Source organism: Populus nigra, chromosome 1 (genome assembly GCF_951802175.1).
Source record: "Populus nigra chromosome 1, ddPopNigr1.1, whole genome shotgun sequence".
Lineage (NCBI taxonomy): Eukaryota > Viridiplantae > Streptophyta > Magnoliopsida > Malpighiales > Salicaceae > Populus > Populus nigra.
This window is the reverse complement of record NC_084852.1, coordinates 21782604-21894021: the sequence shown is the minus strand read 5'-3', so window position 1 is coordinate 21894021 and position 111418 is coordinate 21782604. Positions and strand designations below refer to the sequence as shown.

General features: G+C 34.4%; 10 protein-coding genes, 1 long non-coding RNA gene and 1 pseudogene across 22 annotated transcripts; 8 read left to right on the top strand and 4 right to left on the bottom strand.

Annotated features, from left to right (window-relative positions):
- Window positions 1-344: 344 nt before the first annotated feature.
- LOC133691950 (uncharacterized) lies at window positions 345-3354 on the top strand. Its single transcript, XM_062112581.1, has 3 exons — window positions 345-1317; window positions 1880-2043; window positions 2124-3354. Exons 1-3 carry the CDS (start codon window positions 699-701, stop codon window positions 3195-3197), a joined length of 1857 nt encoding a protein of 618 aa, XP_061968565.1. The 5' UTR covers window positions 345-698; the 3' UTR covers window positions 3198-3354.
- Window positions 3355-17842: 14488 nt separating this feature from the next.
- LOC133703327 (tubulin beta-4 chain-like) lies at window positions 17843-20822 on the top strand. The gene is made up of 4 exons (XM_062127798.1): window positions 17843-17997; window positions 18452-18861; window positions 18958-19227; window positions 19924-20822. The coding sequence occupies exons 2-4, from the start codon at window positions 18468-18470 to the stop codon at window positions 20601-20603; spliced, it is 1344 nt and encodes a 447-aa protein (XP_061983782.1). The 5' UTR covers window positions 17843-17997; window positions 18452-18467; the 3' UTR covers window positions 20604-20822.
- Window positions 20823-25694: 4872 nt separating this feature from the next.
- Window positions 25695-28851, top strand: LOC133703287 (tubulin beta-4 chain-like). Its single transcript, XM_062127752.1, has 4 exons — window positions 25695-25841; window positions 26254-26656; window positions 26753-27022; window positions 27930-28851. Exons 2-4 carry the CDS (start codon window positions 26263-26265, stop codon window positions 28601-28603), a joined length of 1338 nt encoding a protein of 445 aa, XP_061983736.1. The 5' UTR covers window positions 25695-25841; window positions 26254-26262; the 3' UTR covers window positions 28604-28851.
- An 883-nt stretch (window positions 28852-29734) lies between these two features.
- On the top strand, window positions 29735-32181 carry LOC133703276 (protein NRT1/ PTR FAMILY 4.4-like). Its single transcript, XM_062127741.1, has 5 exons — window positions 29735-30045; window positions 30144-30364; window positions 30463-30882; window positions 30976-31100; window positions 31185-32181. The coding sequence occupies exons 2-5, from the start codon at window positions 30185-30187 to the stop codon at window positions 32044-32046; spliced, it is 1587 nt and encodes a 528-aa protein (XP_061983725.1). The 5' UTR covers window positions 29735-30045; window positions 30144-30184; the 3' UTR covers window positions 32047-32181.
- Window positions 32182-35663: 3482 nt separating this feature from the next.
- LOC133677365 (early nodulin-like protein 18) lies at window positions 35664-38569 on the top strand. The gene is made up of 2 exons (XM_062099382.1): window positions 35664-36039; window positions 37949-38569. The coding sequence occupies exons 1-2, from the start codon at window positions 35829-35831 to the stop codon at window positions 38428-38430; spliced, it is 693 nt and encodes a 230-aa protein (XP_061955366.1). The 5' UTR covers window positions 35664-35828; the 3' UTR covers window positions 38431-38569.
- Window positions 36541-43248, bottom strand: LOC133677332 (pentatricopeptide repeat-containing protein At1g11900-like). 8 transcript variants are annotated; one of them, XM_062099309.1, is made up of 6 exons: window positions 42579-43248; window positions 41954-42467; window positions 40416-41581; window positions 39504-39571; window positions 39306-39381; window positions 36541-36796 (listed from the first exon to the last, which is right to left on the bottom strand). In XM_062099309.1, exons 2-3 carry the CDS (start codon window positions 42044-42046, stop codon window positions 40529-40531), a joined length of 1146 nt encoding a protein of 381 aa, XP_061955293.1. In that variant the 5' UTR covers window positions 42047-42467; window positions 42579-43248; the 3' UTR covers window positions 36541-36796; window positions 39306-39381; window positions 39504-39571; window positions 40416-40528. The 8 variants fall into 8 exon arrangements, with proteins under 8 accessions (XP_061955293.1, XP_061955351.1, XP_061955308.1 ...); XM_062099367.1 differs by having other exon boundaries at window positions 39306-39571; window positions 40416-41230; window positions 41342-41581; XM_062099324.1 differs by having other exon boundaries at window positions 39306-39571; window positions 42579-42664; window positions 42980-43248.
- Window positions 43249-47761: 4513 nt separating this feature from the next.
- LOC133692545 (splicing factor 3B subunit 6-like protein) lies at window positions 47762-48422 on the bottom strand. Its single transcript, XM_062113586.1, has one exon. The coding sequence runs from the start codon at window positions 48312-48314 to the stop codon at window positions 47937-47939; it is 378 nt and encodes a 125-aa protein (XP_061969570.1). The 5' UTR covers window positions 48315-48422; the 3' UTR covers window positions 47762-47936.
- An 8854-nt stretch (window positions 48423-57276) lies between these two features.
- Window positions 57277-65220, bottom strand: LOC133703229 (dihydropyrimidinase-like). Its single transcript, XM_062127690.1, has 13 exons — window positions 65060-65220; window positions 64721-64885; window positions 63559-63610; window positions 62656-62925; window positions 62306-62517; window positions 61571-61691; window positions 60462-60549; window positions 60264-60342; window positions 59886-59973; window positions 59732-59772; window positions 59605-59657; window positions 59315-59471; window positions 57277-57638 (listed from the first exon to the last, which is right to left on the bottom strand). The coding sequence occupies exons 1-13, from the start codon at window positions 65138-65140 to the stop codon at window positions 57447-57449; spliced, it is 1599 nt and encodes a 532-aa protein (XP_061983674.1). The 5' UTR covers window positions 65141-65220; the 3' UTR covers window positions 57277-57446.
- A 355-nt stretch (window positions 65221-65575) lies between these two features.
- Window positions 65576-77345, top strand: LOC133703238 (uncharacterized; annotated as a pseudogene).
- LOC133703246 (uncharacterized) lies at window positions 76061-78240 on the bottom strand. 5 transcript variants are annotated; one of them, XR_009843858.1, is made up of 3 exons: window positions 78005-78240; window positions 77771-77911; window positions 76061-77646 (listed from the first exon to the last, which is right to left on the bottom strand). It is a non-coding gene; the product is annotated as an uncharacterized LOC133703246 (long non-coding RNA). The 5 variants fall into 5 exon arrangements; XR_009843857.1 differs by having other exon boundaries at window positions 76061-77641; window positions 77771-77905; window positions 78005-78238; XR_009843855.1 differs by having other exon boundaries at window positions 76061-77641; window positions 78020-78238.
- A 6810-nt stretch (window positions 78241-85050) lies between these two features.
- Window positions 85051-86907, top strand: LOC133702571 (heat stress transcription factor B-4b-like). Its single transcript, XM_062126882.1, has 2 exons — window positions 85051-85620; window positions 86120-86907. Exons 1-2 carry the CDS (start codon window positions 85372-85374, stop codon window positions 86681-86683), a joined length of 813 nt encoding a protein of 270 aa, XP_061982866.1. The 5' UTR covers window positions 85051-85371; the 3' UTR covers window positions 86684-86907.
- A 13097-nt stretch (window positions 86908-100004) lies between these two features.
- On the top strand, window positions 100005-104177 carry LOC133672946 (F-box protein At2g32560-like). The gene is made up of 5 exons (XM_062093521.1): window positions 100005-101441; window positions 101642-101721; window positions 101909-102087; window positions 102497-102571; window positions 103679-104177. Exons 1-5 carry the CDS (start codon window positions 100746-100748, stop codon window positions 103864-103866), a joined length of 1218 nt encoding a protein of 405 aa, XP_061949505.1. The 5' UTR covers window positions 100005-100745; the 3' UTR covers window positions 103867-104177.
- The last annotated feature ends 7241 nt before the right edge of the window (window positions 104178-111418 follow it).

The following is a 111418-nucleotide window of genomic DNA, read 5'->3' as shown; positions in this document are numbered from 1 at the left end:
CATATTTCGGCTGTATCCTCTTTGGCGGTTCTAACAAGTACATAGTGAATAACAAGGTATGAATGCGAGGTCAATGAATAAATTTAAGAGAGACAAAATCAATTATAATCTGGCCCTGAGAATACTGGATCCCAGATTATTTTCGAATATGTTGTGGTCAAAAGCAATGAAGAAAATCAAGAGAGATAAAATTAGAAGAGTAGGATCTATGCTTGTTCGAAAAAATCCAATGTAGAAAACAGCTAGGCCCCTCAGGATGGTGGTAAAAATACCTCAGAAGATGGCATCCAAAGTCCAAAGATTCCTTTGAATCTTCATATTTACTTTCACAGAATTCAATTGGGCATTACATGACGTGCAGCACAATGAATCTTATCTCCATCTGGGCCAATTCGTTCTTGCCAAAATCTCAAAACCCAGATCAAGAACAGTCTAGTTCTGCACTTATTTGGACTCCTACATCCAAATATATTCGCATTGGGCTTCACAATCGTCCCCCAGTCCATCTTAGCACCACCCCCTCCCCTTCCTGGCTCCCAGTCCAAAGAACCATCAACTGCAAGGTCTGCAAACTTGAGATCTCTGTCTCCCTCACTTCTTCACGTCTGAACATCTCAAACACGGAAACTGAAAAACCCTCAGTAAACCCCTACAATGCCCCTTCCTTCCCTCAATCTCAAATCTTAAAAGCATAGCAAATGGTAGGCCCACCAAGACACTTACTTCTTCCCATCATTCTCACCTCCATTGGTGCCGTCATCCTGTTCTCCCTCCACCAATCCACTCACCCCATCCCTAACCCTGATTTCATCCCAATCAACACCTTAATCAAGACCCCAAATCCCCAATTCACTCCTCAAGATTTCACGTTCCTAATCAAAGTTCTTGCCTTTAACCGCCTAGACTCGCTCTCCAGGTGCCTTAACTCCCTCTCCGCCGCCAACTACGGCGGAGACACTGTCCATCTCCACATCCACGTCGACCACTTTGCTCTCACCAATGAATCCCTCAACGTTATAGATAAAAAGCTTGAGGAATCGCGAAAAGTGTTGAACTTTATTGATGGGTTTGATTGGAAATTTGGAAACAAAGTGGTGCATTATAGGACTAATAATGTTGGGTTGCAAGCTCAATGGCTAGAAGCTTGGTGGCCAAGTTCAGATCATGAATTTGCGTTTATTGTGGAGGATGATTTGGAAGTTTCACCGCTGTTTTATAAATTTGTGAGGGGTTTGATTGATAATTACTATTACAATGCGTCGAATTTTAGTCCTTCTGTTTATGGCGCTTCACTTCAGCGTCCAAGGTTTGTCCCAGGTACTATTTTCTTCTGTTTCATGTCTTTTTTGATTTGTTAGACTGGAAGTTTTAATGTTTAATGTTGGGGCTTATAGTTTTTTTGTTTGTTTTATCGGATTTTATGGTGATGTAGTGATGCTCGTTGCTTTAGAACTAGTGTGCAAGGCCTTGCATTATGTTAAAAATGAACTTTGGGGGATAGTGAGTTAATTGCTAGGCTGAAATCTTTTCAATATTTTGCTTATGGCTGAAATTTATGTTGATCGAATGCGAGCTTTAAAAAAATTAAATTTGTATCTGCAATTGCATAAGCATATGTGAAGCAAGCTGATCCATACATTTCCAAGCTAAGTTTTTTCGCTGATTCCAGTATGATGTCTATGAATTACAATGACATCTAAACCAAGACGCATTTGTTTTGTTGTTGGTAGAATGTGCAATATGCAATTTTCTTCTTCTCTTAGTTGAGCATTCTTATAAAAATCGTGTTGATTCTATAACCCTATTGCTTACCCTTGGCCAGATTTTTCTTTTTTATCCTTTGGAGAGTGGTTTTGATCGATCTGGTTGCTGGTTACAGGTAAACATGGAAACAAAATACATTTGGATAGTGAAACACGTCTTTTCTTGTACCAATTGGTTGGTACTTGGGGTCAGATTCTCTTTCCGAAACCTTGGAAAGAGTTTAGGTTGTGGTATGATCTGCACAAGTCCAAGGGCATCAAGCCATTTCTTGATGGAATGGTAATCTTATGAACACCCCCCCCCCCCCTCACGTTTGCTGGTTGATTTTTTTTTCTCTGTCTAAATCTGATATCATGCAGGTGACTAATGGGTGGTACAAAAGGATGGGAGAAAGAATCTGGACTCCTTGGTTCATTAAATTCATCTACTCTAGAGGTTATTTTAATATCTACACAAATTTTCAGCATGAGAGAGCACTCAGTGTCTCTCACAGGGATGCTGGTGTTAACTATGGAAAAACTGCTGGGCCTGACTCCCAATTATTGGACGGAAGTTCTCTTGACTTCAACTTACTGGAAATGCAACCACTGAGTAATCTGAAATGGTATGATTACTGCTTTAGAGAAGTTCTTTCTGGAAGGATTGGAAGGACCTTGGATGAAGTTGGGTCTATTCTTCGGACTGTGCAGAAAGATCGGAGTGTTCTGCTTGTGACTATATTTGGGGAATCAGGCACAATCACGAGGAACATGCTTTGCCACTTGGAGAGGCTAAATATAAGGAACTATGTATTGATAGGCCCTGGGTCTGACTTTCTATTTGATCTTGCTAGAAGAGGGCATCCTGTGATTGATGCTGACCAGTTTTTCAATTATCTTAGAGCACAGAGAGTAATGGGATTTCAACACTCCAGTGCAGAGCTGATGAAGAACGTTTTAGTGAATGCTTATGTAATCAAGAAGTGTTTAGAAGATGGGTATGATTCTTTGACAGTGGATGCAAACGTGCTTTTCCTCAGTAAAGTTCAAGAGTTCATTAATCCTTCCAGTGACCTATGTGCTGGGAAGAGCTTGGGATTTTTCTTTGTTAGGAGCTCTTCTTCTGCTCAAGAAATTTGGGCTGATCTCCTGAAGAAGGTAGCTGCCACAATAGGTAAGGGTTCGTTACAGGGAGAGAGCGCAAATTTTGTATACTTTGTGGTGAAATTCTTGGAACAGAATGGTGCAGGAATTCTCAGGGTTGATGAGGCAAGCATTGGCATCCAGATTCATGCCAATGCTTTTAACCAATCATCTTTGGAGGCTGGGAAGAAAATGGTTTATTGGTCTACAGACACAAGTTTGGATTTGATTCAAAGGCGGCTTCAAGAATTGAGTTTGTGGGTTGTAGATGGTGACTCTTCTTGCACTGCTGTTGTTTGTCATGAGTCATAGCATTTAGTGCTGGACAGATTTTGTTTAACCGATTTTCTTTGCACAATACGTTGAAATATTACTGATATTCTTTTGCACGCATTTCATACCAAATGTAACCTATATTGTATTGTAAATTTTTGGAACAATTATAAGAAAGTAATTGGCCTTGGTGAAACATCGTAGCTCCAAACTATCTGCACTGGAATAATGCAAGTTTATTGATGTTTTCTTCCTCAATCCAAAAATACTTAACATTTGTTACAAGAATATTCAATTTTTTTCACATGGTCTCCTAGTTTTTATAGAAGGTAATTTGATATTTGACATGATAAACAATTGAAAAACATGGTGAAATAAGAAAAATTCTTTTAAAATAAAAAATAAAAAATTAGAGTTATGAGAGTTTTTTTATAATATATATATATATATATATATATATATATAAAGGTACTTGTACAACACTGTAAGGAGCTTGTGCAACATCAAGAGGGGCTTGGAAAGCATCCATGCACTTTGAACAACGAGTGCGAGGCTTTTCAGCATCCAAAAATACATTTATATCATGTTATTGTGTCTTTTTATATGTGAAGAGGCATGTGTCGGTGTTGGTGGTTCAGTATGTTATTAGAAACCTTTTTTTTTTTCATTTTTTTTCTTCCTATGAAAATTTCAGCTTGACCCTCTTTGTTATTGGTATTTCATGTTAATCCACTCACAGTTCTTGAATCAAGTGAATCAAGATTTGTATTACACTCCTCTGCCTTTATTTGTTATCAACATATGGCTTATATAGCCATTTACAGAAGTTTTACGCTGTGCATGCATTATGCATGTTGACAGCCAGGGAATAACCGAATTGCAACAGAAATAACTACCATCCGTAATAATAGGATATGGTAACAGAATTACTAGAAAACAGAAAAATGAGCGGGAAAGTAAGCAATGAAAGAAATAAACAAACTACACTGTTAATTCCTTTAACAGTCCATCATTCCCTCCCTTAAACTGTATTCAGTTTATGCTTGAAATTTCACACAATCCCAGCAATCTTTGAAGCTTTAAGAACACCTCTAACCCGAGAGGTTTTGTCATAATGTCGGCTATCTAATCTTGAGTTTTACAGTAACTCAAGTTAACCACATTCTCTTTCACCATTTCACGAAGGAAATGAAACCTGATATCAATATGCTTGCTTCTGCCGTGGAGAACAAGATTCTTGGAAAGTTTTATGCTGGAATTGTTATCGCACAAGATTGTAGTGCATTCCTTCTGTTCACAACCAAGCTGCTCCAAGACTCTTCTTAGCCAAACACATTGACAGGCACATGAGGCAGCAGCAATGTACTCAGCTTCGGTTGTTGATAAACTAACAACAGGCTATTTCTTAGAAGACCATGATACTGCTCTAGAGCTGATTATAAACACACATCCTATAGTACTCTTGCGATCATCTATATCTCCAGCAAAGTCACTATCTGAGTAAGCTATGAGCTGCTTGCAACCTCCTTTCTTGTAGAAGATGCCCAGGTTCATTGTTCCCATCAGGTATCGGAGTAGCCTTTTTGTTGCTAACCAGTGTTGCTCTGTTGGGTATGACATGAACCTGCTAATAAGACTTACACCATACATTAAATCAGGTCTCGTTGTAGTTAAGTACATGAGGCTACCAACCACCTGTTTGAACATACTTGCATCAACCTTGGTTCCCTCTTCATCCTTTGACAGTTTGCAGCCTGGAGCTATAGGATTTTTCACTAGGTTGCATCTATCCATGCCAAATCGTTTTAAGATTTCTTGAGCATACCTCCTTTGACATATATAAATCCCTTCAGGATTTTACAGCACCTCAATTCCCAAAAAGTACTTCATTTTTCCCAAGTCTGACATGTCAAATTCTAGCATCATGAGCTTTTTAAACTCTTCACACATGTTTTTGTCATTCCCAGTGAAGATCAAATCGTCAACATACAGACTGACAATTAATAGCTTTCCTCCTTCTTTTAGTTTAGTGAACAAGGTGTGCTCACAGTAACACTTTTTGAAGCCTTCATGGATGAAGTAGGCCTCAATTTTGCTATACCAAGCTCGTGGAGCTTGTTTGAGGCCATACAGTGCCTTGTTTAGTTTGTAAACCTTGTGCTCCTCACCCTTTTTCTCATATCCTTGGGGCTGTTAGACAAAGACTTCCTCACTGAGTTCACCATGCAGAAATGCGCTTTTCACATCCAGTTGAAAGATACTCCATCCTTCTTGAGCTGCTAGAGCAATTATCAAACGTATGGTATCTAATCTTGCAACGGGAGCATATACCTCTGTGTAGTCAATCCCATACTGTTGTGCATATCCCTCTGCCACAAGTCTAGCCTTGCATTTGTCTATCTCACCACTTTCATTGAGTTTTGTTTTAAATATCCATTTAACTCCAATGCTGTTTACTCCTTCGGGTAGGGTGGTCAGAACCCATGTTTCATTTTGTTCAATAGCCTCAATCTCTTTGTTCATGACATCTCTCCATTTCTTGCTCTTCACAGCTTCCTCAAATATGGATGGATCATCTTCTGTAAGAATAATCATAGCATTTAAGTCCTCTTCTTCAGACAGATTCTCTCATGTTTCGTAGTCTTGCATCTAGAGTGGAATTCGTCTTACCCTCCCTGAAACTGAAGGATTCACTTCATGTGTCACACTAAAATGTGCATAAGTGCTACTTGGACCTGCCTCATTCATGCCCTTAAAGAAGGCCTCTTCATTCTCGTTGGCATCTGTTCCAAGTTCCCCAGTTGAACTTGCTTCTTCATTCTCATTATCCTCTGTTCCCAGCTTTTGTGCATTCTGAGCTCTATCAGTTTCTTCTTTAGGATCACCCCATTCTAGTACATCTGAGATTATTTCTTCCCTGCCCATGTCCCAATTCCAGCCTTTAGTTTCTTCAAAAACAACATCCCTGCTAACAATTATTTTCTTAGAAACTAGATCAAATAGTCTGTAAGCTTTTGATTCATCACTCACTCCCAACAAAACACACAATATGCTTTTATCATCCAACTTAATTCTTCTTTGGTCTGGTACATGTACATGGGCCAAGCACCCAAAGACCCTGAAATATTCTACAGTAGGCTTCATACCACTCCATGCTTCCTCTGGAGTTGAGTGTTGGACGATTAGATTAGGACTCCTGTTGAGCACATGCACACACCACCTTACAGCTTCTGGCCAGAAAACCTTTAGAACCTGTTTATCTGTAAGAATACATCGCACTAAATTCATCACAGTCCTATTCTTTCTCTTAGCGACTCCATTCTGCTGAGGAGTATAGGTTGTGGTTACTTGTCTAGTTATGCCATTTTCTTTTCAAAATTCCTCAAACTTATTTGAGTTAAACTCGCCACCTCTATCAGTCCTTAAACATTTGAGGTAGGCTCTTGTTTCCTTTTCAACACATGTCTTGTATCTTTTAAACATGGTAAAGGCTTCTGATTTTTCATGCAAGAAGTAGATCTACGTCTTTCGACTAAAATCATCAATAAAGCTCAAAAAATACCTCTTGTTGCTTTTTGATGCCAGATTTATGGGGCCACATATATCTGCATGCACCAATTCCAGCTTCTGTGATGCCCTTCATAGGCTCCTTTTGGGAATAGATTCCCTGTGCTGTTTGCCAATTAGACATGTTGTGCAAACTTGTGCACATGCTGCTGGTGAAGGCAAACCAGAAGGCAAACCGTTAACCATCCTTTTAGATTGAAGGGTTCTCAATCCTTTAAAGCTCATATGGCCGAATCTGCAATGCCATAGGTAACTTTCATCCTCTATCACAGCTTGAAGACAAGTAGTAGTTTTAGGTATCATTGTTGCGAGCACAACAAACATCCTGTTTGTACTCATTTCAGATTGAATGATTAAGCCCTTAGTAGGATGGAAAACTTTACACTTCCCATGTTGAATCAGAATTGATACTCTTTTGTCTTGAAGTTTCCCCATGTTTAACAGGTTATTTTTCAGCTCAGAAATGTAATAGACTTCTGAAATTACTTGAGTAATTCCATTTACTTTCATTCGTGTGTTTCCCTTCCCCATAACTGCCATCTTTGAGTTATTGCCTAGCTTTACTGTGTGTCTGAATTGATCATCCAGTTCTGAGAACCATTCTTTATTCTCACTCATGTGGTTGCTGCATCCTGAATCAAGAAACCAGATCTCTTTTCTTTCCTCATGGTTAAGCTCTTCATAAGCCATTAATAGTAATTCTTCTCCTTCATTTGTTTCTGTATAATTAACTCCTTTCTCCCAAGCAGGACACTCATATTGAAAGTGTCCTAATCTGTGACACTTGAAGCATTCTATAGTGGCCTTGTTAAATTGTAGTCTGTCACTACCTCTTCCTTTTCCTCTTCCTCTAAACACTCATCGACCTCTTCCTCTACCAATGTTTTCTTCGTAAGTAATCTTGAGAGCCTGCTCTTCTCCTTGATGACCATTCATTCTTTGTTCATGGACCAGTAGACTGCTCTGCAGCTCATCAATGGTCAATGTATTTAAATCATTTAACTCTTCGATGGAACAAACCACATAATCAAATTTTACAGTCATGGACCTCAAAACTTTTTCGTTGATTATGGTTTGGCTCATCGAATCACCATGACTCTTCATTTTATTGGCTATAGTAAGAGTACGACCAAAGTAATTGTTAACTGTTTCTCCCTCCTTCATGTGCAGAGTCTCAAAATCCCTCCTAAGTGCTTGTAGTTGTGCCCTTTTCACCTTAGTAGAGCCTTGGTATTTCTGTTTCATGGAGTCCCAAATTCCTTTTGAAGTGTCTCTATTGAGTATGGTCTCCATGACATTTCGATCTATGGCTTGAAAAAGGTAATTCTTCACCTTCAGGTCCTTCAGCTTCTGCCCCTCAATCAGTTTGCATTGTTCTTCTGTTGCTCCTGCCATAGAAACAGATCATGGCTCAGTCCTCTGTGTCACCTCCATTGACATCCCATTCTCTATAAGATCCTAATATTTTTTGGAATGGAGAAAGTTCTCCATCAACATCGCCCAATGATCATAATATCCATCAAATTTAGGAATGACCGCCTGCACAAAGCTGCTATTGTTGCTTTCCATAATTCTGTTGATTCTCTTGAGAGAAAGAAGAGAAGTTGAATTTTTTTTTGTTCCTCGCACACACTCACCCTCAGGTCTCCTATGATACAGCTCTGATACCAATTATTAATCCACTCACAGTTCTTGAATCAAGAGAATCAAGATTTGTATTACACTCCTCTGCCTTTATTTGTTATCAACATATAACTTATACAGCCATTTACAGAAGTTTTACGATGTGCATGCATTATGCATGTTGACAGCCAGGGAATAACCGAATTGCAACAGAAATAACTATCATCCGTAATAATAGGATATGGTAACAGAATTACCAGAAAACAGAAAAATGAGCGGGAAAGTAAGCAATGAAAGAAACAAACAAACTACACTGTTAATTCCTTTAACAGTCCATCATTTCAACTACAGTCTTTATTTTTTAAATTTCTTATTTTTGTTATTGACTTTTTTGTAGAAGTATCGTTTGTTTTTAATTTCATCATTCAATCTCAATTTATCAAATATTATATTTTTCAAATTGGTCCTTGTTCATTTGATTTCTATTTTTTCTTCTTGACCCTTTTGTAAAAATTTTATTGATTTTTAATTTCATCATTTAATTTAAATTGATGGTATTATATTTTTCAATGTGACCCTCATGTAATTTTTTTTTTTAATTTCATTCTTCAATCAAATATAAAATTTATTTTATATTTCAATTTTGATCTTCATTATTTCAATTGCTATTTTTTTTAATTTTTTTGTATAATTAAAATTATTTTTTCAAGGTCATCCTTTAATATTTAATTGATTAAGAATTGAACTTCATGGTTTTTTTTTTTCCAGATAAGATGCTTCAAGCCTAATGACCTGGATCACATGTATAAAAAATTAACACGGGTTTTTTTTTAAAAAAAAATTTATAATTTTTTTTATTTTTTTATCAGGTTATTCTAATCTCATGATTTAAGCCGCATGTTTAATGAAATGTCTCATATTGATTTGGTTCTAATTAGTGATTACCAGGATTACAAACTTGTCATTCTGCTATAAGCATGTTTTTCATTTATATAAACATATTGCATATAAAAATTTATTCCATAATAATTTTAGCTAAATATATTTTTTAAAAAAAACTACAATTAAAATTATTTTTTTAAACTATGACCACAAAAATTAACAAAGTATCATCACACATTACATCCAAAACCGAAAGGGAGCTACAATGCTTTTAAGGGTTGTGCTTGTGCACATTCGATTTGCAAACATTGGATAATAAATTAAGAAATCTGCAAATCGAAGACCTGAATCAGCACCCACCATTCTCTCTCCAGATACGAAAGCATGAGCCTCGTCATCAATCTGAACCCAGCTGCAACCGGTTTTCTTTGCACCCCTTGATTCCATCAGCTCCCTTGCCTGGTTTGCCTCGTCACATTTTTCAGCTTCTGCCTCCATGTTTGAAAGAATGCTTGGGTTTCAACTGAAATAAATGCTCAGCCGCCCGACGAGCCAATTCAATTTTCCCACGTATTCAGCATGCCCCAAGCAAAGCGCCGGCAGCCGGTTCAATGGGTAAGCTTTCAATGAGTTTTACTGCTTCCTCCATGAATCCAGCCCGGCCGCGGAGATCGGCCATACAAGCATAATGCATCTGCGTTGGCTTATTATTTTGGGCCTGCATATGCTCAAAATATTTCTCCCCCTCTTCAACTAGCGCACCATGACTACAAGTTGACAGGACCGCAGTTCTTGAGACTGGATCATATTCCACTTGCTTCAAAGAGATTGATAGCAACAGCCGATTCAGCCAGCATTCCATAACCTGAAATCATAGAATTCCAAGAGGCCGCATCCTTGCTTGGAATTCGATTAAAGACCTTAGCAGCAGCAAGATCAATTCGTCCAAATTTTATACATGCTTGTAGACTTCTGAAAAAGGTGGTTCCGGCTTCTGAAAAACCAGCAATGGTTGTACCATATAAATGATTTGAGTCGAATGATTCTCAAGACTCAAAGCATTCGGCTAAAGAAATATGCATTGATGATCTAAAATAATGGTGCGATTCAACTTCAACTACCTTGACCACGCAGACGTTTCAACAACCATTTTTTTCTTAATCGATCATTCAATTTCATGAACATTCTGGCTCTCTTATATATCATCAAAAGAAGGATATTCAAAAGCCCCAATAATGAGATCATCGTCAAAGCCTGGTTTTCTCTTCACCATCTCAAACACTTCATCCAAACACACATTATTCATTTCTGTACAATGCGGATGCATCATAACATCATCTCTATCATAACATCATCGTCACGTCTTCTCTTGGAAGGCTGCTCGGAATGTGATGATGATGAAGGCCTGGCCCTTGTTTGCTGGGATGACTCTTGATCATCATCACCAACATCATGTTTCGTATATATCTTCATAGACCAGCACATGCGATGGGATCCCCATGAGGTCTTCGTTGCTCTGTATAGGATCCGCCACAACTTTAGAACCAGTTTCAGCCCCATTTCCATTTGGCTGCTCATGGCCAATTATAATATGCAACTCATTGAAGTTTTCAATAATTTTTCCCCGCAAATGCTTCGCATCAGGATTTCTCTGAAATGAAACATTCACGCAGAAATAAAAAATGAATCATGAATACATGTAGAGCAAAATCACGAGTAAAATAGAAATAGTTAGCTCCACTATAACTATCTGCAATGATGTTCCCTCCAAATGTCTCTATGATGCATGTATACTATTTGAGTGATTTTAACAGTCGGAAAGAAAACCAAAAAGGGAGAAGGCAAGATACAATCAAAATCACATTTGTAACTCATTCAAAATCATTTTACCTGTGGCGTGAAAGAAATTGGTTTCTGATTCACTATGTCAAATACTCCGTTGATGACACATTGTCATATCATCAAATCCCCTGATACAAATGCATTCAAGTACAGAGGATGAAATGTACCTTAATGTACTCTTTTCATTTGGAGTCACTAGCCATAACCATCTTTTGTCCCCCATCCCTCTCAAATCCTCCATGAGCAAGCCCGAACACTGTGGCGTGCTCCCAATGTTTGGGCTTGGATGTCAAGCCCGAGCTCATGGAGCACCACAACCATGCGTGCTTACAAAGGTGTTAGGCGAGGTCCCAACACTTAGGCTCGAGGGTGTTGCTCAAGCCCACAGGAACACTTGGCATGCACTCAAAGACTGGGCTAGGGGGCTACATCGAATCCTATGGGTGTTGGTATGTGCCTGAGCCCATAACCACTGTTCGGGTTTAAAGTATGTTTTCAACGTCTCTTCAAGATTGACTATTATTAAAACATGCTTGAGCTAATTAAAAAAAAATTATAAATTTTATTCCATTATAAACAAAACAATAATCTATAACATACAAGTTATAAATCTAACAAATAGCACGAAATAGAGGTTTACTTTTTGGCATAACTCTTGAACAAACCATAGAAATGATACTTGCCAAGATGTCCTAAGAGCATGGCATTTATTATATGACAGATCACGGTCCAATTTTTTAAATTCCAAAGTGCATTTACTTTTTTTATTGACATTACCACAATCACATGAAATAATATAGTGGAATATGAGACAAATGGTGGCTTCCTATATTTGGTTTCTAGTCACTTGGATCTGCATAGTAACACCGTCTCCACTGTACGCACAAGAAAAAAGATAGGCACGTGCTTAGATCTGGAAACATAGTATGCGAGGTGATGGGCAGTGAGTCATGGCATGTGACGAGACATGTGAGATGCCTTTCTTATGACAGAAAAAGAAGGGGATCCAATTAGCCTTCTGATGAAAAAGATCGGACCATGGCTCCTCCTATGCTCTCCGTCAGGTGGTGTTTACAGGCTGGAAAAAATGGACGGCATGATAGCTCTAATGTCTGCTGCAGATGGTAAACTGCAATATGCCCTCTTGCTTTTTTTATTTAGATGCGTGGATTAATTTGTTCCTTGCAAGATCGGAAGAAACGGGAAAAGAAGAAAAAATAATGTTCAGGACAGCAAGACCTGGCAATGAATCTTGTAAGACAGATAAACTCCATGTGAAATAACGTGCTACCTGCTGAATTGTCAGCAATTTATGTAGCTATGGACATTATCACTTGGGATGAAGAAGGAACAAGGATTGTACCCGTACAACTTGCTTTGAAAAGCTTAAGCTCCACCTGATTTTGATCCTCGTGCTTCGGATGTTCAAAAAATGGCAGTGCATTCCAAAAGCCAAACGTGCATCTCCATTTGCTTTTTGGCTGCTTTCTTAATTATCCTATCTGCTATTTTCAGACCAAAATATGACAGTGACACCGCTCTCCGAATTTCTGTTCTTGGGCTGAATTCTTGTATTTAATTAATCTCGTTTTATAATATTGATCTTGATTCCTAGAATAAACAAAAGATACGTGTATGTTATTGCCATGCTGGAATATGACAATGGACTTTGGATTTATGGCCCAACCGAAGCAAATCTAAGAACGAACAACGTGTTAAGACGGCCATGAGCATGTATGGTGGGCTTAAAAGACATCATGGGCTGAGTGGTCGTGCAGAAACACACCGACAGCTTTTTCTATTTAAGTAAAACCCGTGTTTATAAAAAATTAAATTTTTTTTTTTAAATTTAATATAATTTGTACGCTTTGGATCATTTTGATATGCTGATGTCAAAAATAATTTTTAAAAAATAAAAAAAAAATCATTGGCATGTATTTTGGCACAAAAAATTATTTGAAAAGCACCTGCAATCGTACTGTTAATCAAGCTCTTAATCTTGGTGGGGGAATTATAGTGTTTTACTCCTCCCTTACCCGTTCTATGTCATGGGCTGAAAAAAAAATCTTAATATTAAAAAAATCAAGGGACAACAGATATTTTTAAAAAAGCAAAAAAAAATCAGGATTTTGGTCATAGACCTGGGTGGGTTAAATAAGATTATTTTATTCCACAACATTAGATGCATCGTGCAAAGAAACAAAAATGAGTGATAATAGTAAAAAAAATATAATTAAAAATAAAATGATGATGAAAATACATTTCAATTTAACTAAGGGCAACACAAAGAAAATAAAAAATAAAAGGGGAAGAAATGACCCAAGCAAATCCAAGTACACTTGTCGTTATGTAACCCATGCATGAGGCCTTGATAATTTTTAAAGAAATTAAAAAAAAAGGATGGGATGCAAAGTGTCGAAAGATAAAAAAAAACTAATATCATCTAAGTCAACCTTTCAAACTCATTACCTCGATCACGAGCTCGGTGTGACTATACTGACGATAACCATTAATCTTAATTTGCAACAAACTTGATATCAAATGATGAAATTAAAATTTATTTTAACAAAAATCCTCAATAAAAATTAGTAATATAAAAGAACAAAAACTAAATGTTCAACAAGAAAATAAAGGTGAAAAGGACATTGATTCATTTAATGGTGAAATTAAAGAAAAAAACATTTTACAAAAGAAATCATATCAAGGATTTAAAATTAAAATAATATGGATCAAATTTGAAATCAAAACAAAAATAGAGGAAAAATAATATCTCAAAGTTAGAGAATGAAAATGAAGAAAAAATCAATTTGATAAAAAACCCTAAAAAAAATAGTAATATAAAAAAAATGAGAGCTAAATGCAAAATAAAAAACCACATGGGTAAATAACATTAATTGATTCAAGAGAGAAATTAAAAGAAAAAAACCAACATTTCACAAAAAAATTCAAAACAAAAACTCAAAAACAAAAGAAAATGAATCAAATAGAAAATAGAAAAAAACAAGAAAAATAGCATTTCAATATTCAATGATGAAATTGAAAATAAAGGTCCCAAAACAAAAAAAATAGTAATATTAAAGAATGAGGACCAAACATTGAACAAAAAAAATAGGGGTGGGGGGGGGGGGGATATTCATTAATTCAAGGGTAAAATTAAAAAGAAAATCAAACATTTCTAAAAAAAATCAAAAGAAAAACATGAAGTCAAAAGAATGAGGATCAAACTTGAAACTAAAAAAAAAAGGATAAATAATATTTTAATAAAGGATGAAATTAAAAAAAATAAAAATTTATAAAATAAATTAAGATAAAAATCATACAATCAAAAATAAAATAAAAAACTGAATCAAATATTAAGATAAAATAAGAGGACAATATGGATTTTCTAATGGATATTTTTCAGGGAAAAGAGGAAGAAAAAGTGAAGAAAGAAAGAAAAAATAGTAACATAAAATATTGTATTTTAACCCGAAATAAGAAATTTAAGTCACGCATAAACTACATCTCTTGCCATCTAATGTCCCGACAAAAGAAATATTACCAGCCTGGAAATGAAGGGCATAAACATACACGGATCATTGACCATGAGCCATAAATCATTGACCATGGGCTATGGGTGTTTTCCGACTAAATTAATTGATAATATAGTAATAATTGTTTTTAAAAGTGTTTTTTATTTAAATTAAAAATAATATATTTTTTATTTTTAAAATTTATTTTTATCAATAACATATTTAAACAATATAAAAACACCAAAATAAAATTTTGAAGCAAATAAAAATATAAAAAAATAAATGTTTTTTTTTTTTGTGAAACACAAAAGGCAAGAAAGTTCTAATTCACGTGCAGTTTATATTCTGAATGCATAGATTAACGGAGGACAAGAAGCTGCTACCCCTTCTGTTGTCGGTGCTGTAAGAACTCAAGAGTCTCTTTTGGATAAATATTCACTATCATAATATTAGGTCCAGACGAGCAACTTGGAGGAATGCTTAGCTGGAAATCTAAGCAAGAACGGGGCCGTATCATGTGATATTAGTGAGCTAGGCAAGTGAGAGTTGTTGGCATGTCACATGGCCACATCGCTATCTCACGTGGCACCTTCCAGCAAAGCTCCTTCCCGCCATTTTTGTCTGGGTTGTCCCTTTCTGCTAATTCAAGGTTGATTCATCAGCAAGCATCCGATCTCTGCTTTAATATCTTATTTGAGTCAGCGACAACTTTTAATCAGAGAGTTTAACCGATAATCACTATGCTTAATTAATAAATGCTGTTGGCAATTATCCTTTCCTCTGTGAACAGACAAAAAGATCCCACAGAAATGAACAAACCCTGCTAATCAACAGCGGATCATTTGCAGGTAAAATGACCATCGTGCACCCAGTCCCATAGGATGGGAAAGGAGTTATGGGTATTTTTGCTTTGTGTGAGGTGTGAGTGGAACTGTATTTTATTCTATATACGGTTTTAAGAATATTCAGTTAATTAATACTGATTAAAGTTATTTATAATATTTTTTTGTCATTTTTTTTATTCTCAATTCAATTATTTCATATTAAATTAACTTGAGATTAGATTTATTTTTTTTTACACTATACAAGGCCCTAGCGGTGTTAATAATAGATTTCAATGTTGAGTTAATGTTTAATTTGATAAAATAAAATTTAATTTTATTAATTCAAATCAATTACAATTTTAGTAACCTAATTTAAAACTGAAACAAATATTTCAAATTTTTTTTTTTAGTTTCTTTGGCTATAATTAAAAAAATTATCATAATTTATTAACATATATAACTCTTAATTTATTTTATTATAAATTCTTTAGTTTGTAGTTAAAAAAAATTTAAATATCATAAAAAAAACATTAACAGCACTCATGTTTTTTTTACGCCGAGAAAAAAAAAACTCTATCATGTGGTGTAACACGTGGAATCAGACTAATTTAAATAATGAGGAGTGAAAGAAAATAATTGTCAATGAAGTTAAAAATCACATTTATAAATGATAAAATTGTTATTTTGTTAGGTGTTACTTCCACGTTACCTACGAAATTGGAGAGAAAGGTTTACGTGGGCCATTGCAGAGTTTTTTTTCCCTTCATTTTCTTTCCCCACACTCTCTTTTATATTCCCCAACAACAGAAAATATCTTGAAAATTGCATTTCCCCCCTCATCATTTTCTTGCCCTCCACTTTCCATCCTTTCCAGACACTCTTGACTGTTGATTCGTTGAGAGGGGGAAACAGCACGTGATCAAATAATAGGGATGGCAACGGTTATAGATTAGATTCTTTATATGTATACATTTTCTATTATTTATAACATAAAAAACTTAGATATTTATATAACACTCGTTGAGTTTCTTGCATCAGCATGGAAATCCATTGCAGCAGTACTGTGTGTGTGTGTATATATATATGAGTTGTGTATAAAATGTAAAAGGTTGCCTTTTAAAAACACACCATAAATACAATACCTTTAAAAAAAATGATTAAACTTGTATCCAATGGTTTTTTTATCTTTTCAATTTGTTTTTTTTATTGATAAATAAGCTCATAGAGATTATTTGGTCTTTTGCTTAAAATGAATCTTATAAAAACAAATAAAATTTGTTATTGTGTATAATATACAGTTAGCGAGTGGGTAGTGATCATTCACTTTCAATTGTTGTTTTTCATTATGATGTTGAAAATGCCTTGCCATCTTTTTCACATTGGTGCCAGGCATGTATATGACGGTGTGGTGATAAGCTCCAATGAACTTTTTTTTCTCTTGTCATTGCTAAAATATAAAGATGTTGTTTAATTTGTTTTAAATTTGATCATTTTTTTATTAATATTTGTTTTATTTTGTTTTTTTATTGACTGTTTTATTCAATTTTACTCCTCATCATTTAGTTTCATTTAATTTTTATATAAGATTTGATTTCCATTCTTTTTATTACTATTTTTTTATATTTTTCTAATTGATTTTTTTCAATCTCGTCCCGCAACATTTGATTTTAAATTATTTGTATATAGAATCTAACCCTTATTTTTTTAATTGTTATTTAGTTTTTTTTTCATCATTTTTTATTGTGTTTTTTTTCAATTTCATCCTTTAACATTTTGATAATTTAAATTTTTTATTTTGTTATTTTTTAAGGTTTGCTTTTTATGAGGTTAGTCTCAGGCTCAAGATCCAAGTCATGAGTTTTAAAGATTAACATATGTTGACTTTTTTTTGTTCTTTTTTAAAATTGAATTTTTTAAAATTTTATTTTTCAAGATTTAACATACAGGGAACTAGTCTTCGTGTTTTTTTAGGTCATTTTCATGAAGTTATCCTAATCATGTGATCATTATCATAATATTAGCAAGTTAACTTAGATTTTTTTTGTTACTTTTTTTAACTGTTTACTTCTCAATCTTGCATTTTAACATTGAATTGTTTAGTAATTAAATTTCATAATTTTTTTAGTATGTTTTTAATAAGACAACCTTGATATTATAACCAAAACATAGATTCATGCTAACCTGAATGTGCTGAAGTTATATTTTTCTATTATTTTTTACATAGATAATTTTCTTATAAATTTTCTTATTATCATTATATTTTTTTTATTTATATTATTTAGATTGATAAAATTCATTAAACATAAGTGAATAACTCAAGTCTTACTCGCAGCTTAGCACGGACCGTATCCAGTCACTATCAAACGGCATCTAACGGGCCAAAAGAAAAAGAGAGGGAAACAATCATAGCCGTCAGATCACACAGCCTGGCCCCGACCTTCTTCTTATATACGCACGGATTTTACCATCTCTGCACTCCACTCTTCACCCGCTCCCTCTCACTTGCTAGATCGAGGCTAACTCTCACTCGATCGCCGGAATCCTCGCCGGAAACGCCTCCCTGTTACACTGGTTTCCGATTTCTCAACGGTGAGTGTTCATTTCCAGATCTGATTCCTCTCTCATTTCAAGTCCGTCTGGATACCGAGAAAGAACATAGAGAAACCGCAAAAAGCTGAATTCATTCTGTTTTATCTTTCCGATTTGAACTTGTGGATTTAATGCTTTGTTTTCTTAGTTGTCGCGGCTTTCATTTGCTTGCATTTTCTCATAAACCAAACAGGCTGGATCGGTGACAACACACTGTTTTAAGCTACTAGTGTGTTTATCTACGCTATTTTTAGTAATTTAATTGTTCTTTGCCAACAGTATCTTCTCCTTCGAGGATGTGAAATTTGTTTCGAATTTCGCCTGCTGTTTTTTTTTTTAACTCAAAATCGTACTTTTAAATAGAGTCTCGGATCTGATGTCTCTGTGCAAAATTATTATTTTTTTCGAGAGTGCTTATTATTTTTTATCCGGCTTGCCTTTTTTATTTCTGCAGAAATATAACATAAAAAATGAGAGAAATCCTTCACGTTCAAGGAGGACAGTGCGGCAACCAAATCGGTTCCAAGTTCTGGGAGGTTGTTTGCGCTGAGCATGGAATTGATCCTACTGGAAAATACACTGGATCCTCTGACCTTCAATTGGAGCGTGTCAATGTGTATTACAATGAGGCCTCGTGCGGGCGATTTGTCCCTCGCGCTGTGCTTATGGATCTTGAGCCTGGTACTATGGACAGTGTGAGGACCGGTCCCTATGGCCAGATCTTTAGGCCTGATAACTTTGTGTTTGGACAGTCGGGCGCTGGAAATAACTGGGCCAAGGGTCATTACACGGAGGGTGCGGAGTTGATTGATTCGGTTCTTGATGTTGTGAGGAAGGAAGCAGAGAATTGTGATTGTCTTCAAGGTATAATTCATGTCTTGCACTATTTTTTTATTCATTTTTGATTTGATTTTTAAAATTTTCGAGTAGTTATTAATGAATTTTCTTTATTACGTGTAGGATTTCAAGTTTGCCACTCACTCGGTGGAGGAACTGGTTCTGGGATGGGGACTCTTTTGATTTCTAAGATCAGAGAGGAATACCCTGATAGAATGATGCTCACTTTCTCTGTGTTCCCATCACCCAAGGTTTCTGATACTGTTGTGGAGCCATATAATGCCACCCTTTCTGTTCATCAGTTGGTTGAGAACGCTGATGAGTGTATGGTGCTTGACAATGAGGCCTTGTATGATATCTGCTTCAGGACTCTCAAGTTGACTACTCCTAGCTGTAAGTGCATTTTGGTCTTAAAACTAGCTTTACGTGTTTGTTACACAAATTTAGTAGCATGCTTGTTTTGGTGCCTAACACATTCGGATTTTGGTGATCCAATTCTGATTAAGCCATAATTTGTTTTCATAAACTTGCATTAGGCTGGGTTGGTGGGTTCGGGTTTTGTTATCTGATTGTCTGAAATATATATCTTTATCAAGGCTTGAAATCAAGACTGAGATGGATGTGCATGGTTTAATTATGAGTCCCTGTTCCTTTCTGCTGAACACCTGGTCTACACTGCTTGGTCATGTATAATAGCATTTATGTATTAGCTTGTACACTTCCTCACTTCCCTTGTCGTTTGTTTATATTCTCCACTTGCTTACAAGGCGGCCTAGTTTAGTTGCTTTGATGTTCTGAAGTGTTGATTTCTTCTGCAGTTTTCCTCTTGCTTTGACAGTTTCTTAATTACGAATTTTGGCTTTTTGCAAGCTGTATCTTACTCTCTCTATCTGCTTGTTGTAATGTACCTTAAATATGAATTTAGTAGGAGATATGTGATGGCATGGGATAAAATGTGGTCGTGCCCCTTATTTTGGTTGGAAGTGTGGTAGATGTTGCTTTTTAAGTTGCTTTTCAAAATGATTTTTGCTTTAGATGAGATTTAAAAAAAATGCTTGAATAACTTTGGGTTGTTGACAATTGTTGCAGTTGGTGACCTCAATCATCTGATTTCTGCAACAATGAGTGGTGTCACCTGCTGCCTCAGGTTTCCTGGGCAGCTTAACTCTGATCTTAGGAAGCTTGCAGTGAACCTCATCCCCTTCCCCCGTTTGCACTTCTTCATGGTTGGATTTGCTCCTCTGACTTCACGTGGTTCTCAGCAGTACCGGGCACTAACTGTCCCAGAACTCACCCAGCAGATGTGGGATTCCAAGAACATGATGTGCGCCGCAGACCCACGCCACGGTCGCTATCTGACTGCCTCTGCCATGTTCAGGGGTAAGATGAGCACTAAAGAAGTTGATGAACAGATGATCAATGTCCAGAACAAGAATTCCTCCTACTTTGTGGAGTGGATTCCAAACAATGTCAAGTCCAGTGTGTGTGATATTCCTCCAATAGGGCTTGCAATGGCATCCACCTTCATCGGAAACTCAACCTCCATCCAGGAGATGTTCAGGCGTGTGAGCGAGCAATTCACAGCTATGTTCAGGAGGAAGGCTTTCTTGCACTGGTACACCGGGGAAGGCATGGATGAAATGGAGTTCACCGAGGCTGAAAGCAACATGAATGACCTCGTGTCTGAATATCAGCAATACCAGGATGCAACTGCTGAGGATGATATTGACTACGAGGATGAGGAGGAAGAAGAGGCTGCTGAGATGTAAAGAAGTGTGAACGGTCCGGCTACCGATTTTGCAGTCTTGCTGCATGAATGTGTGTACTCTTTTAATTGGTCATGGGTGAATTTCCGGTTTCCAACGGAGAGTAGAGTACGGATTGCAGAGTTGGAAAAGTGCTTGCTTTTCCTTCTAGTTGTAATAGTTGTTAAATATAACGTGGTTGATATGGGTTGTGCTGTGTTACTATTCATATTTGTTTCTGAATTCTCGCGTTACTCTTGCTTCTAGTTCTAGCAGTCGTCGAAAATACAACCACGAATGCTAGAGGACGCAGGACAGGTAAGATGACACTGTTACAGCCAAGAAAGCAATTCAGGCTAGTATTTTGAAAAAAACTGTTGTAATGTGAAAATAAATCCTCATCAAAATTCAAATTAGTCCGAAACAATTAAGAAGCTGACGAAACCAGCGGTTAATTAATTAGCGTAGCACGTATTTCATGGTCTAATAAAAAAAGAAGAAGATGGAAGACATCTACCGCTGCTAGAATGCCGATGCAAATTCTTCAGTTGAAAATTGGAGAAGGAAAAGACACGAAGGGAGTGCAAAGGAAACGGAATAAATCCAAGGCAAATGTTTCTGGACAAAATATCGTGCACGAAAATAAAATGGTCAACGCAGCACAGCAGGATCCTGTTGGAGAGACTGCATGTGAATCAACGTGTTTCCTTGGCAGTAGTTCTTTAGCCTTTTATCAGCTATATAATAGCCTGGATGAACAAGAGAGAATAATACCCTCACAGCTAGCATCAGACCATTCAAGCTACACCAGATTTCGGTCCTTTTATCAGACCATTCAAGCTACACCAGATTTCGGTCCTTTTGGCTTGACATGTGAGTCTGCAACACTATATATATTCAAAGGGACCTGTCAAATGTCCCCACTAGACTCTATTTTCTTCTCGTCTGTTTCCTCAATTATTAAGCATTACTCTACTATAAAAGCGTTAGTTGTTCAGTGTGCAGGGCTCCAATGTTTATCTTTTTACATATTATTATAGATGCGTAATAGAAGGGTAATGTAAAATTTTATATATTTTTTAATATTTTTTATTTTTTTTAATGATTTAGTTATAATTAAAAACGAATTGATTTTGATTTCTTATAAGAAAAGAAAAAAAGAAATTGAAAGAAAAAAAATCAAAATAAAAAAGACACCAAATATGGATGACATGCTATAAGTTTAATAAAAAATACACTTTGATCCTTAAACTTTAAAAATCATGCAAATTATATAATTTTAGTACTTTAATATATTTTCAATTCAATTTTGATATAAAAGTTTATTTTTGTTTTTTTAGTATAGTTTTTAAACTCGACCCAGTATAATGATCGGGTCACGGGTGGTTAACCCGGATCAATAATAAATAAAAAAGAATTTCAATGGAACGCTTTACCAGCAGCTTCAAGCATTCCCAGTCTTAGTGTTTAGTCATTTTACTCTTTCATCAATATGTACATGTTGAACAATAACAAATTATTAAACTAGATCTATATATTCTGTATAATACAGGCTTTTATTGTTGAAGACGGAAATATAAATTAAAATAAGTTTCAAATCCCCTTGTTTCGTGTTTGGATTGTTCTATTGAAGAGGACTTGCGTTACTTCTTTCATACCTCTGTGCAACATAAACAAAAACCATCAATTGAAGTGAGCAATTTTGATGGCTTCTTGAAACAGGTATAGTAGATAAAAAAAATGTTCTGAGACTAGTTTGTAAAAAATCAAGGAGATGTAGATAGAGAACTAATTCAGGAAACATGAATTACTCAAATAATTAAATGACAAAAGCTAGAAACCATAAAAGCCAGAAAGCCACAACGGAGATCCATTGGTGATTTAATAACCATCATACTGTTTTACTTGGAAGAATCAATCAATGAAGAACAGAAAACTGAAGATAAATATGTAACAACAAATGGTTTTGTGTATTACCCAAAATCTAGGATCTGTCGGCTTTGCACCCTTTAACTCTGGCAGCATCTTATTAGCATCTCTCTTCCTATTGCACGTAGAACAGATTTTAAGATTTGAGGAGGAAGTAAAGATAAATAGGCAGGCTTTGAAGATTGAAGAGATTATGTTTTCAGTGATTCTATTTTTATGCTGCAAATGGTTTGATAAATTGACATTAAAAAGCTAAAATGGTGACCTTTTATATATATATATATAGCCGAGTCTCGTTTGGGTTTACCTGGTTAATCAGGTCCCGGGTCGACCGGGTGTGGCTGGGCCAAATCCCTGAATGGTTTTTTCTTAAACCTGATTTGGTTCAAGCTCCCGGTCAGCCACGTCCTAGGTCGACCTGCAAGGCCGAGTTTTAAAACTATGTTTTTTAGTCCTTGATTGATAGAAGAGAGAGAGAGAGCTCGCCAGATTCCGGCGGTAAAGAGAGAAAAATATTATTGACACTGATTTAGGCCACTAAAACGGATTATATTTGTGTCAAATAGTTCCATTTGATGAGAGGAGTTTATATTCGGTGCTTTTTTACCTTTAAAGTTTGTGAAAAAATATATTCCAGCTCTGGTTGATTTTTAGATTATTGTTGATTTCAGTTCTTGGAGTGGTTTTTTGAGGTCACAGATAGATTTATCATAATTTCTATGGTGCTTTATATGTGTTTTGGCTAAAAAACGAGTTGGAAAACGGGTTTTTGGATAAAAAAGCTTATACCCTGATTTTTCAGCTACCATAGTAAATGAAATTTAGACAAATTAGATGATGTGCTGTCTGAATTTTTTTCAGAAAAATTTGGTGCAAACGACATCTTGTTCATCCCAGTTGCAAACATAAAAAATTAAGGGTCCATTTACGCGGGCCTTGGCAAAAAGGTTATAGAATTGGCCTAGTTTGTTCTATTTTTTTAATTTATATTTAAATTAATACCCTTATCTCTTTTATTTTATTTGGAGACTTTGGTTTAAACCACAATTATTTTTCTAGTTATACATTTAATTTCAAGGAGTTTTTGTGTTTCATTTATAATTTTTTTTTTATCTTTTGTATAGATGAAATTTATTTTTAGAAATAAAAAATTATTTTCAGATACTGTTTTTAACATGTGCAGCCTTGCATAGTATTTTTTTTCTCATTTTATTTTATTTGATCAATTTAATTGAGTCTTTATTTTTATTGTTGTTTGCTTAAATAAAAAAATTTAGCAAACACAATCGATTAAATATTCTGTCTTTTTAGATTAAATATCTTGATTTATACTTGTTTCTTGATTTTTCAAGTTTTATTTTTAGGTTTCGTTAATGATTTTTTATTTATTTATTCACATAAATAATTCTTAATTCATGTAATTACATGTATACATAAAATTCTTGATTTGAGCTTAGATTTTTAAAATTAGAGAAAAATATTGAAAAAACCTATATTTACAATCTCTTTGTAGAAAATAAAAATATCTCACCCGTTACAGATCGCGGTTACCTAACATAACTATAACTATACGTATCCTAAATCCTGCCTAATTTTTTGAAATCCAGATGGAGGATGATGCCAATTACTGATTCCCTTTCAACAAGGCGCTGATTTAAGATTTGAATTCTTTAAAATTAGTCAAAGAAAGAACACAAACACACCCTCCCCCCCTAATTGCACAGTCCATACTCCATCTTTTAAGACTAATTCATTCTTACAATGTAGGGAAGGATGCCGGCAAAAAAGTGCATAAACCCAGGTGGCTATGCAATTTCAAGTTTAATCTATACATTATCCCCCCCCCCCTCATCTCGGTGTTTAATTCGTGCCGACGCTCTTGGCTGAAATCGTCGTCTAAAATCAAGGAAGCGAGAAAACAATCTCGGAACCAAACAGTGTCATTTCCCCATCGGACCGCCCTGTAGAGGGTCCGCTTTTGGATAAAAAATCACTCTCGCATTCAGAGACCTAAGCGATGGCAGCATGCTTGGCTCTAAATCTAAGCAAGGAATCAGTTTTCATTAACGGCGAGGATTAGTGGAGGAGGGAGGGTGTGTTAATTAAGCTGCTTTAGGTACAGAGTCTGGATCCCGTGATTATGACGTTGAATCCATAGGATATAAGGAGGAGAGTAGCTGACAGTTCACATGGGACATCCTCGCCTCATGTGGCCCTTCTAGCAAAGCTCTTTCCCACCTTTTTTTTTTTATTTGTCCTTTTTTGCCATTTGAAGAAAGATGCTTCTCTCCTCTAATCCCGTTCCGTTACTTAAACTTAACAGTGATTCTTAATCAATGCAATTGGCAACAGTACCTTCTTCTGATAATAAAATACGTGGAAGGCCCATCGCGCTCCCAAGAGCTCATCATTCAACCTTTTACCCTGTTGATATCTTCGTATCAAAATTATTAAAAACAAAAAATAATAATTTTAGATAAAAAATTATTTTTTTTTCAAAAAAACTATTGATAACCCACTTTTCTATTCCCCATTTGTAAATGTGATTCCATTTGAGTCCCCAAAAGTTAAAAATTAAGCAATGTTGTCCTCGAATTTGTGTCCTCTATTTGCTTTCATTCTACCTTATTTCTTGCCTTCTCGTATCTTGTTCCCTGATAATATAGTTTTAAAACCCAGCCCAACTTGATAAGTCAATCTAGGATCCAGCCGATCCAGAGCTGGAATCGGATGTGACCCGACAAGATCTAGTAAAAAACTCGGTTGCAACATGTTGATTTTTTTTACTAAAACGATTTTATTTTGATTTTTTAAAAAAAATAAATTGACCCGGACAACTCGGTGACTCAGTTAAAACCCAGAACCCGGATCTTGAACAGGCCAGGTTTAAAAACTATGCTAGATAGAGCGGCTTAGGCACCTAATTGCAATCATCTGCACGTTGGGACACCAGTTCGTAATTTTCCCAAGAATAAAATAAGCACAAGATCTGTCGTTTCAACAGGTCATTATGAGTCCATAAAACCCATTTTTCAAATATCAAATATCATTGCCCTGTCAATTCAAAACCAACATCTACACCGTTGAACATTACGATCCAACGGCATCCAACGGACTAAAACAAAAGGAGAGGGAAACCACGACAGCCGTCCGATCCACACACCTCCACCCCTATTTTCCTCCTTTATATAACTACTCATTCACTCCATTTTCAAACCAAATTATTACTTCCCTCCTCCCTCACTCCCTTTGATCGAGCCTCTCTCACGCTCGATCTCTGAAAACCTCACCGGAGACACCGCGTATTTAAATCCGGTCACCGATTTCGTAACGGTGAGTTTTCGATTTCTAGATCTGATCTCTTCTTCCGTTATCGAACCTGTCTTGATGCCGAGAAAACATAAGAAAACAAGTTAATATCTATTTTGTTGATGAATAATTAGTGAATCTTATTTTTCTGAGTGAATTACTTTGTTTATGCAGTCTCATTGCACTTTCTGTTTTTTTGCATTTTATCTGCAGCCAAACAGGCTGGATCTGTAATTAATCTGTTTAGACTTTTTGTTAATCTTCGATCAAAAGCTTTATTTAGTCACTTAATTAATTATTTTTTAAGATATAATTGTCTAGTGAAATTTACTTACGTTTTAGATCTGTTCTCCATGTTTTAAATTATAATTTCTCTTATGCTTTACCTAGTTTTTCTTTTACCATTAATTTAATCATATTTTTTCTCAACTTGCAGAGATAAAAAATGAGAGAAATCCTTCACATTCAAGGAGGACAGTGCGGTAACCAAATCGGCTCCAAGTTCTGGGAGGTTGTTTGCGCTGAGCATGGAATTGATCCCACTGGAAAATACACTGGATCCTCTGACCTTCAATTGGAGCGCGTCAATGTTTATTACAATGAGGCCTCGTGCGGGCGATTTGTCCCTCGCGCTGTGCTTATGGATCTTGAGCCTGGTACTATGGACAGTGTGAGGACTGGTCCCTATGGCCAGATCTTTAGGCCTGATAACTTTGTGTTTGGACAGTCTGGCGCTGGAAATAACTGGGCCAAGGGTCATTATACCGAGGGTGCGGAGTTGATTGATTCGGTTCTTGATGTTGTGAGGAAGGAAGCAGAGAATTGTGATTGTCTTCAAGGTATAATTCATGTCTTGCACTATTTTTTTATTCATTTTTTATTTGATTTTTAAAATTTTCGAGTAGTTATTAATGAATTTTCTTTATTACGTGTAGGATTTCAAGTTTGCCACTCACTCGGTGGAGGAACTGGTTCTGGGATGGGGACTCTTTTGATTTCTAAGATCAGAGAGGAATACCCTGATAGAATGATGCTCACTTTCTCTGTGTTCCCATCACCTAAGGTTTCTGATACTGTTGTTGAGCCATACAACGCCACTCTCTCAGTTCATCAGTTGGTTGAGAATGCTGACGAGTGTATGGTGCTGGATAATGAGGCCTTGTATGATATCTGCTTCAGGACTCTCAAGTTGACTACTCCTAGCTGTAAGTGCATCTTTGGCGTTTATCTAAAGATATTATTTATACTCTTTTTTCTGTGAAAAAGGTTGTTATTGGATTTTCTGAAAACTTTTGCACAAATTTAGTAATATGCTTGTTGAGGAAACATGCACGTTTAGGTTATTGTCAAGTAACTCGTAATGGAAGTTTGGATTCTATGTCAATATGCTCTCCTGGGCAAGGGTTTGGGGGTGGGGTTTTGTTATCTGATTATGTGAAATGTGTATGTTATTGAAGCAATGAAAATAAGAAAGTGGATTAAAGTTCCGGTATGATCATTTATTGTCTGATTTTCTTTGCTCTCAAGCCCTTGGTGCAATATCTTGGGCAACGGGCACTTTCTCATTTTCTTTGGTGCTCGGCATTATTTTTCACTTTTTGTCCGTGCCTTTGTCAGGTCTCTGTTGTATTTATGTTTTGTAGCGGTTCACTGCTTCCCCCATTTATGTTAGTTGCTTACTTTATATCTTTCGGCTGGGAAGCTTTATCTTACAATTCATGTCTTCTTGAATGAGGGGATGGAGGCTCATGTTGCTGGATCTCACTTGAATCTTCTCAGATGTTATTCTCTAGGAGCTAAGCATTTGCTTGGTTGATAAGTGGAAGCACCAAATGTTAGGTGGCAGCTTTTTATGACATCACCGAGTCTGAGATAATTTGATTAAGACATTGTGACACTGATGTAACCTTGAAAAGAGAAGTTTTAGGGTTTTTTTGCATGGGAATTTGTTTGTTCACCACTAGCTCTGTTTTTTTTTTCCCTGTGGAGTTGATGTGGTCTTTTGACATGAGGATTGTTTGTGTTTTTCAACTGCTTGTCTTTGTATCCTTTCTGCATCACAACAATGATTTAAATGCTGGATTGACATTGAATTATTGATTTTTGTGACAGTTGGTGACCTGAACCATCTGATCTCTGCAACAATGAGTGGGGTTACCTGCTGCCTCAGGTTCCCTGGCCAGCTCAATTCTGATCTTAGGAAGCTTGCTGTGAACCTTATCCCCTTCCCCCGCCTGCACTTCTTTATGGTTGGATTTGCTCCTCTGACCTCTCGTGGCTCTCAGCAGTACAGGTCACTAACTGTCCCAGAACTCACCCAGCAGATGTGGGATTCCAAGAACATGATGTGTGCTGCAGACCCACGCCATGGTCGCTATCTGACTGCCTCTGCCATGTTCAGGGGTAAGATGAGCACTAAAGAAGTTGATGAACAAATGATGAATGTCCAGAACAAGAATTCCTCCTACTTTGTTGAGTGGATTCCAAACAATGTCAAGTCCAGTGTGTGTGATATTCCTCCAATAGGGCTTGCAATGGCATCCACCTTCATTGGAAACTCGACCTCCATCCAGGAGATGTTCAGGCGTGTGAGTGAGCAGTTCACAGCTATGTTCAGGAGGAAGGCTTTCTTGCACTGGTACACCGGGGAAGGCATGGATGAGATGGAGTTCACCGAGGCTGAAAGCAACATGAATGATCTCGTGTCTGAATATCAACAATACCAGGATGCAACCGTTGATGAAGAACTTGAGTACGAGGATGAGGAGGAGGAAGAGGCTGCCTAGATGTAATGAGTTGTGCAAGGTCTATCTTCTGCTGCTGCTATTTTTCATACATTTTTACCGCTTTAAGTTCCGCGTGGTGATTTTCACTGTCTGAGCAGTTTGAGTAGTAAATAGGGTTGGAAAATTGCCTATATTCTTACTTTCCCAGTTCTACAAGTTAAATATTAAGCCATGTGGCTGGTGTGAAAAGTTTTGTATTGTTCATGTTTCAATTCTTGCTTTAAATGCTATTTCTTCGATTCCTATAATCAATCTTTAAAAAATAAAAAACTATCCATCCACAAAAGTAACGGAATGATTATCACCCAAAAGACCACAGAGATCTTATCCTTTTTACTTTTACTTTTGTTTCTCTCTCTCTCTCTCTCTCTCTCTCTCTCTCGGTTATGCATAGCTGTAAACTAGGGGTTGCTATCAAATGTTTCTACAGCAGAGTTCAGATCCCGAACCAAGTGCCGATCCACGGGAGACTGACAAACTTTGCGGGACCGTTATGGCAGAACTCGGAAAATTGAAAAACAGAAGTGCTGTCACGAATCTTATCGCCGAAGGTTTTCTTAATGCGTACCTACCGACCACCTGGAAAAACAGCTTGAGTTTTATATTTTGGACAAATAGCGTTTCCTTGCTGCTAATGAGATACGGGAGAACTTCAATTGTATATTAAAAAATCTCGTGAATTTCCTAAACAAAAAATGCCTGCCCAAAAAGCAGCAGAATCACTACCTAAACAATAAAAAAAGAAAGATGGAAATTCCTTGAAACCTGTATATGATCTGCTCTTATCATAATAATTGGTTAAGCTAACTTAATCTAAGTAAAACAGACAGCCCTCCTCTTCGTCTTCATCGCATCTTCTCAATTGGAAGGTCTTCGCGTGTGGATCATACCTTTATCCGATACTTGTTTTTTTGTTCTTGTTCCTGCTCCTAGGCGAAGGCAGTGCAGGCCCCGTATGCTGACAGAGAAAAGAAGAGGGGAGGCAGACATAATACTTCTCTCTATATGCTTACAAATACAAGAATTGAAGTTGAGTAGTGCGGACAAATTGGCATCATGTAGGGGGTTAGAAAGCAAAATCTAAAACCAAGATTAAAAGTTGCACATATAGCAGTCAGTGGGAGACAGAGTGGGGCAGGTTCAAAAAAGGGAATCAAACCATTTTTAAGGTCTTTTCGAAGACCGACTGTGGAGGAGGAGGGTTCTAGACTTCAGCAGTATAAATAGCAGTCCCTTCATCCTTCAAACCTTCAAAAAGTAAAATACACTTGCATGTAACTTTGCAATGGTAATTGACACTGAGCTATTCTAAATTAAACTCGTCTTTTTAGGTCTATCTCTCTCGGTCACTACTGAGTTTTGCTTGGTTTTCTACATCCAGGATGGCCTCAATACATCTAGCAGACGAAAAGGCGGCTTCCGAGCTTGCACTGTTATCTTCAGTGAGGATGCTACAAGAGCTTAGAAATTAAGTTTCGGCATATAAAATAACATGAGCAATGGACTAATTTGTGTCTTTTTCTGTTTTTATTTTTTCCAGTTTTGGGAGCCCAGGAGAAGATGGGATGATTCATAGCTAACATGGCAAGCTTGGTTCTATATTTTTATTATATCATGCATTTCGACATAGCCACTTCAGCAAATACGCTCACCAACTTCATGGGTTCGGTTTTCATGCTCTCTCTTGTTGGAGCCTTCATTGCCGATAATTTCTTGAACCGATTCTATACTTGCCTCTTGTTTGGAATAATGGAAGTCATGGTACGTGATTCATACATATCAAAAACCTTCTTGAATCCAGATAACCTGATCTTTTAATCTGTTTGATTTTCTTTAATCGTCCACGTCTTAATCGGCAGGGTCTTGCATTGCTTACAACTCAAGCTTATTTCAAGGATTTGCAGCCTGAATTTTGTCTCAGGTCAACTTGTGTCAAAGGTGGCCAAGCAGTTATGTTATATGGATCTCTTTGTCTGTATGCACTAGGTTCAGGTGGGGTTAAGGGGGCTATTCCTGCACTAGGTGGAGACCAGTTTGATCATCATCAACAGAAGAAAGGGGCGCTTGCTCGTTATTATAACTGGAAACTTCTAATTTCAACCACTGGATCAATAGTTGGAGTCACAGCTGTTGTGTGGATTAGCATGAACAAGGGGTGGTACAAAGGTTTTTTCGTTTCGACTGTGGCTACCTTGATTGGATTCACTGTTCTTGCCCTTGGGAAGCCTTTCTACCGCATCCAGCCGCCTGGAAATAGTACTTTCGTTAGGATAGCACAGGTTTCTCTCTTCTCTAGTCGCGTGCACAGACAATGTGATTATTTCCTTGCAATTATGATTTCTTACACGGTTTGATTTTTGTAAATGACTCAGGTCATAGCGGTCACGTTCCGGAATAGGGACTTGTCTCTGCCAAAAAATCCTGATAAACTCTTCGAGATCCATGATGCGTCAAGAGATCCATCTGAAGAGAGACTTTCACATTCCAATCAATTCAGGTAAACCATTGGAAACATCCTCTATGGTCCAGCATCTTAATTTGATGGGATTAGTATGGCTGTTAATTGTTTTCTTCGAAACAGATTGCTAGACAAAGCTGCTATTCTTAGAGAAGGAACGGAGCCACAGCCCTGGAAAGTTTGCACAGTGACCCAAGTTGAAGAAGTGAAGATTTTAATAAGGATGATCCCCATCATAGCCAGTACAATTTTAATGAACACAAGTATGGCACAGCTACAAACATTCTCAGTACAACAAGGGGTCACCATGGATGCACATCTTGGCACCAAAACAATCCCAACCCCATCTATTCCGGTGATTCCTCTGGTTTTCATGTCTGTCCTTATTCCCATTTATGAATTTGTTGCAGTCCCGTTTGCTCGAAAGATAACCGGCCATCCATCCGGTATAACGCAGCTTCAACGTGTCGGAGTTGGTCTTGTTCTGTCCATTCTGTCAATGGCCGTGGCAGGTTTTATTGAACTGTATAGAAAACACGAGGTCCACAAGAATCCACCAAACAAAATCAGTGTTTTTTGGCTTTCCTTCCAATATGGCATTTTTGGGATTGCAGACATGTTCACAGTTGTTGGATTGTTGGAGTTTTTCTACAAGGAAGCTCCATCAGGAATGAGATCTGGATCTACTTCTTTCACATGGTTAACATTGGCTCTGGGATACTTCACCAGCACTGTCTTTGTTGATATCATAAACTCTGTCACCAAGAGAATCACTCCAAGCAAACAAGGATGGTTACATGGGAACGACCTCAACTCCAATAATCTGAACCTCTTCTACTGGTTTTTGGCTATCCTTAACGTCATCAATTTTGTCTTCTATCTCTTCTCTGCTTCCTGGTACAAGTACAAGAGTGATGACCGAGAATCAGAGACCATAGCAAAGGCAGAGAAAGGACCGAATGGTGAGATCACTCTGGTTAAGTAGAGAACAACATTCAGTTCCTAAGGAATTGATAATTAGGTTACAATTATTCATCAAAAATGATTGTCATTATTATTTTTCTGGACAGAATGTAAAGTATAAATTTACGTTGTTGGTAACTAATTGTTTTTTAAAATATTTTTTTTATAAATATATTAAAATAATTTTTTATATTTGTATATCAAAATAATCTAAAAATATCAAAAAAATATTAATTTAAAATAAAACAAAAAATATTTAAATCATCTCATTTTAATTTTTGACTAGAGGTTCTTAATATGTTTGATCCATTAAATTTCTAATATGCTAGTCCAAAATATAAATAATAATTATAATTAAATAAAATAAATAATTTAATTTATTATCAATTTAATAATTAATTAATTTATATTTAAAGATCAAATACATCATTTAACAATATATCATAATCCTCAAATATTAGAAAAATTATTAGTGGTTTGACTAGACCTTCCAGTGACTGGTTTCTTAATGTAATTAATATCATTTCATCAATGATATTTTATTTTACATTAAAACATGAAGTATATTTATCATGTTAAATCATATTTGTTCTCTACATAATAACATTAATAGTTCAAAATCGATTTAAAACTTTTTTCAAATTTTATTCCACCTTGGTCAAAAATTTCCCAGTCAGTACTATTTGAGTACTTTCATATAGTTAATGATATAACTAATATTTGCCCATTTGTTACCTCGATTAATATAACATGTAACAGAATCAAAGCATAACATTCTTTATATTAGATAACTTAGTGATCTCAAGTTCAAGGTTCACTTACACAACCATCACATGAACATTTCCATATACATATATGATCTCTCCATATATAATTCTCATACGGGTCAGTTCAGTGTATATTTTTTATGACAAGCACCTTTAATTATGTATTTCTTATACCTTAGCTTATTAGAATAATTGCTTACTTTCACAAAAGAAAGAATATAATATGTATTAATCTCTACGGCTTTAATAAATACTTGGTATTTAAAAGAGCATCAATGACGAACATTTTAAGAACAATGCTTTGATGCAATGAGAATCTCATAGTTATAACAACTTTATAATTTTCCTTGCAAAGTATTTTTGTCCCATATACTTTATCTTCACTCTAGATTCAAAAAATCAACATTAAGTTTATTAATCTAATATTATATGAATATCAAAGATAAATCAAGTTTTTATTAATAATAAATATGTATTTATATGAATATAATAATACCATATGTAATCAACCGATTGACTATAATACATATTAAACTAACACTCCATCAAATAGAACTCATCGATACCAAGATCGACTCTTTTGTGGTCAGAACCATGTAAACTGAGATGTTGTTTCACTTCAATTGAAATTTGATGATTCTCTCTTTTCTCTCAAATCAGGGAATAAGAAACAAAGAAAATGAAGTTTTGGAGCAAAATTGATTTTTTCAAAACTAAAAGGGCCATGATTTTAGATATTAGAAAGTACAAGGACCAAACTCAACTTTGCGTGCAAAATTTGAAATTGCCACCTAATTTCTATGTCTTTTTCACTTTGACCCTCTATCTTTTAATCTTTCCCTTTCTTGACAAATCAATAGATATTGATCATCTATTTGTCCACTAAATGATCCAATTGAAGGAAAAAAAAAAGATGATAAAAAAAAATTAATGTAGCATCAGCAATCCACTGTAAATTGTAAATTGTGAGAGAGGTTAAAGTAACATGGTGATGTATAGTGTGGTGTATAGTAAAAAGAACAAACAACCCCCAATCACAACAAAAAATTCACTTTTCAAACTTTGAGAAGTGTAGCTCAACTGGTCAGGCCTTGAGTTTGCTCTATAGAGAATACCAGTTTGAGTGCAACAAATCTCAGGGCTAATGAAAGTTTCTCTTAACGTTAACTTAAGAACCTCATAGGAAGAGAAAAGGAATACCACTTCTCAACCTTCCAACCTATAGTTACAAGTTACAACCATAGTTATTAAACCCGGCCCGGGGATTGACCCGGCCAAGAGGCCGGGTTTCGGGTTTTATGGGTCAACTGGGGTCAACCCGGAAAAATTAAAAAAATTAAAACTTTAATATTTCATATGAAAAAATTAAAAAAAAATCCAAATAAAAATAGGCTATACATATTGTAAATAATGAAGTTTAAAAGAATATTGTAAAAAGTTTTTTATCCCACATTAAAAAGATACTATGTTAAGCTTTTAAGTTGAAGTATTTAAACCAAAAAAGTTTTTTTTTATCCCACATTGAAAAAATAACTTTTTTCATGGGAACATAGAGTATATGTACTAATGGGTTCCAAATCCTATATTGAAAAAACAAAACTTTTTTCTTGGGAGCATAGAGTATATATACAAAAGGGCTTCAATTCCCACATTGAAAAGATACTATATTATTTTTTTAAGTTGAAGTATTTGAACCAAATAGATTTTTATCCCATATTGAAAAAATATAATTTTTTTTGGGAACATAAAGTATATATATTAATGAATTTCAAATCTCACATTTGAAAAAAAAACCGAGTCTCGTCCGGATTTGTCCGGGTCCAGGGTTCATTCGCCGGGTCGACCGGGTTTTGCCAAATTATTGTCCTTACTGGTTTTTTATTAAAGCTAGACCAGTCCAACCACCGCATGGAGTAGTTGAGCCAGGCTAGGTTTAATAACCAGGGTTACAACCGGCCACCAACACAACACTAAAACCCAGCACCAAGCTTAAGCATAGTAGAGTGAAGATTATAAATTATGAAGCTCTATTAAATATTTAAATAATCTCAAATTAAACAAACTAACCCCCAATGACAGCTTAATGATTGATTAGCACAACCTCCACGCAAGGGAACGCACCAATGAGAATGGATTGGGTGTCTTCATGCCATCCACCTTATAATAACTATTACTACTCTGGCGCAGAAGCAAACACCCATCCAGCTGTTGCCCACCATTTCTTGTGCTCCTGAACCTCACTCCACGGGGCCTGTTTAGCACCGACCTTATTACTAATTATATTTAAAATGAAAATATATTAAAATAATTGTTTTTTTAAATTATTTTTAATACCATCAAATTAAAAACATTAATTTAAAATAAAAAAATCATGTTTTTTGAAAACCGTATTTTCAACGCAGTAACAAACATTTACTGTATCATATCCCACCGACGGTCCAACACTACCTTCCACATCACTCTTCTACCAACATCGATAAAGGCGAAAAGAAATCATATGGTGTACGTACGTATGTTCACGGCTCATAAAAAGAAATTATTTCGGTTTACACAAACAAAATTAAAATAATAAAAAAATATTTTTTAAAATATTGTTATTTTTTAATAATTTAATTTTTAAAAATATATCAATATAATGTCATTTTTTGTACTTCAACATATTAAAACAATTAAAAACACTAAAAAACATTAATTTAAATCTTTTTTTAAAAAAATAAAAAATTCTCACAGGTGGATAGAAAACAGTGCCGTAGTAAATAGCTTCTGAAAAGATAACATAGTTAGCTATAGCTTTGATCAACCCTTCCCTACAAAACAAGGCAGAAAACAGGACCCAAAAACAAAAACAAAAATAAAAGAAGGAATCTAAATAATATAAGGGAGGCGATAACGATATTAGTAATCCGAAGGAAAGGAAGGGATGGAACTGTATAAAGGCTTGGAACATAACAGCTCCCATTCCCTTCCTTTATTCCTCAGAAGGGGTTGAAGCCACACAGTAATCCACAACCACCAAGTGCTACAGAACCCAGGAACAATGCAACAGAGAAGGTACAGCAGACTATGCCTTCTTTCCCTCTCATTCTCTTGTCTTCTTCTTCTTCTTCCATCTTTCTTAGGACCTGTCGATGCTTACAAGAACTACACGGTGGGTGACTCCTTGGGTTGGTACGACGCCACTGTCAAGTCTAATGTCAATTACCAAAAATGGGCTGATGGCAAGAACTTCAGCTTGGGAGATTTCCTCAGTAAGTCCTTAATTAATTAACATGTTTTGGAACTTGAACTTCCCGAAAATTGCATTTTTCTGCTTATAGTTCGTCTCGTCCTGCTTTCTTCTTATGGTTTGTGGTTACTCCTCGCGTCTTACTCGTTGTTTTATTTTTAGTTTCTTCTTTAAGTGATGCCCCAATTCAGCGAGCTCTGAGTAAATTTACATCAAAAGAGGGAATTTGTCCCGAGTCTCAACCATTATAAAGAAATCTTAATAAATCTCAATGTATCTCCTTTTGGATCTGCAATTATTATTTCTTTTTTGCGTAAATACATATCTGTTTCAATAACTGAATCCACAGTGAAAGTTAGGAGATCACATTGGATTGGATTAAATTCTTTGTGCTAAACTTGACAACATCGAACTCTTCCATATATTCCTGATCCTGTGTTACCTTGTCTGAGTCTTAATTTTCTTTTTGAAGTCGTACTTTAATAAAGTTATGATGAACCCATGATTTAGGTGGCGCCATAGGTTAGGAAAAACATTAAAATATGCTACATCTCCCTTAGTTTACTTTCTTGATCCAAGACAGTTAGTTGAATTCACATGGGATAGATACATCATTTAGCATGTTCTATCCACCTTGCTTATACTTCGCCGTTTTGTTTTCTTGAAATCATGAGGGAGTGAAAATGTAGCCAAGATTTCCAGCCTAAGCCCATGTCTTGAGGTGAATAGAATTGCGTGCATGATCATAAGATGATGCTTTGCCAAGATAAGCATAGATCCTGCATAGATGTGAGTGGAAAAGCTAGGGTTTTAAAAAGAATATAAGATGCATTTAACAGCTGGATTTAGGAAGTTTAAAAGTACATGGTTATGAGATGATGCTTTACCAAGATGAGCATAGATCGTGCATAGACGTGACGGGGAAAAGCTAGGGTTAAAAAAAGAAGCATCGACAGAAGTATTCTGATAAGGTTGTCGTTTGGTACATGGGTTTTCCATGATCCCAAGCCTTCTCTCTCACATGTCGCCAAAAGAACCGCCGACTAATACTCTTATCACAATTAACCCTTTATTCTTTGAGTCAAGCATGAAGCAATGCCTTCTAATTAGCGATTATCGAGAGAGAGAGAGAGAGAGAGAGAGAGAGACGGAGATGGAGCCTGGAGGTACGGTCTTCACATGGGAACGATGGTCTAGTTGGATTTGGTAATCAGAAGAGAATGGTGAGCAAAAGGGCGTCCCATGTGCACAGGTTGTGGTAAGGATATCGCTGACTGTGACATGCTTATCAGTTCCTTTAAGACAACAACCGACACTTTCTTTCTACCTGGCCAGATATGATTGGGTTTCTCGTAAAAAATATCAGGACGAGAAACTATCTGCGAGGTTTTCTTGAAATTCCCACCATTAGGATATTCTCCACCTGCCATGCCTGAATTCTCAGTAATGAACAGGTAACATCCATCCTGTCTTCTTTTGAAATATAAATCCGAAAACAACAAACATCCCTGTACTAGTATTTAGTTTTGTTAGGATAGAAATGGATTAAAATGATTTTTTTTAATTTTTAAAAATTTATTTTTAATATCAAAATATTAAAAAAACTTATAAATACCCACGAAATTAATTAAAAAATAAGAAAAATAATAATTAAAAAAAACATGATTGAACTACCATGCTAAATAAGATCATATATATAGTATCTTTGATATAGACTAAACAAGAATCTATTGATGTTAGCGTTTTGCCCCTGCCAACACTCCAAACTACTCAATGTTGATCTGAGATTTTCTCGTATATTCTGGATATGATCATTATCGAATGGAATTATTTTCTTTTTTACAATATTAATTAATTTCCTTAGATGGCCACATTATAAGATATTGGTGTTAATCGTGTTGTGTACATGGGTGCTGTTTATGCTGATGCAGTTTTCAACACGGATACCAATCATTCAGTGGTTCAAACATACAATTTCACCACATTCAAGTCGTGCGATTATGACAATTCTGTAGGAAATGAGACTATGGAATGGTCGTCCACCAATCCATCCAACACTCTCACACAGGCAGTCACAGTGGCAGTTCCTCTACTCAAGGAAGGGCTGACATTTTTCTTCTCTGGGGATTACGATGGGGAGCAATGTCAGAATGGCCAGCATTTCAAAATAACCGTGTCTCATGGAAAAGGGCTACCGGATAGCCTGAAAGATCCGTCCGATCAGGCCCCGGCTCCAAATGCTGCCGATTATGGCTCGACACCGGATACAGTTGTGCCCTTTGACTTCAATAACCCTCACGATCAAGACACTGATGTTAAGAAGGATTCTGGATCTATTTCGTTGCATGTGAAGATTCTAGACATGAAACTGAATGGGATTTTGCTTTCGTTAGGGATTCTCTACATGTTTTGATGAGTTGCTTTTGTTTTTTTCTTCCCAAGATCTCTTAATTCATAGATGTAACGGGTTTGTATCTATAGAAAGAAGCTCTTGATTTCTTGTAAAATAGAGTATTCATATGGTATGAAGTGATGCTTTATGTGTTCATAAACGGTTGTTCTAGACAGACAGACCGTGTAGACGATCATTATCAGTAAATATTACTGATAAAGCAATAGACACCATAACGTTATGGTTTCTGGGAAAAAAAAGCAATAAATTATTATTTATTCTTTTCTTCTGTAGGAACTCGAAACCTCCAAGTTCCCTAGTTTTGTAGCCTCGGATACGCAATCAAGAATAGTGAATAAATAATCTTCTTGCCGGTACCATAGCTTAGGCACCATAACGTTAAAAATGATACAGAAATCATCTGACTAAGATCACCACCGTAAAGAACTGTATAACATTGAAGAACATGTTATTGATTGCCGAACACTTCCCATGAATCATGATACGTACAAGAGGCCTCTGACTCAGAATTGGAACTCGAGGAAGGTGAACGGTCCACGTGCATGTTAGAGCAAGACAAAAGGTTTTTTTTCTTAACAAAAAAGAACCTTTTTTAGGCGATGTAGTTGACTAACACAACTAGTTAGAAAAGTGATGGAAAACTAAAGAGTAACTTAAATAATAAAGATAGAAAAAGTTATTAGCAGTTTGCATATAAAAGAAACAAATATTTTAAACTAAAACCGCATATAAAATTATTAACAGTTTTAATTAAATATGTATTTTTCAAAACTTATTTTAAAAAAAATGCAACTAAAAGTCTTTTTTAAACTTATTTTTTTAAAAATTACAACAACAAAAGCGACATAAGTAGATTGTGTTGTTGGATTTCTTACCTTGATATTGTGAAATTGGTTTAACGTCCAAGCCTCCACTGTTCCATTTGCAGCACTTGGTTACAGAGGAATGAGACTGAAACATTTACAAGGTGGGATCAGTGCAAATCTCTTGTGAAAGAATTTCTAAGATTTCTAATAGAATTGGTGCCAGGCTGCCACCAAAACCAATTGGAGTAAACATCTTCTTGCCTTCACCTTGAGATGAGTAGGCAATTATTCACTAGAAAGCACTGGCATCAGAAAAAGCCAGCAAGCCTCTACCACTGCAATGGTCGGCAGATGACAAATCAGCGCAGTAGGGATAAATAATAGCAAGTCTAACGCACGGTATAATAATGTTATGTACAGAAAAGGCAAATGATATTGAAAAACAGTACTAATTAAACAGCATGATTAGTCAATTTACTGAAGTTTCTCGTGGACTGAAGATGAAAAAGAAATACAGAGACAAGGATCATTTGGAAAATCATTCGATGATAGAAGCTTAGGTGCATTGTCACAACTGGTCTATGGAACTTCACATAAGTACTATTTGATGAATTGACGACTTCCAGCTTTTTGCAGAACAGTTTGTCTTCAGCAAGTCATGTGGATTCAGATGACAACACAGTCATACTAAGCCAGCAACCCCAGCTCAAAACATTTACAAGGTTTCGAACAAAGGAAAAGGGAAAAGGGAAAGACCAGAGGCATTGAAATGTGTACAGCATAAATGGTATACAAGGAACCATATGTTAACTGTACTAGGAACAGAAACCATCCACATGACACTTTGCTCCAACTCTTGAATATACCTTAGTATCATATCAACTCATATACCATAAACTTAAGATTTATAGATGAAAGTTCCAGTCGCTGCTGGGAATAACAAATTGTTAATAAATTAGTAATTACTGTATCCTTTCAATTTGAATATCGATATAGTTAAAGGTGCAAGCTCTAAACACTGTGGCTTTAAGACCAGTCACCAATTCAATGATTATTATGACACTAACAGGTACTACTTTGTAGCACAGAAACATATGACTGCCTAGGTATTGGGTTCTAGGACCAATTAAAAATCGTCAAGAAAGGTACATCAGAAAGAGAGTAGCACTAAAAGCATACCGTTATCAACTTAAAGACAGGTAGAGGACCTCCACCGCATATCCCAGCTTGAGCTAACTTCTGAACTCAGTACTCTCCGTCACAATGCAAAACCCTGGCTTCTCTATGCACAACTACTTGCGTGTTCGTTTGAAATCCTTATGACTGGCTAGGTTTGACATTGATGCATTCATCTCTTCCAAAAGGGTCATTGCCAATTCCACCTTACCCATCTTCTTCAAACTGGCAATTAACGATCGATATATATAAATAGATGGGCGGATCTGCTTTGTCTTCATCTCATTGAAGAGTCTCAATGATTCCTCAATGTTTCCAGATTGGCCAAAACTCCCAATCAATGCAGTATATGTAAGCAAATCTGGTTCAATTCCACTCTCAACCATGTCCCGGGAATACACCGAACACAAATCCAATCTTCCTACCTTCCTTAAATGATTTAGCAAAGTATTGTAAGAAATAAAATCTGGGAGAATTCCCGCTTCCTTCATGGAGGCAAACTCACAGAGCATTTCATCAATCCGACCTGCATGGCCTAGAAGATCCAAAACAGTATTATACGTGACCAAATCCGGCTTACATTTCAGATCCTCCATCTGCTTAAATATCAGAAGGGCTTTGTCAAACTGCCCACATTCAGCAAAGGCAAAGATAATTCTATTTACAACCATCATGCTACTCGGGAATGTCATTTCAGAAACTTCTTTGACAAGTCTCAGTAGCTGGACATCATCATTTTTCTTCACAAAACCCCTGGCAAGTTTCAGATACGAAGTCGAAGGCAAAGACTGACAAGACACAATCAAATCCTTAAAAACCTGGGACAAAATCGCAATATCATTTTTTTCACTAGCTGCCACCAAAATGATATTATAAGCACTAGGGCCAAGGAAAATGTTTTTATCACATAATGATTGCAGCAGTCTAACCGCAGTGAAAAGGTTTCCAGCTTTACACAAGTTATGGACATAAGCAGTTCCGATTTTTCTGGTGGCAGATTCTGGGGCATTTTCAACAGCAATAAGCATTTGATTCAAGTTATCATCTTTGACCTCCCCTTCATCAAAAGACACCCGTGTTGTGAGTTGTTTGCAATGATCAATGACTTCAGTTATAGTAGCTAAGTGGGGTGAAATCTGAGAACCAACAAGGATGGAGATGATACGATTCTGCATTAGAGATAAATCAATACCAACCACATTTTTTACTAAAAAAACTAAAACAAAAATATAAAAAGAAAGAAGAAAAAGAAACCCTCTAAAATCTAATTTGCAAACTACAAGCATTTAAACCATGTCAGAAATGCAAAGTTTTAACTACAAAACCAATTTCATGTTATTTCAGCTTTATCTTGAAAAAGAAAAGAGAAAAGAGAAAACTCATTTAGAGTGGAGGTGACTCGGTCACCATTGACCTCACATGACTAAAAAATCCCACTTTTCTCAGGTGCCAAACACCAGAAAAAGAAAATTATTAAAAAAAAAGAAAGAGAACCCACCAACAAGAATAATAACGGTAATGAAATGGGAAGTCAAAGTTACCTTTCGAGGAGAGAACTGAACTTTATGAAGATGTGAAAGGAGGCTGCTTGATAGAGAGAAGGATCTCGCTACCACATTTACAAAATTTCTCATTGCAATCTGTTTGAAATCGGGCTTCTTAGTGCCGCCGGGATTGAATGCGATTACTTCTAAGCTTTTTTGCAGCGATTGAATTAACTGTGGATCGTCTTGGGCAGGTCGGGTTTGGTGACTGAGAGAGGGTATAGCATATAGTGAGCTGGGGAGGGTTTAAGTAATTTATTCCTCTCTTTCTCTGAGTTTTTTTTTTTTTTTGAAAATTACCAACCCTTCCAAGTTTCAAAAATTACACTTTACGTGTTTATAATGCTTATAACACTTTATATGCTTGAGCGCGCGAAAAATTAGTCAACAAAGAGTTAAAAAAAATTATAATTGAGCCCTCTCCTCTACTTTCTCCTTTGTAGTAAACAGAATGCTACCAAGAGCTCAACGTCCTTAGAGGATCTTCATCATTGAAGGCCTGAGCACTAACCTATAAAATTAAACGGATCATGTAACGACCAACTTCTATAAGAACATATGAAGAAAGCCTTGTAAAGTAAGAAAATCATGTTTACAAATGACAAGCTGATATTTCAAGTACCTTCCAGAGAGAACCAGCATAAAAGAATTATGGAGAGTGCTTGACTTGGCCATCACTGAGCCTGTGCACATCCTTAAATTCAACCCCTTGTTAATTCAGCAGAAGATATGTAAGAAGTTGTTCCACAAAGCAGTCATCACAAATTAAATGAAAAGGCCAAGGGAGAAAATGAGAGTCAAATCAGAGGTGGGATTGTAGCACAAATATCAACCCAAACGGCGTTGGGTTCTGATTGGCAGCTGGTAAAAATATCAAACATGTTCTGTGCAAAAACGCAAAACACTCATAAAGGGCTAAGAACAAGCGACAGAAATTAAAAGGATAGCTAAGAACAAAGATAAATGGACAGAAAAGGATAGATATTGTTAAGAAACCCGTCGATTGAGAAGAGCAGAGCGAACCTAAATTTTTTCCATTGGGTTTCTATTCGAATTCAAATATAAGATGAAGGGCTTGCATGGCTGGCGCTGGTGGTCTAGTGCTTGTGCTGGATATGCAGCGAAGAAGACAGCAGTGCAAACAGGTTTTCAGCGGAGGAGGAGCTGATGAAGGCTGGGCTTACACCGAGCCACTCATCAACTTCAACTACAGCGATGTCGTATAGAAATATTATGAATTCAAATGAATAAGGTATTTTCTTTTTCTATAATTGAACATATAATTTTTCTGTGAGTTCATAAATTAAAGAACTGGAGATTGAGATAAATTTGGTTATTTAATTTAATTCATATAATAATATTTGGTTATATATTTATATTCCTTGATCATTGTCAATCCATTGCACAGCAATCCAGAATAGAATGAATAGATAATTTTTTTAATTTTTTTTCAAAATTAAATTTCAGAAATAAAAAAGAAATGAAATTAATTTGATAATATATTTCAAAATTAATGTAGTTATTATTATTACTAATATCATTTCATTTCATATGAATTCAATCATAAAATATCGTTTATATGTTTTTCATTTAAAAGTTTCAATGTATATCGGGCTTATTTTTTTTATTTCGTTTTAAATTTAATAAAATAAAATATCAATAATAAATATTTGACAATTAATATTTTTTTAAAAATAGTATGAGTAAATAAGTTTGTGAAAATATATCATGACTTCAAAAATATTTTGTAATTTGTCAAAAAACAATTCTGGATGTAAAACCTTTTATAATTTATGGTTTAATATGTAATGATTTATTCGATTTAAGCCTATTAATGTATTTCTATAACATAATTTGGATTTAAAAAAAATATTTATATTTAATAAATTTTTTTTGGTGAATAGACCATAACAACACTCAGATCTTATTGCTAACTGATAAATCAAGATTTTATCAATATATCTTTATTAATAATATTAAATAAAAAAATACAAACAGTATACCAAGTCTAACCACGATTGCCCTTGATAGCGTGCCAAGCTGAGCCTTAGGTGAACTTAAATATATCATGACTCGTCATTTTTTTATTTTTTAGCGGAATAAAATGAGTGAAATACAATTCATAACGTAACTCAAGATATCATAATGATAAAGTTATTTTTCTCCATAAAATGACAGAACTCATGTGTTATAAATGCACCATGAGACATTTAAAACAAAAGTTTACAATTTTTATTATTTATTATATATATATATATATATATATATATATATATATATATATTTTCAAAGCATCTCTTTTTAGAATATTATTAATTTTTTTTTTCTAAAAACATATTTATTTAAGTATTAGAGAGTCCTTACTGCCACCAAAGAAAATCTTTTATAGGTATTAGCTACAAGCTATCTTGACCTACCAAGTACAAGATACAAACTATCAACTATCTTGACTATAAAAAATAGTTGAAATTGCTATAACCAATTAATTAACCAACTATACATTAAGTTTAATATTTGTTTGGTAAAAAGTACTTTTTATTTGAAAAGTTAATTTTAAAAAATAAATTATTTTTGATATTTGATAGTTTTATGAAAAATAAATAGGAAAATACATTCTAGTTTTTAGTTACATCATGAAAAATAACTTATTAATGCTTTAAAATTTTTTCAAGTTTAGTAAAAAAATAAGGAACAAATTTTACAGATAAAAAAATTAAATAATGATGAAATTAAAAAAATAATCTAATTTCTTAAATTATTTAAAATAAAATAAATAACAATCAAAATGGTGGAGACTAGATTTGACAAATAAAAAAGTTGAAAGATGATGAAATTAAAAAAATATAATTTTATAAATTATTTCAAATAAAATAAATAGCAATAAAAAGAATAATGACCAAATATGATAGATAAATAATTTTAGTTAAAAAAAGAATAAGAAAAAAAATAACAATAAAAAAATAAGGATAAAAATTAATATAAAAATCAAATAAAATTAAATTTTAAGGGATGGGATTAAAAAAAAAATTAAAATAAAATATATAGCAATCAAAATATCGAGAATCAAATTTGATACAGTAAAAAATTAACAAGATATTTCTGATTTTTTCATAATTTTTAAAAAGATTTTCCATTTAAAATAAAAGAAAAATAATTTACTAGAAATTAAGTCAATTTTTTTAATTAAAAATTATTTATCATTGATTAATTTTTCTAATAATAAATAAATACAATAAAATTTTAAATTTTTTTTTAAAATTAATTTTTTTGAAACAAAGACTCGGTATGGAGTTTACTATAAAAAGTTTAGAGTTTCAAAATGCTAAAAAAGAATAGATGAAACACGAAGTTTAAAACTAAGTTTTGAAGTTTGATTTGATTTTTAACATCTTAAAAATAGATAGAAATACATTTTTGGGTTGTGAATGAGCTTTCTATGGTCCTTAGCAAAACGTGATGGAAAAAAATGATAGTTGATACTAGAAGGTGATCACTTTCCCCTGCAACTTTTAGTATATTTTCAAGTAAAAGATGGTGGTTTGTCTCGAAAGACGCACGTGGACAACAGTTTGTCTCGAAAGATGGTGGTTTGCTTTTCTCCTTCTACGTTTTTTTTTTCTTTAGAAAAACCCCCTTGTTCCTTTATTTTTTTTAAAATAATTATTAAAGATTTATTTTTAACTTTGTATTTTAATAAGATTTCGACATGATCATTTATTTTTTGTCTAGAGAAAATATCCACGAGGGTTCTCTTTTGATTTAAAAAATGAATGCCAGTTACAAATTGGTAATTTGATGGTGGAGAGCGGCACCCTTACCAGTGATATTAATCTATACTCGAGCCTGTTATCGTATATATGCTTTTAAAACAATGTCTAAGTTAATGTTCTATAATAATAATAATAATAATAATAATAATAATAATAATAAAATATACACGCTACAAAAATGCGTTTGGTTTTGTCCAAGTTTTTTTTTTTCAAAAAAATTCTTTTAAATGTTTATAATTTCAACCTCTACCATAGATTTGGATCAGATTTAGATAATTGATTTTAATTAACTTAATTTTCATCATTAAATATGAAAATTACTAAATATAAAAGCAAAACTTGTAAGAACAATATGAGAAATATAAACAAGAGAGAGAAAAAACGAGTAAATTATTCTTTTAAATGTTTTACAATCCAACCGTGTTTCTAAAAAAAACTAATTTTTTTTTTAGTTTTAAATTAATTTTTTCAATAAATTTTGAATTTTAATATGCTAATATCAAAATTAAATTTTAAAAAATATTATTTTAATAGATTTCCTAATAAAATATACTTTAAAAAACATAATCCAATAATATCTATAAGTATCTCTGCCAGCTTCTTCTTGTATACACATTCGCACAAGTAAAATTTGGAAGCCAGGAAGAGCCTTCCAGTTTTCGCCGTCCTCCCTTTTCTTGTTCTCTTTACCACTTCTAGTAAAATGCTCCTTCTACCCTATGCCGTTTTATTTATTGTTAGCTAAGGTAGAAAGCAGATTATTTACACACAAAAGGATGAAATCACTACAAACTGATCGACATTCACACATCTAAGTACTTGGATATAAACGTGGAAGTGCGTGTCTCATAGAGAACCTGCACACCCATATTTTAAAACTTGGTCATTTTCCAGGAAATGCTTGAAAAATTCTAAATTTATAAACACAGTCTGTTACCTAACATGAAAGCAATGGACTTAAATACATGAAGGTCATGTAAAGATTCTTTCACTGACTTGATTCTTTCTTACTGAGTGCAGGTAGCGAAAAGATGCTGGCAAATGCTGTGAAAAAGATGAATGCAATAACAGATGCGTGGCCAAGTATGGCGCTGGCTCTTATGGATATATATTGCTTCTTTTTAGAAAAGCCAGATGACACTTGTGTCTGCCATTACCCTTGCTAATTCCTACTACTAGTTGCAACACAAGTTTCAGTGTATTTCACTATCCATGTCAAATGGGATGACTAAAGGTAAAAATAAGTTAGGGGAGAAACAAGTAAATCATTACTAATTGTTTTCTGTCATTGCGGTGGGCGCTCAGTCTGAATTTTGACACTATTTGAATCCATATTCCAAATGAAAATAGATCCAAGCATGCTCAACTATCTATCATAGTGAAAGCTGCCTAATGAAATTTACTTGCATCCGAATCCAATCTAAGCAGGGCAGTCATCCCTTTCTTTGAATGTAAGGGATTGGATACAATTAGCTAAAGATAAACCATATCAACAGTTACACGGTGAGTCCCTGCTGATTCAGGTTTACAGTCCCCTTTTTCCTTAATTGACCCAGTTAAAATCCCATCACACAATATCGAATAATGTAATCAAGAGAACCTCCCCCCTTCTCTCAATCTTCATCTAAACATGTTAGTTGCAGTTGATATAACGTATAACTCAAATATTAGAGCTTCATGGAAAGAAATTTGATTCTTCATTTGTCACACAACCTCTGTCTTATCAAGAATGGTATATTTGAGAAATGCACAACAGTTAGCCTGATCAACCAACTGTTCAGCCTGATCAATAAATTGAACATGCATCCTTCCCCGTGCAAAAATCGCAAACTTCAACTAATTACTAACCTACTGTAGCCCTAATTATTCACAAACAAAAGGTGAAGCTAAAACAAGTCCATTTCAACTTCCATACCGCACAAACAAAATCACAGAAAATTAAAATCTGGTAATTATTTATTTATCCAGTCATAATTACCAAAAACACACTTGCAATCCTAAAAATCAATAAGCAAAGATCACCAACTCCACGAAATTATGCAACACAACAGTCAATTAAACACGGAAACGATACATGAGCACATGCATGGATATATCGATTGCATAAATAAAGCAGTGTAATAATTCAATAGCATCGATAACAAACCCTAGCAATTCCAAAACAACAAAAAGAGTTTCCATTTTCTTATACTAATCTAATTAACAAGAGTCTACTTATCTTTAGTAGAAACACCATATTTCTCCTGCATCTTAGCAATCTCTTCTTCTTTCTTCTTCTGATCAAACTTCTTATTCATCTTCGCTGGCTGATAATACAGCACAATCAAATACCGATTCGCCACATTGAACCCTGACAAGTGATCCACTGCCGTTTTGGCATCATATATATCTTCATAAACCACAAAAGCAGTGCCTCTAGTGTCCTTGTTGGTTCCAATCCGGATTTGACGAATCGCTCCGTATTTGCCAAATATATCGTACATCTCTTCGCTGGATATGTTGAATGGAAGATTACGGACGTAGAGGACGCGGTTCACCTCAGGTGGAAGACGGGTGTTGCCTTTGCGGAGGCTGATTGTTTGCGCCATTAGTGTGGTATTGTTTGGGTGCTGAGAAAGCGAGGCAAGGTTTTCGGGGTTTTCTTTCTAATCTGTGTGTGAGAGGGGTACTTCTAAAGGAAGAGGGGGAAATCACCTTCCATATATTGAGGGGCGGTGTCGGCGTGGTGTCGGCTTTACAACGGGTGTTATGAAGCCACGAACGAATTGTCGTTCGGTATCCAAGAATGTCGAAAAAAATCCGTGTTTTTTTTCCCATAATAATTTAATTATGATTCGTTTTCTTATAGTGAATTTTTAATTTCTTATAGAAAAATAATTCATAATTCGTTAAAAAAAAAAGGTTACATCGAGGAATTTTTCGAAACAACATTCGAAATAATGCCACGACGACTAGTCATGTTTTCTTCCCTCTTTTAATATATATATCCCTTTTAATCAAACTCTAAAACAGTTTAGTTGTCATATTTAGAAGTGTAATAATAATAATTTTTTAAAATATTAAAAAAATATTTTTTTAAATTTATTTTTGATATCGATATATTAAAATAATCTAAAAATATTAAATAATTAATTTAAAACAAAAATAATTTAAATTTTAATTAAAAAATAAATTAAAACACATTTCCAAATACAATAACAAAAGGTTAAGATGTGAAATTAAATAATTGCAAAAGGATAGGATGACTTGAGAGATGGAATTCTTTTTTCTTTTCTTTTTTCTTTTTCAAATCTCCATTTATGTTGCAGTACAGATGGCTGGAATTCTGTCATCATCTTGTGTTTTTTTATTGGTTTGGAAACCAAAATTGACAAGAGAGGAACAAGACATGCACACGTCTTTTTTTTTTTAATGTATATATATTTTAAAAATAAATCCGAAATGATGGCATTGATAGAATATCCCCTGCCAAGTTAAATTTTGAATTTGAATAAAATAATGAAAGAATTCATTCATTACAAATCTAATGATTTAATCAACATTAACATTATACAGGAAAATTTTATAGTGTATATAAAGTAATTAGAATCATTTTATTAATTAATTTATAGAGTCATTTTGAAAAAAATAAAATAAACAATTCATGATACATGAGCCTATGAAATTATTAATAAAATATTATTAATTACTTAGAGCTGGTTTGACAATGTGGTTGCGGGTACTTTTTAAATAATTTTTCGTGCCAAAATACATGTCAATGATGTTTTTTTATTTTTTAAAAATTATTTTTGACATCAGCACATCAAAACGATCCAAATCGTACAAACCATATTACATTTTAGCAAAAAAAAAAATTTAAATTTTTTGAAAACGCAGGTTGAACCGCGTTCCTAAACATTACCTTAGTGTGTTTGAAAGTGTTGTTGCGATTGCTTTTTATTGTGTTTTTCATTCGGAAATATATTAAAATAATTTTTTTAAAAAAAATTATTTTTGATATTAGCGCATTAAAATAATTTAAAAACATAAAAAAATATTAATTTAAAATAAAAAAATAATTTTTTTAATTTTTTTAAAAATACTTTTAAAACACAAAAATATACCCCTTTTATCTTCTAATATTATCAGACCTGCCAGTGCCAGCTAGCCAAACTACACTAGTCAACTATTGTGATTGTAATTTTAATCGAATCAAAACTTTCCAAAATAAAAACATAACCTCAGTAAACGAATGATTTGTCATTCCAGCTAAAATAACGGCTTGTCTCTCATTAATCGTACTTGTCAAGTGAATGCATGGCAGGAATTGAATTTGGAGGTTCATCCCCACATCCAGTTCTTTTTTTTCTTTTCTTTTGTAGTTGGCCGCTGGTCAAGGATAACCATTCACTAAAAAGTAAAGGCTGTATTTGTATTCATCATCACTGATGATTCTTCAGTAATAAAGCCGCATTCTAAATTTGGCACTTGTTTCTTCTACTCTCGAGTTTTCAACAGCCATTGTCTAATTTAATCTGTGTTATGCTACTTGAAAAGAAGAAGATGCCATTCTTGTGGCAGGAAACAGGTTGGCACCATCATTGATTCTTTCCATCCAGCAGTAAAATAGGGCATCAACCCTAAATTTCACTTAAAAATAGATTTGTACTATATACATACAGATAGCCTCATTCACAATATTACTCCCACCCCCATCATGGAAAGGAGGAGGGTAAGTTCACGGCTTCAAGAGTTCAAGGAGACAATCTGGTTTCGAATTTCCTTTGTGTTTTGATTTTGATGTTGGTATTTTCCAACAAGAATTCTCGTAAACTATCAGGAGTGTTGTTATCAGCGTTAGAGATAGATAGATGGGAACTGGAGAAAAGCTTTTCTTGTTTTTGATATCCAAGATCAAAAGAGCATGCATGCATTTATACTAGCTATTATCCCCGGCTTTTATTTTTGTAAACGGGGATCCTTGATCTTGTTTTGATTAATATGCGTTAATGACCCTGGGGGTATTAACCAAAACAAGATCAGAACGGAAGCTGAATGCCTCCTCAAATTTACTTAACATTAACAACGATTAATTACAAGTATATCTAGTTAAATTATGTTTAAATCTCATGCAAACTGTGCAAGCTTCTGCGGCAAGATATTGATGGCTACGACTTCATTTTGTTACAGAAAAATGGAGGGCTCTCTGTTCCTCAATTTGGAGGGTGGAACTCCAAGAACCCAGTTCCTACAGACTATTCCATGGTGTTCACACAAGCTCGTGCTAACAGGAGGCAACATAAGTCTGATGTCAGGCACGCCAGCCTTGGAAATGAAAGGGAATTGCTTGCTGCTGCCAACCAACAAGAAGACTCTGTCATGGTGAGTCTACAGTTTACTCTTTATCTTATTTATACAGTCTGGTTTAACAGAGGGATTATTTTGCCTGCTTGATAATTCCTGCACTTCCCCATTTGTTGCCATGCTCACCTTGTAATGGCCCATATCCCCTGGTCATTGGTAAACGCATATGGATCTTTGCATGGCAGAGTATGACCTAACATGGGAAGGCTATATACGTCACTTGTGGAGAAAAAAGAATGAGGGTAACAGTAGGAGGGAGGAGAAGTACAAAAATAAAAAATAAAAAATAAAAAATATCATATCATACTGCTACAGTCTGCTTTCTAATTCTTCTCCATATGTATTGCCGTGCAGAAGCGAAAGAAGTTCTTGACCTACATTAATTGCTGTATTAGGCCTTGATTTCCTAAGAACCCACGGTTCATCAACTCTCCTGTAATTTTCAAGTATTTAAATATTAATTTATAGTTTGTAAATCTATAGCACATTCATATATTCAAAAAGAAACATGATATGAATGATACTTGGATTACAATACTTTCAATTCATGTATTTTTACTAGTGTAGGGATAATTTTAGAGACTCAAAAGATAAATATATAATGAAAAAATTATACATACACTTGAGATAATTAAATGAACACATTAAATTTAGATTTGAATATTAATTCCAACACACCCCCTCTCAATTTTGAAAAATTTGCATTTCTTGAAATTTAAAAATATTTTAAAAAATCATTTTGTTATAGCCAATCCTCCTTTCTCATCTCTTGTTTTTATTTTTTTATTTTTGAATAGTCACATTGCTACCATAATTTTTTGAATCTTCCATCTTCACCTTGAAAAGATTTTTATTGTATTTTTATCTTAACCACTCTTGGTTAGCTAATAGCATCTTATTGCTATCTTTTCATCATGCTTTTCTTCATTAGCTATCACCACATTTCTCTAGCTGCTAGCTTTTCTTTGAAAAATCTCTTTTTCAAGATTTAGCTCTTCAAGCGACTTTTGTGTATTTGGCCAACTCTTTATTAGGCTACTAGCTGCTTCTTCACCATGGCTCATTTGCTATTTTCCTCTTTCTTAGGAAGTTTTTTTTTTAGAAAGTTCTATCCCTTCTCTTTTTCATGTGTGATTTCTTTTATGCCACATATTCTCTTATACAAGGACTTGTCAACTTGTACTAACCCTCTTTCTTAAACTTTTTTTATATTTTTTGATGGACTTTATAGTTTGGAACTCTCTCTTTCTCTCTCTCTGTCTGTCTCTCTCTCTCTCTCTTTTGTCACTTTTTCATTTACTCACTCTTGTTCCATTGCTTATTTGCTTTCATGATTTTTTCTTTCTTTGACATATATGCTCTATCAAATCTCTTAAACACTCCTTACTAGATTGAACTAACTTTGATACCTTCTTATTGGAAATAATTAAAGAGAAAGAGTAGGTAGGAAGGGAAGTATGGTGGGAGACTATTTCGTATCGTATCATATCATATTATTCTTTTAAGAGAGGAAGTCCCTTTGGACTTGGACTTAGATTACTATAACTCTTTCAATACATGATTTTATACTAGTCTAAGGATAATTTTAGATACTTAATAAGATAACCACACCATTAATACCTATACATGCACCTAGAAGAATTAAAGGAAACTTTGAATTTAGACTTAAAAATTAATTGTAACACTCCCTTTTAATTTTTAAAATCTCACATCTCATGAATTTGAAAATATGTTGGGAAAGCTTGCAAATTGTAAATTAGTTCTTCTTCTTAGTATAACCATTTCCCATGGCTTTCATCTTGTGAATTTCTTGGATATTTGTTTTAATCATTTTCTATCATCATGGATAATGACATCTCATTGTCATCTTTTCAATCTTCTTTTCATTATTAATTATCTTTGCTAGAATATGGCTCTTTTAAGCTATATATTGTTGCTGCCAATTTTTTTATCATGACTCTTTGCTCATATTTTTTTTTATTAAAAAAAAAACTCTCTTCCTTTCTCTATGTGTGATTCTTATTATACCATCTCATCTTTTATGCAAGGACTTGTCAACTTACACTTAGCTTATCTTGGCTTTCTATACTGTTAAGCTTTCCCATCTTGCATTTCTAATTTTTTTTTCTTATTTGAATGTTAGTTGTTTATTAATTCACTCTTGGGATTTTTCCTTTACTTCTACACATATGCTCCAATTCTCTTAAACGCTCTATAATATCATTTTGTTGGGAAAAAAATGGTGTATGAAGGGAAATATGATGAAACATATCTCATTCATTTGATATAACTCTCACTTTTTGTTGTATACCTTTGTTATTATATAAGACTTTCTGGCTTGTATATGTTTTTTATATAAAAAAAACAATAGAATATCAAGAGTTTACAACTACATTAAAAGTAGTGATATGACATATATTGATAGACAAGGTTGTTAAAAATATTTGTCCGACACGACATGAAAATGCAATATAAACTCGGATTATAATAAGTAATTTTTTTTAACTAATTATATGGATAATTTCAACAAAGTAGTAAATAACAATATAATACAATTAAGAAAAAAGTAAAATAAATAATATAAAAATTCAAGCACCTTAAAATACATAGTTCATATAAAAATTCATAAATGATTTAATGTAAAATTCCTTTACAATACAATTATGCTCATAGAATTCCATTAACTAACAATTAACAAGCCTAAAACATGTAAACTAAAACCAACATTATTGCCTTCATCTTCATTGTTATTTATAAGACATTCATCAAGATTATTATCATCTAGATGATTATTAATATTATTATTAGTTTCAATACCAATATTCTGAACATTAGTGCTATTATTAGTACCAACATCAATATTGTTAATAATATTTAACCCAAAACTCCTTGAATTCTCTTATTAAGTTCAATTTGAATATCTAAATCATCTAAGTACCATGACTTTTCATTTCAATGTCATTAAAATTTTTTTCTTCATCACTAGTGATGAATCAGTCACGCAACCCAGGATTAAAACTCTAAAATCTAATCCTCCAAACACTAATGTCATCAAACCATTTGCTGCAATTGCGATGAACAATTTTGATGGATATGATCTTTTTGGTGCATTCTTTTCTAGTTCTAATTCAGCTTTTTCAGAACCAACTTAAAGTCCTATTAATGATGGCAGTCTTAACAAATTGAATGAGAAGTCTTTGGCAAGCTCTAATCCTCCACAAAAGGAGGGTTTCCAGGGGAAGTCTGGAACATGGGCAGGTTCACTTAATCATGGACTGATTGATCTTAATACATCTCACTATTTTGAATTTTGAACTATTTATAGTAGTACTCATTCTTTATAATGCATATAAAGACATAAGAAATAAAAAAAGGAGGAAAAATATATGTGGAAATAAAGAATCGAAGAGAGTCTATAAAACTTTTATTATAACAAAAGATAAATGGTGTGGGGGGAATTATTGTAGATCAAGAGATATTTTATTGTGGATTGTAATAGCAGTTTCACTTTTAATTTCTCATCTTTTCGCGAGCAGATAAACATTTCCTTAGTTTTCTTCCACAAGGATATTCAGGTTTTTCAATTTCAGAGTACAAGCAAATAATGATTTTAGCATCAGAAAAGACAAAAAAAAAACTTTGCTTTTGGGGGTATTTTGGTATTTTTACATTAGTATTTTGAGTAATTAAGATGACCATGAGAGACGTCTTAGTATTTTCATGTTGCATTTTGTATTTTTAAATTAAAAAGTTATTGATGCGTGTTCCACACACTTAAACAAGTGGGCAATGTCTGTGTCGTTAAAGAGGCGCGTGAGCCACTTCTTGGTGGCTAAATCTGGCCATCCATCTTATCACTAGATGTGTAGCCATACCCTCTTGCACATGGAGCGATGCATGTAGACATGTCATAGTTGGATTGCAGCCAAGTGCCTTGGATATGGCAACTATGTGTGATGCCAAACCTAGGCGCGCAAGTCTGGTATGGCTGCCAGACACAAGGCGTGTGGGTCTATCATCATATATATATATATATATATATATATATATATATATATATATATATATAAAAGTAAATTCAACTCATCATTTGATTAATAAAAAGACCAATATTAGTAAAAATTTTGAAAAGAAAATTCTTAATTCATAAAAATGAACTATTTCATATAATGCAACATAAAATATAGGTTACTCTTATTTTTAATTTATGCACTGGCCATCCATCTTATCACTAGATATGTAGCCATACCCTCTTGCACATGGAGCGATGCATGTAGACATGTCACAGTTGGATTGCCACCAAGCGTCTTAGATATGGCTACCATGTGTGATGCCAAACCTAGGTACGCAAGGTCTGGTATGGCTGCCAGACACAAGGCGTGTGGGTCTATCATCATATATATATATATATATAAAAGTAAATTCAACTCATCATCTGATTAATAAAAAGACCAATATTAGTAAAAATTTTGAAAAGAAAATACTTAATTCATAAAAATGGACTATTTCATATAATGCAGCATAAAATATAGGTTACTCTTATTTTTAATTTATGCACCATGTAAAACTCTAAATAATATAAATAAGCTAATTGATAACTAAACTATATAATACTATCGTTATACTTTTATTTCGATTATCAAAACTCTATAAAGCTTTAAAAAAATCAACAAAAAATATAAACATTAAAATTTTAAAATAATTATTATACTTTAAAACTCATCAGAATAAATTGAACTCTTTATTAATTTTCTTATAGGTTATTTTTTACTACTGTCTTATGTTATTTTTATTATTTTAAATAAAAATTGATAGTATCAAAGTCTTTCTTGGTTGTTGTTTAGAGCATGATAATAGTACCTGCTTCAATTCTTTTCATAAATCAGAAACTAATTTATTTATTCATATATTTATTATTAATTTATAATCACGTGGCATATAATTCAATTATGTCCCTAATTTTTAATTAAAAGAAATTATAAATTATATTATGTGTTTCAAAAATTAAATAAATCAATTATTATTTGATAAAACAAAGGTTGATAAATATTCAAATTTATTTATTTATAAATAATTTTGTTGTTGGTTAGGTCTAACCTGACCATCAGACCCAAGATCCTTGAGCGGCCATGCCGGACCCAATAGACTTGAGTCTGACGGCAATGACAAATCCAAGAGTCTTGAATCTGACGATCATCAATGACCCGAAGCTTTTGGGCTAAGTCACTTGGGTCTGACATGATCGTAAAATCCATACTCTTGGATGCATGGTTAACAAATTCAAGTCGCGTGAATGAAGTATGGTCTCTAGATTTAAGGGATTTAAAATGTTATTTATATTCTTAATATTTTTTATTTCTTTTTAAATAATATTAACCCACCGTAAATTACGAATCAATATAATAGTCTATACTAGTTGAAGTAATTCATATTGTCTCTCTAATTTTTTTTTTTAGTATTTGCCCATTCAATTTGTACGGGAGGGTATCTATTTTGCAGCAAAGAGTAGTGAAATGCGTGCAGAGGCAATAATTGAGGAGTGACGACAAAAATTTTAGGGCGGCTAAAATTGGAATTGGAATCGGAAGAAATTTTTCATATCTTCAAAATTTATGGGTAATTTGACGAGTCCTCCTTCCCCGGTTTCCCGAAGAAGAAAGCTACCATCACGGGGGAAGAAGACTACATGATGAGAATAATTCAATCAGGGCTGTGAATTTTTATGATTTGAAACTAGAAGTTTTATGGCTCGATCTGGGCTGATTTGGTGGCGAGTGAGGCTGGGGAGTTGCTGTTTTTATTCAGGCCTGTTCATCGAAGGAGACTGTCACGATGGCTTTGAGTGGCTAAGAGTGTGGTTGTTTGATGAAGGAGATGGCATGCTGTCGTGATGGCATCACTGGTGGAATTACAGAGAGGGTTGTTGTTATGTGCTAGGGTTAGTACAGGAGAAATGTGAGTTAATTAGAAGAGCATTTATAATTCCATTAAACTTGTATAATCGATCGATAATAAAATCACGATTTTGCATAAGTTTAACCAAATTTATTAATTTTACATGAATTAAGTTTAATTTTATTAATTCTTGAGTTTTTAATTTGATTTTATACATTATAATTTTAATAATCATGCCGATAGATATCCATGAACATTTAAGATGGAACAATCCAATTTATTTATTAAAGAAATGTAAAAGAAAGAAAGAAAGAAAGAAAGAAATGTTACCATTATTTTGGAGAACATAACACAAGTTTATTGGAAATTCAAGCTTAGTGGAGCTGGGTTAAGTTTTGTACAAATTTTGGTATTGTGTACAGGTCCCCCATATGCATCATGTAACAGAGAGGAAGAATCCTAGTAGTAGTACCTGCCACCTTTTAAGTTGTGGATTTAAAACGCTTCACTGGAGCATTCAGGGAAGATAGGTACGAAGCATCGGCCCTGTCAATTCCGCTGAAAAGATAGCTGAAAGGGGCCATTTCTATGTACTTGCCAGAGCCAGGAACAACCTTCAGTTCATTATTTTCCCAAACAACTCGTCCTCCAGCAATTGTCACCTCAACCTTGCCCTGATGAAAAAATTGTATAAACTTTCAAAACCCAACATGGAGTGACAAGGTTTAGGTTAAAACAAGAATATGAATATGAATATACACAAACGCGATGATGGTGAGTGAGAAAGCGCACTGCTGTACACACACTATGAAAGAAGGGTGACATATAAGAGAAAAATGAAATAGTTGCAGGATCCACACTTGACACAACTGAACATGAAATGATTCTTAATGGTTCTTCAAATCTCACAATTCATGTTTTGGATCTTATTATCTGGACTTGATTCACATGCAATTCAGTCACGATTCAATTTGATTTAGTACTATTCACCTCAAATAGCAAAATAGGCAAAAAGAAAACGCATAATTTTGAAGAGATGGCAAGAGCAAGAAAGCAACAAGTCCAGAGATCATAAATGACAGCAGCATATAAACCCTTTTGTTTGGTACAACTTTCGATTTGAAGCCAATTATAAATTAAATTTACACAAAGGAAGAGAGGGGGTGAAAGAGGAGTGAGAAACAAAGACACGAAAATGACAAAGGTGAAAACAATATATTGTGGAGGCTCACTACTTTTTATCGAGTCTTGACAGGTTAGGAAATGCCATTAGATAGATTATTAATTATTAATCCATTAGGATGATCGAGTACCGATGAACAATGTCTTGAACTTCTTAAAACTACTAAATTTCTATGAATTGATGTTCATTTTGTTCCATCAATTATATGCATTCTTTACTTTAGAAACATGAAGCACGTTATTATCTTTCGTCATGTATTTTCCATTTTGTTATAAATCTTACTTTTCATGACTTGATATGATTCATAATCTCAAATGGGCTTTCTGATTCATGAGTCCAATCTTTCTTTGACAACAATTTTACAAACCAAAGAAAAGCCAATTACCACAATGCTTGTGAAAGATTACAGAAATGCAACACACAAGTACACCCATACAAGGAAAACTTAAGACTTCAATGCAGCGAACTAGCAGATGCATGATCACTTTGTACCACAGGCAATTATCAGATGCATACTCACTTTGTGTGACAAGCAATGCATGGATACTTTTGTGCCGGCATATTTCTCTCATTTCCAATCTCGTTTTCTCAGCCCATATAGAGACAAGATTTTTACTGGCAATTATTTAACAAAAAAATGTATTATATCATAATTAACATACTACCCGACAAGTGTGAGCATAGCCTTTAGGCATGAATGAATCCTGGTGATGATAAATCAGGTGATCCCGGGTCACAACTCAACGGTTGCAGCATGGATCTATTTCTCCTAAAATGCTTAATAAGTAGGGTATTCTAGTGACTCCAGGCTCTAAAATGACAGCATAACCTGTTGTAATGAATCTGAACCCAAGCAGCAATTATTTTATCTTTAAGTGTGTTCTTATTCTGGACACCAAAGTTTTGATGAACTCGAAAAGCCATATATATCGAATAGAACAAATATACTTGCAAAGACGCTGAAAATACAATAAATACAGGACACCAATCACTTGGATTGGAGGCATCGAGTGATGATAGACATCAGCTAAGGACATAGCTGATGCCATTGCTTTAGTCACAGTCTAACCGGTGTGAGACCCTTCTTATGCAAGAACTGCTAAGAGGTATTTTGAATCCCACTTGTTAACGAAACAAAACAGCACTAAATTATAGTGAAAAAGTTACCTTCCCTCTTCTTCCTTCATAAACATTTGTATCTGTTCTAGAGTGGTGAGACCTTGCATTAATCTCGAAGGTTGAGTTTGGGTTGAGTATAATTATATCAGCATCAGATCCAGCAATAATTGCCCCTTTTCTTGGGTATATGTTGAAGATCCTGGCACTGGATGAAGCTAAATAGTGTGATTCATCAAATTGAACATTTGGCCTATACTTTATCTTTCTTATTCCTGAAACTGAATAACAAGATTCACAGATAGATACTAAACAAACAGAGAATTACAGTCAAAACATACCATTCAGTGCTTGTGACCCGTACATAATCAGTGACAGAAATTTGGCCAGATTCCTGAAAGAAGCCCAGCATTTAGTTGACAATCACGAGGACAGAAATTTATTAAGCAAAGAGTCACAAAAGCTTACCACCATCAGATCCCAAACCAAATGCATCCTCTCCTCAATACCTACATTTCCATTTGCCATATGTAGCACGAAGAAAAATGGCTTCAATTGAGTCAATGGAATAAGAAGAGGCATATAATTGACTTCAGAAATAACAATGATCAATTTTTATTACCATTGACACCATTAGGAATTTTACGGAAATCATCAATCCCAAAGGCTTTTTGTGTGGAATTAAATACACAATGATCAGTTCCTACCAGCTGCAAATTGTAAAGAGTAACATGAGAAACAGATTATGAGATTGTTCTTAAATGAGCAAATAGATTGATATGTCTTGCGCGATTCAAAATATCTATGAATCTGGATCAATTTATTGTTTCTGAAGCTTATAATCACCATTCCAGATTTTAAGAGACCTCATGTCCTGCTTTTACAGAAGACAAAATTAATTTGTCACCGAAGTTAACTTTATCGAAACTAGATGATCTGCAGTATCTTTAACGTATCAACAGTTACTCCAGCAACATCCTTATAATGACAAGAGAGAAACCTGCAGAACTCCATTTGAAAGGGCATCTTGCAGGGCTTTACCATGCCCAGATGCTCTTATAGGGGGGCTCATGACATACCTGAAACATGAGAATATATTAATGCTTGGCAATATATATGGCAAATTGACCAAATATGTGCACCTCCCTCTCCTCCTTTCAATAAAAATAATAATGATGAACAGAGTGTTGGCTCTTACTTTGATGCAGTGGTGAAGTCAGAATCCCAAAGTCCTGAATCATCAAGGGCCAATCCAGAAACCACTGGCTCACCAACAACTCTCTGCCCTGCAATTCAAAGAAAGTGATCAGGCTTTCATGTGTTGAAAAGAAAAGAAAAGAAAACAATATAGCATCAGGAAGTCATAAACGAATAAGCTAAGATACCTATATGTATTAAATAGAATCTGGTGGTAGAAGTACATTTTACAACCCTGTTTAGAGTTCCAAAGGAAAGGTTTTGAGGTGCCTTTATAAAAGCGAGAGATGGCAACAGGGATGAAAATAAAGCAACGCACTTTGGAAAATAAGCCGGTGCAAGTTAGGCATGAAATCATGCAGAAATCCAGGACACATATAAGTAGAGGTTACTAGGATTTTGATTATAGGTGGGAGAGAAAGTGGCTGATTATGGTAGGAAATCAATTGCATGTGGGAACAAGCAGCCATCACAGTTACTCACAATAGAGTCTGGCACAACTGAGAGAAGCACACAGAGGAGTCTGGTGATAACTATAAATGCTTTAAATGGGACATCATCCTTGTTCCCATATTCATATATGGTACCACTTAACCAATAATCTTGGAAAGATTTGCCATCACTGCAGTTTTTGGAGATCACAAGGTAAAAGTAAAAAATTAGAGTGATCAAAATGGACTCTTTCATCTTTTGTATTACAACGTCCTTAATACCCAGCTTGTATTCCAAAAGTATCACTATCTATTCTTTATAGTCTGCTACTCTTTCCAGCCAAATTTTCAATGAACTTGTTTCAGAGAAGATCTATTTTTTTACATAGATGTTAGCATGTTACTGAATCTTCTATCTAAATAACATTAATTTAAGAGAAAAAGTATAAGAAAATATACAAATATATATGGGATGATGCCATCGAATTTAACTGTTTCTATCTGTTACAGACTGTGTTCATTCTCTTACGAACTCATGGCTATGCATTCTCCTGTAAGCAACACTTTCTTTTACATGTTTGTCATATTCCGTTGGCAATAGTATTAATTGTTATTAGCTACTGCAGTAATGTAAAACTTCCTCAACAAACAAGAAAATAAAATATTAAAAAATTTAAACCTGATTTGCGAGCTTTGGCTATTTCTTCCATGGCATCAATGCTCATAACATGAACTACATAGAGTGGCGTGTTCACAAAACCAGCTAAACGAATTGCTCGAGCAGTTGCCTCTCCTTCCAGCTGCATGAGAATCAAACTAACTGCTAAATTATAAAAGGAAGGTGTATATACTTCAATATCTTTAAGGAAACAGAAAACCACAGAATAGAAAAACATATCTACTTATCAGTAAGGGTATAAATTAGAGATCAGCAGAAAAGAAAGTAAATTTCTGAACTAAGCAAATCTCCTTAGCTTAAGAATTCATTTGGGCCATTTATGAAGCTGAAACATGTTTGTACGATTCTGTGATAATAAAATTAATGACATCATAAAGCACAGTAGATAACTCTAACTATATAATATCAACTAAACACGGTAATGAAAAAAAGAAGGGTAAAAGCCATCTGCCACATTCTGTCACACATGGGTCATCGGCTGAGCACTAAATCCTCCCAGGAAAAAAACAACACATCATAGAGGAACAAGAAAAGAAAATGACTAAAAAACATTGGAACAACTAATTCAACCAAAGATAAGAACAGTAGATTTGGTCTACATGCTACTAGAGAATTACTTGTATGATAAATCAGTGTGTACAAACTCTAGAGTGAAGCACATAGATCATCGCTCAACTACAGAATTTTTTGTTGGCTTGCACACATTACAGGTGGACAATATATTTGAAGGAATACCAGTGGGGGCCTCGAAAGAGCATGTCCCTCTGGACCAGTAATACCAAGCTGTATCATTCTTTTCTGTCCTTCGAATACAGCATCTCCATTTTCTGCATGGACCATGGCTAATGCACCAAGAGACTTGCACCTCTTCAATCCTTCTAATAAAAGCTCATCATTGACCATAAGCACCCCCTTGTATGCTAGAAAAAACTTAAAAGAGTTGATACCTGCAAGTTTTAGATGAGCACAGATTCTAAATAAAACAATAAATAGCCAGAAGTTGTTGTTTACTAGGTTCACCGATATAAATTGAAAAAAAAAAAAAAAAACTTGAATCCATATATGACCTTGAACAAGATACTAACCTTTTTCTTTCACCATAATTTCCATATCCCTTGAAACAATGTCATCAAATTTAGTGATTACCATATGAAAACCATAATCCATGCATGATTTCTTTGCCTTTTTCTCATATGCTTCTAAACCTGCTATTAAACTGCCATTTACTGGTATAACAAAGTCAATATGCATTGTGGTTCCACCTGCTAAAGCTGCTGCCTGACCACTGAAAAAGTCATCAACAGATTCAGTGTTCAAGGCCTCCATAGCAAGATGCGTGTGAGGATCAATTCCACCTGTTGATGTTACAAGGAGAAGAAGCAGCCATAAAATGGAATGATTTGCATTAAGTGTTTAAACCCTGTATTGGAATTAACAGCAAACCAGATTGTCATTATCCACTCAAATTACTTCTAGCATAGAGAAAAGAATTCACAATAAGTGATCATAACAAGCATGCATATCATGGAAATGGTTGGACTAAACGCTAGACTCTCTACATCATATTCCATAACAATAAAAAAAATTTTCAAATTGCAAGGCAGAAAACATTGATAGAAAGCATCTAAGATCCTCTGTATTATAGCAATTCCTGCATTTTACAGATGTAACGGGTTTATTATAGGATGCAATAGAGAGTGATTAGCGTGTCTGAATCGTTAAAATTCCAAAACCCTGTTTCAACTGCAACAATGAATGCATGAAAGAGAGGTAGACAAGTAAATGTATCTCTGAAGCTATCATAGTTTTTATGATAAGATTAGCCTAGGAAAGGAAAGAGTTACAAGGAAATCCTAGCGTCTGGGATCCAGGAAGAATACAAAAGAAGCCCCCCCCCCCCCCAAAAAAAAAAAAAAAAAAAAAACCGCAGTTGAAAAGGTTAAAACACCAACATCGATCTATCATGAAGGAATAATACCACAACTAACCTGGCATGACAAACTTTCCTGTAGCATCAATTACTTTGACATCGTCACCAACCTGCCAATAGCAACCAAACAATTGAAAACTAAGTATGAAACACACCATAAAGTAAAGTGCAGGCATTAACAGCCAAAACAAAGCGTTAAAGAAACCAGATAACCTAGCACCACAAGAGGGTAACGGGTGCATATCACATTCTGAATAAAGTAGATTTAAAATGAAGACAGTTATCAGGAAGGCATAAGCAGCTATGAATCTTGAGCTGCTAGAAGTGAATATCATGATATCCTAGAAATCTGCACTTTATGTACTTATTTAGAAAGTTTGGTTGGCTCACATTGTATTAGCAACAAAAATGTCCTACCGAGCCTGAAAGATTTGGAGAAAATATGTCCAGCTTGTCTAACTGATAGGTTTCCTTGGATTTCTCATGCAAAAATCTGTCAAATTCTGTATCTACATATAGCGAATCCAAAATTTCTAATGCTAGATTTCAAGTATCATTATTATGTGATCACGAGAAATTTAAAAGCCCTGATGAACAAACTTTATCACCATATGAACTTCCAGTCAGATGCGCTGAAATCCATTTAAAACGTGGCATTAAAATACTCTGTTCCACTTTGCATCTACAAAAGGTCATTTACCAATTCCCTTGTGATGATGTTATCTGATACTAAAACAGTCCTCAGTCCATTTTTTCTGTTCATTAAAACACAGAAGTTCTGCCTGCTTGATTCAATTAAGGATAGCAAATCAAAATCATACTTTCCTCTCCTTTCTATGGTCTTAGCTAGTAAACCATCAAGTTCGAGATTGTTGTTATATATAACGTCATAACTGTATGAAATTCATACAATCTGAGAAAGCATCTCCTACCATTTCAAAGGCACTTCATCATAGAATTTGAAACAGATCTTTATAAGAAATCATTTTGAGAACTTCTACTGAGAGTATTTTCTTTCTTTCTTAATCAATCAAATTATAATAAAGTATCATACTTGATTCAGCTAGCTTAACAAACAAACGAACAAAATACAACTCTTGCAAGCAGTTCAAGAAGATCATTTAAAAAAAAATAAAAAATTCTGCGAACTATTTCCCAGACAACTTCGGCTCAAAAAGATTGAAACTAAACAAATATTATTATTATTATTGTTATTATACCTTAAGATTAGGCTTGACAGCAACAATAATCCCATCCTTTACGTAAACATCAGCAATCTCCTGATGGTGCGCATTCACAACAGTTCCTCCCTTGATCAACAGCTTTGTTGATGATGATGAAATTCCACATCCAACCTCATCATATCCAATACCAGCCTCACAGAACTGAAAAGAAAAAAACCAAAATTTTCAAATTATTTATTGATTGATGAGCCAATATGATTAGGAAAAAAAAATAAAAGAAGTTTGATTGCGCTCTTCAGACTTAAGTCAACTCAAGTTGACTAGATTTACTTAGATATTAACCAAAAGTGAAGGAATTAGGAGTAGATTAATTACCTGCTTGGATTGTGAATTTGAAGGAAAATAAGTAAAGAGAAGAAGAGAGAGTAATAAGGAGAGAGAGAGATGATAAGCCATTGACTGAGTCTGAACAGACTAAGCTCTGTCTTACTCGCGCTGTAAGACTTCATGGTAGCTAACTCGTTACGGACACACAACACTGCCTGACTCTGCCTATTATTTTAGTATTTTTGGTAAATATACTGCGCATCTTCACCACCACGGGCAAATTTACAAAGTTCACAGTTTAAAAAATCTGCGGGCCTAACTGGTAAATTTTGAATGCTTGAAGGGTGTTTTTTAAAATATTTTTATTTTAAAAATAAATTAAAATAATATTTTTTTATTTTTAAATTTTGTTAGTATATTAAAATAATTTTAAAAAATATTATTTTTAATAACACTACTAGAAAATGCAATTTCAAACGGCACGTGTCGCTTAACAGGCCATTTTAATAACAAAAAATCCGTCCGTGACAGCTAAGAAAATCCGTCTCACATCCCAACCCATCCTCCTTAAAAAAATACAATAAATAATAATTAAGAAAATCAAACCCATATGGAATCGGATCCGACTCGCCCCAGCATCTCCAGGGTTTTAGAATTTGAAAACTATCTCTGAGACCAAAGAAACGCACAAACCCTTCCCTCCCGAGCCCCTGTCAGTGACAAAGCCACCAAAATATCTTCCTCAAAACAATTCAAGTATTATTACATTCGGACCGAAACAATAAATAAATTAGGGTTTCTGTTTTGGCACTTATAGTTCCCTCTCCCTGCTTGAAGAAGCTAGAGCTTTAATCGTATTAATTAGCGTTTAATCAATGGAGTCATTGCTAGGATTCCAAGACGAAACGGTAGCCGTTGTTGATGATGACGAAGAGAAATCAACATCGTCATCTTTGGTGCCGTGGTTAAACTGGAACGAGTGGGAATGTGTTAGAGATTCTCTCTTCTCTGAATCTCCAGAAAATGTTCTTTCTGCTATTAATAGAGTAAGACGCAACTCTATTTCTTTCTCTAAATTGATTTCTGTTTGTTGCCCGAGTAACTGAGGGAAACGGTATGTTATTCGGCTTTTAATTTGCTTCCTCTCAGTCTTTTTTCCCCCAACTGTCACGTATTATTTTTAACTGCTTCAGTTCAGCTGTTAAAACTTGAAATTTTATTTTTAATAATTCCGTGGTTTTTATTATTGTTAAATTAGTGACTCAGCTGCCAATAGAATGTTTCTACCTTTTGTTTCTAGTTTTAATTGAGTTTATGTATTTGTGATTTTGATATCTACATGGCGAAGCAGAGGGTGTTTACCTGTTGTGATTGATGTCACAGCTTCGATCATTGAAGTTCAACAGAAGGATCCTTTGTATAGGTAACTCATTGTTTCGAGTCTAGATGAGCTGATGCCCAAGGTCCTGTTTTAAACGTTTTGCTTGGTTCTCGGCCTGTGCAAGTTGCTGAAATTACAATGGCAATGCTAGTTCTTCTGCTTCTGCGAGACTGTGATGCTATGAATGTTATAATTGTGTGTTTTTGGAATAAATTTCCATTTTTTTCATATTCTGAAAATGTTCGTTTTCGTAATTGTAGAAGGGACTTACCTGACGATGCTATACATTCAGAGCAAATGCTGGCAATGCTATATGGTATGGCTATCTTGAGGTGAACTCCTCCTCCTTCTCTTTTGCTATATTGTATGGCGTTCTTGACTTGAGGTAAAAACCTGGAAGGCTGGGTAAGGAAAAGCTCCTTATCTATGTACTGATGATAGATCATGAAATCATGCCTCGGTGATAGTTACATATATGCTCGAGCAATCAGCTCTGGAAAATCTAGATTAGAAATTTAAAGCATCTTGGAAACGAGTTTTACTAATACATTAGTAATTAAGTAACCCTATATTCATAGAGAATAATTTGTTAGCATTTTGATATATGTACATTAATTGCATATCCTCGAATTTGGAAAATATCTGTTCGTTTTAAGATATGCTGAAATATTTTGATATGAAAACACTCATCCTTTATCAAGTCAAAGTAAGAACATCTCCATGGGAAGATGCTATTTTGAAGAGCCAAATTGATAAAATGGAATTTTGAATAGTATAAATGTGGCTACTTTTACTATGTATACTCCAATGGAAAAAAGCATTTGAAAAGCCAATTGTATTGGAGTGGGAGAAATAAGTGCTTTCATTTTTCTTCAAGGAGTTTGTTGTCATTTTTTTCCACATGGCTGCATTTAATTGGTTTATTTTTTTGTTGGCTCTGCTTTGTTGGTTTTGGCTTTTTTGAGAGAGATGTAGGAATAGCATTTTTGGGAGAGAAGGCATTTTGGCATTTTGTTTAGACTTTTCTGGGAGCATGTAAAACAAGCATTGAGGAGCCAAAATAATATTTTTATTTTTATTTTTATTTTTATTTTTATTTTTGGATTTCTGTTTAGCACACCCCTTGGAGTTGCTCTAACAACATATAATTTGTGGATTTATATATCTAATCCTGGTTTGTGTGTAACTTCCAAAGAGATTTTTGGAGGCCTTACTCTTAAAGATTGTGTTTGGTTATGTTGCCTTGTTTGTATATGCATGCAAACATAAAATTGCAATAAGGAAAAATAGTAGGCTCACGTTGCCGAGTGTTGTTTCTGAAGGCTTGTAAACTGTGTTGTTGAGAAGACACGGAAGAAAACAGAGGTTTCAATTGCTGAGGCAGCTGGTGCAATTGGTATTCCACGCATGCTGATCGACATTCGTCATGGTAAGTGTTTTCTTTGCATAAGCTAGTTGCTCAATATAATTTAGTTTGATAAGCAAAGGAAGAGTCTTAACTTTGGTTGGCCATCCATGCATATTTTTTTCATATCTACATACTTACTGTCAAGTTAGGAGCCATTCAGAAGTCCAAACTGTTTTAGCATTATTTTGTTTGGATTCAAGTTCTTTGGTTCATGAACCTTAAACATAAACCTCATCTGTATACCCTGACCCCTAAACTCCACACTTTAACCAAGCTAACTCACTGCAAATACACAAGTTCTTGTTAGTCCAAATTTATCCCATATCAACAGCCAGTTATCCTTCTCCCTGATCCACATATGAGGATCTAACTTGAATTTCTTGAATATTTGTTTACATGCTAGCAGAGCTTTTGGAATTTGGTGGCAGGTCATTAATATTAATTTGAAATGTGAAATGTTCTTGTTTTTTTTTTTTTGGACTAAATGGAGAATCATTTTTCCTTTTCTTAATCTTGCTATGATTGTGGAGGGTTCTCACCGTGATCTTCCTGCTCTTGCACTTGTTCAGGATTCAGCTGTTAAGGTGTGCTATCTTTGCGAGTTTCTGTTATTTGTAGAGTAATTTTCCCTCTGATTTTCTTCTAACAGCTAGCATTTTAAGCCAAAACTCCTGTTTCAATGTTTCATGATTTCTTTTTGGGAAACTGTTGGACCAAGCTTCACCAGAATTGCTTAACAAACAAACCATGTTTGTTTTTTAGTTCTGGAAAAGTTAAGTTATAACATGTGCTGCTGATAATTTCAGGCAATTGATTGGTTGAAATCTTATTATTGGGAACCTCAGACAAAGCAGATTCCATTCCAAAGTGATGGAACTGCTAGCATCACAAAAGAAATTGAATCTAAACTCCTTGAGTTGGCTTCCTGCTTGAAAGTTAAGAAGAGTCCTGAACCTGGTTCTTCAGCAATAAAAGAAAAACGAACTTATGCACTTTTAGTTTTTTTATTTTTCTCTTTTTTGATGCAAAGGCCTATGCAATTTTATTTTCTCCTTTTTTATGTGGCAAAGCCTTAAAATAATGTTCTTGTCTTGTCTAAGTAATGTGATTCAAAAGAAGACCTTATTACAGGATTTTCATCCAGACTTAAAAAGTATATTTTTTTCATATTTGTGACTGTTATTCATGAAGAAATTATTAGTAAAAAAGCCTTTCTTTACTTGAGTGGTGCACTTCTTTCTCCATTTTCCTCCACAAACTATCATCTATTCTTTTTTTCTTCTGTAATAAAAATTTTTTAAGTAATAGTTCTTTGTTCTTTGGTTGTTTTGGCAGATTGTTAACTTTTGTGCACCTTTTTTGTTCTTGTTCTTATTTGATTGACTATATTTGATCTACCAGTATGCAACTGCATTTTCTTTCCATAGAAAGCAAGAAATTCTCTATTCTAAGAATGAAACATAGAGAAGGGCAAATCCTTCTTAACAACATGAGGATAGCTAGAACAGGTAAATCATAGTGAGTGAATGAGGGGTCCTGTCAAATTAGAATTAGGACAAATGCTGGTATTAGCTTTCATCTTAATCCTCTTTGGGAATCTTTCATCTATGTAACATGTTTGATTTTCATGCTGACCAGAACAGTGATCTGTATTTTTTCCACATAATCCAGAACATGTTAATTTTCCTTGTCTTGGAAAGGTTAATTCTTGAAACAGTAAGATGCAATTGTCATGAACAGCTTTGTGGCTGTAATAAGTTTTTCTCTCATGCCCAGCTAGCTCTATTCATCCAAATCTGGGGGTGAGATAATATGCTCCAATTATTTTTTAAGAACTAATAAAGGCAAAGTTCAAATTTATGGTTCTTTCATTCTTGGTATTGTTTTTGTTGGGATATAACTTTTTATAAATACTTAGTGCTAAAATTTTGAGAATAGTTTTAATGTTTTAGGAATTCTTACTGAAATGCTTTGAAATTTGGGGTCATGGCTAATGCATGGAAAATGACCCAAATATCTGCATGCACTAGTTATATGTATTTGCTGATGTACTTCTTTCTACAGGTTCTAAGAAAAATATTACCAAGACTTCGAAAAATCTTGTACGTCTATATTCTTCCTTCTTCTCAGAAGTACTATCAGTGTTGTTTGAATTCTTGCTCCAGGCTTTAGATTCCTCAAATCTGGTGGAGCTTACAAAAGGTTGCCTAGTTGGTGAAGACATGAGCTCTTTCTTGGATGATTGGAAGCTTGTAATAACAGAATTCTCAAAGAAGGAACCAGAATTACTCCTTATGCTTCTTAAGGCAGTTCTAAATATGATTGACGCCCAAGAAGCCATGAAATATGAAATGGGTAACCACAAACTTATCCTTCTGTTCCACTGACATGCATGTGGTTTATAATTTTGTGTTGGTTCACAAGATGTACAGAAATAGCTCTACTTATATATTGGTTTATTAGCTAGAATTTTCAACTGAAATTGGTTTACTAACAAAAATTTTCTTTCCAAACCTAACCAAATTCCATCTGCCGCTGCTTTCAGCAAGCAATAATTTGGTGGTCAACTTTCAATATGTGTTTTGTGTAACAGTCCCGACAGCACCTAAGGGAGCAAGATCAAGTTGAGGTCGGGGGAAGAAATGAAGGAGGCGTATGGGAGAAGACTTACCTGCAGCAAAGAAATAAAGTGAGCAAGTGTAGGGTCAAGATGAGACAAGAAACACTTACGTGGATGGCTGAGATGATGAACTCCTGCAGCTGACAGCTGGCAAGGGAGTAAATTCAAAGGCAAAAACGGCACAATTTGAGAGAAGAGAAGGAGTCCAAATACGGCACAGTTTGAGAGAAGGAAAAAGAGTCCAAATACAATACTGATAAATAAAACAGCTGTCAATTCTATCTATTATCTTGTTATTTCAATTAACCGAAGAGTCACAATAAAAGGGAGAGGGAGAAGCAGCAGAGAGGCAGGAAATTGCTTTGAAGCAAATCTCATTCACCCAGGAGGCTCGGGCTACCTCGAAGCTGCCCAGAAATCTAGATTAGGGTTTATCAAAATTGCATTGTTCTTTCAATTCACGTTCCTTAAGATATTTCGTTTCAGTTGCTATTTCAATTTCCTCAATTTCCTCTTTATTAAACCTGTAAGGCTCAGGTCCAAGAAAAGCTATAATAAGAGTAAAAGAAAAATTCCAGACATTCCCCCTTACTTACCAAGTTCATTACAAGTGGTATCAGAGCCACGATTCTCGGATGGCTGAAGGAACAAGAGTTTCGCAATTGATAGAAACAGTATCAGGAATGAAACAACAACAGGAGGCGCAACAACAAAACCAGCAGAATCAGCAGCAAATATTGGAAGACATAGTCCAGCAATTAAGAAACATGTCTACCAGGATGGATCAGATGGCTAAGGCCCAAGGGAAAAGGCCCATGGGCTCCCCTCCTAATTCTCCCACCAGGACAGACAATGGATTTACCAGGCACGAAGTAGTACCACAGGAAGGATTTCAGCAGGTTCAGCTCAAGTCAATCAGACTGGAGTTCCCCCGGTTCAATGGAGATGATCCTATTGGTTGGGTGTACAAGGCCAATCAATTCTTTAACTTTCACAATACTCCAGCCCAACACAGATTGTTTATAGCCAGCTTTCACATGGAAGGAAAGGCCATAACATGGTATCAGGAACTAGAAGAAACTGGAATTCTCACCAGTTGGGAGGCCTTCATTAAAGCCCTCCAAATTCGTTTTGGAACCTCATCTTACGATGACCCCATGGAGGCCCTCATAAGTATCAAACAGACCTCAACATTAGAGCTCTACAAAACCCAATTCGAGATGCTTTCGAACCGGGTTAGGGGACTGTCTGACTCTCACAGGCTCAGCTGCTTCCTAGGTGGATTAAAGGAGGAGATAAGAATGGGAGTACGAATGCTAAACCCTCAGAATCTAGTGGCTGCCTATGGACTAGCAAGAATGCAGGAGGAAAATCTGACCATCATGAGGAAATCATGGAGACCTAGTGCCATGGGGTTTCAAGGCCGAAACTCAACACCAACTCAGCCCAGGGCTGAAAACAAACCAATTCCGGTACAAAGACTCACCCCTGCACAGATGAAGGAAAAAAAAGACAAAGGGCTTTGCTTTAAATGTGACAGTAAGTGGGGACCTGGCCATAAGTGTGGAGGACCCAAGATATTCTTAATAGAGGAATTAGAGGAGGAGATGGAGGAAAAAGATTTTGTTCCTGAAGACCTGATTGATCTAAGAGACTCTCAGGAAGAAGGCAGGGAGGGAATCGGCATATCCCTTCATGCCATCATCGGAAATCCCAATCCTAAAACTATGAGGGTGTTAGTTAAGCTAAGTGGCCATAATTTCGTGGCCTTAATTGACACGGGAAGTACTCATAATTTCATACATCCCAGGGTAGCAAGGAGAGTAGGGATGAAAGTGTTAAAACACAAGCCTATTGGGGTGAACATTGCAGATGGATCCAAGCTGTGGAGTGAGGGAAGCTGCTCAGATCTCAAACTGGTGATTCAAGGAAATCATTTTGTCACTCGGGCTTATGTCATACAGCTGGGAGGATGCGATATGGTGTTAGGAATCCATTGGCTCAAAAGTTTAGGACCCATTCTTTGGGACTTTTCAGCCTTAAAAATGGAATTCCAAAAGGAGGGGAAGAAGGTCTCGATTTGTGGAATGGGAGTGGAGAGATCAGAAGTAGACTGCAGCCCAACCTTTTTACAAGAACTGAGAAGAGTCGAAGAAGGATTGATTCTGCAAATTTGGGAGCTGGGAGCAGTCCAGAATAAAATTCCAGAACAGATTGAGAATCTGTTGCTAGAATTCATGGAAGTCTTTCAAGAGCCGAAAGGAATCCCACCTAGCAGATCACATGATCACTCTATAGTATTGAAGGAAGGTACCTCCCCAATAAGTGTACGTCCTTACAGATACCCTTACTACCAAAAATCTGAGATAGAAAAACTCATTAAGGAGTTGTTGGTAATGGGTACCATAAGACCCAGCCAAAGCCCTTTTTCATCGCCAGTCCTACTAGTTAGGAAGGCTGATGGGTCATGGAGAATGTGTGTGGACTATCGTGCCCTCAACAAGGAAACCGTGAAAGACAAGTTTCCCATACCAGTTGTGGAAGAACTATTAGACGAACTACATGGTTCTCAAGTTTTTTCCAAGCTAGACCTCCGATCAGGCTTCCACCAGATCAGAATGAAGGAAGAAGATGTCCCTAAAACAGCCTTTAGGACTCATGAAGGGCACTATGAATTTCTGGTGATGCCTTTCGGCCTCACAAATGCCCCTTCCACTTTTCAAGGTTTGATGAATGATATTTTTCGACCCTATCTCAGAAAATTCGTGCTGGTTTTCTTCGACGACATCCTAGTCTACAGCCATAATGTTGAAGAGCATGAGAGACACCTAAGGATGGTATTTGAGACTCTAGTCCGACATAAGCTATTTGCCAAACACTCCAAATGTAAATTTGCAAGCAGTGAAGTTGAGTATTTGGGGCATATCGTATCAGGCCAGGGGGTGCATGCTGATCCCAGCAAGGTAGAGTCAATGATCAAGTGGCTGAAACCAAACACACTCAAATCACTAAGGGGTTTTTTAGGGTTAACAGGCTACTACCGCAGATTCATCAAAGGTTATGGGGAGATTGCAGGTCCATTGACTAGACTGATAAAAAAGGGGGCTTTTAAATGGGATTCAGAGGCAGACCAAGCCTTTGAGCAATTAAAAAAGGCTGTATCAACCCCCCCGTCCTAGCACTACCAGATTTCAACCAAAGTTTTGTAATAGAATGCGATGCCTCAGGTATAGGACTCGGAGCTGTGCTAATGCAAGAGGGCCGACCCATCTCCTATTTCAGCAAGAGTCTAAAGGGGAGGGAATTATCATTATCCACTTATGAGAAGGAATTCTTGGCACTAGTTACTGCTGTTCAGAAGTGGAGGCCTTACTTATTGGGACAAGCCTTTAAAGTTAAGACAGACCAACAGAGCCTCAAGTATTTATTGGAGCAGCGGGTTGGGACACCCACACAGCAGAAATGGTTGTCCAAATTAATTGGATATGACTTTGTGGTCGAATTTCGAGCAGGAAGGGAAAACCTAGTAGCTGATGCACTCTCTAGACAGGAGGATACTACAGAAAAAGGTACACTATGGGTTATCTCTACCCCAATTGTTAACTGGGCTGACCGATTGAAGGATAGTTATAAAACTGATCCAGAAATTCAAAATATCATGCAACAACTAGACCAAGAGACTATAGGTTCCTTGAAATATCATCTTAGGGGAGGGATACTATACTACAAACACAGAGTCTACATAAGCCAATCCAGCCCTATAAAAAATGATATATTGAATTATATTCATGACAGTCCAACCTCAGGGCACACAGGGTTTGAGAGAACACAAAAAAGGGCAAGGAGAGATTTCTTTTGGGTAGGGATGAAATCAGACATACAAAATTATATAAAACACTGTGAAGTCTGTCAGAGAGCAAAAGGAGAAAACACAAAACCCTCCGGGCTCCTACAGCCCTTGCCTATACCCACCAGACCATGGTCATCCATATCTATGGATTTTATAGAAGGGCTCCCTAAATCTAATCAATACTCAGTAATTATGGTAGTGGTGGATAGGCTTACCAAATATGCCCATTTTATTCCTGTATCCCACCCCTACAGCGCGACAAAAATCGCCAACCTGTTTTCACAAAATGTGGTGAAACTGCATGGGCTCCCAAACAACATAGTATCCGATCGGGATCCTACCTTCACTAGCAAGTTTTGGGGGGAATTATTCCAAATTCAAGGGGTCAAGCTACTGATGTCCACGGCCTACCACCCCCAAACCGACGGGCAGACCGAGGCCACCAACAAAACATTGGAAGGGTATTTGAGATGCTATGTAGGTGATAACCCGAAAGGTTGGTCCAATTGGCTAACCATGGCTGAGTACTGTTACAATACCAGCTACCACTCATCCCTCAAATCTACCCCGTTTGAAGCGACCTATGGCTACCCTCCCCCAAGTCTCACAGATTACATCCCCGGTTCAACCAAAAATCAAGCAGCAGAAGAACATTTACGACACAGAACAGAGCAGATTGCAGAAATCAAACATAACTTATCTCAAGCTCGGGAGAGACAAAAGAAACAAGCAGATAAAGGCAGAAAAGAAATCCAGTTCACAGAAGGGGAATGGGTTTACCTCCGGCTCCAGCCATACCGACAGTCCAGCATGCCAAGAAATAAAAACGTGAAGTTAGCTTATAAATATTTCGGGCCGTTCCAAATCTTAAAAAAAGTGGGAGAAGTGGCTTACCAGCTAGATCTTCCCAAGGAGACCCGAATCCATAGCACCTTCCACGTCTCACTGTTGAAGAAATGGGTTGGAAAGGGAATCGTTCCTGAACCGAAGCTACCCAGCCTCGAAACCAAGCTGAAATCTCAGCCAGAACCAGCAGAGATAATCGACCGAAGGAGCCAAGTCTCAAGAGGGAAGAAGAAGGAAGAGGTGCTGTTAAGATGGGAAGGACAGCCCAAAGAGGACGCTGTTTGGGTCGATGAAGAGTGGTTAAAAGGTTCCTACCCTCACCTTGAGGGCAAGGTTTTTTAAGGGGGAGAGAGTTGTAACAGTCCCGACAGCACCTAAGGGAGCAAGATCAAGTTGAGGTCGGGGGAAGAAATGAAGGAGGCGTATGGGAGAAGACTTACCTGCAGCAAAGAAATAAAGTGAGCAAGTGTAGGGTCAAGATGAGACAAGAAACACTTACGTGGATGGCTGAGATGATGAACTCCTGCAGCTGACAGCTGGCAAGGGAGTAAATTCAAAGGCAAAAACGGCACAATTTGAGAGAAGAGAAGGAGTCCAAATACGGCACAGTTTGAGAGAAGGAAAAAGAGTCCAAATACAATACTGATAAATAAAACAGCTGTCAATTCTATCTATTATCTTGTTATTTCAATTAACCGAAGAGTCACAATAAAAGGGAGAGGGAGAAGCAGCAGAGAGGCAGGAAATTGCTTTGAAGCAAATCTCATTCACCCAGGAGGCCCGGGCTACCTCGAAGCTGCCCAGAAATCTAGATTAGGGTTTATCAAAATTGCATTGTTCTTTCAATTCACGTTCCTTAAGATATTTCGTTTCAGTTGCTATTTCAGTTTCCTCAATTTCCTCTTTATTAAACCTGTAAGGCTCAGGTCCAAGAAAAGCTATAATAAGAGTAAAAGAAAAATTCCATACATTCCCCCTTACTTACCAAGTTCATTACATTTTGTTTATGCATTTCAAACCCACTAGTGAACTTTTCATTGTTGAACAGACATTTGTGATCATCATTCTTCATTTGAGCTAGTGAGTTAGGCATGCCCAACTTTATAATTGTTGAACTCTTTTAAACCTTGTTTCTAAGCTATTTCTGTTTATCCTTCTAAGTACCCGGTTTACCATGAAAGTCAACTTGATGTGGCATGGCATATAGCTGCCAGTAACTATAGTTTTGATTCCATGTTATCTTTGTTGACCTTTCTGAAAACTTGTCCAGGAACACACCTCACATCACGGGCATACAGAACAGAGACTGGCCAAATTGAAAGACTTTCTTCTTTGTTTGCATGGCTTGTTGGACAACTCAAGGGACTAAAGCCTCTCCGCTGCAAAGAAACTGCAGCTGAAAGAAAAGCCTCTTCAATAGGAATGAATTTATCAAACAAAATCCTGATGGAGGTCCTCCGCAAATGTCTTTTGGTGTCCTCAAATGGCAATAAGTAGCTTATGGATTCAGCGCTTCATCTTGCACAGTTGATGGGTGATACCTCTGTGATGGGGATACTCAAAAAACTAAGTCCACTAGTTTTGTCAGACCCAGATGTTACCCAAGAGAAGTCTTCTCTCCCAAGTTTGAATAACCGTCTTATCCAGCAAGATGAATCTATCCATCAGGCCACCAAGAAGCTAGAGTTTGTTAAATTTTGCCGAACAAAGAGTAAAGCTGTTAAGAGAACAGATGGTGAAGTAGGTAGTTCAGGCGGATGGGCTGTGGCAAAATCATGGAATCCATGTCCAATTGGCATGTTGCCCCGTGACCTTAGATCTTCCAGCCATCTTCCTGTTCTTGACTGTGCCGATGACGGTAAAAAGCCTGTTCATTCATCAGAATGGAAGCAGTCCTGGGAACTGAAACAAGGCAGCAGTGGTGACATTTGTATTTCATATTACCCTAGCATCGAGAGGACTAGTAGTAAGAGAGAAGCTGGCTGTGATATTTATTTATTAGATAAATCAAGCGCGAAGAAGATGAGAGAGACAGCTGACAGTTTTGAATCAGATTGCGAGAATGTTTTGTTGTCAGGAGATGACAAAGGTTGTCTGATGATAAATGGAGTTTGGAAGAAAATAGGGGAAGAAGAGCTGCTTACTATTATGTCTGATGTGAGGATTTTGGTGTAGAAGTGTCCATGATAACATTTCTGGTTCCGTATTTACTCAATTCATTATTGTCGATATTCATTTGCCATCCCATAACAACCTCATTTGTCTGGGCAATGAAATTACAGGAATTTTTGCGAAGAAACGGCCATGGGTAAAACTGGTTTCCTGGTGAACAAATGGTGTTTTTGGCACTCCTTGATGAAGTGGTAGATTTTCAATGGGAGTGGAGTATGCTACGAGGAAACATGATCTAGCACCACCCGGATCTTTTCATGATGCACTGTTCAGGTTTGTTCCCATCATTCTTGGAGACCGCAGGTAGGTCTGACTCTGTTAGCAATGTACTTGCTCTAAACCTGTTCAAGATGCTGCACTAGCAACACAACACGGGCAGAACTTTTAGAACAAAATAATAATAATAATAATAATAATAATAATAAGAGCTTTCATTGTCATGCCTGCCCATTTGCGTCAAGTAATGTTGTGATTATATGGACCTTGATTGAGTCTTTGCTTTCGTGGGTCTCTCTTTCTGACTCTTTTAGCATTCCATCTTGTGGACATTGGATTTAATTATTTATTGTGCTGTTTTGACGCTTTCCAATTTTTAACACGAGAGCAACCCTTACCTGCTGTAACTAGACAAACTAATAAAGTTAGAAAACGAAATAGGAGAGGGATGCCACCATTAACTGGAAAAAAATAACGACGGCAACAAAATCGAAACTTACAAGGGAAAATGTTACCATGAAGTTGAAAACCAGGTGGCTATTCAGTTCAGATTTGGGCCCACCACTGCTACGGAGCAACTATCATGTAGAGGAAGCCCGGCAGGGGCGACCTGAGAACACATGAAGTGCATTGGATGCCGCCACATGTGACCCCAGGCCGCTCCTGTCGGAACCCTTTTACAATCATATATCATAGGCCTCTCTGTATTGCATAACTTGGGTGGTGAATGCACTGGAGCGTCATTTCATGTTATATAGAAAACGACAACCCAGTACTTTCTATTCAAATGTACTGCTTGCTATATACTACACGCAGTCACCATATATGGTAGAACTTGATATGGATTTTTATTTGAATTATTGTACAATTTGTACTCCATGGTCCATCTCTATTGTGCTCCTATTGAACAGCAAATGGGAATATTGTGTTAGGTAGATTAACGAAGGATGCATTCAGTACACATAGATGGTGGTCGTGGATCGTACAGATGATGATTGCACAAAACCAGGAAAGCAGTACATTTGTATCTACATGTGTGCATTGTGGAAGGAATCGTTCAAGAATTTTGGAGTTTATAAAAAAAAATCATCCAGCGAGTAAGTAGTTTTTTTTTAAAAAAACAAATTTTAAAAAAGTAAATTTTAAGAAAGTGAATTATTTTTTTATATATAAAAAATAAGTTGGAAAATATTTTTCTTGATTATATCATGAAAAATAAGCTGGAAAATATTTTATTGGTGTTTTATTTTTTTCAAGTTTAGTAAAATAATAAGGAACAAATCTTACAAATTAAAAAGTTGAATGAGAATGAAATTGAAAAAATATATAATTTCATAAATTATCTCAAATAAAATAAATAATATTCAAAATAATAGAGAACAAATCTAAAAAATAAAAAAATTGAAAGATGAAGAAATTAAAATAATAATAATTAACATTTCATAAATTATTTCAAATAAAATAAGTAACAATCAAAAGAATGAGTACCAAATTTGATAGATAAAAAAATTCAATAAAAAAATAATAAGGGAAAAGCAAATAACAATTATAAAAATGAGGACCAAAATTAATATAAAAATTAAATTCTAATGGATGAAATTGAAAAACAAATATTCAAAATAAAATATATATAGCAATCAAAAGTTTGAAGACCAAATTTGATATAATCAGCAAATAATATGACATTTCTAAATTTTTCACAATTTCCGGAAAGTGTTTTCCGTCCAAAATAAAAGGAAAATACTTTCTTAGAAACCAAGCCAAATTTTTCTTTGATCAGAAAGTGTTTTCCGTTAACCAACTTTTTTAATGGCAAACAAACACAGGAAAGTTTGGAAAGTGATTTCCCGAAAATCACTTTTCGGGAAACAAACACAGCCTTAGTACCAAACAGAAAAATCATCTTTAATATTAAAAATACCATATATAAATATTGTTATAGAAAATATACATTGCTACCATAAATGGATCTCATTTAGAGTTGAGGCGCGGTATGATTCACTAATGACACTGATCAATCAAGTTTTTATCGGTATATCTTTACTAAAAAACGACAGATCAAGAAAGATATACAGGTATAAACTTTTTGAAACAATAGCACGCCTTAGTAAAGGTGCAATGCATCTGGTGCTAGTTAAATTCAGTCACGATTAGGAGTGATAGTGTCCCAAGCTCCGAGCACACTAGGCTTGGTAGTGTGTCAAGCACCTCTCTTGGGTCTAGTCCAGGGGAGGAGCTCAACCTTCATGGGCTCAATTACATTTGACATCTTGGACTTTAATATCCATACACCTTTTAAGTGTGTAAAAGTTCTTTAGGGACCCATCATATTTCCATAAAATATTAATAGAAATGTAAGGGATATTTATACCTCATTTAATGTTATTGGAGTAAAATTATACTTCAGACCCTCCTTTTCACAAAAAAAATAAGACTCATAGGTTATAAATACACCATGAAACCTTCAGAATAAATGTTCATAATCTTCATTCTCTACTGCACATATATTTTCAGAGCATCTCTCTCTATAATATTATTATATTTTCTCTCTAAAAAAAATATTTATTCAAGTATCGAAGAGTCCTCACCTCCACTAAAAGAGACTTTTGCAGATACTAGCCACAAGCCACAATGACTTACCAAACACCAAATATAAACTATCAACTATCTTGACTAGAAAAATAGATGAAATTGCTAGAACCAACTAATTAACTAATTATCCAACTCAGAAACCCTATTCTAGACTACTTGGATTTTTTAAAGATCATGGCATAAACAAGTTTTTGACACATTAAAGTTAGATCTCGATATGGTGTTGTGGACTATAAAAGATACCGCATTGTAAAATCTAAGATCTTATGCATAGGTCTAAGGTTTGACATTTCATAACATTCGTTTTTTGCCATCACAAGATCCAATGTTTAATGCCTTTATGCCTAATGAAGAAAACACCAATGAGATTGGTGTTTGAGAATAAGTTACAACCTTTTTTTATTAAAATTTGATTTTTTTTTTGTTTTGAATTAAATACTTTATTGTTTTTGAATCGTTTGTACTAGTGTCAAAAATAAATTTTTAAAAATAATATATATATATATATATTAAATATTTTTCTAAACAAAAAAATACTTAAAAAAGCTAATATTATTATAATCTTAAACACCCTATGTATGAATACTAGCTACGTGATCTACGCTCCGCCGTGGATCAAATATTTTTATTTTTCATAAAAAAATATATATGCAAGGGTTTTCAACACATTTTTGTAGTTTAAAAAATATAACAAATCAAAAATTTTATACACACATGTAATCAAATAAACTAAGAATTATGTGCGCTGATGAATAAATAAAAAATCATTAATGACATGTAAAAAAAACTTGAAAAACCGAGAGACAGATATAAATCAAGATATTTAATGTTAAAAAATAGGATATTAAATTGACTAAATAAAATAAAAAGAAAAAAGGAATAACATGTAAGGCTGCAAATATTAAAAATACCATTTGAAAATAAATATTTTTTATTTTCAAAAACATAGTTTATCTATATAAAAGATAAAAATAAAACTATAGATGAACCAGAAAAACCTCTCTGAAAATTAAACGCATAAAAAAAATCAATATTATTTAAAAGATGCTTTCTGAATAAAATAAAAGAGAGAAAGTTTTGTCTATTTTTTTGTTTTTAGTTTTTTAACCGATCACGTCACTTTATTTCTTTTTAATTGTATTCTTTAAAGTTATATTTTCATAGTAACCATGTCAGACCCAAGCACCTGGGTCTAGGCAGTCATACCAACAACAGACGATACGTGGCTTGCTGAGGCAGACAACGTGTCGCCTGTTTTGCCTAAATTCTGATCAATATGATTGCTGAAAAATCAGGGCCTATGCTCTTTTAACCCAAAAACTTATTTTGCAACCTGTTTTTTTTTTTTACCCAAAACATCTATAAAACATCCTAGAAACCATGACAAACTTAGTCATGGCCTCAAAGAAACCCCATAAACCGCCCCAAAAACCAAACTCAACCCGAAACCAAAAATCAACCCGAGTTCATTTCTGTTTTTTTCACAAAATTGTAAGGTACAAAAACACCTAATATAAACTCTCCGCATCAAATGGAAGAATTTGACACAAAAATCCCTTATTTTGATGGTCTAAATCGATACCAATGATAAGTTTCTCTCTTTACCGTTGAAATCTGGTGACCCCCCTCTCTTTCTTCTCTCAACCAGGAACAAAACATAACAAAAATAAACTTCTGTACCAAATGGAATTGGAACAATTTCAAGCAACCACAATTATATAATTTATGTGATTGTTTAAGTTGGAGGACTAAAGTGAATGTTTTCAAAACTTATGGTACATTACTTGTGTTTGTCGTGTTTCTCATTCTAGTCCCCCCTCCTCCAATCCTACTCTTTCATAAGAATTTGAAATCAACTACTTTTTAAATAAGACTTGATTGTCTAAAAACAAAATTTAAAAACCAAACTAAAAAAATAAATTTTTGCATAATAATAAAAATACAATAAAAATCCCACGCATTTTAATATATAAGTAATATCACTTGGAAGTTTCACCTACTCGCTTTCTATCAGGTATCGTCGTAGAAGCCTTAATTAATTGTTGTATACACATGCTTTTCGATCAGAGACATACTGATATATAGATAAAAAATAAAAAATAAAAAAATCTGATAGATAATTAACTTCATTTGACACCGAAATACGATAGTTCTTTTTCTCATCACCTTTTCACTACAATCAATGAAATTTCTAATGCTTTGACGGAGCTTGACCCATGTTGTTGTCTTTCCACCGGTGAAAAGAAGATGATGTTCCTTCCCCTCTAAAGCATTTTTTGTCTTTCAAGCCACCTCTTACCAAAGAGTATCTTTTGCACCTTTATCTTTTTCACTAAAATCAAAAGGCTTCATAAATATGCCATTATTGCTTCTCATTGCTCTATCGGATTTCTCAAGCATCTTCATGCTCGCTAGCTTTCACTACGATATAAAACTTCAAAGATAAACTTGATGGAAATGCTACCTCAAATTTTGGATTCATGGGATCCACTCTTATCCTTGAAGATCCTTAAAGTGAGAGATAGAGAACTGGTAGCACTCTATGCATTAGAATTTCAATCATATTATGCCGCTTCGACCCCTCTTTATGACAGACAACTGCATGAAAGGTAATGATGCGAAAGCCCAAGATTCAAACCTAAAGTGATTTCAAGCAATATGTGTGTATGCATGCATCATGCTCAAAAAGTTAGTTTGGCTTGGCTTAGATCATTGCATGTGCATTTTCATGATGCCACTGAGATTGATCTTGTTGCCTTATCTAATTGGTGCATAGAATATTCACCATGAATCCTAAATATTTTCTGGGGTGAATCATGATAAATTAAGATTGAGGCGAATAAATGCTTTTCTCAATCATGTTTTTTTTTAAAAAAAATATTATTTACGTCACTAATTTTCAAATATATTGCCATTACTCATCTTACAATAAACATCATTAACATGAGTTTCTTATTTGGATATATTTGGAAGTGTAATATAAATTATTTTTCAAAGTGTTTTTTATTTGAAAATATATTAAAATAATATTTTTTTTATTTTTTAAAATTTATTTTTGATATCAACATATCAAAAAAATTTTAAAAAATAATTTAAAACTTTCAAAAATAAAAAAAAAATCTCAAAATTGCGGTTGTATTGCATAACACTGCTCTAAAGGCGACTTTTTGGTTCTTGAAGTTCATTGAAAGAATATATTGCATCTTGAATTACATGTCTAGTCGTCCTTCCTTTTAGTTTTTTGCCAGATCCTCCCTTATCTCAGATTAATATAAACACCTTTTTATATCATATCGCTGAACACAACGTTTTGATTTTTTAAATAGAAGTCTCTTAATTATTTCGGGTCTTTTGATTTAAAATTCGTTTTTCCAAAGGTAAAATCATTTGAATAACTTTTTAAAACAACTTTCTTCAATTTGCAAAAATAAAACAATTTTTTTTTTAGAGATAGACGATTTTTTTTATTTTAAAACTTTTGAAAAATAATGAAAATAAAAGGTAAATATATAGAAACGAAAAATGACACTTTAATTATCTTGCGACAAGCATTTTGATGCAAATATCGCCATGCTTCTAATTGTTAAAATAATTAAAATTAAATATAAAAAAGGTTAAAATTCTTAATTATCTATTTATTATGAGTGTTTAGTGTTAAACTAAATATAAAAAAGTATATATAAATTAAACTAAAAATATTATTTTATTTTTAATAAATAAAACTACATAAATATTATTAACTATCATGGGTGCTTTATCTGTTAGCCAAGAATTTCCACATATTTATTTTTCCTCTTTCAATACGAAATTTCTTAACTGAACAGTACTCTGTTAAAATTAGTCGTCTGATATCTTCTAAGAATCTGAAAATCTTGTTGCGTTTACAGACATGCATTCCCTCTGTTTCTTCACAATTCAGGATTGCTCATGGTCACATGCTATGCATTTAGATTTGCGCTGCAGTATATATGAGACAAAGAACTAGCTCTCTCTCTATCTCTGATGTGAAAGGGAAAATTAATTACGTCATGGGTCACATGGAGATAAAATTTCTTTACAGACATGCAAGAGCTGTTTGCATTTTATATATATATCTATATGAAGACGGAGGAACCATTGCATTTCTTGTTCCAGGCGCAGTAAATAATCGCTAGAATTGGAGTTATAAGAAAAGCAACACATAAAAAGAAACTTTTCCTTCTTTCTTTTCTTATACTAAGAGAGAGAGAGAGAGAGAGAGAGAGAGAGAGAGAGATTTTCTATATATATATATAGATATCGTCATTGAATTATAAATTATAAATTATAAAATGAACAGACGAGACTTCTTTTGATAATTAATGTGGAAATAATTATTAGGGCACTAGGATTCTGTGATGCGTGTGATTTGTACAGAAAGCGAACCTCAACAGAGGAATCTTGAGTACTGAAAGGGTCTTTCTGATCTTTGTCACGTAAAGATTTATAGAGGAAGCAGCTTTGTTGATGGAGAAAAAACGGGAATTAGAAAATGACATTTCATTTAACAAGCAATTTTATTTCAAAGGGAAACTAAATAATTCCTTCCACTGCAGTGATGAGTATTCACTCCTAATTCCCTTACAGCATCTCAAGTCACGGGTTTGCCTTTTGATGCGCGAACAGATGGATGAATGGATGTTCCTCGTAGCATGCATGCATATATGCCATAACCTAGTAGACTTTTAGCTGTATCTGCTCTCGTGCAACATGCATGGGTTACTGTAAACATCGGATAGGGACAGATTTGTCTTTGCATGGGAAGACAGTGATTCTAAACCATCATTTGGGTGTGCCCTAATCAAAGAAAAGTTCATGAGCTGAATTAGATGCGCGCACACATATATCTTCCCCGATGATCAGTGCAATAAATAAATAAAGGATGTGATGCATCTTCCCCACCAGTACTAGCTAGTCGTACTGCAGCCAATGGAACAATCAAGAGCTAATTAATTAAGAGCTCGTCGGATCTTTATAATTATAGTATTATCTAGGAAATTCAATGCTGTAATTTACTGAAATGGCCTTATGCTTCTTGAAATTAGAAACTACAATGAGAGAGAAAGAGAGGGCATCGAGTGGCTTTATTTTAGTGGCATGGCCATATGTTTCTGTTTCATAAAGTTAGAAAATTATGATGAGAGAGAGACAGGAGCTTCTTTAAACATATTGGAATATTGAGTGTAAAAATCGTACTAGCAGAGGTCTAGCAGCAGTACATGTCATTTGCTCCCTCTGGTGTAATCCATAGCTGGTAATGGCTTTTACAGTGGATAGATGTGAAGAGATGGTGTTTACTGTGGAGTCTCAAAAGGCAGTTCCTGCACCATTCTTAACAAAAACATATCAGCTGGTTGATGATCCTCTTACTGACCACATTGTGTCTTGGGGTGATGATGAAACCAGCTTTGTTGTGTGGAGACCTCCTGAGTTTTCAAGGGATCTTCTTCCCAACTATTTCAAGCACAACAACTTCTCAAGCTTCGTCAGGCAGCTCAATACCTATGTGAGCATTAATTCTCTCTCTCTCTCTCTCTCTCGGGTAATTCAAAACGCTCTCTAGATTCTACTAGTTTATAAGCAGCATGGTAAAAAGCTGTGCTGACTAATATGGGTTGCTTTTCCATGGAGCTTCTTGGTCTTTCCAAGTAGGGTTACTCTCATTTTAGATAACTTGACTTCAGTTAGACCTAGACTTTTGCTCTCAAAATTAATCTCTTACAGTTGGGTCTTGTTCGCTTCTATGTCTCACTCTTTTTAAGATCTTAAGCACCATTTATGTTCTAGATATTACCGATACAAAATATTGGAGGACATATCAATCTCACCTAATTAACCATAAACATTCAGCCCAAGATAAAGTATTCTAGTACTCTAGTACATGGTAATCCGTATTAAATTACTAATTAAGCTTCATAAATAAACGTTCCACGAATCTGATTCGATGTTTATACCAGACAGTTTTTCTCTGTTGTCATTCTCTTATTCTTGTTAATACTTTGCAGGGATTCAAGAAGGTAGTAGCTGACAGATGGGAGTTTGCAAATGAGTACTTCAGAAAAGGAGCAAAGCACTTGTTATCTGAGATCCACAGGAGAAAAACATCCCAACACCATCACCAGCACTACCCTGAGCAACCACCCCAATTTTTCCAGCCAGAAGATGGTTTTAGTTGGATCGACCCTCCATTTCAATCTCCAAAACCAAGTACTGACATCCTAACTGCGCTCTCAGAAGATAATCAGCGACTGAGAAGGAAAAACTGCATGCTTTTATCAGAACTCTCCCACATGAAGAACCTCTATAATGACATTATCTACTTCATCCAAAACCATGTAAAACCAATGCCCTATGAGCAAAAGGCTTATAATGCAGCACCTAAGCTAATAGAACTGGGCTCTTCATGTCAGGATCAAACCATTTGTTCTAGCATTCAAAGAGCTAAGAATGGTACTGTTTTGGGTCAGCATTCATTGACATTAAGTACTGAGGAATCAACTAGTCCTGTGAAGCTCTTTGGAGTCCCTCTCAGTGGCAATAAAAGGCTGCATCCAGAAGTGATCGATTAGCGGCAACAATATCGTAGGGTCTCCATTAATTAGCCTGTACCGCAGGTTGTAGTCGTTCTCAGTAAGAGTTATCAGAAGAGAAGCTACGTATACAAGTAGCTGAAAGTTCAGTTGGAGTTAAGCTACTTGTAGCTACTTCAAAATCAGCAGCAAAAAAGAAAAAAAAATCTTTCCATTTCCTTTTTTTGGCAAATCTGCAGCAAAATATTGGCTTCTCATCTATAGATATCTCTATAAATTAAGTAGCTAGAGTTTCTATATATATTAGTCTCATTTTCCTTTTCTTTGTTTCACATAAAATGTCTTGTAGAAAAATATTTTATGATGTGCAGTAAGTAATGATATAAAAAGTAAGATGATAATAATATATTTTAATGATGAAATTGCGGTAATAGTAGTGGTTTGTAGGGTTAGCGAGAGGTGGTGTGGTGGTAGGGGTGGGGTGGGGGGATAGCAGCAATAATAATAATGATGATAGGCGGTGATGGTGGCATAAAAACAAAGTTGGTGGTAGTTGTTGAAATTGTTGGATAATATTATGAGTAAATTATTATTTATAAAATATGTTTTAGAAATTTAATTTATAAGTTGGAAATTAATAATTTTTAATGAATAAAATAAATTTAAAGATGAATTATAAAGTATTTAAGGTGAGACAATTTTCCAATACAATATCTTGTAAAAAATAAACACAAAAAAATATATATTTTAGGCAAAACAATCGCATCCTTAAATCCCTAATTCTTTCCTTAATCAAACATATATGGGTAGAATATATTCTGAAGAAATACATATGGTACATACTTAATAATGGACTATTAAGAACATAAAAAAAATACACTCCATATATAATTAATTAATGTTTTAAACTATGAATATAAGTGGTAATGTAGACCATTGCTGCCTGAACTCATCTTCTTGGTCAATGCTCTTTTTTCACGCATAGTAAATTCACAAAGGCATCTGTAAAAATAGTCTTTTATTGCTCGTTCTGTTCATTAACTGTCTTCCACCCAAACAATGTTTGTCTGTCTTTATCTCTCAGGGGGAAAAGAATGGCCATGTCCATAAAGAAACATGAAGTGTCAGTTTCACTATTTACTCAAAGCTTTTATTTGGAAGGCTGTACCGTGCAGAACGTCTTAAAGTAAGTGAAACAAGAAAGAAATGCAGTGGAAAGAAACTAGCTGGTGATTAGTAGCATATGGTCTTCTGGCCAGAGGCCACTCAATAATTCCTCTTTTAAAAGGAGAGAAAAGGAATGGAAATGGAGAGTTCAGAGAATGTAAGTGGAGGATGGGAATTGGGCAATCATATCATGCTTTAAGTTTGACATTCATGATCATGTCTAAAGATTTACTTTCAGTTTTTATCTGGAAAGAAGGAAAGAAACCCTAGAAATGGGTGAAAATAGTAACCCATTTAGCCATTAGCATAGGCAGAGGGGGAAAAGAGAAGAATTTTCGGTTAAAGATTGCTTTGGGATCGTTCTATAATGCGTTTCACTGTCATGCCTCGATTTTGTTTCCCTTCTTCTTGTGCAAGCTTTTCTTTTCTTTTTACGTTAATGCTGTGTTCTTTTTCTCCTTGCCTCCTTTTTTTCCCGCTTTGGGTAAATGGTTATATTACTATATGTAAGAAAAGAAATTCGGAGACCAGAGGGAGGAGATCCGAACATATATACATACAAGTTTATTCTCCGTCGAGAGGGACTTGGACTGTATTCGAATTTTGGGGAGCAATTGAGATAATGCATGTTTCCACTTACTGGCAGATTAAGGGGTAAATTCAAATTAATTGTTCCGGAAGTTCTGCAAATTAATCATATTAGCCCCTCTATTCCTCTTTTGGCTGTACAAGGCCTTATACTCCTAGTTATGGTCCTGCGTCCGTACATGGTCTCTCCATCCATGTCCACCATTGATGTTTCGAGAATCCTCCTAACTGTGTTAGCTTCACCACATATAGACGTAAATTACTAGATTCGAAAAATTCCATCAAATTATTTTGAGGTCCAAGTATATATCTTGATATATTATCTACGTAAATTATAGAATTCCATTCACTTCCAAGACTTAATGTCTACACTAATATCAGAAACAATGGATATAAACCAGAACCCATCATCGTTATTGAAAAATAAATAAAATGAAAAAGGAAATAGATGTAATAGTGGCTAATGTTGCATCGATTTCTTGCATCTGTTTTTGAGATTATAGACTGATAAAGAATCAGGTAGAGGAGTTGTTATAAGGTCTAACAAATGTTAACGAGAAGACCTCATCACTGGGATCGATAATTGAAATTATAAGGTCTTGACTCTTGAGTAATTAAGATTAAAGGAGCTAATGTGATTACCTCTTGAAACTAGAGGGGCTACAAAGAGGAATTTACTCTTATTTCTCGAAATTCCTTTGAAGAGGATGTAGTCTACCTTGTTTGGAACATTATACTGGGTATAAAGTTTTGTGGTTTCTCATCTCTATCCTCCACGGATTTGGTCTCAATTCTCTGCAGGCCTGCCAATTTTCTCTTCTGATTTTAGCTTGAACTTTTCCTTGCGCAGAGCTTTACATATTTGAATAACCTAGGCCCAACCAACATTATCTTTTCGGTCACTTGAGAGGCTCATAGGCCCAGAAAACAAACCTAACTTTCACGGTCGCAGACTGGAATAAGCCCCTCAAAGATCCCTGTCAGTGCCTGCGGAGGTTGCGGATAAAACTAGATAGCGGGGCTGCATCAATTTTTTTTTTTTCAACCTGAAAAAACTTTTAGAAGATGACTGTGTTTTAAAATAAATAAAAGAAATTTGATATTTGGATTAATTTGATAATATGATAAAAAAAAAACTCGGCAACAACAACTGCAAAAAATAAATTAAAAAAATATTGCCCTGAGTAAAATTAAATTAATATACGAAACTCGAGATCTAACCCATGAGTTTAAGATAATCCTATAAAAAAATAGTATAAATAAAAATTAATTGTGAAAAAAAACTTTAAAAAAATTTAAATTAAACCAATTAAATTTTTCAAATCCATGACATGAAAGAATAATAAAATCTCAAAAGATTGAACTAGTGGTTCTTCAGAATTTTTTCCAAGTTCATGTTTTGGAGTCAAGTATTTAAAGAAGTGATTTTTTAAAAAAAAAAAATGATATTGGCAAGGTAGATGTATTTTTAAAATCGTTTGAAGTGAGATTTAAGACTGACATAGGTGATCTCGAGAACAATGCTACCTTCTTAGGAAAATAATCACAAAATAATAGGAGAGTACTCTTATTTTTTAAGATCTTACAGGTTATTTTCTTCCTTGTTAACGAGTGACAATGTCAACGATAATTGAACTGCATATGAATCAGACTAGCCCACCTATCCAAGACACCTTTGGACTGATAGAGACTCGCCTTCTCTGTTCATCAATCATGGTCTGACCATGGTGGTCCAGTAGACAACTGATGTGGTTCTAGGCAGGGAACACAACAACATGCTTCGTTGGTGCGAGTAGCTGTATCAATCTCGGGGAAAAAACACAGGAAGAGATAGAGGAAGAGGAAGACATTCAATTTGTGGAAGAGAAAGATCTTAAAAAGAAAAAAGAAAAAAAGGGTCATTTCCTACGTGAAATTGAAAGGTGTTGATTGTATAATTCTCGGAGTCCAACGTCTTTGAAAATTGAAAAGAGTAAAAGATCTCATTGGTTTTCGCATCGAGAGGGAGGCGTCCATGTTTTTCTGGGCGGCGTGTGTACTCTCTTTCAATGGGCCAACGCGGTTTCCTGCGATGGCGTTGAAAACGTATCCGGGGTTCTCTTCCTGGTGATCTGGCGCATGTGCAGCCCTAGTTGGATTTTCGTGAACTTTCTATTTTTTAAATAATTTTTAAATTATTTATTTTAATTTCATCTCTAATTATTTCATTTCATTTTTATATTTATTTTTATATTTTTTATATTTTTTTAATCTCACTTCTCATTATTTTATTTTATTTTTTTATTTATCCAATTTAATCATTATTCTTTTGATTGTTATTTTTTTCTTTTCATTCTCTTATTAATTTATTTTATTTTTTTAATTTAGTTCCTCGTTATTATTTTTTATTTTAGTTTTTATACTATATTTAGTCATTATTGTTTTTATTGTTATTTGCATTGTTTTTTTATTTTGTATGATTAGAAATTTTGTTTTGTGATTTTTTCATATTTTTTTTTTTTAATTCTAATCCCATAACCTGGGTTTTAACTTTTGATCTTCATTCTTTCGGTCACGAGTTTAAAAGATTATTCTAATTTTAACTTTAGTATTCTTTTAGGTTTTTTTTAAAAATTGATTTTTTTTTAATTTCATTTTTCAACATTAGATTATTGAGTCTGAACTTCATAATTTTTTTTTTAAAATGAAATTATTTTTATTTCATATATCAGGTCATGGATTATTCAAGTTAACTTAAAATTATACTAGTTCAATCACCTGTCTAGTTATATTTTATACTAAAATACTTGGATTACAATCAATGGAAGAAGTGTTTATTTATTTATTTATTTTAATTTCTTCTTTTTTTATCATTTTTCTTCTTTGTTTTCTTTTTAATTTCATTACTTTTTTCTTTTAATTTCACCCTTCCAACATTTCTTTAATTTTTAATTTGCTCAACACTGTATCGCCTATATATTAAGAGTTATAATCCTAGATTGCAGTCCTTGACGATAGATGTTGCGATGCTTTTTCTCAAGTCTTCATGCAAATTGCTATGGTTCTTGGTTATATAAATATTTATTATCTCTCGGATAAGGATAAGGGGATGAAAAAAAGGCTCATAATTTCCTTTTCTTCTTCGAACTTCAAGCGAACACACCCTCTCTGCAACACATCCACGAAGCTTCATCTAGCTTCTAACTCTTTCTATACAAGTTCCTCTCATTAATTATTAGAGGGTACGTCTCCATGGCCCATAAGAAGACTTGTTTTACAAATTCCCAGTCCTTACACATACTCCCCAGCACTGAATTACTATCGCCCACCTCATCTTCAATCTGGGATCGAGCTCGTCTTCCTCTGTGGATCTAGAACATGATCAGCTGTGCTAGAGAGAGCATTTACGTTGACAAAAATGGTGGGGCAGCTTCTTAAAAGGCTTGTGGGTTTAATAGATGAGATGCTTCAACTTTAGGGGACCAAGCATCAAATGATCATGTACCTTGTGAAAATCTTCTGGTAACTAAAGCGAAAGATGCCTAAACGCCTTTTCACCTCATCAATGATCCACACGATGACACCTCTATCAAATATTCTTTACCAATTATTATATGCTCTGTGTGTTCCATAATCCATGGAGAGCCCCACAGGGAAAGGGGGGATAAAGCCACTTCCTCAGTACTAGATAAGAGGTAGATTCCAGCAAGAAACAACCACTAGCTCGAGGCGCAACTGAACTGGGTTCCTGTCTGAACAAAGCACATGCCCAGCACCCTTAATAATGTAATGTTTTTAACTAAAAGCGTTGTTTATATTTACAAGAAAAATTATAATTGTTAAAGCATGTACAAAAAACAATATGCTTATATTTTATGTGATCGGACGCCATATGATAAAATTGTGTTCCAAATATATTTAAACATTTTAATGATAAATAACAAATCTTAATTAAAATTTCATAAACCATTTATTATCAGTGTTTTATTTTCAAATCAAATACATAATAATGATTGAAAAATAAATTAGCAAAATTAAAATAAAAAATTATGATAGTAATTAAAAATCATGTAATAATTGAGGAGTAAATGAATCCAATAATATTTTTTTTCTCAAATGTAAAAAAATAAAAGAAAAAAAATAACTAACAACTAATCCAAGTATGTGTAATAGTAATTATTTTAATAGTCTATAAGATATAAGAAAATCAATACCTACCCCAAGCTCTTGAAACCATAACCTTTGGGTTTCTACACATGTCTCAGCAACTTGAATTTATTATTAATTAATTGATTAAAAAAAATATTAAGAAGCTCTACTGTTTATATAAATAAATCACCATGAAACATTAGTAGTGTTGCAGGCACGGTGTTCTTTGATGTCACCAGGAACACGGCACATTGACATCCTTCTTGGTTTTGAATGTCTTTGGGTAAAAAGAAGAAGTTGGCGTCAAGATATTATATTTTGTTCGATCTCGCCATTATCGACTATGGCTCTTTCTGTGATACCATACCACAAAACAAATGTTGCCATTTGCATCATTATGTGGTTTGACTTCAACTTATATTCATTTTTTGTCGTATTTTTTCTTTTTATCACACTGCTTCAGCTACTAGCCACGCAACCCCACTATCCCCCCCAATGAAATGTTGCTTTTCGAGGTGTCAATCCTGTGGCTTGGAGCTCTGACCAGGTGGGACTTTGTCCACCATTCAAGCTCCTTCAAGCAAGTTCTATTCCAAAACTTTTTGCTTGACCAGAATCTCAATCTCCATAATTCACTGAAAAAGGCTCGAACCAGCAAACAAGTGTTGGATCATCACACATTTGTTCATAAAGGGGATTTTTAGAAATCTTGGGTAGAGAAGAGGATAGAATAGCTAGACAAGGAGAATCATTGGGGCCCAACTATATATTATTCAAATCCTGCCTCCACTTATATATATATATATATATATATATATATATATATATATATATATATATATATATATATATATTTCAAATCCATTTCAAATCCTGCCATTTCAAATCCTGCCTCCACCTATGCCTCCACCTATATATATATATATATATATTCAAGAATTTTGCTTTTCTAGAATTTGAACTCGTGATGTTTTCCGACTAAACAAGGCGTTGGCATCCTTAAATTAACTACATGTTTTGATGGTAACAATATCCTTCCTTGGCAACTCTACGCGGCTGATTAATTGTACATGCATGGGCTGAGCACTGGTTATTTAATTACGTTCTTCTAGCTGGGGAATACAAGAGTGAAACAAGTGAAGAAACCCTAAGCCATAAAAGTGGAGATGGTAATAAAACTTGTTTTTAGTTCATTAAATACTGGAGAGGTCCTTTTTACAGCTAAATTCTTCTAAGATTGTGTTTTGGGCCTTTTCTAGTTTATGACAACTAGTTACCTTCTGTTTTTATTTTGATTTTTTTTTGGGGGGGGGGGATTTGATTTTTTTTGTTTCAAATTAATTTTAAAAAAAATTAAAAAATATTATTTTAATATATTTTCAATTAAAAATTATTTTTAAAAAAAACAGCCAACATGATATAACAGCTAAATAAGTCCTGTTTAAAATGCTGAAAAAGAATATCTTTAGTTACTTGTTACCATGCCTACAGAAAGTGCATTATAGTTTTGCATTTTCTCAGTGCCGACATCATGAAACGAAATAGTTTGTGTGTATTATAGCAATATGCAAGTACTGATGGCAAAATGATACGCATTTGCAGCTGCACTGAAAAGGACCTGAGACAAACTAGGAGACAAGCTCCATGCTCTGAGCATTAACTTTATCTCATCTGTTCTCCACTGTCGTGGCGCTTGCGAGGCGTCGAGACTCGAGAGTATTGAAAAGAAAATGTAATTTTAAGTTTAATTATAAAACTATACTTATAAAATTAGTACTCACAACCTAATATTATAATTACTAAAAATTTAAATAATTTGTGAGAATCCAAATAAGAAACTAGTTGTATAAAAAAAAATACATTGCCTCTAATACACTCTATCTAGTATAAGTTATATTATTATTTAATTATTTTTTTAAAATTTTGTTTCTATCGATTGGTTTTTAATAAAGTTCAAGGCAAATCTCTATTTGTAATAAAATTTCTATTTTATTGAGTTAAATCTTAAATATTATAAAATATAAATTTTAGCATCGTATTTATTTATTTATTATTATTATTATCTTTAATATTTGAGGGTATACTCTACAATATAGTTTTATACCTCTAAAATCCAAATACTAAAGCCTATAGGTAAATTCTCACACTTTCAAGATAAAGTGAGCAAAATGATTAGTGAAGGATTTTTGATATTTTGGTCCAACCCTAACGGATAATCACAAACTAATTATGATATCTATTTTACATTTTAAAACATGAGCAAGATGAATTTTTTTGTATTTTTTATGAAAATATGCTTGAAAAACTTTTAGGATGTGGTTATATGTACGAAACCAAAAAACATTTATGCAAATTTATTTTTTAAATTTTTGATTTTTTTGAAGTTTCAAAGAAAACCAGATATTTGTAATACTGAATTTGTATTTTATAACGTAAATATAGAGCATGATATTATGCAAAATTATTGGAAAAACATGCGGGGAACCCACAAATATTTTCAAAATGCCCTTTGAAAAATTTGAAGTTTTTTTTTAATATTATTATATTATTTTATTATTAATATATTGGGTTGGGCCCGACCTAGCCATTCGGGCTGGGCTAGAACGGGTCTAGCCCACCGCGGTCAAGTTAGGCCGACAAGTGGCCCAACATATTCTACCTTTTTTTTGTTGGGCTTGGCAAAACACGTCCAACTTATCTCTTTCTTAATTGAAAGGGATGAGAGGGACGGTAGCAAAATATGAGTCAATTCACGTCCCGCATGCCACATTTAGAGGAAAAAAAAAAAAAAGGGATGGGTATAGGTTATTGAAGGAAGAAGATTACCTAGTGCAAGGGTTGTATGTTGGTTGTACATGGTGGTGGCAGTGACCATTAACTAGAGGAGGAACTAGCAGTTATGGTGGGGCGAAGGAGGGGGGCAACACTGATAAATAAAGCTAGGAAGAGAGGCTGTATTTTTTTCCCTCAACCTTAGCCTCTGATTTCTTGGTCCTTACTGCATGGAATCCACTTCTATTTATAGGGAATGGAAGATGGATATTTTGAACTGTCAAAATGACTGCAAATGATAGGCCACTTTAGAGCGATGACTATGCTGTCAATCAGCTGGAACCAATGTCAGGTCATCATGGTGGTGCATGTTTTTTCAAATTTGATTAAGAGATGAAACATTAAATGCACCTAAAAGTAATCATTTGAGCAGTCTTTTCAAGTAAAAATTAAGAAGAAAATGAACAGTAACTTTAAAACGGTGTCCTTTTGGAAAAGTTCAATTTAGTTCTTCAATTTTTATTTTCATTCAATTATAACCTGATTGGCTTTAAACTTTTAATTTTATACAATTTTACCCTTACCGAACTTTATCATCATCCCTGCATTTTAGGGAATTTTTTATTTTGGTTATTGGTCTTAGATTTATGCAATTTGACCATCAATTGATTATTAAACTTTCAATTGTCTTTAATTTCACCCCTGATCTCAGTCAATTGAGCCTCTATAGTTTGGAGTCTTTTACAGAAAGGTCTTTGGCTGTAATTTTTATCAATTTGATCCCTCATTGACCATAAATTTTTTATTTTCTTGCAATTTTATCATTGATTCAATCAATTGACTTGGATAAAATTAAATTTGATCTTCAAAAATTTCAATTTTCTCAATTAAGCTCAAATTGTGCTTCAAAACTTATTTTTTCACAAATTAAGCCCCTAATAAAATTAATTTGACTCATTTAAAGTATAATTAAGTCATTGCACCTAATTAAATCCTTTAATTGGACCCAAATTAATTCTTGAACATAATTAAACTTTTAATTTGACTCATGATTAAATAAAATTAGCCTATTAAAAATCTAATTATGTCCATGTACTTAATTTTTATGCAGATTTGTCCAATAATTATTTAATTTGACCTTGAATTTGTATTATCTCTCCAGTCTTGGATGCATTGGAGTACGATTAAGCTTCTAGTTCTATCCAAAATTGCAGCTTAATTTTTTTATATATTTGAAATTCTTTCAGCTTATTTTTTTTAAAATATCAGTCTTATTATTATTATTATTATTTATTTATTTTAAAATAAACAAAATAAAATTTGAAGAATAACTCAAAAATAAGTTATGACATCAATGATGGATCCAATTTACTATTGTTTTCATCATCGTAAACCCAAGCTCGAAAACCGATTTGTTTGAGTTATACAATTTTATGTATTTTCCTTCTTTTTTTTCTAAAAAAAAACTAGGCTAGTTGTCTTCTTGATTTTTGTATCTTACCCGCAAGCATAATCAATAAAAAGAATTCCCTTGGATCCACAAATAAAATGCTTACATTATCGGTAATCTAATAAATTATATTCCTATACATATTGATCAATACTCCTAGCATTAGAAATTGTAAGAGGTGAGGTAAGGTGATTTATATTTTTTTAATTTCAAGAAAGTTGATTTAGAGTAGTGTAGAGTGGATCATTATTTGTCAATCTGTTTTGTTTAATAATAATTATAGTTGAAGATATCCATTCCATGTAGCTAGATATATAGCATTCACATCGTATAAATAATTTAATTATTACATTTTAAAATTTACAAAAACTATAATAAAATTGATTTTCTCGAGCAGTTGGATTTTTTTAGAATAATTTAAAAGAAAACTTTTTAGACTAAGATTCATAGAAACTGTTTATGAGTGGTTGAAAGTAAATTACATGAATAATAAATAATTGATATTAAAAAAACAAAAAAATAAAGTAAGTGCCACTTTCTCAACATTTCAACTTCCATGAAAGAAGTTGAAATCAACTAATTTGATTTGATTGTGGTACTTAGCAAAGGTAAAATCAACAAAAAAAAGTATACGGAAAATCAAAGTTGATTTTATATTTTTTCAGGGATAAAATAAATAAAAAAAACAAAAGAGACAAGCGTGGACAAAAAATTATTGTACTGTAAATTACTATAGTACAAAGATATTTTTTCCATTTATAGTACATGTTAATAAAGTGCAAATTTGGACAGTAAAATGATATTTTTACTGAATTTAATTGGCATTATCAAATTAATTGAAGTTAAAATAGTTTTATTTATTTATTTTAGCACAACAAAAAAACTTAATTATCCTTATAAAGTAAAAAAATTTAGCTTAGCATCCGAAACTTTTTAATTTTTTTCACCTTTTTCAAAACAATTAAATGACTAACTTATCTTTAAAAGCAAAAATCATTAAACTTAATATCAAGGGTTTTTTTTTGTCTTTTTAATATATATATATATATATATATATATATATATATATATTGTTATCATCACATAGATTAAAAGTGTTTTAATATTTTACTTAATATAAATATTATTGGAAATAAGTAGTTAATGCGTACAATGCACGTATTAGTGCATAAGTTGTGCCAAAAGGCATCAACGGTGTGCGTAGGTTGCACGGTGGCCAAACACTGATTCCAGGGCAGAGTTGGAATTCCCTCGGCATCTCCTTTATGCCCGGGGATGCGTGTAACCAAATGATCTATGGTTTGGTGCCGACAACCATTTTTTATTTATTTTCACTCTCCTTATCAATTTCCACGCCAAACCCTCTTATTTTCAAAGCAATCCTTTAATTTAATTTGCCTTCAAATTTGGTTTCTATACTTTTAAATACTTTGTTTTATTTAAACAAAATTAAAATTGGTTTTTAATCTCATCATTCTTCAATTCTTTTTTATTTTTCATATTTGGTTCTCGTTCTTTTTATTACAATTTTTTTTGTTTTTTTTTTTATCTTTTTCTTGATTTTTTTTTATCTTTTTCCTCATTTATTTTATTTTATTTTATATTTATACCATATTTGATCCTTAATTTTTTTAATTTTATTCTTTTTTGCATTTTCTTAATTTATTTCTTTTTCAATCTTGTCCCTTATTGTTTTATTTTATTTTATTTTTATATTATATTTGATTCTTATTTTGTTTTTTTTTAATTTTGTGTGATTTTGAATTTTGCTTCATGATTCTCTTGATCTTGCATTTTATAGGGTACTCAGTCTCATAACTCAAGTCAAGGGTTTTAAAGATTAGTCCAATTTGATTTCTATCTTTTTTTAGGTTATTTTTTAAAATAATTTTTATTTTCAATTTCAACATTTAATATTATATTATTAGGCTTTCAGCTTCATGAGTTGTTTTTTTTTCCATGAAGTTGTTCCGATCTCATGTCTCAAGTCACAGGTTAGTTGAGTTAACCTGGGTTAGTTGATAAATCTATTCGTGGTCTTAAAAAAACCAAAGACCATCCCAAAATCCAAAATTTACCCAGGTTCAGAAATGTTTTTCACAAATTTTAAAAGTAAAAAAAACACTTAACATGAACTCACCTCATCATATGGAATAATTTGATACAAATATCAATCTTCTTGGTAATCTAATTAAATGTCAACGATATTTTTCTCTATTTACGATTAGAATCTGATGACTTCTTTCTCTTTTCTCTTAATCAATGACAAAAAAATAATATAAACAAATTTTTATATCAAAATTAAATTGGAAAGCATCGAAATCATATAATGTATGTTATTTTTAAATTCAATGACGAAAATATATCTTTACTAAAATTTCTAGCATGCCATTCATGTTTGACGTCGTTTTTATTATTATCCTTCTTCTTTTAATTTCACCATTAACTAACAAATTAAAATCAATTGACCTTAAATTAGTATCAAATCACCTAGTATAAATCCTTGAGTACCAAAATGACTAGTCAAAAAAATTAACATTGCCATTCAAAGTAATTTTATGGATGCGTGAACAGTGCCGGCTCCTACAGTAAAACATCCCCACGGGATTTAGATTATAGGTAATAAGAAGCTCTGCCTGCCAGCATAATGACAAAACCCAGAAACCTGTTTAACCACCAATGGGAAGCCTGATTCCTGATAATCCTAACCGCTTCCTTTTCTTGGTCAAATAAATTTCCCTTCAAGTTCTAAAAAATCTAAAGAACACAGCATTTAAAGAAAGAGAAAAAAGATAGATAGATCTTAGTAACGATTTCGCTTCACATCCACGCCAAAAAAAGAAATCGCTTTAACTATAACCACTCATTCATTCAATCACATAAATATTAATATAATCTCCCTCTTTCTATCCAATGCCAGTGCTTTGCTATATAGGGAAGAGAGAGGTGTTGTAATGGGAGGTGGAGGAGAATTTGATGAAAGAAAATGATGGATTAAGGTGAATAAAGGGGACCCCACATTCCAGATTAACCATCTTCTTCAATATTTCTTCACTTTTTTTCTCTTCTTTACTGCTAATATTTGTCTCTTTTGGTTTTTAGTTTTTAAACAGATACTGGGGAGTTGGTTGAGTCACCTAATTGGGGTTCTATCTCAACTACCCAGATCTGTATTCTCCACCTTTTAATTTTTTTAAAAAAGCTTGAAGCTTGTTTCTTTTTTGTTTTTACTTGTCAAATTTCAGATTTTCAGAGAGATATGGGCCTCTGTATCTAGCCCTTCTTTCTGCTACTGTAATTTTTTTTCTGGTTTGTATTCTTCTTGGGATTTCCATGTATCAGAGGCCCAAATCAGATCTGAATACCCCCACCAACTTCACTAGCTCTCTCCTTCTTGGCTCATCTAATACCCCATTTCCCTTTTTTATTTATTTATTGACAGCTGTTTAGGCTGTGGGTGCACTGGCGTCCATAAAAGATATAAAAAAGGGTTGAGAATTCTAATACTGCTTCTGGATTCTTGAGTTGGTTTATATGACAGCTGACATCTCACACAAGTGAAGCTTTTTTTATTTTCTTTTTTTTGTTCCTTGGGGTGTTCATAGATAGGAGAAAGCTTTTATTTTTGGTCTAATTTAATTTTTTTTTTGAAGAGGTGGCCCACTCGTGGGTTTGGTGGGCTTTCTCTATACCAGTAAAACCCCATTTTATGAATTTTATGAAAGAAAAAGATTGTTCTTTTTTAGAAGATCCCACTTTGTTAATATCAATATATATTTTTTTTTTTTGTTTTTTTAGAGGTGGGCGTTGTTGCGGTTGGAAGGAGGAAGGAGAGGAGAAGACTTGATTCGTTTCCTTCCCTTCCCTTTCCTCTCTTTCTTTATTAATTCTTCTTCTTTTTTTCAGTATTGGTCCATCCATTGATCTTCCACTATTTATCCAACAATTTATGCCAAACTTGAGTTTGATCGGCGATATAAATACCCTTTATCTCCAATGCTACTTTACTTCTTCATTACTTGTTTCTCCTTCGTCCTATTGTTAAAGCCCCTCCCTCTCAAGCCTTTGCCTCCATGGACAAGTGAAATGAGATTGTTGTCATTCTGGTTCTTGAAGGACTTGCTTCTCTTCTCTTATTTAGGGTCATTAAGGAGTACCCTTTTGAAAGTTTTTCATATCGATAGAATTCCTTTAAAAATGACAATTAAGAATATGAGCCTAAGTTCAAGTGCAAGAGCAGAAAAAAGTTCTCTTGATGGTGAAGCTGGAGGGATGTCTGTTTTGGACTTGCCTGAATTGGCCTTGGAATGCATTCTTGAGAGGTTGCCTCCTGCAGGGCTCTGTAGCATGGCAGGCGTGTGTACTTCTTTGAGGGAAAGGTGTGTGAGTGATCATTTATGGGAAAAACATATGAAGCAGAAATGGGGCAGGGTTATTGGCCCTGCTGCTTATAGGGAGTGGCAATGGCATTTAGCTTCGAGAAAGGATTTGGGAAGTTGCAAACAAGGAAAGCCAAAAGGTTTTACGAGGCTTCTGTCAATGTTTTGGCCTTCTTCGTGGAGTACCCCAAAGGCTGATCCTATTAACAATAGCAAGCAGAGGAGTTCTCTTCCTGTTAATTCAATCATGTCCTGGTACCTTGCTCTTGAGACTGGCAAGTTTTGGTTCCCTGCTCAAGTCTTTAACCGCGAGGTATCGATCATGATCCTATTTTTTTGTTGTTTACATTAATTAATTAGCTATAATTGAGCTGAAATTTGAATAGTTTTTACTTCTTCAAGGCTACAAATTCTATAATTATGCTTTTAGTTAAACACCCTCCAGAGGATTGACGTGTTAGGTTTTATGAATTTCCATCCCTGGTAGTAAATGCTACTTATGTTGTATTGCAGAATGGGCACGTCGGATTCATGCTATCATGCTATGATGCCAATCTAAGTTATGATCCAGGGACGGATACATTTCAAGTCAGGTAATGAAATTAATTTTCTTCTTGGACCATGATTCTCGATAGATTGTTATGGACATCATAGTTACTATTCATAGGGTGTTAAAGATTCTTGAATTAGCTTTTTCTGTAAAAGATGTTGATGTTAAAATAATACTGATATGGTAAGTGGATCTAGTGGATTGAATTTTATATGTTTTGTCTATCTCAGGTACCCACCACATGGGAGGAGAGCAATTGCCACAGAGAGTGGTGTGCCATGGGAAAGGCTTAGAGCACCACCTTTTGATACCTCCCCGCATGATCTACATATCTCTGATTGCTTGAATGATTTACGCCCTGGAGATCACATTGAGATTCAGTGGAGAAGAAACAAAGAGTTTCCTTATGGTTTGTTCTCCATACCAGAAACTTGCTACTAATCAGAATTTTTCGATGTTTTATCCAAGTTAGATATATCAATATCAGAGAATTTACTCCATACAATAAGAATTATTCAACCCCAATCTGCTCATTATTGTCTACGAAGAAGAGCTAGAGATAAGTAGATTTATATTGGTGAGCTTTAAAATCTAGGGGAACTTTTTTATCATAAAAAATACTCTTCTTGTCTGTAGGAACCAGAGACAGCAGAGGTCCTATTTTATATTGAAGTGATTCGCTTTGAATTTTCTATAGAACATGCCTAAATAAACGCATAATTCTTTGTAGTACATAGTTAGAAGTGTATGTTGAATATATTAATCAGATTTAAAAAATGTTTTAATGTTTGATTAAATATTACCATGCATATTTGCAGGTTGGTGGTATGGTGTTGTAGGTCACGTGGAGTCATGTGATGGAAATGAAAATTATTGCCGGTGTCATAATAGCGGTGAGTTTATTTCATCTTTTCTTCCTAGCCATTACCACTTTATGCTTCATGTGATTGCCTAGAAGATAAGGTTTTGAGGAATCTTACTTTTATTTTGTCTAAAATCATCTTGCTGAACACTAAAAAATAACACAATTTTAGTCCGGTTTCACGTTTGGCAGCATTGGGCGAAACATTTTAAAGAGAGAAAAGAAAGAGAGTTCCAAACTGTGCCAGTACACTTGAATAATATAATCATGTCCGTGAAAAATGCAATGAACATCTTTCCTTTAAACTGTGTATGACATAAAAATAAAGCTAAGTTTACTTTCACAGTTTGGACCCAGTTTCGGGTTTTGGGCAAGTCCTTTTCTTGAATTCGGTGTTTCAATATGTGGACCACCAAGTTATACTATTTGATCGGTCCCCAACGACAAATCCCTGTCAAAATGTCACAGCTTCCACCAACATTTTGATAACCTCTGTCTCAGTGGGAATATTTATGGCCAACCACATAGAAAGAACTTAATGTCTTTTATAGGCCTCCCTTTGTTAAGTTGGAATCTTTAGCAAAGTGGGGCTGCAATAAATTTCTCATTGTAAGCTTCTAATCTCTCATCCAGCTTTCTGCCTTCTTTGCAAGCTTAATGGCCTTGTATTGTCTTTAAGTAAACCACATCACTTGATGGCCCGCTCGTCAAGTTACATCATCGAAAAGAAACTCTTTTTGGCATGCTAGTTGTAACTTGATAAAGAGAGAATGTTTATGTCTCTATTTGTACTGCAAAAAATGCAGTCTTGTTAAAAATGTGAAGCCAAGTTTTTATTGCATATATGAATCTTATTCATCTGTTTTGACTCTGGACAAAAGTTGAAGCTCCTCATGTTCTAGCCCTAGGAATTTCTGTTAAATGATGATAGTTTTTCTGTTTGCTCCATGTCTGTGATTGCAAAAGCCAAATTTATTCGTGACTGCGTATATAGGTCATGCACTTATTTTCAAGATTCGAGAAACGATGTCAATACATTTTATTTGCAATCCATGTCTGTGATTGCAAAAGCCAAATGAAGTTTGTCTTTGCTTACGGTCCTTTTTAACTCTAATTAACATCAAATTTCTGCGAACAGACACTGTAGTGTTGGAGTTCCACCAGTATACTCCTGGCTCACGATGGAGAAGCACGGCGGTCAACAGGAAAGAACATCGGGAGGAGGGGGATGAGGCAGATGGATTTTATGGAGGGATCAGAAAACTATACAACAATGAAGAGATTTCCAGGTGGAAGAGGCTTTGGCCGACAGAAGTGTTGGAATAGTCATTATTCGCAACACTAAAGTTCCATGACAGATTCCACGAGTGCAAACATGGAAACCTATATATCATCCAAGAAATTGTTTCTCCAATTGAATTTCTGCCTTGCTAAATTCAGTATAGAAAAGCAGGAAATAGGAGTTGTAATTTAGCTGCATGAATGCGCTAGCCAGCCATTATTCATCTTGTTTTCCTCGTCTCTACTTCTCACTTTTTTCGAGGGGGGTTGTGTGGCCATTTCACGCCATCCTGCAAATTTTATGTAAACATTTACAATGGTATATATAATTTTTAATCAAAGCTGTCATAAGCTCAGTACTAGAGTTTGATCCCTCAGAGTACGAACTTTGATCATGCAGATGGGATTATCTTCTGGTTCCTGTGCCCTTGTTAATGATGAAACGTAGTGTTTAGTATCACATAACTAGAGATACGAAAATGGGAAGTGATATTATGAGAACAACTTTTATGTGATGATGAGCAAGAAACAAGACAAGTATGGCTCTTGGAAGGAGGGGAAAAACATAAAGAAGAAAGAAAGTCCAAAGTGTTCGCAAACAACATGCCATCAAGAAGCCATTAAAGCAATGCAAGTCAATGTATTATACAATAGGAATAGGAAGAGAAAAATTGTAAACCATACATTATAGCTACTACCATAATCCCACAATGATACTGGGATGACCTTATAAAATAGCCTGTACAAACAATTTGGGTTATTCATTCAACATATTTTGCTCCATTGCCCATGCACAGAGACAGCTTTGGCTTATAACGTGTCTGTGTTACCTTGGTGATCTGAGACCCTCCTTTCTCCCCATTGCGGACAACTAACCCCATGGACTTAAAGCTTAACTTCCTCTTAGTTTCTGGCTTTGAAACTTCAACAGTCTGTTCTGTTTGCTTTCTATCCTCATCATTTCTCCTCGTAGATAAACTCCTATACAGAAAGTTTTTCATACTCTGCCTCTTGCTTTTTCTCTCACTAGGCTCTCCCTTTTCTTTGGCGTTCTCTCCAGCCTTTAGCATGGACTCTTGAAGAGTTGTCTTATTGGGCTTTCGTGGCCACTCTAGGTCTATTTTCATCAATCTAGCTTTTCTTGCAAACAGAACTCCTTTGGACTCAGCTAGCCTTTTTGGACTAGCATTTGTTACATTTGGAATCCATATGCGAGTAGGCAACCCATTGAGCTCCAGTTGATTATTCAGATCCGGCCTGATAGGATCCAATTGCTTGCACTGCTTATGTGTGCAGTCCATCAATTCACTTCTGGCTCGTATAGGCGACATGGACCGGGCCCGTATATGGTTGATTTTCTGCCATTTTTCCTTTCTTTCTCCCTTGACGGTCTTTAAAGCTACCATGAATGGATCAAAATCATCGTTCCACACATTCCGTCGTGGAAATGAGATTTTAATTTTCGCCATTTGGGACTCAGGGGATGTCGGAGTTGAGCTGTGATTGTGACACGGTGGAGGCTTTAGTGGTATCACCTTACCATCACAAAATAATTCATCCGCAAATGCCATGGCAGGAAGTGATTCCCTGTGTTGGTGCTTTTGTTGCTCTTCCATCGCATCTTCATATCTCATACTACCTCCCGAATCAATATCGCCGATGTTGAAACGCCGACTAGTTTCGAATTCAAAGTCATCAAGATTGGAATTTGCATCTTCATATGTTTTTGGTGTGGTGGGCATGGATTCGAGATCATGTGTAGCGATGGAGGTCTCCTTGGTAGGGCTGGTAGGTGCACTGTAGAAACACATATTATCGTCTAGGTTGAATCCACTTGGAGTTGTGGGTGCACTCATGAAGAAACAACAATTTGAGATTTCAAGTGCCATGGTTTGTTGTGTATACTGTATAGCATAGAGGCCTTGCCTTGGATATATATGCCAAAGAAATATTTCCTTTTTAACAACAAAGATTGCTTGAAAATGGGATAGAGTACGGAGAGTTTTTCTCCAGAAACAAGGCAGACACTGAGTTTTAAATGTTGCATGCATGTGTTCATGAGGGGTTGGGTCTCCTCTAGGTTCCAAAATATCCTTCAAAGATTTTGAACATACAGGAGAGATTCTCGGTGTCTGTCTCTTCCTATCTACTGCTGAAAGTCCAGTCAATGATAACAATATTATTCTTGTTTATAGAATGAGAAGGGCATCATTACGAATTTCTTGCATTATATATCCTCGGTCAACTACTAGATTATACCTAGTCATGACTTCTTACTAGTGTTACGTGACAAAATGTGTGTCTTCATGATTTGTCTTCATGCCTATCCCTGTTCATCAATATGCCTGCTCTTGTAATTTAAATTAAAGAATCGTTCAAGTGCCATGATTGATCTGCCGAAAACTCATCATAATCGAATCACGGACTAAGATGTGGCTGGAGTGTTGAAAGATAATGAAGATTTTGTTCCCAAATGGATTGGTGAACAAAATCTTCTAGCAACAAGATGAGTGACAAGAAGATAGTCATCAGTTCAAGATTAGTTCTGCTGTGAGTTAAAAGTCGCATATCATTCAAGAAACCAGAATCCAAACCATGCGTGCCTTTTTATCCCAGATACATATAATAGAGGAACAAATTCACTATGAGTTAAAAAAAAATCTAAAGGGTGAAAAGCTAAATTAGTGCATGAGTGTTCTAGTTTCAAATACCAGACTTTTCTAAGGGAGAAGAAAAGCTCTTCTAAAATTAGAAGCATAAATTATCTCTTGATTTCGATGCATTAAAACGTGAAAACGTTATAAAAAAAATATGATGATGATGCAATGCTTGCTGGAATAGGAATTAAACTCAATTAACCATAATTAAATACCATATGGTCCACAATTTTCGAAAAAAAATAAGTGGCAGTAACCTTGGTTAGGTTGCTGTTAGCCCAACCAGGGTTGCCTATTTTGCAGCTCAATCGGTTCTCCTTCTTAGTTCTTTCTCTCACCAGGTATAAAGGTGTTTAAAAGATAGTGATTAGGATTAAAATGATTTTTACTTGAAAATATATTAAAATATTATTTATTTTATTTTAAAAAATTATTTTTGATATCAGCACATCAAAACAATATAAAAATATAAAAAATAATTTTAAATAAAAATAAACTTTAGATTTTTGGAAACGTGATTTCAACTACACTCTTAAACAATATCCCAATCAGCTCTCCCTTCTCTCTCTCATCCGGTCATAGTTTTGAAATCCGGCCCGGCGGGTCGACCCGAGATCCGGCTGATTTGGTTGGAACCGGACCAGGTTGAAGAAAAAACAGGAGAAGGAAAAACCCGGTGTGACTCAGCAAGATCCGGTTAAAAACTCGGTTGTAACCCATTGACTTTTGTTTTTTTTTCTTTTTACTAAAACGATGTCGTTTGATTTTTTTTTAAAAAAGAATTGACTCTGACGACCCGGTCAAAACCCGGAACCAGGGCCTTGAATCGGGTCAGCCACCGGACCGAGTCTAAAAACTATACACCCGGTATATAAACCGTGTTCTCAAACACTATATACCAGTTGGCTCTCCCTCCACTCTCTTACCCGGTATATCTTCTTTCTCCTTTTCTCTCCTATCATTTCTTTTTCCGACTATCTAAATGTTATTAACTTACCTATTAGGCACACATCCAAGTATACACCACCCAACACACACCACACCACACCACACCACACCACACCACACCCTCTTATTAACCATTAATCTAAACTAATAACTCAACTTTAAAAAAATACAATGTTCCTCGTTATTTTTCCCTCTCCATCAACTAAGCTAATGTGATCTCTAATATCTATAAAAACTGCAGGTCACCAAGTAAGACAAGAGGCTCAGACATGCTCTTACAGCATATTCGACACCATATATTACCGCTCCACACAAACACTCTATATTCACCCATTTTTTTTTTACACACACATTTCTTTTATATTTGTTAATTCAAAAGGGTCTTATCCTATATAGAGAACTTGTTTTACAAGTTAGTTACCGGCCTAAAATCAGAGCTATAAAAAACCCAATGTGTTCAAGACTTCATCACCATCCCTATAAAAGTTTGGGTGCTCTTTTTAAAGGCACCATTGACAAAATAATGCATATATAATTGACTGACGTAGAAAATATTTTCTTTAGACAATATTTTATGTCAAAAAAATTTAAAAAGAACTAATTGGTGTTTCGAAAACATTGTAGCTACAAAGATATTTACACTGTTGTCTGAAACAATGTAATTACTCCTTTTCTCTGCCACCCCCAGAAACTTAACGCTGGCTTCAAACACATTGAATTCTTTTTACATGGTTTATTTTTTATTTTTCAATTAATTAAGTATAAATTAGTATTTTTATATAAAATATCATTGGAAGTAAAAAAATTTAAACCTAGCATGGAAAGGTATTTTTCTATTTTCACAAGGATTGTTTTGTTATTATAATTTAAACCGAGGGATAATTTGATATTTTATCAAATATAAAAAATAATAAATAGCTAAAATGCACAGTAAAATGATAAAAATATCCTTAAAGTAAAAAAATTTAAACCTGAGATTAATGGGCATTTTCGATTTTTCACAATGTTTTGTTTAATAATTATAAAGTCAGCTTAGAGGTGCTCGTGCCCTTCGAGTGGCGCTTGCAGCACCTCCCAACATTTAAAAATGCAATTTTGTTATCTCATTGGAAGTGTCATCCTGTTCTCCTTTTATTGATGCGACGCGTGTCTCCGGTGGTGATTAGATTGTTATTGGTGGGTTTTTTTATTTTTTTTCCTTTCTTTTCTCTTCTCTCCCCTGGAAATTATAGCTTGGCTTTCTTTGGTGTTGATATTTTAACTTCAGTTCTTATTTTTTTTTATTTATAATATTTTGTTTTAGCTCTTTTGTAGAAGCTTTATTTGTTTTTAATTTTATCATTCAATTCTAATTTACTAAGTATTATATTCTCCAATTAATTTGGTCCTCTCTCTTGATATTTCTATTTTTTTTCCTTTGTTTTTTTTTTGTGTGAAAGTTTTAATGGTTTTCAATTTAAATTGATGTTATTATATTTTCTAATTGGTCCTTATTTTTTTATTTATAATTTTTTCTTGGTACATTTATAAAACTTATTATTCTTTTTAATTTCACCCTTTAATTACAACATTGTTTTTATTTTTTATATCAATTTTAATTGACCCTCATTATTTTATTTTATTTTATCATTTTGCTAAATTAATTTTTCTTTTCAATTTTCCCTTCAATTAAATAAAAAAATATTTCATTTCTTTTATTTTTTTTATTTTGATTTCATTTTTTTAATTGCTATTTTTTTATTTCTTTTGTATGATTAAAATTCTTTTTTCAAGTTCATATTTTAATATTTAATTGTTTGAGAATTAGACTTCATGATCTTTCTAAATTAGGTGCTTCAGGTCTAATAACTCGGGAATTGAACTTCATGATCACGAGTTTGAAAAGCTAATATGGGTTTGACAATATATACTAGGTTGACTCGGAACTGATTACTGATGTTACAAGTTTGTCATGCTAACCTGGTTTGACCAAAACTAGTTTTTCTTATGTTATTTTTTACCTTATTTCATTATTCTATATTTAATGGGTTGTGGATTCATCTACAATCGCTTTTTTTTTTTAATCTAATTAAATTAAAGTCAGCTTATTCATTTTATTCAGGTCTATGAACTTGCGACAATAAAAATTTGGATTTACTAACAAAGCAATTAGTTTTAAGATTCTTATTAAAAAAATCATCAATGATATGCCTTGAGCACGTACAAATATATAAAATAAGACAAAACTACTATGTATGTATGTATGTAGGTGTGTATGTATGTATGTATTACATACATACATACATACATACATACATACATACACACCTACATATATATACACACACACATAAATAATGAAGATAGTAAGAAATGATAATAATTAAAAATTATGTTTATGATGTATTTTTATAAAATAACTTCACAATGTGTAGAGTACAATTCCACTGCTTTGTTGAAAATTAAGTCATTCTTAATTTTTTTTCCCTCAAATATTGGAATTATAAGGTGTTGAATCAGTGATAAAAAGTTTTATTTTTGACTTTGAACGATTGTGTGTGTATATATATATATATATTCGTTTCGTGAGCGTATACTAATTCAAAAATACCTTCTTTATTAAACTACTCTGGAATAAAAAATTGCAGCTAACAATAATTTCTTTCAAATAACCATTACTTTCAAGCAAAATAAAAATAAAAATGATTAAGGTCTTAAAAGCATTAGTTAATATTATTGACTAATGTTGAAGGTCGGTTTTCTTCCTCAAAAATACTATTTTCATCTTTTTAAATTTCTACTTATCATTTAATAAAACAAAATCAAATATTCATATATAAGCATGGAAATATCTCTAATTTCACAAGGAGCTTGTTTTACAAATACAACTCATGCCTAAATCTCATCACTTATAAAAAGTCAATATTTTTTTTTGTAAAGTTTTTACATAACTTCATTAATTATATAGATTCGCATAACTATTAAAACAAAGATTATCTCTCGAATTCAAATTTCATTTCCTAATTAAGAAGACACATAATCTAATAAGTCCAACTTAGATAAATCTCAAATGTTTTTATCTCAAACACAAATAAATTTTCAAATTTGTTTTTTGGTGAATCATAAATTTTACATTCTCTTTTCTTTTTGTATCTGCCTTTTTTTTCAAAATATATTATAAAGAATGACTAATAAGATGTCATTAATTATTTTTTAATCACTATTATTATTTTCCATTTTCAACCCCTAATTAAAACATTAATGACATAGGTTTTTTTCAAGGCTTATTAGTGTAATGGTTAGTTAATGCTTTTGTATAAAAAAACTCAATGTTGAATCTTGCATTATTATATTTGGCTGTAACTTGGTTCTTCCATTAGCTTTCCACAACAATTTAATTATTTTTTTTAAAAAAAATACTTTAAAAAACAACGGCAGCAACTACATGCATGCATCAAGTCTTTTCAAGCTTCATCATCAAACCTAAAAACCCCGTTTTATCCTTCTGCACTACAAACTCTCCAACACGACACCAAACAAAGTAGACATTGGGGGGGCGGAGGGGGGGGGGACTTCTCAGTTTTCCTTTACCTGATGAAACTGAGACTATAGATTTGGGTGGAGATGATTTGACCCGGAATAATGCAGGCTCCAATTGGGTTATCGGTATTGACCCTGATGTTTCTGGTGCTTTGGCACTATTGAAAATTGATGAGTCTGGTTGCTCTGCTCAGGTAATTCTTTTTCCTTTTTTTTTTTTCAGTTACTCAATTTGGTTTTTGAGTTAAAGACTTTGATAATCTAAGTATAGTTTGAATTTGATCATTTAGCTTATATACTAGCATTTACTGAAATTCACCATCCATGATAAAAACAATCCAAAGTAGCATTAATATGTTCCTTTTGTGCCAAAGATAACGATAATAGAGCAAGGGTATTAAAAGGATAATCATGGATATATTGTTGTGTTTTATATATAAAAAGGTCTTTCATGTAAAAAATAGAGTTAATAT

Bases quoted from the DNA above. Each gene is read 5' to 3' on its own strand.
- LOC133677365 (XM_062099382.1), top strand. From the start codon at position 35,829: ATGCAACAGAGAAGGTACAGCAGACTATGCCTTCTTTCCCTCTCATTC. The intron at 36,040-37,948 runs GTAAGTCCTTAA...ATGCTGATGCAG, and splicing joins CAGCTTGGGAGATTTCCTCA to TTTTCAACACGGATACCAAT.
- LOC133702571 (XM_062126882.1), top strand. From the start codon at position 85,372: ATGGCTTTTACAGTGGATAGATGTGAAGAGATGGTGTTTACTGTGGAG. The intron at 85,621-86,119 runs GTGAGCATTAAT...AATACTTTGCAG, and splicing joins TCAGGCAGCTCAATACCTAT to GGATTCAAGAAGGTAGTAGC.
- LOC133703229 (XM_062127690.1), bottom strand. From the start codon at position 65,140: ATGGCTTATCATCTCTCTCTCTCCTTATTACTCTCTCTTCTTCTCTTT. The intron at 62,926-63,558 runs GTTAGTTGTGGT...TAACATCAACAG, and splicing joins AGGAAAGTTTGTCATGCCAG to GTGGAATTGATCCTCACACG. The intron at 59,974-60,263 runs GTTTCTCTCTTG...TACAATTTGCAG, and splicing joins TTTCAAATGGAGTTCTGCAG to CTGGTAGGAACTGATCATTG.
- LOC133703327 (XM_062127798.1), top strand. From the start codon at position 18,468: ATGAGAGAAATCCTTCACGTTCAAGGAGGACAGTGCGGCAACCAAATC. The intron at 18,862-18,957 runs GTATAATTCATG...TATTACGTGTAG, and splicing joins GAATTGTGATTGTCTTCAAG to GATTTCAAGTTTGCCACTCA. The intron at 19,228-19,923 runs GTAAGTGCATTT...CAATTGTTGCAG, and splicing joins CAAGTTGACTACTCCTAGCT to TTGGTGACCTCAATCATCTG.
- LOC133692545 (XM_062113586.1), bottom strand. From the start codon at position 48,314: ATGGCGCAAACAATCAGCCTCCGCAAAGGCAACACCCGTCTTCCACCT.
- LOC133691950 (XM_062112581.1), top strand. From the start codon at position 699: ATGGTAGGCCCACCAAGACACTTACTTCTTCCCATCATTCTCACCTCC. The intron at 1,318-1,879 runs GTACTATTTTCT...TGCTGGTTACAG, and splicing joins GCGTCCAAGGTTTGTCCCAG to GTAAACATGGAAACAAAATA. The intron at 2,044-2,123 runs GTAATCTTATGA...GATATCATGCAG, and splicing joins AGCCATTTCTTGATGGAATG to GTGACTAATGGGTGGTACAA.
- LOC133703287 (XM_062127752.1), top strand. From the start codon at position 26,263: ATGAGAGAAATCCTTCACATTCAAGGAGGACAGTGCGGTAACCAAATC. The intron at 26,657-26,752 runs GTATAATTCATG...TATTACGTGTAG, and splicing joins GAATTGTGATTGTCTTCAAG to GATTTCAAGTTTGCCACTCA. The intron at 27,023-27,929 runs GTAAGTGCATCT...TTTTTGTGACAG, and splicing joins CAAGTTGACTACTCCTAGCT to TTGGTGACCTGAACCATCTG.
- LOC133703276 (XM_062127741.1), top strand. From the start codon at position 30,185: ATGGCAAGCTTGGTTCTATATTTTTATTATATCATGCATTTCGACATA. The intron at 30,883-30,975 runs GTTTCTCTCTTC...TAAATGACTCAG, and splicing joins CTTTCGTTAGGATAGCACAG to GTCATAGCGGTCACGTTCCG. The intron at 31,101-31,184 runs GTAAACCATTGG...TCTTCGAAACAG, and splicing joins TCACATTCCAATCAATTCAG to ATTGCTAGACAAAGCTGCTA.
- LOC133677332 (XM_062099309.1), bottom strand. From the start codon at position 42,046: ATGAGAAATTTTGTAAATGTGGTAGCGAGATCCTTCTCTCTATCAAGC. The intron at 41,582-41,953 runs GTAACTTTGACT...TCTCTAATGCAG, and splicing joins TTCAGTTCTCTCCTCGAAAG to AATCGTATCATCTCCATCCT.
- LOC133672946 (XM_062093521.1), top strand. From the start codon at position 100,746: ATGCTACTTTACTTCTTCATTACTTGTTTCTCCTTCGTCCTATTGTTA. The intron at 101,442-101,641 runs GTATCGATCATG...GTTGTATTGCAG, and splicing joins CTCAAGTCTTTAACCGCGAG to AATGGGCACGTCGGATTCAT. The intron at 102,572-103,678 runs GTGAGTTTATTT...TTCTGCGAACAG, and splicing joins TTGCCGGTGTCATAATAGCG to ACACTGTAGTGTTGGAGTTC.